The sequence below is a fragment of the Eubalaena glacialis genome, chromosome 13 (assembly GCF_028564815.1).
Source record: "Eubalaena glacialis isolate mEubGla1 chromosome 13, mEubGla1.1.hap2.+ XY, whole genome shotgun sequence".
NCBI lineage: Eukaryota > Metazoa > Chordata > Mammalia > Artiodactyla > Balaenidae > Eubalaena > Eubalaena glacialis.
In genome coordinates this window covers 12,412,801-12,532,370 of record NC_083728.1, presented here as the reverse complement: position 1 = coordinate 12,532,370, position 119,570 = coordinate 12,412,801, and the positions used below count along the sequence as shown (strand labels likewise).

Sequence of the window (119,570 nt, the reverse complement as noted above, 5' to 3'; positions counted from 1 at the left end):
GCCAAGCCTAATGCCATGCCCAGCACTTAGGTCTAAACTGACACGACGCTGCAAAATAGCTGCAGCACTCGGCAGGCACAGGCGAGAATCAGAGACCTGAGGAGGGGACTCGCCCAAGGTCACACAGTAGTCGGGACTCACCCCTCTGCTCCTCCTTTCAGCAGCGCAAGGTCAGCGCTCAGTAGGACAACTGCTCTCGTGCATGCACTTCCCGGTGAAGATAGAAGCCTGGCAGGGGCTCAGCCTCTTCAGATTTTACCTCCCGCCTCGGTCAGATGAGCCAACATGTGCCTCCACACATTCCACGACGACCCACCGCGCTCGAATCCCCGCCCCCTTCCCTCCCCCACCCCCTCCTGGGTACTCACCTGCACCCAGCTGCAGCCCAGGACAGCCTTCTGAGCTTCCGGAGGGACGATGGTCGGGGGCGAGAGGCCCTGGTACAAGAAGTGAACTGTGGCGACCCCCGCCTGTGAGGCGTCGAGGAGAGAGCGGCCGTGGAGCGGGACCCGGATCCCTGGAGAGGTGGATTCGACCGCGCTGGAAAGCAGCTGAGCAGCGGCCGCTGGGTGGGCCAGCACTCAGCTCTCTCGGGAGTTTTTCTTATCTTTGATTCTCTATAGTTTGAAAATGACATGCTTGGGTGTAGGGTGTTTTTTGTTTGTTTGTTTTGTTTTTGTGTTTTGTTTGCATTTATTCCTACTTTGTGTTCTCCCAACTTCCTGGATCTGTGGTTTGGTGTCTGACATTAATTTGCAGAAATAGACAATCATTATTTTTTAAAATATTTCGTTTGTTCGTCTTTTTCATCTCTTTCTGGTGTTCCCATTACATATATGTTAAACCTTTTGTAGTTACCCTACAGTCCTTCTATATTCTCTTCTCTTTTTTTCAGTCTTTGTTCTCTTGGCTTTTCAGCTTTTGAGTTTCCCCTCTGCTGGAGGGAGGAATTTACATTCTATTGGAGAGAGTAAACAATAAGCAAAATGAACACATAAAATACAATGTGTCAGAGGGTGGTAATCGTTATGGAGAACAATTAAGCAGGGAAGTGGATGGATTGGGAGATGTGTGCATGTGAGGGGGGTCAGTGTGGGAGGCTGCTACTATAAATAGGGAGTGAGCCACTGTGACTAGCCTGGAGAAGATGTTCCAGGTAGAGGGGAGAGCCAGAGCAAAAGCCCTAGGGTGGAAGTGTGCTTGGTGTGTTGGAAACTTGGCTGGTGGCTAATGTGTGTGATGGGAGTGAAGGAAGTAAAGAGTAATAAGATAGGAGGTCAGAGAGGGTGGAAGGGTCTGAGAGGGGGGCCAGAAAGGAACAGCATCACTAGATAAACCCATGGTGGGCATGTTTGAGGACAGCAATGAGGCCAGTGACAATGGAGTGAAGCATCCTTAGGGGAGAGCAGGGGGAGACGAAATCAGAGCGGCAGGCAGGGGCCAGGGGATGTATGGCCTTGTAGACAATGCCAAGGACTTTGGATTTTATTCAAAATGTGATGGGAAGCCTTTGGAAGGTTTTGACAGAGAAGTGACATGATCGAACTGACAGTTTGACAGGATCCCTCTGGCCACTGTGTTGAGAAGAGCCTGAAAGGGATCAAAGGCGGAAACAGGGAGCCTGGTCTGGAGGCTGCTGCAATCATTAGGCAACAGACAATGACAAGCTGGCCCAGAGCTATGGCAGCAGAGGGGTGAGAAGTGCAGATTCCAGATCTATTTTGAAGGCAGAGCCCACAGGAACCGCTGACAGGCCATTCATTTCAGCACTGTTTGTTACAGCAAAAGTTTGGAAGCAACCTGAATGTTCAGCTGTAGGAGACTAGCAGTTACTGTGTACAATAGAATAGGACATAGGCTTGCAAAAGAATGAGGAAGCTCTTTGTGTATCCATACAGAATGATTTTCAAGATATATTAAATGAAAAAAGCAAAGTGCAGAACAGTGTAAATGTTACTATTTGTGTGGGGTAAAACCAAACACACGCACACACTTATACGTGTGTGTGTGTGTGTGTGTGTGTGTGTGTGTGTGTGTGTTTGCCAAGAATGTCTCTGGAAGTATATATGAGGAACTGGTAGCAGTAGTTGCTTCTGGAGACAGGGGGCCTGGGGTCTAGAGGTGTGAGGGAAATTTCACTTTTCAATATACTTTTTGGATTTTGAATTTTGTACCTCTTCCAGTGGTTCTCAACTGGAGGTGATTTTGTCCCTCAGGGGACATCTGGCCCTGTCTAGAGACATTTTTGGTTGTCACAGCTGGAGAGAGGGTGTTCTTGGAATCTAGTGGGTGGAGGCCAGGGGTGCTGCTAAACATACTGTGGTGTGTAGGACAGCCCCCATCGCAAAGAATGATCCAGCCCCAAATGTCAATGGTGCTGAGGCTGAGAAACCCTGATCTATGGAAAAAATAAAAGTTCCATTTTTTAAGGACAGTCTTTTATTCTGAGATAATATTTTGTGGGGGAGATTTGAAATATCTTTTGTTTTACTAGGAAATGGTGATAGTACATGGTCGTTACTTTGGCAAAAAAAAAAAAAAAAAAAAAAAAAATACCAGCAAGGCTTATATACTTCCCCAAACTGAACTGGCAATTTTATTGGCCTATGAAATTCTAAAGTTGGAAACTACTCTTTCCAGGCTTTGAAACGTAGTGGTTTTAAAATATGTCCACAAATTCTTCTATACTTTTGTCTTTATGAGGTGCAATTCCTCTTAACTTTTTTTTTTTTTTTTTTTGCCATGCAGCATGTGAGATCTTAGTTCCCCAGCCAGGGATCGAACCCATGCCCCCTGCATTGGAAGTGTGGAGTCTTAACCATTGGACTGCCAGGGAAGTCCCCAATTCCTCTTATCTTGAGTATGAGCTAATGAATAGAATTTGGTAGAGGTGATGCTGTCTGATTTCTGAGACTAGGTCACAAAAGGCATTGTGCTTCCTCCTTGCTTTCTCTCTCTTTGATCACTCACTCTGGGAGAAGCCATCTGTCATGCTGTAAGAACATTCAAGAAGTCCTGTGGAGCGGCCCACATGGTGAGGAACTGAGGCCTCCTGCCAACAGCCAGCAGGGATCTGAGGCCTCCTGAGTCATGTCAGAATCAGATCTTCCAGCCTCAGTCCAGCCTTCAGATGGCTGCAGCTGATGTCTTGATTGCAGTCTCATGAGAAACTGCCCCCCACCCCACCAGCCAGAACTACTCAGCTAAAGACCCTCCTGAATACCTGACCCACAAAAACTATGAGATAATAAATGCTTCAAGCTACTAAGTTTGGGGGTAACTTGTTACACAGCAATAGATAACTAATATAGAAATCATCAAGCCCTGTCAATCAAGGTGATCACAAAAGGGCAATGTATGAGCAGGGTAGCCTGTCCACAGATGTTTTTATTTGGTTACTACAGGACCAAAAGAAAAAAACAGAATTAGTTGTTAACACTAAAAAGTTGGGATACTTCCCATAAAAATCAAGATTTCTGACTTCTCTGAAAAAGTCTGAGGATCTGGCATTGCTGGGCCTGCATCTCTGTGTGGTGACAACCAGCCAGAGATGAATAGAGTTCACCCCTTTAGACAGGGAATGTAATCTTCAGTTCGCCACACTCACCACTGCTCCCTATGTGTCTTAGCTGGGTTGCTTTACTCAGTTATGTTACCTGCTTAACTTCTGTAGGCATTTGAGCTTATAAGTTGTATTAGGAGACATTTTTATGAGGTATCAAGGCTAGGAATCGTTGACATGAGAGTCAAATGACCAGAATTGGGGTTCCATGGACACAGCGTGGGTTAGGTTACCACTGCTTGCATATTGTGATGACAAGTCAGTAATATTTTCATGCCTCCTCTTTTTCAGATGAAGAGAAACAGTCAGCGCTGCTCCTCCAGGCCCCCAGGCTCTCCAATTCAGCCTCCCTTACAAATCTTCACACCCTCACCTCCCTGTGCCCTCCAGAAAATAAACCACCAAGCTTGTTTTCTCCATACCTTTTTTTATTGAACTCTGCAGACTCATTAAGGGACCATTTGCTTAGCAATTCTTAAACATTTGGACGTATTTTACAAGACAGGACAGCAGCTGGAGGTCACAATTTCATCTCATCACATGCATAAAAAGACACTGGGTTTTTTGTTGTTTGGTTTCCTCGTGTGTGTGTGTGTGTGTGTGTGTGTGTGTGTGTGTATGATGCTCATTTTCACCTTTACAGGAAGGACTAGAGACATCAACTGACCAGAGATGAACAGAACCCATGAACGTGACCCCGAGAAAAGAGCGGCTAAGGACATTGGTCATTTATGGCTAATGTGATTGGCCCCCATTATGGGTGGGGCGATCAGAATGGCTTTGCTGGCAGAAAAGCCTCAACCTCACGCCATGGTTCCTGGGAGAGACAGAGGGTCTTAGCTGATGGGATCAGGGAGCATGCTACCATGGGGGGGCATTGGGCTCAGAAAAAAGGAAGACCATTGGCTCTAAAAGCTGGAGGACAGGCTGGCCCTGTTTTCCAGCTCAGCTCCCACGGCTCAGGGAATGCGATCCAGTTTCCAGATATCAGCTCCCACATTCCTGCCCCCAGCAAGTCCCAGACCAGGGGAAACTGTTACCTTGGACCCTTGGCTTAGCCTATTGGAAAACCACCTTGTAGTCTCCCATGGGCTAGTGTGAGCTAAACTAGAGCACGAGGCTGAAAATGCAGGATAGGAGGGTCAAAAGGAGGCTGGGCTGTCCCCATAGCCCCCTGGAAGTGTAGCTCTGAGAAGACCCTTAGGGCAGAAAATTTGACCGTCATCTTGACCCCTAATTGAGTCAAAGAACAGATGGCACTGATGGGGCTTACGGGCTTCAATGGGAGGAGCCTCTCACTTCTCCTTCCTTCCCAGTTAGGAATACCTCAAGCCAGGTGAGAACGAATGAACTCCTCTCTCCACTCACACATTCACTCATTCATTCATTCACTCAGAAGTCACTCATTTACACAATCACTCAAAAAAAAAAAACAACACAGGTTGGGTGACCACTATGTGCCAAAGTCATATGTTGGGGGATAACCCTGAGTTCCTTGACCTTGGACTGAAGCCAGGACAGGCCTGGAGAGCAAAGGGACCAGCTGCACAACCCAGCAGCTGCTGATCTTCCTCTTCCCCACCCTGCAGGCATCCAGAGCTCAGATGTCAAGCTCATCAGAGAGAGACCCCAAAGCCCTGGTGAAGACCAGGCAGCCTGAGCCCTGCTGTGGAGAAGTCCAGATCTCGTGGGCATCTTCTTTTTTTTTTTTTTAATTTATTTATTTTATTTATTCTTTTTTTTTTTTGGCTGCGTTGGGTCTTCATTGCTGCACGTGGGCTGTCTCTAGTTGAGGCAAGCAGGGGCTACTCTTCACTGCAGTGCGCGGGCTTCTCATTGCGGTGGCTTCTCTTGTTGCGGAGCACGGGCTCTAGGCGCAGGGGCTTCAGTAGTTGTGGCATGCAGGCTCAGTAGTTGTGGCTCACAGGCTCTAGAGCGAAGGCTCAGTAGTTGTGGCACACGGGCTTAGCTGCTCCATGGCACGTGGGATCTTCCCGGACCAGGGCTCGAACCCGTGTCCCCTGCATTGGCAGGCGGATTCTTAACCACGGTGCCACCAGGGAAGCCCCTCATGGGCATCTTCTTCTGTGCTTCCCTCCTTGTTTTCCAAACCTGGATTAGTTTAGGGAGGCAGGAAGTATGCAACAATCCATGCAGGACTCTGGAGAGCATCCTAATGGGACAGAATTGGGAGTTTTCTTCATTTTCCAGAATTGTCATCTCATTGCAGCCAGCAACTTGAGCTATTTCTGTAGGGCAGAGGCTCAGAGGGGCTTGGAAACTGGGTTTTTGTTTAATTTTGGGAGGAAAGCAGCTGCTCAGACTATCCATCAAAACCTATGGCCTTGCCTCATCCTATAATGAAGCAACCTGAGACTTCCTGGACTTGGGGTCACCCTGAGGATGAAGCCCCACTTCCTCCAAGCCCACCATACACAATTAGATGGAACTTTAAAACCTCTTTTGTCAAATGCTGTCCTTGGCGAATGCGGTATCCAGACTCACTTGGGAAGGGGCTACTGAGGTGGGAGAGTGGGCATTCAACCTGCAGGTAGCCGAAGCCTCGTTTTGTTGTAAAACTAGATTGCGGCTGTCTCTTTCTTTTGGCCCTTCTGGACTTACTTCATTGGGTGGGGACTTTCAAGGGTCTTGAATGGGATTTCCTGTTTTATTTGCCAAAAAAAAAAAAAGCCCTTTGGGGATGGTACCATTTGCTATTGCCTGGCCAGTTTGTTCTTTAGGGAGCTGGCGAGTGGGTTAAGGATAATTGTATCTCTCGTACAGAAAGCCTGAGGCCTACGAGGGCCCAGGGCCTGGGCAGAAGGCCAAATGGGGGGGGGGGTTGCTCCTTGGCTGGCCTGGGGGAGGGGAGCACGAGCTTCAACCCACACAGTGTGGTCCCTGTCAGGGAACTGGGGGTGGATAAGCGACCAACAGAGTCACTAAAACTGTCCAAGATGGGGAGCAGAGAGGATCAGGGTATCCTGCTGCCACTTCCCTCCCTGACATCCCCTTAGAAAGCTCCACATTCTAGAATCTGAGTTTCTGCTAACTGTGCTCTCTGCCTTTGCCCCAGTGGCTTGAGCCTGTGCTCGGATGTTCAAACCACACACACGCACACATGCATACATTGGAAGGGGGTGGGGCGGAGGTCATGCATACATTGGAAGGGGGTGGGGCGGAGGTGCTGGAGAGAGAACTTCCCCAGACGCTCAGTTCAGTCAGCACGCAGTGCTAAGTTCCCTCAGCAACATCCGTTTTGTACATCAACTAGCCTGTCTTTAAACACCTGTGCTGTCAGAGAGCTCATTACCCAACACGGCATCGAGTTCCATGGTGAGGCAGGCCCACCTATTAGAAGTGTTTCCTTAATTTGAGCCGAAATTGACTGCCCTGTCCCTTTCATGCAGGAGAAACTTTCAGAGACTGGCATGCAGACATAATGTGGGCAGGTGGGCTCTCCTTCAGGTGAACTGCATCCCCATCCCCGCCAACGTTTAGATCTTTCCAGGATCTTTGCAAGAAGGAATGGAGAGTTAGTTAGCAGGGAAGATGAGGGGTCACTCGATTAACAGAGTCCCTTCCAAATCCATGTCTTCAAGATGGCATTTTGGGGAGTTCAGGAGAAATTCCAGGTTAAGCCAATATCAAGGTCAGTGGATGGAAACCCAGACTACACAACTTCTAGATGAAAACGGCCACAGGCAAGGGTGTTTGCTTATCTGGGCATCAAACCTAGCAAATGACTGGGAGACAATTTTGTTGTTGTTGTTCTTGTGCAGTAGTTTAAAAAAATCTTGTCTGTTTTATTTGGCTCTTGTTCAAACCAGATTACCAGGAATTTGGGGGTGGGGGGGGAAACGCTTATTAGAATCTTAGTCCAGAATGACACATTTGTACTTCGGATGGTTTCCTCTTGGGGTTGACCCAACAGGGATGGCTCACTGCCATCTGAGGGTCCTGATTTGGCTCAGATCTCTGACCTGGGCAGAGGCCAGAGCCCTGTAGCTGACAGCGAGGCAGGTGGGATGTGAAAATCTATAGGTACAAGATGGAGATTATCTGGGCTTATTTCATCTTCCTGCATGAGCTGATGGATGAAGAATCATTTCCTGCTGAAGATCCTGCTTCGTGAGATGTCCTCTGCCCACCCGAGGCCTGGAAACCGCCTGGTGGAATTAATTATCAGGATAGTCCAGACACTCCCCGAGGCCTGGATAGGCGGAAGCTGGAAAAATACCACTGCCCTTGCCACGAATCTCTGGCTCTATGGAGACAGGCAGCTGGAAAGGGAAGGGGAGATGAGATGGCAGATTCTGGGGACACGTCTTCTCAGGATTTGGCTGCAAGCTTGTCTGGCCACTGTTTTTTGGTAAGGCTGTTGGAAATGGATTGAAATGAAGAACTGATAAAAAGTTGATGAGATCTGAGGCCCAGGATTTTCTCTAATTTTCGTAAGAACCTGAAAGTGCCCTGACCTTCAGATCCAATTGATGTCACAGGGGAGCAGGGCGCTGGGCGTGGCAGCAGGCCAGCCAAGAGGGGTTTAGGTGTCTTCTGAATCTCAGAAATGCCAGAGGGAGGTTTTCTCGCACGAGATTTTAGATTCCAAGATCTCTGGAAATGAACAAACTCAGTGCCTTTAGATCCCCGGAACGGTGTGGAGGATGAGCTAAACCAGCCCACATCCCATCCTGATTTTGAGGGCCATCTGTAGCCCTGCTTCCCCTGGTTTCACTCCTGCATCTGTGTTCTGGATTTTTAAGAACAATAAATAGAACAGACAGAATGAGGAAAGTAACAGGTCAACAGATTCTAGGCCTTGTGTCAGGAAATGCCTGCATGAGGAAGTCAGACCCCAAAGTCTTTCCCCACCTCCAGAAAATCAGAATCAAAAAGAAGAAGAAAAAAAACGATCCAAGGAGCAACAGGAGGAAATGAAGGAGACCAGAAGATATCAGCTGCGATTATGACCAACAATAAAACCCCTAAGATGTTATTCTGTATTACAAAAGAAGAAATTAGACTCAATGGCCCAATTATAAATTTGCTAAAAATACATATATATATATTTTATCTGAACAGAAAAATAGACTACTCTGAGATGCGTGGACATCCTATGATGTAGTCACGCATCAGATACTTCTAGAGCCAGAAAAATGGCAACAGAAAATGCAGAGGTAACTCTTATTTCTGGGTGTAGCCAGGGCTGGTTTGAGTCGCCCGGGTTGAGTGAAAGCATTTGGATGCTGTCATGTAAGCAGTGGGAGGTGAGGAAATTTTAGTTCAGGGCTGCAGGTTCTCCACTGTCCTGCTGGGGGAGTCAGGGGAAGCCCCCTTTTAACGCCTGCCAACTTCGTAGCAGTAGAAAAAGTCCTTTCTCAAAGGATCACGTGCTAGAGGCTTCTCACCACATTGGATTCAAAGTTACTTGACTGGAGGCTGAAGCCCGGGGTCATGTTACTTGAGACTAGTTGGCAGAGAAATGAGGAAAGGAGAGAGAGGGAGAGACACCTGGCATTAGTGACCCTTGTCCGGGGTGAATTTTAAATTTCCCCCTGCCCATGGACTATACACTCCAGCCATAACTTGGAGCAAGACAGAAATATACAACAGTTACAAACATCAACAATACATTACAGTTTTACAGAAGAGGATACGGTTCTGTTTTTTCTCCTTAGAAACGTGGATCTTATTCAGAGAAAGGGCAGGGGTGAGGCTTACAGTTACTAAGACACGGCGGAGGAGAGGTCAGGAATCAGTCTGAAAAAGTTTGTATCACCAGCAATTCAAAGGGGCAAGCCAGGTGGGTTGAAAGGAAATGGCCTCCTCAGGATTTTGCCGTTTCCCCATCGTCATTGTCTTCCTTCTTGATCCCCAGTGCTTTTAGAGAAAGGGGCTTCACGGGAATGAATGTTCTTTCCTCTTTTTTCTTTCCCCATTAAGTGTGCTTAAGGTAAAATTCCTAAAGAAGGCACTGAGAAATCTACTGCACCGAAGTCCTATTGTTCTTCTTTACCCCAAGGTAAAAAGGTGAATAAATGGACTCCTCCAGAGCTTTCCCACCTCTCTCTGCTGGTCGTGGACAGTCCCCTGTGTGATCAGGACACAGAGCTACCTGGTCCCTAGCCCTTTTTGATAATGGTGTAAGTTTGGTGGGGTTCTTGATGAGTTTTACTGAATTTGCCAAAGGGACCAGGCATCCATTCACCTCCGGTCCCTAGATTCATTTCTTTCCAATTCATTCATTCATGACTCGTTTTTTTTCCCACTTTCGTTGGTTTAGGAATGGGTGGTACATGGACCATCAAGTTAAAGCAGTATTTGCCTCCAAACCATTGCTTTCCTCTCCTCCATCAACACCCGTCTATCAAGATTAGCTTCTCACTGGAGACTCAGGTAGATATCCCAGTGCGCGTACACAGGTACAGGTAGGGTGTACACATATTAAAAATCTGGATATGTTTCTTTTTGGCAGGTGGGGGCCTGGGAGAACTTACAATACTCTATTTTGAATCGGCACAGGGTAAAAGCTATATTCCTACAATACATCCACAAGTAAAAGGAAAACCCAAAACAAAACGCAATACTTTCTAAGCATAGTATATGCTGAGTTTCAGTTATTCTGTTTCTATAAGAACTCTATAGGACTCTGGCTATTAAGCCTGAAAAGGTAGGTTCTTAATGATACTTCTGAATTCATCCTTCAAAAGTGACTCAATAAAATGCTACTTTAAGTTCAGACAAAATACATGAGGAAGGAAGGGGTAGGTCCTGCATGACCACACAAGGCAGAAAGGGCCTTTGGTTAGAGACAAGGAGAGTTGCACCAATTGGTTATTAGTTTAAAAAAAAAGAAAGAAAGAAATCATTTCTAATCTGTACACTTCTTGTCTGCTTCAACCAGCAAATGAAATGCCTCGATTTGAAGAAGGGGTGGTAAGTTCCTTCTCGCTATATATGGCTATATTTAAACATGTTCACTTTCCTGATATGTAAAATAGACTATATTATTATTATTAATTTTTACAGATAGCATCAGCTCTAAAAAATCTGAATCGGAAATCACAACTATTTACTTTTATCAAAAAGCATTTGTTTGTTTTCCCTGAATTTTCACATTTGTGCTGATGGCGGATGTAAATGGTGATGGAAACAAAGAGACGTGAGATGGCCCAGGGAGGACTGTTCTGCGGCCTTTCCTCCACAGGCCCCCAGCTTGTACTGTGTGCTCAGTAAAGCACCTTGGGAGCTTCCTCTCTCTGGTGTGCCACCAGCACAGGATGACCTCATACTCCCTGCCCCTTAAATCCCTTTGCATTTGCTGCGAGAGTACTCCGAAGATACTTCCAGAGTCAAGATACTTTGTTAACGCAGCAGAAAACAGGACTGCACACCCTCTTGGAGGGATCTACAATCCTTGGAGATGCTGAGAAGCAGTATGAACCGGGTGCATACGCAGCAGAGAACACGCGTTTTTAAGGGCAGTGGAATGATCCCATGTCATCATACCTGTGACAGGTTGCCCAACCTCATGCCACGGTGCAGAGGGCAGGCAGAATGACGCCATGATGTCTGTGCACTGACAGGTGGATTGTGCCATTGTACTAACAGGCAGACCAACAACATATTCTATGAAGGACAGGGAAACCATGTTTTGTTCCATCAGGAAGACGTGTGCCTGGCACTGTATTGAGGATCGGCAGATCTACACTATCGTACTTGGGACCCCATCCTTCGAATTTGTATTAGGAGAACAACATCGGTTCACAGTACTAAAGACAAGCAGATCACTAATGTGTCATCTTTACTGACACATGGGCCGACAGCTTGGCATCCTGCTAACCAGCAGCTCCACCCCGTGTTCCTGACCTGAGGAATGGCCAACACCACCATGCTGTTGGACTAAAATCAGGCAGGTCAACGCCAGGTCATCAAACTAAGACAGGAAGACCAACACCAAGAGATAGACCAGAACCGCTCACAATGCACACAGATACTTATTGCTTTTGTCGGTACTGGCTGCATTGATGGCTGCAGAAAGGAGAGCTGAGCTGTTAGCACAGACAGTGACACTGAAAACACACCAACACCTGGTTGACAAGAAAGAGAACAGAGTAAAACACCCAATGCCCAACCGTCTACTTCATTCTTCTGAGATGTTCCTGTTTGCTGTACACATGACTTTATAAGGGGCCCCATGCAGGGGCCAAGTACCCTTCCTGATGCAAGAGGGTTAAGGGGAAGCTTCAGGGCGGCAGGGAAGGAGCCCACAGACTTTGACACAGCAGACAGCAATACCAGCACAGTATCACTCACCGTGGCCAGACACACGCCTGGAGCAAAAACCCAACTGTAGTCCCAACAAGTGGCCCACGGGAAATCATGCTTGTTTTAAAGTGCAAGATGTTGACACTGTCCCTGGTAGAACCTATTTTTGAAAAACATAAAGTGCTTTTTATTTTAACTTTTTTTTTTTTTCCAAACTTGAATATCACAGGAAACAAAAAAGAATTTCTATTATAGTAAATGCTTCCCCTGCCCCAGCAGGAAGTATTCAAAAGTCTGAACTGGGCATTTCAATTGGGGTTTTTTTTTTTCCTTTCGTTTTTTTCAGGTAAAAAAAAAATCAGATTTTATTCTGTTCTTCGGTAACATACAGTCTCTTTGAATAAGCTATTCTTCTGCATATTTGACACTTGCATATCTTTTGAGTCTACACTAGCGATGTACAGAAAGCATTTTCCTTCTATAACCCTAAAGCAATGCTCAGAGTTCATACTGTTGGCTGAGTGCCCGCCTTCTGAACCCTTCCCAGATTGCCAGGGGGCAAGTAGAATTGAGTACAAGTGGTGCAACTCACCCTGATGATATCTCAAAATAAAATCTCAGGTACTACGGAATACTGAAGTCAATGAAGACATTTGAGGAAGGGTTTTGCGCTGGGATCGTGGCTTATGGTGCAGTTTTCCCCATGACACAAGCATTCCCTGTAGCCTTCTAACAGTGGGATCCATCCAGCAGGTGATGGACAGAAGTTCCTAGAGGTGGCCAGGCAACACCCAAAACCAAATTGGTCAACCCACTCTTTTAACACCAGCCACTTGTTCCGGCATCCTTCTCCAGCTGAAGCCAGGAGGGAAGGAGATCTTGCCCTCAGAGGCTGTGATGGAAAGCCACGAGAGAAGAATGGGGAGTAGGTGGCCTTGGTTATGTCTAGAACGTGGTAGTGGTGGCTGTGAGTTCTGCTCTTGTCATCTTCCAAAGAGGGCCGTGGAGCTGTTACAAGGAGGCGCCATACTCTGTGGCTTGGCCAACTTCACTCTGATGGACCCGTTAACGGCTCTCAAGGTTTTAAGGGAGCTTTCTCTGGTCTCTCTTCTTTCTGGGGGCTGTGCCGAGCCTTTCTGTCTCAGAGGTCATGCAGAAAAGCTCCACGGCAGGTAAGCTGAACAGCACTCCTCTTTGGACCCTGCCACAAGTCTCTCCTCCGTGTGGAGGTGGTTCAGATGCTCTGATCCCGTGTGCTTCCATGGGCTCCTCCCCCCGGCAACACGCGGACATCGGGGGAGATGTGGTTCTCAAGCTTGCACTTTTCCTGACCACTGGGAGTTTTTCCAGTCAATGCTTCTGTAGAGTAAATACAGTTCTGCCTTAAGAACTTAGGGGAGGTGGGTAAGGGGGAGCTTTCAAAGTGGTTCTTCTCTGATCTTGTCCCGACACTGAACTTGGGACTCGTGTTCCCGTGGAGGCTCTTGGGGGGGCTGGAGTCCACACTGTAGAGCACTTGTCCCTCATCATCTGTGTCCGCATCAATGTACTGGTGGATACCTGCTTCAAAGTTGAACGCTATTGCTGTGTGTTTCTCTGGCGACCGGGGGGGTGTCCTAGCACTTGCTGTGGTGTAGATGGAGGACTCTGGACTCAGCACAGGCCTGTCCAAGAGTGTGGCACACTCCAGCCCAGCAACAGCTGCCGCAGCACCCCCCCGGTTCCTAAGAGGGTCATGGTACATCCCCAGAACGGGGACTAATGGTCTGGGATCGCCCTCCATGAAGTTGACTTTAAGTGCTCGAAGCTTCAAGGGGTTGGTGGTCTTCATGGAACTCTTGGGGCTCTCAATGAAGAAAGCAGAGGGATGGCTGGCATCAGGGGTGGGGTTGGCCTCCACAAACCTACTACCAGTGGCACCCAGAGCTCCCTGCCAGCCAACCTCTGGGGCCATGCCACCTCCAGTTTTGCTGGGGAGTGATGCCAAAGGGCTGTGGGAGAATCTGGTGGCTTCAGGGAAGTCTGTGGCACAGCTAATGAAGCTATCAATGCTCGACATGCTTCGCATGTCAATGACCCCTTCTGTACGAGTGGGCAGAGGGGCTACGGGGCTGGGGATACTCTCCATTTCAAGTTCTTCCTTTGGTTTGCTCTGTGTTGCTGACTCCTTAGTATTGAGGATGGGTTGAGATTGTGTCTTGGCCATCTTATTGTACATGTCTTCCAACTGCTGGACGTTCAGGTGCTGAGGACTAGAAGACGATCTGGCCTTCTCAGGGGATCCCTGCTCCTTGGTTTCAAAGGACTTACTTGAGCTGGTTTCGGACAGTGTCCTCTTTGTCCATTTCCATTTGTTGGGAGACAAGTGATTATCTTGCACTACTTTGTCTTTCTGACCCACATTCTCTCCACTCTTCTCAACCACAATGTCCATCATCTCGATGCTCCGGGGGAATGCATCCTTCATGTTCATGGATATGATGCTGCCATTTCTCTTGGCTCTCTCCAGAGCCTCTCTCCGCTTGATTGCTTTCTCTTGCCTCTTCTGCTCCTTGTAGAACTCAGAGAAGTTATTGACAATGATGGGGATGGGAAGAGCAATCACCAGGACCCCTGCAATGCAGCAAAGACCCCCCACAATTTTCCCCAGGAGAGTCTTGGGGTAGATGTCTCCATACCCAACGGTCGTCATGGTGATGGTGGCCCACCAGAAAGAGGCTGGGATGCTTTTGAACTTGGTGTCATCCTCATCCTTCTCGGCAAAGAAGACAAGGCTGGAGAAGATCATGATGCCCATGGCAAGGAAGAGGATGAGCAAGCCCAGCTCGTTGTAGCTCCTCCGCAGAGTGAAGCCCAAGGACTGGAGGCCAGTGGAGTGACGTGCGAGCTTAAGAATGCGGAGAATACGCATGATGCGGAAGATCTGGACCACGCGGCGGACATTCTGGAACTGCAGCACGCTCTTGTTAGATTCAGTGAGGAAGATGGTGACATAATATGGCAGGATGGCCAACAAGTCAATGGCGTTGAGCGGGCCCTTGAAGAACTTCCACTTTTTGGGGGAGGAGAGGAACCGCAGCAGGTACTCCATGGTGAACCACGCAATGCACACGGCCTCCACGTGGGCCAGCTGGGGGTTGTCTGTGGTCTGGCCAAACTCATCAAGGCTCTGCAGCTCGGGCAGTGTGTTGAGAGACAGGGCAATGGTGGAGAGGACGATGAACATGATGGAAATTATGGCAAGGATCTGTGAGGAGAAGAGAGTGGAATTTAGTTATCAACCACCAATGGGATGGTCATCCTAATACTCTGGGTCTGCAGGACATTCCTCAACATTCAAGAGCATTTTCATAGCTCACTAATTACCTAATGACTGGATGTTTGAGCTAAAAAGATTATTTATTCAAATCCATTTATCATACAGACGTGGAAACTGAGGCCCAGAGAATTGAAATGATTTAAAGCTAATCATCAAGCCCAGGGGTCAGTCAATTTTTTCTATAAAGGGCCAGATAGTAAATCTTTTAGACTTTGAAGCCCATGAATTCTTTGTTGCAACCACTTAACTCTGCAGTTATAGCATGAAAACAGCCTTAAATAATACATAAATGAATGAGCATAGCTGTTTCAATAAAACTTTATTTACAAAAACAGGAAGTGGGCTGAATTTGACCTGCAAGCCATAGTTGGCCGTCTCATGATCTAGACCAGTGGTTCATAACTATTATGGGGTGGGGTACCGCTTTCCCGACATTATACTAATGATAATATCAATAGTTACCCTTTATCGAGCGTTCGTTGTATTCCAGGCACGATGCTTGTCACTTTCCATGCAATTCCTTATTTCATTCTTACAACAACCCTGTTAAGGACTGTACTTCCAATGAAAAGATGAGGAAACCTAGGCTTCCAAAGCTAGTAAGTTGCAGAGCCAGTACTTTAACCTGGGTCTGTCTGACCCCAATACATGAGCTCTGAAGAATGTGTTAGAAATGAGATGAAAGCTACAGACCTTTTTGCTAAACGCTCAAGGTTTTGCAGATGATTTTCAGGGAGGCCTAGACATCCTGGTCTCATGTTATTAACTCCTGAGTGTGACTATGAATTTTTGAGGCTAAGGATCACAGCTTAACTATCTTTGAGTCTCCTGGATCAAGAAGAGGGTTTGGTCCAGATGTTTGGGCTCACTGGATGTTTGTTGAATTTAATGGAACCTAGGCTAGTCTACAGCTTATGCAGAAATGCAAGCAGATGTAATAAATTGCTCTAGGGTCTTTTTTTCAAAAATACAAATCCAGTCACATCACTCTCCTGCTTAATAAATTTCCAGGACTCTTCAGGAAAAAATCTAAACTCCTAAACTTATCTATCAGCCCTCCTCCCCACCCCCCAAAAGCTGTCCTCTTCTCATGGGCTTGTGCCTCTGTTTCTACTGCCCCCGCTAAAGGGCAGCGGGTGGGGGTGGGGTCTCCATGCTTGTATCATTTGATCCCGGCTGCCGCTGAGTGGCCCAGAGATGGACAGAAAACCCAGGCTGGGCTGAACCAGTCCACCATGGAAGATTTGAGTTCAGGGATCCAGGGGTGAGTGGGTTATGGGGGTGGTGAGCCTCTGAATTAAATGGTCAAGTACAATCCAGGCCTGAACCAGCTTCATGATAAGCCCAAGCCTCAAGCGACTTTTCACCCACGTTGTAGGGGATCAGAAAAACCATTAAAAAATCAGAGAAAGCTGAACCTTTTAGAGAAGCCAGAGATTAAAGGGAAGAGGCAGAGAGAAGGAGCAGAGAGGACACAGGAGATTTGAAAAGGGTGTAGAGGGCCACAGTTAAAAGCTTGGGCTCTGGTGTCAGGTTGTTTTGGATTCAAGTCTCAGCGCTTCCACTTCCTTACCTTTAGTCAGGCATTTAACTTCTCTAAGCCTCAGTTTCTTCATCTGCAAAATGGGATGATAATGACAATATCTATCTCAGAGAGCTGCTGTGAAGATTAAATGTGTTAACACATGCAAAGCACTCAGGACAGGTTCCATCAGCACCTAGTGAATGTCTAATAAATGTTAGCTGTCATCACAGGGGAAATAGCTCAGCCCACACCCTGTCAGCCCAGACCACCCAGCCTCCGAGGGGCCAGCTAGTCTTTGTTTCTCGCCCTTGTTTTGAAACTGCCTGCCGTATCCTGAAAGTAAATGCTGCTGCTGCTTGGGTGAGCATGCAGGGTGTCCCCTGCAATAAATCCCTGATCAGGACACATGGTTGCCAAGTCTCTCTGAGTTTGACTCTGACCCCTCTCTTTGGCCTCTCCTGCCGCAGGTTCCCAAACTTCACGCTTCCCTAATCACAGGCTATCGTTGGTCAGTTCTGCAGGTCTGTGCCTCTTCCTCTCTGTCCAGTGAATTCCAATCCATCTTTTAAAACGCAGCCCACATGGCCCCTCCCTGCAGAGGTCATCCCTGGAGGGGCCAGCCACTCCATCCTCTGGGGTCCCTCGTCATTTTGCCAGCCTTGGGGTTCTTAGCACGCTACAGCCTATTACAGGGGTGTGTGTGTGTGTGTGTGTGTGTGTGTGAATGTGTCCATCAAAGCCCAGAATCTGTGAGCTTTGGGGGGACAGGGATGGATTCTGAGATTCACCTCTGCACCCTCAGCGCCTAGGGCAACGGGTTTTCATGGTGTTTCTTGGCTGTGGCTCAAGTTCACGGCCATTTATGGGTCCGGTGGCTTGGGCATTGCAACTTTCCTTGCCTCAGTTTCCTTTGTAAAATGGGGATCTTCCAGTAGTTCTTAACTGGGGATGATTTTGACCCCTCCCCCTTCCCTTGGGGACATTTGGCAAATCCTGCAGAAATTTTTGGTTGTCACGATTTGGAGGAGGGGTGATACTGGCAGCTGGTGGGTGGAGCCAGGGATGCTGTTAAATACAATGCACAGGACAGTCCCCACCATGGAGAATGATCAGGCCCCAAATGTTAATAGTACCAACGTTGAGAAACTCTGGGATATACCAGTAGTCAGCCCCTCAGGAGCTGTAGAATGAGGGAAAAGAGCTGTTAGCACAGAGCTAGGCACAGAGTGGGTCTGACCTTACAGAGCAGCCAGCTGGGACCACGGGCTGAGCCCCTGCAGTGGAGCTGCTACGGTTTCTGACTCCTGGCCCTGAGGGCAGCTGCAGGAGAAGGAGCAGATTCCTGGGGAGTCTGTTCCTTTAAGAGCTGGGAGATCTCGTTTCCCCCGGAGGCTGGCAGGGGAAGCCTGCTCCAGTTTCTAACCCCCCAGACAACTCCAGGGAAGGCCCACATAATTGATGTCTGCTGACAGATTCATGAATTATGCACCCACCTATTGTACAGTCCTTAGCGCTGTTATTCTAAGGCGGGCACCCCCTCTTTGTACCCCAGAAAGTGCTCTCCCCTCCCTTCCTCTCAGCTTGAGGATGCTTAGGAAAGAAGAAAATGCAGGCAGAGGCCTCACTGCATCCTGGAGGGGGGTGTCCGCTGCTCAGGGTTGGGTTGGGAGGGTCAGAGGGTGCCAGGCCCCCTGCCCTGGCACATGCACTCATCAAATAGCACTTGTGCTAATGCAGTGTGACCTACCCTTCCTAGCCCTGCCCACAAGACTGCTTTCTCTTCCAGACCCGCTGAAGCCCTTAGGGTCAGGGTTACACTTCCTGACTGGGGAGCTCCTGAACATGAGTTAAACCCTCTGTGCCTCCGTCTCCTCATCTGTAAGACGGGGTGGGTCACTGCAAGGTGGCAAAGAGAATTCCATGAATTCATAAGGCCCTTAGATCAACTTTTATTGCTTTTATTATTTCACAACATTATACTTATTTATAAGCTGGTTGGACTTGGCTCTGAGCAGTAGTGTTATTAGTCCCACCTGGTTGAGTGGCCTTGGACAAGTCACTTCCTCTCTCTGAGACTCCATTTCTTTATCTCTAAAATGGAGATGAAAGTAATTGAGCACCTACCACATAACAGCCACTTAATATATATTTTATGTTATTAAATTATTATATGGATAATTTATTGTCACCCTTACCCCCAGCCTCTGGACTGGTTGCTTCTGGAGGTCCAGGACTAGGTCTGTGGACCCCAGTGCCTGGCTAAGGCAGCAGACATCCTCTAAACAGTCTTGAACCCAAATGAACAGTGTTGATTTGGTCTCTGGGATGGGCTGCAGGGATGGGGGACCAGCCAAGCCAGCATTGAGTCCTCCCGGCCCCAGCTCAAACCCCTGGCCAGGTCCCTGCATTTTCAGCCTTGCTTTCCTGGATCTGAGCCCAATCGGGTTTGGGCAGGACTCCAGGAACCCAGGGAGCAGAGGCAGGAAACAGGACCAGGACTCAGAGGCTGTCCCCAAATTCCCTCCCTGCAATGAGGTTCTGAATCCTGCAGCCTACTTGTCTGCACCGAGCGTGGGAGGGGGCTTTGGTCCTCTGAGAGAAGAGATTAGCAGGTAGGGGTACCCAGGGGGGAATCAAGGGTTCTGGAGCCAGGCCTTTCTCATCCTAAAAACAATTGTTGGCTCTGGTGGTTAATCACAGGATGCCTACCTTTGGCTCCAGCAATAAACAGACTGTTTATCATTTGCTCTGAACACTTCCTTGCTCTTCCAGGAATATGGGCAAGGCACAGAAAGTCTGTGCAGAAAAGGGTCCAGGCTCCTTTCTGGAAGGATGGGGAGACTCAAGCAGAGAAGGGAAGGGACTAGTCTATGGTCACACAGCCCATTGGGGTCAAGTCTGTGCAGCGACACTAGAAGCTCTGGCCAGCAGAGAGCTGCACCTAGTGTTCAGGTCCGGCAAACTGTTTTCATACACATCCATCTTCACAGCAGCATTATTTGTAAGAGGCAAAAAGTGAAATCAACCCGAATGTCCATCAACTGATGGATATACAAACTGTGGTCTATCTATACAATGGAATATTATTCAGCCATAAAAAGGAATGAAATACTAATACATGATACAATATGGATGAATCTTGAAAACATTATGCTGAGTGGAAGAAGCCAGACACAAAAAGCCACATAGTGTACGATTCCATTTATATGAAATGACCAGATAAGACACACCTATAGAGACAGAAGGCAGGTTAGTTGTTGCCAGGGTGGGGACAGGGATTAACAGTTAATGGGCATGAAGGATCTCATGGGGATGATGAAAATGTTATAAAATTGATTTAGGATGATGGTTGTACAACTTGGCAAATTTACTGAAAAATCATTGACTTGCTCACTGGAAATGGTGAATTATATGCTATGTAAAATTAGCCTCAATATAAGTTATATAAAAAGTTGCTTTCCATAAAGAGTATCCCATTGCTTTTAATCCTCACAACCACATTGATGGGTCACAGGAGAGAAGCAGAAATCTGAACAAGCTACAGCCCTGCTGTAAACCCTGAAATGGCGCCCCATGAAGTTCCGATCCTTTTGCATTTAGTTGGTATATATTTACCGAGCACTTACTAAGTGCTATGCTCTTTGCTGGGGATGCAGCATGGATAAGAAAGATAATTTCCCTGGTCTTAAGGAACTGGTAGGGAAAGGCAGACAAAAAAACCCATAAACCAATAAAGGAGCAAGATGATGTCAGATAGTATTATGTGCTACATGTTACTGAGAAAAACAAACCAAGGAGTATCAGTAGAGAAGCACTGGGGGTGTCCACATGAGGTTGGGTGGTCAGGATAGGCCTTTCACAGGAGATGTGCTGGTTCTGAGACTTGAAGGTGAGGAGTATGTCATTCAAAGATCTGAGCATTCCAGGTACCAGCACAGCATGTGCAAAGGCCCTGGGGTGGGAATGAGCTTGGCATATCAAGCAACAGAAAGAAGCTCAGTGTGGGTGGGGCTGCATGAGCAAGGCGGAGAGTGGGAGGAGATGAGGTCAGAGAGGCAGGACGCATAAAAAGGAGATTTGGCTTTTGTATTAAGTCCACCTTTCTTCTCTCTCCAGACCATTTCCTCCATTTCCCATTGCATATTCCATAATGAATCCTGGCGAAACCACTTACAATTCCCAAGCCATGCTGCCATGGTTGCTCACACCTCCAGGCCCTTGTCCATGCTGTTCCTTCTGCCTGGAGTGCCCTTCCTCCCCTACTTCTCCTGGCTGATTCCTACAGCCTGTTCTGGCCTCAGCTCAGAAGCCACTTGCTCCAGTGAGCCCTCTCTGACTCCCAGTTGTGGGTTGAGAACACCCACCCTCTGGACTCTCACAGCCCTTGAGTTTGTCCCTTCACGGCACTGATCTTTCCAAGCTGGAATTTTCTCCTCTGTGTCCCGCAATAGAATGTCAGCTGCATGAGGGCCCAGGCTGGGTTTGTCTTGCGTTGCTGTATCCCCAGCTCCTGACACAGTGCCTGGCACAGAGCAGGAGATCCCTAAATAGTTAATAAATGAATGATCAAGCAAACGAATGAAATGGAGGCTCAGAGAATGAAGTGACTTTTCCAGGGCCACACAACTTGCAAGAGTAGATCTGGGACTCCAGTTCAGGTCTGTGCGTCTCCCCAAGACGTTTTCAAGGACGTAGGAAGTGGCAGTTTCTGGACCATCAAACCTTTCGCTCCTTTTATGGTGCTTCCGCTTCCCCAGCTTTAAGGGGGGATTACAGATGGGGAGTTTTAATCAGAAGGGTCACTGGCGCAGATCCGATTAAGGGGATTGGGAGCAGGCTGATGGTTTTGGTTCCCTCCTCTACAGGTAGGGGCCTCTGGTGGGGGGGGTTGGTGAGAAATTGGAGTCGGGAGCCTGCAGGGGGCGCTCGTGGCACAAAGGGACAGGAATCCAGGGACAATAGAGGATGAAGGCCTTGGGGTGAGCCAGGCAACAGAGGCCTTCACCATGAGAAGGCAACCGAGACACAAAGGTGGAAACAGGGTGCAGTGACATTGCTGGGTGTGTCCCAGGCGTTATAAACCGGAGGCCTTGGGGCTGAGAAATTTATTTTTACTTATTTGTCCAAGTTTCCAAATTAGGAGATTTCACATAAAAATCTAGATTTGCAGATTTCCCTTGGAACGTCACATGCCGTGTCTACACGTTCAACCTGCACTCCCCATGGCAACAACTTGCTGGCGCTAAGGAGTAGCTGTCCCTTTAGACAGGGCACGGGCTCCCCAGTGTCCACAGGCCCCTTCACTCCTTTCGTTATCTGTCAGGTCTCTGTAGCTGTCGGGTTTGCCCCCTGGACCCACTGATATGATATTGAAGACAGCAACACTTACCTGACCCGCTACCATATACGAAGAACTTTCCAGACAAGACCTGCATCTAGTTGCACACGCCAGGAGCCTAAGGGTCACACTTGCCACATCCAACCCCATCCTTTGCCTCCATATCCAAACTGTCACCAAATGTTGTCCATTCTGGCTCACAAACATCTTTGGATCTGTTCCATTCGCTCCACCTGCTAAACCATGACCCTGTCCCAAGTCACCTTCACCTCCCATTGGACCACTGCAAACTGACCTCTTTCTGGTGTCCCCAAAGCCCCTAGATGTCCCCAATATCTATTCTTCCCTTCTTTCATTGTAATAGAGTTTTAGCAGGAAAAAGCATTACCCAGAATGAAGACTACATTTTCCAGCTTCCCTTGTAGTTAGATGTGGCCATGTGACTAAGCTTGGCCAATGGAATGTGAGCAAAAATGATGCTTGCCCTCTCTCCTTTTCCTCTTTCTTGCTGGAGGGGAGGCAGATGTGATGTGCAGAGCTGGAGCAACTATCTCAGATCTGAGATGGAAGCTAACCCCAGCCCTGGACTGGCCCTTTACTGAAGAAGTTTGCCAGCTCCTGGTCTACCTCATAACATCCATCTTGTTTAAGCCGCTGTATTTTGGGGTCTCACAGTTACAGTCACTTAGTCTAAACCCTGCCTAACTCTCCACCCTCGTCTTGTTCCATGCTCCCCTTTGCTTTCTCATCTCAGGCACATTAGCTTTCCTTTGGTCCCTCATAGTCTCCATGATCCTTCTTGCCACAGGGACTTTGCTCATGCTGTTCCTTCTGCCTGGAATGCTTTTCCCTCCACTCTGCTTGGTTAACTCCTACTCATCCTTCTTAGCTCAGCTCAGGCATCACCTCCTCAGGGAAGCCATCCCTGACCAGGTCAAATTCCTAATTGCAGGCTCTAGTAGTACTATGCCCTTCTCCTCATAATGCTGTCCAAGTTGCAATTTTACTATAATGCCCACCTCTGTAGAATGTAAGCAACTGGAGGGCAGGAGTTGTGTCTAAATAAAGAATGTTATTTCATCCCCCAAACAATCTGCAGGGTATGCTGTGTCCCCTCCCTCCATTTTATAATGGGGAAAACTGAGGCTGAGAAAGACTATATCCAAAGCGACAATTAGGGAAGTGGTAGAGGCAGGGTTTAAATCCATGTCTACTAGACTCTGAAGCACCCACCCCCACTTTTTTTAAAACACTGAGGACCTTTCTTATCCCAGCATCCTGGGGTCTGGGTTATGGTTTTTAATGTATGCCCTCACTTGAACCATCTTCCCTAGGTGACCTGACTCTTCCCAAAAAGCTCTGTGTTGGGTATCCTCTTCCTAATAGGTCAACTAAGTTCTCATGAGCTTTGCCAAAGCAGGAATTCTAGAAGCTGGTGCTGTTACAACCTCCTGCCCATCTGAGGACAATGTCTCCGATGGGGGTGGGAACTTGACTCTGATCCCTATAGAGGGAGGAGGTGATGGGGAGAAACATGGGGCAGTGTCCTTCCTGCCTGAGTGATCGCCAAGTCCTGACATTTGCTGAGGGCATGCGGAGCTGAGGAAGGGACTGTCAGTCTTAACGGTGATGAATGGCATCAGTCCATCCCTGCTGCAGAGAGCAATGTTTTGAATAAAAAACAAGGAGCATAGGAGATGTTAGGCAAGGGCAGTGTCCACAGGCTCTGCTCAGCCACAAACCTGTCTTCTTGCCCCCTGAGTCTGACAGGATGGGGAGTGGGAAGGGTAGTCTCTGAGAGCTTGGCTGAGGTGGTTGGGTTGCTAAAAGAAACTAAATGTGTCAGTCTGGATGCTGGGATTGGGTACCACTCTGGCTAATGGCAGAATGATGGCTCTGTGAGTGGTCATTTTGACGACAGTCAGTTTTGCTGGTTAATGCCCAATATACATTTAGAAAGAGGCATTTGGGTGACTTAACAATAGTTCTTTTTCACATAGCATTTTAGTCTCACTAGAGATTCATATTGAGGTAAAATGGATGTGTGGATAGTCTACAGACCTACTTTCTAATTCTAGCTGGGCATCCTTAGGCCAAGTGTCTTCACATCTCTGATCTTTTTCATGCAATATCTACTGAGGGTCTGTAGCTGCAGGAATGGAGGTCTCATGCTCAGAGGATGGAGCTACTGGATTCTCGAGTCACCACTTGGAAGAGAGCTGTGCGGGGTTGTTACTGTATCCTCAGTGGAAATCACATGAGTCAGAAATAAACTTTGACGTATAAAGTCATGAGACTGTGTGTTCGTACGTACTGCAGCATAATCTAGGGTATTCTAATTCATCCGGTTGAGTTGGAGTGCAGGTTCTATCCTCTGGTTTTAGCTGAACTAGTCCTTGCACACAAAGATGAAAGGCTTACAAAGATCCTCGCAAAGAAACAACTGTTCGGAGATAGTATTGATAATCCAAGCCCAGGAGAACATCAAGACAATAGCTAAACTGATACTTCTCCTCCTGGTATGAGTCCTTCAACAGTAACAATGTGAGGTTAAAAACAATGATGATCTCATCATGTCATCATTATCAGGGAGACTCTGTAATACGGATTTTCATCCACTCTCTTTTACGGTGAACCCTGGCTTCATTCACTCATCACATATAGGAAGAAGGCAGGATAAGTGAATTAAAAAAATGAATGAATGGACTACGTCCAGTGGGACGGAGGTACTAGAATGTACTGGTTAAGAACTAGACCTGCATTTTAATCCCAGCTTCTTAATTTTCCAGCCATGAGACCTTGGGCATATTACTTAACCTCTCTGAGCCTCAATTTCCTCATCTCTGCAATGAGGATAACCAGTTCCTATTTCACTGAGGAATCATTGAGACAATGGCTGGCACACAGTAGAGGCCCAGTGAATGTTAGCTGCTCATTTTTTTAAAAACTGGGAGGAAGACTTCAGCTCAATGTAAGACTATACGAAGGTGGGAGCCGTTACAATTAGTTATTATTATTATTCATTGGAGGGAGGCCAAAGGGTGGGTATCCCTTACACAGCTGTGTAAATTTACACAAGGAACTTCACCTCAGTTTCCTTGTCAGTAGAAAGGGAATAATAATACCTACATGGTCAGGTTTTTATTAAGATTGACCTCATTCATTCATTCGATGATGCCAGGTACCATTTTAGGCTCTAGGGATACAGCAGTGAACAAACCAGGCAAAAATCCCAGCTTGTGTAGAGCTGACCATCTTGTAGAGGGAAGGGATACACAGTGAACGGTAGCAAGTCAACAGGATAATTTCAGGTGGTGAAAGTTGCTAGGAAAAAATGAAGAAGGTCAGTGGGAAAGAGAATGACCATGAGGTGGGTTTACTTTAGCTGAGGTGGTCAGGGAGCGCTTCTCTGTGGAGGTGACATTGAAACTGAGACTTGAATGATAAGGAGGAGTTGCTATGTGACCATCAGTGGAAACCATTCCAGGCAGAGGGAACAGCAAGTGCAAAGGCCCTGAGGTGGGAACGTGTTGGGCCAGTGTGAAGTAAGGCTACTGAAAGGGAGAGGAAGAGGAGGTGAGGTGAGAGAGGTAATGGGGGCAGGTGTTAAAGGGTCTCCAGGCCACACACACTAAATGTAGAACATGTCATGATTATTAGTGGTATTATTAGCAGCAGTCTTCCTCTGACTCCCTTCTTCACGACCGACTAAGGACCTGCTTTGGAAAAGACAATCATTCTGGAGGAGTCCCTCAGATATTCAGCCAAGAATCCTGTCAGGTCAGTTTAGCCAGGATCCCCTTTTTCCCTGATGTTTCCTCTTAGTAATTTTCCATCCACTGACCCCCATCTGCTCCCTGGCTATAAACACCCACTTGAATGAAACTTACAAGCTTTTGCACAGCAAAGGAAACCATAAACAAGAGGAAAAGACAACCCTCAGAATGGGAGAAAATATTTGCAAACAAGGCAACTGACAGAGGATTAATCTCCAAAATATACAAGCAGCTCATGCAGCGCAACATCAAAAAAACAAACAACCCAATCCAAAAATGGGCAGACCTAAATAGACATTTCTCCAAAGAAGATATACAGATTGCCAACAAACGCACGAAAGGATGCTCAACATCACTAATCATTAGAGAAATGCAAATCAAAACTACAATGAGGAATCACCTCATGCTGGTCAGAATGGCCATCATCAAAAAATCTACAAACAATAAATGCTGGAGAGGGTGTGGAGAAAAGGGAACCCTCTTGCACTCTTGGTGGGAATGTAAATTGATACAGCCACTATGGAGGACAGTATGGAGGTTCCTTAAAAAACTAAAAATAGAACTACCATATGACCCAGCAATCCCACTACTGGGCATATACCCTGAGAAAACCATAATTCAAAAAGAGTCATGTACCACAATGTTTATTGTAGCTCTATTTACAATAGCCAGGACATGGAAGCAACCTAAGTGTCCATCGACAGATGAATGGATAAAGAAGATGTGGCACATATATACAATGGAATATTACTCAGCCATAAAAAAAATGAAATTGAGTTATTTGTAGTGAGGTGGATGGACCTAGAGACTGTCATACAGAGTGAAGTAAGTCAGAAAGAGAAAAACAAATACCATATGCTAACACATATATATGGAATCTAAAAAAAAAAAGAAAGGTTCTGAAGAACCTAGGGGCAGGACAGGAATAAAGACACAAATGTAGAGAATGGCCTTGAGGACAGTGGGAAGGGTAAGCTGGGACGAATTGAGAGAGTGGCATGGACATATATACACTACCAAATGTAAAATAGATAGCTAGTGGGAAGCAGCCGCATGGCACAGGGAGATCAGCTCGGTGCTTTGTGACCACCTAGAGGGGTGGGATAGGGAGGGTGGGAGGGAGACGCAAGAGGGAGGGTATATGGGGATATCTGTATACATATAGCTGATTCACTTTGTTATACAGCAGAAACTAACACACCACTGTAAAGCAATTATACTCCAATAAAGATGTTAAAAAAAACAAAAACAAAAAACATCCACTTGCTCATGGTGTATTCAGAGCTGAGCCCAATCTCTCTCTTACTGTAAAATCCCATTGCAGTGGTCCCCACACATGTCTCAATGGTCCTGAATAAAGTCTGCCTTACCATCTTAGCAAGTGTCATTGATTTTTTTTTCTTTGACACCTTTCTTCTCTGGACCCCAGTAGCCTCTCATTTTCCTGTTATAAAAGGGAGTCAACAGAGCCTTTGGCACCTTCTCGTTTGCTGCTCTGTGGGCCTGGAGAGCCCTTTCCCCACTCCCTCTCTCTTACACAGTTTGCTTTCTGACTTCTTTCAGGACTCAGCAGAAATGTCACCTCCTCAAAAAAGCCTTTTCAACTCTCCGCAGACTGAATTAAACGCCCTTCTGATGTGTTTCTCAACTCTTTTATTGCCCCTGTCATAGCAGTCTTTTTAAGGTAGAAACTAGGCCTTGTCCCTCCCCTTTTCAGCCCTCCAGTGGCTTCCTACTGTGCTCAAAATAAGGTTTCATCTCTTATGGGCCTTACAAGACCCTGCCTGATCTCATCCGTGTTGGCCTCTCAGATCTCTTCTCCTCTGCTCCCTCCCACACAATCCCTCTCCTCTAGCCACACTGGCCATCTATCTGCTCCTCAACATGCCAGGATCATTCCTGCCTCAGGACATTTGCACTTGCTGTTTTCTCTCCCTGGAATGCCGTCCCTCCAGATTTCTCTATGGCTGGCTCCTTCTTATCCCTCACATTTCCTCCTTAGAGAGGCTGTCTCTGACAACCTGATCCAAAAGAAACTCCTCCCTACTCACTCAATCTTGCCATCCTGTTTTACCTCGTTGGGGATTTGCCACAATCTGCAGTCATCTTGTTTATTCATTTGCTCACTCATTTATTTTTTTCTTCCCCACTGACCTTGGTTAGCACTATGAGGGCAGGGACCATGTCTATCTTGCAAGGCTGGATCCCCCGTTGCCCGGCACTGAGCTTGGTATGGAGTTGACACTCAACAAATACTGGTGCAGTAAATGAACAAATGGATGGATGGATGAGTAGATGGTTGTTGGGTGGATGGATGGATGGGTGGGTGGGTTTAGAAGCCATGGCCTCAACTAGACCACCCAAATGTAACAAGTTTATTGAGTACTCACCCTGCATGAGACACTATGGGGAAACACAAGCTGGAATTAGCAGCTGAACATCTAATAATAATGACATAACAAAAACAACTAGTATTTATTGATTACTCACCATGCCAGGCACTGTACCAACTGCTTTACATGGGCAGTCTCATTAACTCCTTAAGTCAACCCTAAGATGTAGATGCTCTCATAATCCCTGTTTTGTAGCTGGGAAAACCAAGGCACAGAGAGGCGAGGCTTCCTGGAGGAGGAATCCTTTGGGCTGGACCTTGAGGGCTAGAGATGGATTCCAGCAGGCAGAGATGAGTGGAGGAGGTGTTCTAGGTGGAGGTAACCATACGTGCAAAGGCTTGGAGGTGGGGAATGAGAGTCAACCCGGTTTGGCTGGGGTGGGTGTGCACAGAGAGAGAGGCTGGCAAGAGTGGAAGCCACCACCTACTAAGCGCCTACTGCATGCCATTTACTCACTCAAGGCATTTCCTCACAACCACCCCAGGAGGTAAGTTTTATCACCTCCACTTTTCAGAGGACCAATCTGAGGCTTGGAGCAGCTAAATAACTTGCCCAAAGTCACACAGCAGAATTAGGGTTGAACTGAGGCCTGCCTAACTCTGGAGCAGGCATGCTGGGTCAGAGGGGTATTCAGGGGTCGAGAAGAGAGAAGACAAAGGCAAGCTGTTAAGTGAGCATGTACTAAGAGCCAGGCACAGCATATTATCTCATCTAATTCTCACAAGTACCCAGGCGGTAGGTATTTTTGTAGCATTTTTTTGTTTTGTTTTTTTGGCCACGCCGTGCAGCTTATGGGATCTTAGTTCACCTACCAGGGATCGAACCCTGGTCCCGGCAGTGGAAGCACGGAGTTCTAACCACTGGACCGCCAGAGAATTCCCATGTAGTTTTTGATGTTTAAGACTGTTTAGCATTTTTTGGGGAGAATCAACCCTCTTCCACTCTTATGTATTGAGTGAAGTTGACCCTATTCCCCAGTCCCAGGGAGGGTAAGAATGAGATCAAAGCTTACCAGTTAGGATAATCTATCCCCCTGGACACAGTGATTGGTTTAGCAGTGTGGGCATGACTCAAACTGGCTAATCAAGTTTCATCCTGGGATTGTTTCTGGAATTATTGGGAAAGAGGTACTCTCTTTCGTCAGAGACTGCTGAGTTGACAGGATATCAACCTATGGGGGCCAGAAAGTAATCTTTGGCCCTCTGGAAAGAATCTGTCCAAGAATATAGCCAATGTAGAGGGACTCAATGCTAAGAGACAAAGGCAAGTTTCTGATGACACTATTTGAGCACCTGGATACAGCCATTCCTGAAGCCATTAGCCTTGGACTGTCAAATAATAGGAACCAATCAGTGCCCTTTTTTTGATTTGGGTTTATGACTATTGCAAATAAAAAGTGAACTGGCTAACAAAATTCTTAACTTCATTTAACAGGCAAGGTAATTAAGATTCATAGAGGTAAAGTGACTCGCCCAGGATCACACAGCCAGGAAGTGATTGAATCACACTGAGATATAACATAGAAGGTGCCTGGCATCTAATAGGTCCTCAATAAATGCCAGTTCCCGTTCCCCACAAACCAAAGAATGGCAGAGGACTGGAAGAGATATGCCATGTGGAGCTCCCAGCTGCTGCTGGTCAGATTCCGGATTCCATCTGGAAACTTCCAAACTGTGTTGGGGTGTGGCAGGAGTGGGAACCAAGGCTTAGGAGTTGGCAAATAAAGTGAATCAGCTGCCAGGATGTCAGTGTTTAAACAAAACTCCTGAGGATCTCACTCCCTCCAAAAAATGCCATCTGAGGGTCCTGGCTGCAACCCAAGGTTTCCAGGGAAGGTCCTGAAGTCCTAACACTTAGAAACTTATACTTAGTAGGAGCGTGCGCAGATAATGGTTTCAGTATTGCCAAGGATTCTGTGGTCATTGAACTTTTCAGAGCTCCTTTTCACTGGAGCTGGACAAAGAATAAAGGGTTTAACCTGCAAACTCTGACACTGAACAGAGTTGGGTTGTAATCCTGGCTCTTGCCAGCTGGGTGACCTCTGGTACATTACTTAACCTCTCTGAGCCTTGGTTTCCCGTTGTGTGAAATGGACAGGAACGGAGGAAGAAATCAGGCAAAGCAGGTAAAAGCTTTTAGTTCAGAGTTTAGAATCTCTCTAGTCTTTGGGCCACACAAGTGAGTTCTACATACAGGCTGAGCCCTGGCATAGACGATCATGTCGTCTCTCTGAGCCTCAGTTTTCTCATCTGTAACCTGGGGTTCAGAATAGTCTCCACCACACAGGTGTTTGTGAGGCAGGGAAGAAATCATGGGGGGAACATGCGTACCCCAAACTGCCACTTGGTGCCAGTGAAGGGTGAGTGTCTGTGACAAATATGAACTGAGGGCTGGAGGGCTCCACCTACCTACAAGCAGGTGGTTTTGGCCCACACAGTGGATGATTTGCCAAAATTTATTTCCCCTACAAATCCAGATTTCCAGCTTCTCAAAAGGAAAAAAAAAAAAAAAGCAATCTGAAGCTCTGGCTCCTCTGGGCCCCTGTTCCTCTGTGAACGCTGGGCTGGGGCTGAGCGCCAGCTAGCCCAGGCCTGTGCTTTTCAAGTCTTATAAGCAGCCCCCGCAAGTTGTTTATGAGGCCTACTTGGCCTCTGCGGGGATCTCAGTTTGTGAGCCTAGGCATAAATCATTAGAAGTGTGGCCAGCGATGAGGGAAAGAATTAAACAGTGCCAGGGAAACAGTCATGGGCCCCTTAAGGAATGCTGGGTCCGCAGCTGGCTCCATGGGATGCTCTGAATCAGGGATGTGGGGCTGGAATCCCCACCTGCTCTAGCACCTCACCCCTTCCATACTGTGGCCTGCTCTTCCTGGTCTGTAGGAAAGCCGTGTTGTTGCTTCCTTAGAGCCCCTGATGCATTTTTCCCCCTGCTTCCAGACCTCTCTGAAGCCCTCCCCACCCCCATTCTCCACTACCCACTCTGCCAATAAAACAAAGTGATGGGATTAAAAAAATAGGGAGGGGAGGAGTGACTACTTCAGTTCAAGTGGCCAGGAAGGGCCTCTCTGAGGAGCTGACATTTGAGTGGAGATCTGAGGGATGCGAAGGAGCCGGGCATGGGAAGACCTGGGGACAAGGTGTTCCAGGAAGAGGTAACAGCGAGTGCAAAGGCCCTGAGGCAGAGAAGAGATTGTAAGAGGAAGAGAAGGGAGAGCTGTGTACCCGGAGCTGGGAGAAAGGTAAGGCGTGTCAGAGATGAGGTCCAAGAGAGAAGTGAAGAAAGCCTTGAAGACCTGACAGGATGTTTCTATTCTGAGAACCACACAAGCCACAGAGGGCTTCTCAGCAGGCTAGTGACACGGCCTAATGTAGATTTTAAGATCCTCCAGCTGCATTTGGTAACGGCCTGTAGGGAGATTGGAATAGAAGCAGGAATCTAAGTGAGGGAGCCTGGCAGGTATCCAGGTGAGAGATGGTGGTGGCTGTTGAGAATACAGAAGAAAGGTTTAAGGCATATTTTGCATGTGAAACTAACCAAATTGCTGATGGCTCAGACGTGTGAAGTGAGGGAAAGAAGAATCAAGGAGGAATTCCAGGTTCCATCCTGAGCAACCAGGAGGCTCGTGGTGGCCTTTTCTGAGATGGGGAGGACGGGGAGGAACATGCTGGAGAGGCCAGAGGAGCACCTGGGGCCAGATCGTGATGGGCTGTGCACACTGGCTGAGGGGTCTGGAGGAGGCCCTGCAGGCAATGGGGAGCTATTTTGAGCAGTAGCAGAATATTCATTCAGTCATTCAACAAACGTTTATGGGCCGAGGTGATCCACATTCTGCTCTCTTCCAGACAGTGATGCTCCCCCCAACCAGCAATGGGGTTAGGGGCACAAATCACATTCCTGAGACCAGAGCGCCGATAAGGAGATCTCACCTGCTGATCCATGGGTTCCCTTCCCCTCCTTCTCCATCGCCTGCTTTAGGAGCCGACGTGCATTTAAAAATCTTTATTTACTCACTGATTGCCTGTCCTCCCCTCTAAAAGCTCCATGAATGTAGTGACCATCTTTGTCACTTCTGTGTCCCCCATGCTTAGACCTGTGCCGGGCACACAGTAGGTGTTCCATGATTATTTATTGAGGAACCAAATTTTTAAAAAAGCCCCAGTCTGCCATCTTGAAGGACCAAGTGAGAGGCTATCAAGCGCCGGCCTCAGGCCTGGAACACAGCAGTCGTTCAGCAAATGGTGATGAAAGTGCATGGAAAATACAGGCACACTGTCTGCAGCCCTGGCCCAGTGTCTGGTGGGTCTCGAGGCCTTCCCCAGTACAGGAGGGGCCTGAGGGGTGGGGACAGAGAGGTGGCCTGTGACCCACCCTCCTGGGCCCCTGTCTCGGGCCTAGACTGGACAGGCAGGCGTGGTGTCTGAACTAATCCCAGCTAAGCAGCCAGACATGTAAGGATGTGTAACCCGAGGCCCAAGCACACACTGTCCTTTCGGCTTTAGCCTGACCTTGGCTGGGATGACCCAAGTCGAGGTGGACACCCCGGCCCCCCAAGGTCCCCCAGAGCTGAGACCCTCCACACAGCCAGGGACAAAGACAAAGGGGAGCCCTTCTCTGAAGGCAGAGAGTGACAAGCTCACCCAGGCCTCCCCCACCTTCCACCCCTGCCAATGTGGGGAGTGCATCTCTGCACCCCTCCCCCATTCCTGCATCTCTGTCTCAGAGTCCTCCCTGATGTGGGAAACACTGTACAAAAACATTGTGTCAGGGAAGAAAAGAAGGATCCATTCATTCAGCAAATATTTATGGAGCCTAAACTACGTGCGAAGCCCTGTTATAGATTCTCAGGACAGCAGTGACCAAGACAGACCTTGTCTTCAAGTCTCTGACATGTGGGTCGGGGGAGAAGATATTAAATGAGGAAACATAAATGAACAAGGTTACTTCAGATACCACAAAGACAAGTAAATGAGCTAATGGGATAGAGTGTGACTGGGTGTAGGGAGGGCATCGTTAGCTGTGGTGGTCAGGGAGGGCTTCTTTGAGGAGGTGACATCTGACCTGAAGGAGAAGGATTCAGCTGTTTAAGATCTAGCAGAGGAGTGTCCAGTCAGAGGGAAGAGATTTTAATCCTCCTAAGTTATATAAATTGGCACCATTACCTCCATTTATTGAGTACTTACTATATGCCAGGCCCTGCTCTAAGCAATAAGTTGTTTAACACTTAAAACAATCCATTATTGTTGTCCCATTTTATGGATGAGGAAACTGAGCCACAGAGAAGTTAAGTACTTTGCCTAAGGCCACACAGCTAGCAAATGGCAGAGTGGGGATTCGAACCCAGGTCTGCTCTATCCTCCAACTTAGGATGAGTTTTTCCCCATCCTCAGAGCACAGGGAGGAGAAAAATTAATTGTTGAGCACCTACCAAGCACCAGGCCCTTTGATCTCTGTCATCTTTGCCTGGCCCTACCTCTGAAGTCCACCCACTGGTCTCCTGCCATCTCTTTCCTCCTCCCCTGTTACGACCTTGTCCACCTCCAGCTCCGGGAGTGGCCACGTGACCCAGGCTGGTCCAATCAGCATATTTCAACCCTCTTAGACACAGTGATTGGCTGGAAGGATGGGCATGTTACACAAGATGGGCCAATGAGAGCAAGTCCTGGGACTTTGGATGTAATCCTTGGCTGGAGAGGAGCAGTTCTCTTTCGAAGGGGAATGTCTAGCTGGGAGATGAGGAGCCAGGAAGCCCAGAGAGCTTGCCTGAGAGTGAAGCTCAGCCAGGGGAAGGCAGAGACCAAAGATGGAGAGAGACTAAGTTGCAATGACAAGTCCTGACAATATGGTTCAAGGGCCTGTGTATCTGGGCCAGAAGCCAGAGCAACTTCTTGACTTTCCAGTTGTTTGAGCCAATAAATCACCTCTCCCTTTCTTTTCGAGCTTAAGCCAGTCTGAATTGGATTTCTGTCACTTGCAACTGAAATCAGAATATTTTTTTCCTCCTGGAATGTCCTCCCTTCTCTTCTCTCCTCCTACCAATAGTACTGTTCTTACGACCATCATGAATATAACCATCATTGTCATCACTAATGCAATTACTACTTTCATTAATACTTCTATTACCACTGCCAGTAATAACACCATCATCACCACCATGAACATATGACTGCTGGGGCCATTATTGCTGCTATGATTGGTGCTGGTGTTACTACTATTACCTCTATTAATGTCACAATCTCCATTTGTAAACCTCCCTTGTTTACAAAGCCTTTTCACCATCCATTGCAAGGGCAAGGACATTAAGGTTTGCACAAGTGATGGAGTCTGCCTACAGCCATAGGCAAGGCTACTCAGATTAACATTCATTCACTCCTTCACCTATTCATTCATTTATTGAAGAAATGCCATTGACTGCCTTCTGCATGAGGATGGGCTCCATTAGATGCTGGGATGCAGCAGCGAATATAGACCTGGTTCCTGCCCTCGCTGGGTTGCCAGTCAGGGGGACATTCCAAGAAGTTTCCTCACAGCCCACACAAGAAGCCTGGCCAGGATCATTCTCTCCTATGCAGGGTTCTGAGACTATAGTGGAGGAGCCCTGTCTGTAGGCAGAATTGAAGGACTGCTGTGGATTTTACCTCTTACCTGAGCTGCCTTGGCCAATGGTCTCAGCCTCTCAACATTTCTCCCCAACTAGACAGTGAATTCCTCGTGTGTGTATGTGTGTGTGTGTGTGTGGCGGGGGGTGGGGTTGGGGGCTTGGGGAGTATGGGGTGAGGTGGGGAGAGAGCCTGACTTTACTTCTCTGTCTCTGCACAGTGCCTAGTATAGGGCTAGGCACATAGTAGGGGCTCAATAAATGCTTATTAATGGATTGTTTTTCAGAGGCAGAACTAAGCCTCCTTTCTTCCATCCACACAAATTTCTATCCATTCATTTATCTAACATACATCTAATTCTTCCTTTCACCTATCCTCCATTCTTATAGTCAGGCAGCCAGCCAGCCAGCCACCTACCAGTCTACCTTTATCTGTCTACTCATCTATGCATCCATTCACCCAACCATATACTGTCCATCTTCCTCCCTCTCACTCTCCTTCTATCCATCTATTCATTCATCCAGCCAGCTTTCTGTCAATTCTTTTTTTTTTTAAGATTTATTATTTACTTATTTATTTAATTTATTTTTGGCTGTGTTGGGTCTTTAGTTGTGGCACGCGGGATCTTCGTTGAGGCATGCGGGATCTTTCATTGCAGTGCACACGGGCTCTTTGTTGGGCACATGGGCTTCTCTCTAGTTGTGGCGTGTGGGCTTTCTCTTCTCTAGTTGTGACACGTGGGTTCCAGGACACGTGGGCTCTGTAGTTTGCGGTATGCAGGCTCTCTAGTTGAGGCGCAAGAGCTCAGTAGTTGTGGCAGGCTGGTTTGTTGCCCCGTGGCATGTAGGATCTTAGTTCCCTGACCAGGGATCGAACCTGCGTCCCCTGCATTGGAAAGTGGATTCTTTACCACTGGACCACCAGGGAAGTCCCTCCATCTGTCAATTCTTCCACTTTCCTTTTCTCTCTTCTTTCTCTTCCCTCCCTCCCTTCATTCTTTCCTCCTTCCACTCATTCTCCATTTTTAAATTCATCCATCTTCTCTCCACTTAACCAGCATCCACCATCATTTATTCTTCTACCATCCAACCATCCATCCATCCATCCAACCATCCATCCATCCATCCATCCATCCTTTCCTCTCTCTCATTTCCTGTGTTTGTCTTTGTCTCCATCTTTCTTTTAATCAATTATTCACTCATCCCTCAAGCATGTCAGGCCCTGTGTCAGCTGCCATGGGTAAGGTAATCACCACTTGATTCCTTCCTCAGAGAAATCACATTTAAACCAGACCGGTGGCTCCTCAGGACCAGGCTCCCTTTCGCTGTCCCTATAGTCTCTCTCCTGAACCCTCCAAGGGACCCCAGCTCTCATCCAGGCATTTTTTTCTTGCCTGTGCTTGGAATCTTCCCTAGAGTTCCAGCCCACAGCCCCAGCAGAGATTATAAACACAGCCACTTTCTCCGGCTGTTGCTAGAGCTGTTCTTAACCCCTGCCTTCAGAGAACACAGCCCTGGACAGGGCCAAGTTGCCACACAGCTCTGTGCAGCTGTGTACAAAAACAGTACAGTACTGCTTAAGCGCCTACTGAGTACTGGCATAATGAGGGGTGTAATGAAGAAGATGACCTAAAATTTCAGAGTCCGAAGGCTGCTTCCTGGTTCAACCCTTTCCTTACATCCATTCTAGGGTAGGAGGCTGGGAACAGCCCAGAGAAGAGAGTGACTAACCAAGGTTGCCAGGCCACTCTGTGGCAAAACCAGGATTAGATTAGGGGTCTCCTGACCTGGTGCTCCGTCCCCTTCCTGACTGGTCCCGGCCTCTACCCATTCTCCTTGGGTAATTTAGGTTGATTCCAGCCTCCAGGTTTTTGCTCTTGCTATGCCTCTTCCCAGCCTCCTTCCCTAGAATGTTAACATTTTCCTGGCTCTTAGCAATTTGCGATGAGTTTGCAAGATTGAACAAACAAACAAAACCTTGATTCTCTCAGCCACTTTTGAGGCACTCCGAATTCCTCCAGGGCTTCTTATCTTCCCTGACAACCCAGGCCCAATCCCTCGCTTCCTTTTAAGACTCTTCCTTCCGGTTTCCTGAGGAGTGCTCTGTCCCTCCCCCTTAGAGCCAGCCAGGGGTGGAAAACGCAGTGGTCTACAGGGCCCAGGCAGGAAGTGCAAATAACTCCAGCTGGCTGGATGTAAAATTCCAGGAGCGGGGAGGGGTGCTCAGGCTACTTCTCACCAGCTCCAGGAGGGAACAGAGGTGACCCAAAGGTGGCCTAATTTTCCAACTTCTTAAGAGAAACCCAAAAAATCTAGTTTTTTCCCTGAAATCTTCCAAATTGTTAACGCTGGCAGCTGATTAAAATATGTAAATGCAGTTCAATTCAGACAATACACATTAGCAGGCTAGATCTGCTTCTCTCTTCACAATCTCATCTGGTAGATAGTTCCCTCCTCCCGCACAAATTGCCACAAGAGAGCCTCGCTCCAAGAAGAGCTTATTGCTTTGAATACAAATGACATAATCATAACAGTTGCAGCTACCTCAAATTCGACAACCAAACACTCAAATCACCACTATGAGATATTGTTGTCATTTTACAAATGAAGAAAACGAGAGGCTCAGAGAGGTTAAGGAACTTGCCCAAGGTCACACAGCTAAATGACAACCTGGATTTGAGCCCAGGTCTGTGTGACTCCAAGACGGTGATCTAGCCCAGTGGTGGTGGCGGCGCTGTCCATTTGGAGGCATTTTGGAAATGTGAGGGTGGGCAGGCATTTCTGATTGTCACGTGATGGGGTGGGTGTGCTACTGGTGTTCAGTGGGCGGGAGCCAGGGATGGGAGAAGTCCTGTGATGTACAGTATTGCATCAAAGTCTCATCCTGCCTCCAGTGCCAATATTGCCCCCAGTTTCTCCCTTCCCCACGTTGGTAGCTATTATTATATGCCAGCTGTATGCCAGGGACTTGAGATCCAGCAGCACAATGAGGTAGGTACTGTCAGTAACCCCACTTTACAGATTAGAAAACTACAGCTTGGAGGCGGGTGGGTGGTGACTTGACAAAGGTTACATGAAGTGGCACCAGGGCCAAGACTAGGGTGAAAAAATTAAAGGGTGCAAAATGGAAGGGAGTCCCTCAAAACTCAGTAATCAATATAAATAATATTTTAATGCAATATTTTAGAAAATCAAACTTAATGCAAAAAAATGCATGATGAACAAAGCATCTATATCTTATATAAAGACAGGATCTGCCATGTTGAGCCATCCTGGAGTCTGAAGGAAAAGAAAAAATCAATAATACTGATTCTGGATTTTTGTGCCTCGCCTGCCACACCCGAGTCCCGGCCCCAAGGCCACACTAATGGTAGGTACCCTGTCTCTCTATCACTAGCCTCAGTAAGACGGGGAATGGGGAGGCCAGTCTTCCACCCGCAACTCACCAGGCCTTAATTGCGACTGGTTAAATTATAGGCCTCAGAAAGCCATGATTTGTAAGCAGAAGACAGACAGGCCTTTAATTAGAGCCAGGCGGGTGGGTGGCTGGCTAATACTAAGTTCCGTAATAAGAGCTGTATTTCTGAATTCTCTGGCTTGATCACACCCATTCTGGAGGCCTCTTTGGAAACCTGTTCATAAAAAATAGGGTAAACAGCTATTTCTACCCCGGGAGAAGGAAAACGACTCTGCAGCAGGGCGACCATAACAAGGGTGGGCTCTGGGGGTAGTAGGTCTGGGACAAACTCCAGCCTTGCCACTGACCTGCTGTGTGGCCTTGGGCAAGTCACAGCCCTCTCTGAACTTCTGTTTCCTCATCTGCAGCACAAGGATGAGAAAGACCTACCCTGCTGGTGGTGAGGATGATTAGAAATAATACACAGTAGGTTCATATCCCTCATGGGTTTGGTTCCAAGGATAACCATGTAAGATGAATCATGAATCACCATCCTTTACTCTTGAAAATGCCTACCTTTAAATTGGGAGGGCCCAAAACCTGGAAGTTCAAAAGGCAAGAAGTAACGTCCTTTACTTCAGATGCGTTCTACCTCTTTGTGACTGGGAGGCACATGTTTAAAGTGGGGCCTTTAGGGAAAGGTGAAAGGATGAAGGAGGAAATAAAGAATTGTTCTTTTTCTGTCTCTCTTCCTTCTCAAGTGAGAAAAATCCAGTTCTCATGTATTAGATGCTTGGGTAAGAAAGTCTGTTCTAGCTAAAAGTCTGTGGCTCATAGAAGCACTCGCTACGGTTCTGGTTTGAAGAAACAACTGCTGGGGTTCCAGACTTCCTGAGCTGCCTATTTCTGGCTGTGAGCACACATGGGAGCTGGTTAATGTCTACAGAGCTAGTCTGGAGTGGCTGAGAATTCACAGTGGATTCAGCCAGGGGCGGCTGACTTCCTTGGTAGCTTTAGCAGGAATGAGTAGCAAGGCTCGTTCAGACTGGTCAGGAGGGAATCTGTGCTGGTGTTGCCTCCTTTATTTCCAAGGCTAATTGCTGAGGATGTGCACAGATTGGAAAAAAACGCAAGTTGCTCTCAGTGTGCAAGGCCCCTGATAATGTAAATAAAGTGTGAATAAACCATTAGGTTGAGGATAGAAGGAGCAACAGATAACGGAGTGGCCTGCTCAGAGACTGGTTGGAGGTCGGCGCCAGTGGTTCTGTGGCGGGGGGCGGGTGCGGGGTACTGCCCACACGGCAGGTGCTGGAAAAGTTCGAGGGCGTCCCAAGGGTGGGGGAGAACACTGAGGCACTCAGTGGGCAGAGGCTGGCATGCCAGGCGACCTGTGACGCACGCACGAGGCAGGGCTGCTTATGATTTCCTGACTCCATCTAAACACATCAAATATCTTCTGCCAATGCCAAGGTTTAACATACCCTGAATTTTCCAGAAATGCAACCATTGAATAAAACAGCTGAAGAACTGTACTTTCATCTGTTCAGGACTTTACTAAGTTACTCACCACATTGGAAAAACCACGTGGCTGATGGCAACGCCACTTGTGGTATTTGGGCTGCCGACATACCTGTAGCTCTCTGTTTTTGTCACTGTCACACAGCGCTTCTATGTGTAGGGTAAGCACCTGACACTTCATCGTGTTTTCTGGTGTCATTGTCGTGACCAGGCATTTGCATATTGAAATGCATGAGAGTTTAATATAAATTATTATCCTTATAATTCTCCTTTCTACTAAAGTTAGGGCATTACATATATTGTTTTGGCGGGGGGAGTTATGTATACAGGTAAAGTATATTATCTACTTTTTTTTTTTCTTTTTGGCTGTGCGGCATGCGGGATCTTATTTCCCCGATCAGGGATCGAACCCGTGCCCCCCGCAGTGGAAGCACGGAGTCTTAACCAGGGAAGTCAAGTATACTATCTATGAATTTCATTTTAGGGCAGTAAGTGGTGAGAGGAGTTAACAAAATATTTGTTATATGTAAAGGGGGCTTGGGGTTGGGCGGGTGGAGAACCATTACCGTGAATGATGTGTGTGTTTATACATCTTCCCTTCTCAGGGCTGCCTTCCTTGACCCTCTCCTCCCTCCCCGATGAGGGCATGTCTCTCCGCTCATGCTTTCAGGGCCAGGCTGAGGCATGCACTGTACAACCCTGAGAGTGAACATCTTAAATTTTATGCCCTGGGCACCTCACTCGTCTCACTCTCTTCCTGGCCCTGCCAACACGATTTTGAATATTTGTATGATTCGCTGCAACGCCTGTCTCCACTGCTTCACTGGGAGGTCCAGTCCAGGGCCCAGTCTGCCGTGTTCATCCATGATCCTGCAGCGCCTAGCACTGTGGTGCTTGAGGCACTGAGGTCACTGGCTGAAGGAATGAAGGGCTGGTATATTTCATATATATGTAAATAAAAATGAATTCATTTCAACTTTGTGGCAGGACGAAAGATGATCAGCTCTGGACCAGGCGCCAGGTCTGCAAAAGCAAGTAAGACGCAATCCTCCTCCCTGTCTAGTAGCAGAGAGACAGACATGCAAATAATCGCAAAGCAGAGTGGGGCGTCCCAGGGAGAAGGGGGAGCCCGCAGCCTGGGAGAAACCAAGTCCATCTGGGGGTGGGGAGAGGGAAGACTTTCTACAGGAGGCACCACTTGAGTCTTGAGGGAGAGCAGTTTGCCAGGCAGCCACCCACCATCCAGTCTAACCGGCTATTTTATAGACGAGGAAACTGAGTCTGGTTCTAGGTCCAGCTCTGCCACTGCCCTGCTGCATGACCTCAGCAAGTCTTTCCCCTTCTTTGGGCCTCACTCTCCCCATCTGTACATTGAATGACCTCCAGGGTCAGCCTATCTTGTAGGACAGAGGTCTTAAACTGGCAGCTCTCAGGCTGAATCTCACCTGCTGATGGCTGTTACCTGCCTGATGCCAGAATGCATTTGAGCTGATGAACTATGTCTGAGGTCTTCACGAAGGCTAAAAACTTTATAAATTAGATGCCAACATTTTAGATTACACCCGAAAGCACTGGTTTTCAACCAGGTGTGATTTTACTCCCCAGGGAACATTTGGCAATGTACCCCCTACGGAAGGTTTTGGTTGTCACAGTGGGCGTGGAGTGGGGGCGGGAGTGGGGCCTGAGTGGCATCTAGTGGGTGGAGGCCAGGGATGCCGCTAAACATCCGACAGTGCAGACCCCTACCCCACCCCACCAGCAAAGGATTCTCCCACGGTGCTGACGTCGAGATGCCCTGGCTAAAAATCAAGGCCTTTTTCTGGGCCACACCAGCTCCTGGGAGGGTCCCACTGGATCCCATTGTCCTTCTACTTGGCAATTAATCACCAGCCTTTCTCTGTAGTCTGGAATTGTTCTCTGTTTTGTTCCCATGCTTTTTCCCTTCAGGCCTAGACGCCCTGCTAGCCTCCAGCTCCCCGGGAGCAGGGCGTGCCTCTCCTGCTCACTCTTGACTTCACCTGACTTCTTTGGTTCAAACCTCGAGGCACCTTGGACACAAGGCCTGCATGTTAAGACCCTTCTTTTCCACATGGGCACAGGTGGAAGCACAGAGGGTGACACTGGCTTGACCAAAGTCACACAGCGAAGGAAGTGCTAGGGCTGAGATTTGAACCCAGGCACCCTGACCCCCAGCTCGTTCTCTGAAGCTTTGTTTCTTTTTTTAATTTAATTAATTAATTTATTTATTTATTTATGGCTGTGTTGGGTCTTAGTTCCTGTGAGAGGGCTTTCTCCAGTTGCGGCAAGCGGGGGCCACTCTTCATCGCGGTGCGCGGGTCTCTCACCATCGCGGCCTCTCTTGTTGCGGAGCACAGGCTCCAGACGCGCAGGCTCAGTAATTGTGGCTCACGGGCCCAGTTGCTCCGTGGCATGTGGGATCCTCCCAGACCAGGGCCCGAACCCGTGTGCCCTGCATTGGCAGGCAGATTCTCAACCACTGCGCCACCACGGAAGCCCCTGAAGCTTTGTTTCTGAGACTTGACCTCCTCTGGGGTTCAGGTTTTCTATGTCCTCTCTGCTCACCACCCTCTATGCCTTTCTGGTTAGAACTGAGCCTTAACGTTACGTTGGAAACAGAAACAAACGCTGTCTTTGAATCCTCCCTCTTGGTGATGTGCTGAGGCTTTGAGTTAGATCTCAGAAGGACTTTCTGACAATGGTATGTTAGGGTGGGACGAAGGAATGGCATGAATGGTGGGGATAAGGTGGCACACAACACGGGGGCTGAGAAAACAGGTTCTGGAGACAGAACTGAGTTCTAGTGTTTGGGTTTCACCCTAGACTAGGACAAATTCCTTTACGTCTCCGAGTCTCAGTTTCCCTGTCTGTGAAATGGGTGCAGTGATCCTTCCTCAATCATTGAGTTGTGAGGATTTGACGGGAACATGCATGTGGAGGGCTGGCCCAGGGCCTGTTCAATGAGGGGAGCTGGGGTGGCTGTTAACTCCAAGGTCTGTGGAGGCAGGGGGGTGACTGGAGAATTCTAGAAGGTGACAGTGTGTCTTCCTCTCCAGAGGGTAGGGGAAGGAAAAGGCCCTTTCAACTGCCTTGCTTTCTCTTTTAGGAATTCTCCCCCACACACCTCTCTGCCCACTTTCATGCCACAAATTTCTCATCCCCCAACCTTAGCCAGCAGCCCCCAGGGCGCTGAGTACTTCAAGAGAGGAGCCTAGAAGCTTTGCTCGGCTCTTCTCTGGCTGCGGCACGTTTCACATTTTATGTCCGCTCAGTCGCCACGTACTGGACACTTGATGAGGGTCCGGCACTGTGCTGGGGCCACAGCAGTGAATGAGGCAGGAAGTCACGGTCCTCAGGGGAGAGGAGGAGCCGACAAGCAGATAAATAAAGGCAGGCAGGGAGGGGGTTAACAGGCAATGGGGAGAGGTGCCTGTGGGAGGGAGGCAGCTGGTCAAGAAAGGCCCCTCGGGCTTCCCTGGTGGCGCAGTGGTTAAGAATACGCCTGCCAATGGAGGGGACGCAGGTTCGAGCTGTGGTCCGGGAGGATCCCACATGCCGCGGAGCAACTAAGCCCCTGCGCCACAACTACTGAGCCTGCGCTCTAGAGCCCGCGAGCCACAACTACTGAGTCCACGTGCTGCAACTACTGAAGCCCGTGCGCCTGGAGCCCGTGCTCCACAACAAGAGAAGCCACCACAGTGAGAAGCCCACGCACCGCAACGAAGAGTAGTCCCCGCTCGCCACAACTAGAGAAAGCCCGCACGCAACAACAAAGACTCAACGCAGCCAAATAAATAAATAAAATAAAATAAATAAATAAAATTAATAATAAAAAAATTAAAAGTTAAAAAATTTTTAAAAAAGAAAAAAAAGGCCCCTCTGAGGTGCCTGCACAGCTGAAGTCTGAGCATGAGCACATCAAGACAGAGGAAACAGCAAGTGCAAAGGCCCTGAGTCAGGAACAAGGTATGTTTCAGGGCCAGAAAGAGGCCAGTGTGGAAGAAGCAAGGGAAAGGAAGGTCAGAGATGATGATGGAGAGGCAGGCGGGAACCAGATCACACGGGGTTTTGAAGGCCAGAGTGAGGAGCTTCCAATTTTTTCTAAAAACCCAGAGGAAGAGGAGGCTCTGGGTGCAGGGTGGAAGAGCTGCCTTTCTGCTGGGAGTGCCAGGGCTCATGGATACCAGCCTCAATCCTGTCTCCTCACTTTTGCTCGGGCAGATTTGCCTGCCTGGGATGCCCTTTCCTTTCCCCTCACCCGTCCAGCTTCTCTTCAACCCACCCTTCCTCAAGAAGCCCTCCCTGACAGCTGAGCCCGTGGGGACCTCTTCCTCCCTGACCACCCCTCTGACACTGAAATCCTCTGGGAAATTTTGCTAACAATGTACATTCCTGGTCCTCCACACAGAGAATGATTCAGGAGGTCTGCAGTAGCACCCAGGAATCTGCATTTTTAACAAACTCTTCCAGATGATTCCGTTACTGGGCCTTAGAGAGACAGTTGCTGGCATTTTCCCAGAGCAAACTCAGGCAGTAGGGTGGGTGGTGTGTATATGGAAGCGGAGGGAAGGGGGCAGTCAGTGGAACCAGAAGACCCTGGGTTCAAATCTCAGCTCTGCTGCTTACCCAGCTGGGTGATCTTGGGCAAGTGCCATCACCTCTTTGAGCCTCAGTTTCCTCATCTATAAAATGGGCATAGTCACACCTAACTTGAAGTGCTGTAAAGGAGATCTGTCCGCATAATGTGCTTAGCCCAGGGGGCGGCCCACAATTGGTGCTTAATAAACCCTGTCTGGTCCTCACCCCATAGCAGCTTCCCGAGGGCCTGAATGAGACCAGTTAACACACTGAGGTTTGTTGTGTACCAGGCAATGCTATCTAGACCAGGGGTCGGCAAACTTTTTCTTTAAAGGGCCAGACAGCCAATATTTTAGACTTTGTGGGTCACACGGTCTGTTGCAACCACTCCACTCTGCGCTTGGCACAAAGGCAGCCAGAAACAAACAGAAACAAATGGCCTGGCTGTGTTCCAATAAGACTTCATGGACAGTGGAATTTGAATTTCATATAATTTTCACATATCATGAAATTTCTTCTTTTGATATTTTTCAGTGACTTGAAAATATAAAAACCACTCTTAACTTGCAAGCCATACAAAAAGGGGTGGTGGGCTAGACTTGGCCTGTGGGCCCTGGGTTGCTGACCCCTGCTCTGGACACTTTGTGTGTATTCACTCCTGGAACCCTTATGAAATAGGCATGTTATTACAAATGAATTTTCAGATGAGGAAATGGAGGCTAAGATCAGAGAGGCTAAGATCCTTGTGCCAGGTCCATCTGACCCTTGTTGCGAGAGATGGTGGTAAGATTTGGACGCAGTCAGAGCTGGTTCAGAGCCCTCACTGTTAACACTGTGTTCTCCTGCCCTGTTGGGGCTCCACACGCCTTAGATGTATACACCACATTTCAAGAACCAGTGACCTCTCCTTATTGAGAGAGAAAGAGAAGAAACAGCTTCAATATTGTTTAAGCCACTCCCATTTGGGTCTCTATCACAGCAGCCAAATCTGTATCTTATGTAAGTAATTCTTAGAATAATTGGGGGGGGGAGGGTGGCTACTAAGCAGGGTGGTTGATGATGGCCTTTCTGAGAGGAGATGTTTGAGCTAAGATCTGACTGTGAGAAGGAGCTGATCATGGGAAGAGCCCTGGCAGACAGTCCTAGGCAGAGATCAGTAAGTGCAAAGGCCCTGGGGTCGGAGGAACTTTCAGGGCTACCCTACCTTTTAATTCACATCCCACTAACAGGCTGTGCTGTGATCATCCATGGGGTTCTCACTCCTGTGGCAAGTGGCTGGATTTCTCATCTGAGAAATGAGATAAGAATAGTACTCTTTTCATGGGGCTTTCGTGAGGATTGATGAATGCATACCTGGTTCTTAGGATGGTGCCTGGTCCATAATGGGTGCTCAATAAATGGTGGATCTGTTTCCTGTCTTCTCTGAAAAGAGGTGGCCTTGGAACTGCATGCTTCCCAAGTCAGAGGGGAGTGTCACCAATGACTTAATGTGCAAGAACAGCTTTCTCATGTGGAAATTTTCTATCTCTCACACCCTTCTTGTCTCTCTTTTTCTACTCCCTCCATCCATCCATCCGTCCACCCACCCACCCATCCTTCCTTCCTTCTACCATCTATATACTTACCCACCACCTATCTGTCCATCATCTACCCACTTGTTCATCTATTGTTTATCTATCCACCCATCCACATGTCCACCCACCCATCCATCTGTGTATCTATCTATCTATCTATCTTGCCATCCATCCATCCATCCATCCATCCATCCATCCATCCATCCATCCAGCATTTATGGAGGGCCTGTGCCAGATTCTGGGGACGCAGAAACTAAATAAACTCAATCTATGCCCTTGAGGAGCTCAAAGTCCCTTAGGCAAATAAGTACCTAAGCTGCTTTGTAAAACATGACAGAGAGTATAGAGTTTGAATTTCCACTCTGCCACTTCTCTTGCATGACCTCAGGATAGTGACTTTACCTCCTTCAACCTTAACCTTCTCATCAGTAAAACAGAGGCAATCATCTCTATCTCCAAAGATTAGATGAGACCAGAAAGATAAAGTACTTCTTACAGAGCTTGGCACATAATAGGCATTTAAAATCTGGTTCCTATTATTCTAAGCGGAAACACAGGAAGGTTTCTTGGAGGCGTCTAGGCTTGACATAAAAGGATGGAAAGAATTTGGCTACATGAGAGTTAACAGGGGAAAGTGAACTCTAGGCAGAGGGCATAACAAGAGCAAAGGCAGAGGCAGGGAAATCCAGGGTTCACAGAAAGGCCAGTGGAAGAGGAATCTCTGGTTTCCCTCCCTCAGTGTTCTCGGGGCAGCAGGTCCAGAGAACTGAAAAAACCAGAGAGGGGAGGGTGGGTGCAGGACAGGCCCTGAGGGGCGAGGACCTGCAGTCCAGGTGACCCAGATAGCCACAGGCAGACAGAACTGGGTCATGGGAATTAATCTCAGCCACAAGGTGGGCTCCCCTCCACCCACCCTCTGGGCTGGCGGGGCCTGGCTGGGTGGGAAGAGGTTTGCTTTGACACTGGGCTGTCCCATGGGCGTCTCAGACTTAACAAGGCCAAGCAGTGATCTTGAGCCCCTACTTGCTCTTTACTGGATTTGGCCTGTTTTGGCAAATGGCACCCGCATGCTCCCAAATCCCTAGGCCACCAACCTGGGGGCCCTCCTTGACTGCTCGCTGCCCTGTGGGCTCCACCTGCAAAACGGATCCAGAGTCTGACCACTTCTCCCTGGTCCAGGTCCCTGAGGTATCCTGCAAGGACGGCAGTGGCCTCCGCACGGTGTCCGCGTGTCCTCCCTTACCCCTGCAGTCCTTTCTCTACTCCGAATGATCTTTTAAAAACATACATTGATCCTGTCACTGCCCTGCTCAAAAGCCCCTAGGGGTGTCCCATGAACTTGGAATAAAAGCCAGCGGCCACAGTATGGCCTCAAGGCCCTGCCTGATCTGGCTCTGGCTGCCTCTCCCATCTCACCCCCACCCCCTCGCTCACACTGGCCTCCCGGCTGCTCCTCCAATATCCCAGACTGGCTCCAGCCTCAGGGCCTTTGCACGTGCGGTTCTCACTCCTCCTCCCTAGATCTCTGCAGGTCTCTTTCCTCCTCACCCTTCAGGTTTCAGCTCAGAGGTTACCTCCACAGAGAGGTCTTCCTGACCACCTTGATAAAGCAGCCCACCCACCCCCCCCTCACTTGTTATCCCAGGATCCTCTTTCAGGGCTTTTAAAGCACTCAGTCATTTGTTTCGTGACTTGTTGATTGTCTCGTACACTAGAATGAGGGGGCAGGGACTGTGTCTGCCTTCATCCCCTGTGTATCCCAGCTCCCTGGTACAAAGGAGGTGCTCAATAATGAATGAGCACACAAGGTGTGTGGATGAATGAATACACAAGGCCTTCTCCAGTGGGGAAGTTGAAGAGACTTCTCAGAATCAGAATCACAGGCTCATGGGAGTACTTTTGAGACATCTGAGTGGTGAGCTTCCTAAAGATCATCAGAGCCACCATGCCCGTTATACAGGTGTGGAATCTGAGGCCCAGAGAGGGGAAGGAACTGGCCCTCAGGCACACAGCCCTGCTGTGGCAGAATTAGGGCTGGGACCCAGGCTTCCCTCTTTTCAGCCTCTCAGCCAGGGGCTTGTTCTCTGTCATGACCTCGTAGAATCCTCCCGATAACCTCCTTCCCTACCTGCCCCCCTCCACCTTTCCACAGCCTGCAGACCCTGCCACACTGGCTGCCCCCTCCTCACAGCCCTGCACCAGCCACCCCACCTTCCTTTGCCCCAAGTCTTCTAGACTTGTTGGCTTCTGGAAAGCCCAGAAGGAAGCAGAAAAACTGCAGCCTTCTCCCCTCTGGGGTGGCAGTGGGGTGTTGGAGAGGCAAGATCACTGGGTGAGGGGTTTTTGCTACCTCTGGGGTCCCAGCCTAGGGTAACCCAGCCCCAGAAGCCCCTGCCCAGACTCAGCCCTAGTCCTGCCAGGCCCTGGCTGCCCAGAGCCCTCATTGCCAGTCAGAGGATTATCCCTTGACCTCCTGCAGATCTAGATGGGAGGGCTGGCAGTATGCAGGCCCGAGCAGGCCAGGGTTTGCAGCTCTCCCTGGTCCAGTGGCTTTGGGACAGCCTCTTCTTTCTCTGAGCCTCAGTCTCCCCGTGTGTAAAATGGGGTGAAACTACTGACATTGCAGAGAAATCAATAGGAGATCTTTTCTTGCTTCCCACAGAAAACATCAGCAACCACAGTTTGAGCACCTACTGTATGAACTTTTCTAAGTGCTTTAATTGTAGCTTTTAAGCCTCTACGAGGGCCACCTGAGTAAGAGCTACATTTACAAAACAACCCAGAGAACATACCCCCCCCCCCGAAATGAACGCTCCCCACACAACATGGATCCTGATGATGACATTCTCTGGCCTTTTTTGTTCTTGTTTTTTCAATGGTGGTTGTGACCCACTAAATTGATTCTATGACCCGCCGTTTGACCCGCTGTACTGTGTTAACTCACTTAAACCTCTCAAAACCCTACGAGAGAAGAACTATTAATACCTCATTTTATAAATCAGGAAAGAGCTTGCTGGGAGTAAGCGATGGGGCTTTGAGACCAAGCCAGACCTCAAACCTTAACCACTGTGCTCAGCTGCCCCTTTAAGGGCTGGGCTGGGTAAGTAGCGCCCCTTCCTGGGATGGGGTGATGGAAACCTTTCCACAATCCCCTGGCAATTTCCCTTCCTTGGCCCCAGGCAGCTCCTCTTTTGGTTTTCCTAAGCAAGATGTCAGGTTAGTAAAACAGATCCCAGAGTTTAATTAAAATAATGAGCCGTGCCAAAGGAAGGGCGCTAGGGCCAGCCAGAGTAGGGAAGATGAATTACAGTTTTGTCCGGGGAAGAGGTAGGGAGGAAGGGAGGGAAGGAGAGGGATGGTGAGTGAGTACGAGAGGGAAGATGATAGGAGAGAAGAGAAAAGAAGAAGAAAGAGAAGGAAAGAGTGGGAGAGAGCAAGAGAAAGGAGGAGGAAGAGAAGGTGGTGGGGAGAGGGTGATAGAGGAGAGAGACAGACAGACAGACAGACCTGAGAGGGCAATCATGTTTTGAGTTGGTGCTGCTCACATTCTTGCCTCCTCTAAGCCCTCCTCCCAGAGAATCCCAAGATCAGAATCATCTACAAGATCTGAACTTGTCACTCCTCTGCTTTAGAGCTTTCTGTGGCTCCCCCGTGCCTTCAGAATAAACCCAGACTCCTAAGTGTGGCTCTCAAGGCCCTGAAAGATGTGGCTCCTGTTGCCCCTCCCGCTGTCTCTGTCCCCACACCCCTCCTCGCCTCCCCACAGCCCATGTCCCGTCTCCCCGTCTCCACGCCGGGCTGTTCCAAGGGGCCATACAAGGGCTCTGCTCTCTCCTCACTCCTCTTGCCCCAGATCACACTGGCTCCTCCTTCAAGGTCTCTTTAAATATCATTTGGGGACACAGGGCTGAACCAGCCTGGCAACGCCCCCTTCCTGAGCTCACAGTTCAGAGCGGAAGCCGGAGCACACACAAGTAATGAATAAAAGGAGGTAAGATCTAAGGCACTGAGTGGAAAAGCAGTGACCGACCTTCTGAGCACTCTCTGTGCCAGGCCCTGCTCAGAATGCTTTATGTGCGTTTATTGCATCTCGCTCCAGCCCCAAAAGGTGGGCGTTAGTATTGTCTTCACCCCTGTGAGCAGTGAAACAGGCTGCTTGCAGCTTGTCGGGGCAGAGCCGCTTCCACTCAGGAAGCCTGGCTTTGAAACCACCAGGCTTCAGGGTGGCTCCAAAGAGTGAGGAGATGGGCGAGGAGGGCAGGTGGGTGGGCACAAGGAGAGGGAGGCAGTTGATATTTGGTGGCCTCGGAAGTTGATCTGCTCAGAGAGAGAGAGGGGCTGGCCATGCAAAGATGGAGGAGCGTATTCCGGGGTAGCTGCACGGTGGGATATTCTGAGCCCAGCCCACCTCAGCACCCCATGAGTTCCCATCCTTTTAAAAATGTGCTTGCCCCAGGCCAGTGTGGGCAATGGGAGAGGCCACAGTCAAGTCCACTGAAGGCCTGGGTGAGTTCCAGACCAGTGGCAGGTCACTAGGCTCTTTCCTCTCTGTGGGTGACCTTGGGGAAAGGTCTAGGGGACCCAAGAGGGGAGGGGCCACCAGTCTTTCCAGCAACCAGATGTCAGGGGAGGGCCATGCCTGTCTCTTGGAATATAATGTCTTTTCAGTTGTCACTGAATGAATGGCTTCATTGGGAATTCCCTGGTGGTCCAGTGGTTAGGACTCCACGCTTCCATTGCAGGGGGCACAGGTTCGCTCCCTGGTCGGGGAACTAAGATCCCACATCCCACGTGCCACATGGTGCGGCCAAAAATTAAAAAATGTGAAAAAGAATGGCTTCATTCATTCATTCGCCCACTCCAGCCTCACCATGGCCCGCTTGCCCTCTGAAGTCCTCTCTAACCTCATCTGCTACTCTTCTCCCCAACATGCTCCATTCCAGCCTCAAGGGCCTTCTTGCCATTTCCCAATATATTGAGCTCATTTTTTGTCCCAGGGCCTTTGCATTGCATTCCCTTCTGCCTGGAAGGTTCTTCGTCCATTTTGCGATGCTATCCCTAATTGAGCCTCAGCTTGCAGGAAGGGGTTGGAGGTGTGCAAAAGAGGGGCCATTCCACCCAGACCTCATAATCCCTAAGGGTCTTAAACAAGAGTTTTCATGATATAGACATAAGGTTCCTCACTGCACCATTGTTTATTAGATAAGAAAGTTCAGAAACAACCTCAGTGTCCATCAACAGGGGAAAAGTTAAATCAGCAGTGGGTCAGCCACACAACGGAATACTATGCAGCTGTAAAAAGGAGCACGGTGGCTCAATACACATGAATAGCGAATAATCCCTGAGGAATGATGTTAGCAAACAGAGCAAGATGAGAATAATGTTTGTAACCAGTCCCCATTTCAGTAAAACACAGAAAAAAGGATCTACACATACATGGATTGGGATGAACTTGTATATAGATAAATTGTTTCTGGAAGGGATCAGAAGAAATTGGTAACAGTGGCTGCCTCTGGGGAGGAGGGCTGGGGGAAGGGGCAGGAGAAGGACTTTTCACTGTGTGCCCTTTTGGACACTTTGATTTTCATACCAAGAAAATATATCACCTATTCAAAAAACTGACATCCCAATATTTTTAGAATTTTGACCTTAACTCTAGATGGGTTACATACATAAACAGGGACACAGTGGCGATGATGAAAAAAGGCCATGTTCGTCAAATCTCACCATCCTTGTATCCCATTACTGGCTCATGCCTCGAGAACAGCATGAATTTAAAATATAAATATGTAAGTACATAAAACAAATCCTGTGGTTATCTTGTGAGCCTCACACATACATTGTGCTGTAATTTTGTGCAGGTGGGCCAAAAGCATGAATTTGTTCAATTTAATATTTAAAAATTTTATTCTATTTTATTTATTTTATTTATTTGGTTACGCTGGGTTTTAGTTGTGGCCGGCAGGCTCCTTAGTTGCGGCTCGCCAGCTCTTTAGTTGTGGCATGCAAACTCTTAGTTGCGGCATGCGCGTGGGATCTAGTTCCCTGACCAGGGATCGAACCCGGGCCCCCTGGATTGGGAGCTTGGAGTCTTAACCACTGTGCCGCCAGGGAAGCCCCTAATATTTTAAATGTACCATAACTTTTGGGATGTCTTCATTTGGGGGCTTTTAAAAAAATAAATTAATATTCCAGGAGTCTCAAAAAACAGAAGTCTTCCAGGCTTCTCTTGGCCTGAGGGACCCTGTCCCAGTTCTCCTCAGGGAGAGACCAGGGAAGCTCAGAGAAGAGGAACAGTAAACCCACAGTCCCACATTTAGCCACTCCCAGGGGAAGATGACAAGTTCACCAGGATGCAGAGGCTGGGCCAGGCCCGCCCCTGGGAACGTGGCCCCTGGTGAACGGGGGCAGGAGGGAATACCAGCCTGGGAGGTTGGTCTGGCTACGAACTGGGGGGACCATCTTGTTTTTTAGCTGCCTTTCTGGGAACTGAGCTAGAAGCTCCACCCAGTTCTGTCCGAACCCACAGCCCAGGCTTTTTAGCCACTAGATCAAAGTGAGAGATGTTGATACTGTATGTTTTCACTTATAAATCTAAAAAATGAAATAAACTTATCAATATAAGAAAACTGAAACAGACTCACAGATACAGAGAATGGACTAGTGGTTACCAGAGGGAAGAAGGGCAAGATAGGGGAAGGGGATTAAGGGGTGTAAATTACTAGGTATAAAATTAATAAGATACAAGGATGTAACGTACAGTACAGGGAATATAGGCAATATTTTGTAATAACTTTAAATGGAGTATAATCTATAAGAACATAGAATCACTATGTTGTACACCCGAAACTAATATAATATTGCAAATAAACTATACTTCAATAAGAAAAAGTGAGATATGTTGATCTAGTGTGGCTGTGACCTGGCTTGAACCAAGGTCAAAGTTTCCCACTAGCCTGCAGGACAGCAGAAATGACCAAATGTCACTACTAATGATGTACACGAGTTTAACACCTTTGTGAGCATTGCCCTTCACTGTCTTCAAAGCTGGTGCCCAGCCTGCATCTTACTTCTCATGGCCACCCTAGGAGGTAGCAGGATTGGTTTCATAATTCTCACTTTACAGACAGGGAAGCTGAGGCTCAGAGTGGGGAGGGGACTCGTCTAAGGTCACACAGCGGGGGAGTATCATACATGGTAAGCGCCTCCAGTCCAGAGCTCTCTCTGAGACACCGCCTGGGGGAAGTCAGGGTGGGCCTCACCCAGTGCCTGGGTCCCCAGGGCAAGGATAGACAAGGCCCCCACCTCCTCAGGTGGGCAGAGAGCAGGTGACCTAGTCTAGACTGTGCTGCTGAGCCTGGGGGTGGGGGGGGAAGCACGTGGAGGCACCAGTGACAGGGAATCTCAGGGTATCTAATGGATCAGTGAGACCTGTCACATCTGCCTTCAAGAGGTATCTGGAGTGTACCCACCTCTCACCACCCTGACAGATGCCCCCTGGCCAGGCCACCATCCTCTTCTGCCTGGATGGCTGCGATCACCTCCTCACTATCTTCCTGCTTCTGTCCTGATCCCTACAAGAAACCCACTCCATCTTCCACATTCATCTGGAGGGATCCCGTCCGAACCTAAGCCGGGTCATTTCACTCTTCTTTGCTCAAAACACTGCCATGTGTCCCAGTGCGCTCAGAACAAAAGCCGAAGTCCTTACAAGGCCCACAAGGCCCTGCGTGGTCGGCCCCTCCTTCCCTCTCTGACCCGTCTCTCTCCGCTCCTCCCCTCGCTCACTTGGCTCCAGCCCGGCTGGCTTTCTTGCTGCTCCTGGAACACACCAGGCACTCTTCAGCCTCAGGGCCTTTGCGCTGGCTGTTCCCTCTGCCTGGAACACTCCACCCCGACATACATACTCATCTCCTTTCTTCACTTCTTTCAGGTCTCTGCTTAAACGTCACGTCCCCAGAATGGCTTACCCTGACCTACTTCAAGCGGCACCAACCTCCCATGAATATCTGAATATCTGTGCCCTTACTCCTGACATATTACATCTATGCATAGATATTATATACTTAATTGTGTCCTGTTGTTTTTGTTCTTCTCTCCTTTCTAGAATGCAAGCTTCATGAGCTGTGGAGGCTTGGTTCTTTTCCTTCATTACTGTATCCTCGGAGCCTAGCAAGGGGCTAGTGGACAGTAAACACTAAATAAAGATTTGCTGGAGAACAAACAAATGAATCCAGGTCTCCAGACAGACTCCTCAGAACTCCGACTGGGCCAAGGAGCTCTGAAATGCCCCATGGATCTTTCTCTCCGGGAAATGCAAACCCTGCTTCCCACCGGGGTTGGGTAGTTTGCTGGCCACATGCCCAAGTCACTGCAGTGACAATACCCATTCGGTGTGTTTCTGTGATTGAAGGCAAAGCACGCTCTGTTTCCTCAAGGTACTCACACGAACACAATGAGAACTTTTTGGGGCTCAAGGTAAAATTTGTAGAGTGAAATGTTGCTCCAAATGCATGGTTTACAAGGAACCAGGAATGATTTCTTTGTAAACAGGAAATGAGATCTTATGCAAAATAGGCTTTCCTTGGGGTTGGCTCCCTTTTTCAAAAGGCCATTATTAGGCAGAAAATAATCATTCATAATAATGATAGTTACCACTAACTGAGCAGCTATTATGGGCGAGGCACTGTATGAAGTACACTGTCTACTTCATCCTCATGATATCCCTGAATAGTATCCCTGCCCGCCAGAAAAGGAAACGGAGGATCGAGAAGTGAAGCGACTTGTCTGATGTCCCACAGTCACAAAGAGCAGAAGACAGCACCCAAACCCTGGTCTTCTCACCCCAAATCCAAGAAGAGATCCTCTAAGGACACTGGCACTAGCAATTTGCTAAGACAACCATGCAGATAAGGAGAGGCCTGCTGGCCAGGGCCTGAAAGAAAAACAAAGGATTCTAGATCATCCAGATGACAAGGGTAGCCAGTCATGCAGCACCCGGAGTTCGGGCTGGGGTTACACGTCACTGCTGGTGTGTTCCTGGAAGACAACCAGAGAGCTCTGGCCATTTCCCCCTAAAAGCTCTGGTGAAAGGCGAGGAAAGATGTGTTTGGAGAAGCTTCTTTGGATTCCATTAAAGCAGGTGCTTAGGGGCCTGGAGCAGCCACGTGCATGTTGCCCCACCGACTCACTGTTGGGTCTCCCTACCTCTGAGAGGATGTTGTGACCCAAGGCTGAGCAAGAAGGCCTGGATTTCCAAGTACACAATCCCTCGGGGATGGAGGGCAGGGACGCTGGCCTAGGGGCATAGAACAGACAGGGTAGGGACCTGCTTCACGCTTGGCCCATGAAGCAAAATGAAATTTGGCTCAAACCAACTATTGCCAACATGAGGTGGTAAGGAGTGTCTCGTCCTGGGGCAGGCCCTTCTGGTTTAATAGTCCCATGGAGCATCTTCCTCCAAAACCTCATGACCTACTGATGTGCCGTGAACTTACCAGTCACTTGAGTCTTCATGACCTTTACTTCTCCTTCCATTAAGAGGTGAGGTCTGGGTCCCTTCCTCCTGAATTTGGGCTCTGCAATTGCTTGTTCAGTAGAGTATGGCAGAAATGATGTGGTGCCAGTGTTGGGACCCAAACCTTGAGAAACTGGCATCTATCACTTCCTGTTTCTTGGTATGATCACTCTTGGAGCCCAGCCACCATGCTGTGAGGAGGCATAAGCTACTCCATGGAGAGGAACTGACAGCCAGGAACGACTCCCCGGGCTGGGCTGTGTGAGTGAGTCCCCGCTGAGGTGCCCCCGTGGATACCACGTGCAGGGTAGAAATGAACTAGCCCCACTCAGCCCTGCACGTGTTGCAGATTCATGGACAAATAAATGATTGAGTTTGTTTCAAGCCACTAAGTTTTGAGGGTGGCTTGTCATGCAACAAGAGATAACCAGAACACCTCCCCAACTTGGAAGACATTTCCTGTGTCTTGCAGGAACCCCAGATCCAGGTGTAGGATGTTAATATCAACAGAGAGGCCTGGTAATTGAAAAGAAGGCTAATAAATCAGGCCAGAAAACTTCACCTGCTGACTTTCCGCCATCTCTCTCCAGTCTCGTCAACTAGAATAGCTAAGTGTAGTCTTGGACTCTTCCCTATTTGAGACAGAATCCTCGATTAACCAACACCCACCCCCCAGATCCTCGATAGTCAGGGGTGAAGGTGGCAAAGGTGGAGAATAGATGTTTTCCTTTAATTCAGGATTTTAGATATTTTCATGGAACATGGAATCATCTGGTAGCTATAGTCCTATTTGGAATATCAAAGGAAAGAAGACCATTGCATAGGAAAGCACCAGAAACCTCTCCTTCTGCCCTTCTCTTTTAATGACCGTGTGGGGCTGCCATGGATATGGAACTGGGAAGAGATGGGAGAAATTCGGCCTGGAAAATCTTCATGAACGCCCCTTTCTCTAGGGCTTGGACTGGCTCCATGGAAGTGATTTGCCTGCTTTTCATGGAAGTGGGTTTGTCATGTGGTTTTAAAAGTCTCTAAAACTCTGTCTGCCAAACTGTCCCTCTCTTATTTTAAGCTAGCTTGAACTCCCCAAAGGGCCAAGATGACAGGACAGGCCCAAGGAATGCCAATAGAGGGATCCTAGCCATGACAGTCAAGGCCCGCTCTGAAACTGACAGCACCCAAAAAGCTCTCGTCAGCATTACCTTGGAAAATTCTCTCAGGAACCCGGTGAAGGTGACTGGATACAAACTGTGGTCTATCCAAAGAATGAAATACTACTCAGCAATAAAAAGGAATGGAGCACTGATGCACCATGGCTGAACCTCCAAAATAAATTGTGCTAAGTGAAAGAAGCCAGACACAAAAGGTCATATATCGTATGATTCCATTTCTATGAAATGTCCAGAAGAGGCAGATCCATAGAGATAAAACGTAAATTAGTGGTTTTCTGGGCCTGTGGGTGGGAATGGGGAATGAATGCAAGTAGGTGGGAGGGTTTTTGGGGAAATGTTCTGAAATTGGATTATAGCGATGGCTGTACAACTCCGTAAATTTACGAAAAATTATTGAATTGTACATTTAAAATGAAGGAATGTTATGGTATATAAATTATTCCCCAATAGAGCCATTTAAAAAACCCAGGGAAGTCAGAGGGAGGAGCCGGGGGTGGGGACTGGGGGGTAGTTAAGGTCTCCTGGAGCACAGGAGATAAATGGGTACGTACTGGTTAGAAGGGATGGAAGCTGTGATTTTCTTCGTCACCGAACTGCGGAAAGCAAGGAGCAGAAGGTCTCTGACTTCCTACTAGTTAAAAAGAGATTATATCGTGACGGGGATAAAAGCTGAGAATCATAATGATAACGGCTGACATTATTAAGCGCTTATTCTTCACCAGGTGCTGCGCGAAGCAGTTTACACACATGAACTCCTTTGCTCCTCCCAACAGGCCTATGAACTGATGCTGGGAGAAAATTCTCCATGGGTCGCTCAGTGTCTGCGTGTCTTCTGAGCAAGAGACACTGAGAGCTTTGTACTGGACTCTTTTCTCAAGGATGTCTGCATAGCAAGCAGCCTTGGAAGATAGAAAGAGTATCTCCCTCTAGGGCAGAGAGAGTTGTTTCCCAATCACTATAATAAAGATAAGGTCTCCCTCCAGAGCAAAGGCTGCGTGGGTTTGCCAGCAGCTCTCTTATAAGATTGGGGGTTTCCTAAGCCCGGGGATCCTCAGTTGTGACAAGTCCAGGTGGTGCAGCATCCACCTGGGTCACCTTGCAGTGCTCCCATGGAACCTGGGGGCAAAGAGAGCTGATGCGAATGTGAAGTTCATGCCACCTGCCGTGCTGCGAGTAATAAAGTCCTTTGTCTTCTGACCCAGGGGTCTCGTGTCTCCTGCTGGTATCTATTAAACTGTGGCAGGCTCACTTGTTAGCTTGCAAGCAAAGTAAAATCTCAGAACCCTCCACAGTTCTTGACAGTTGGCGCTCACACCACCCCCATTTTACAGATGAGGACTCTGAGACCCAGAGAATTAAAGCTTCTTGTTCAAGGTCACACAGCTAGCAAGTGACGGAGTTGGGACTGAAACCCAGACAGATTGGGAAAGGCAGGAGATCTGAGCAGGGGACTGGCGAAGGTAACACCTGGGAGTGACAGGAGCTGAAAGCTCCGAAGATACACAGAAGGTCGTGCCTCTCAGCCTCCCAACCCCATACACCCCCAGATGCTGCCCTCCCCACATCCGGCTGCTGGGGCTGAGCAGCCGTTTGGGACGGCTGCGATATATTTAACGGTGAGTCACGCTCTCCCCCAGCAATCAGCAGTGGCAGGCTCGGGAGGATGCAGGGAGCATCTCCGGGAATCCAAGCCTGAGGGTCGCCATGGCAACCCCACCCAACTCGCTTGCCAACAGCTGGGATGCCAGTGCCTGAATCAAGGTAGAAAATAGTCTCATAGGCCGAGTGCGGCCAAGGACAGGAGCAGGCCTGCCACACACCATCACTGGTGGGTTCACCAGGGGTTGCTGCAGGAGTCCTGAGGACTTGGTGATCAGGAAGTCTCATAGGCGCGCTGGTGAGCTCAGAGTCCCCCCATGGAGGCCTGATGTCCCTGGCCTGCTGCGATGAGGGTACTTGACTTGATGGGTACTCTGGTGAGCACCATCTCTTTCTGCCTTTGTTCCTCTCGGTTTGTCTGTCTCTCTCATACATACCCACCCTCATGAAGACCCCTCTCCATCTGAGGCTTCTAACAAAGCATGATTACAACAACTACAGACTGATGGCAACCTGGGGATGTTAACCACAGACCAACATCTTCCAGGACAATTTTGAAGACTTCAGAACCTAAGACAAAACAGCCACACCCACACTCCCACACCAAATATCAATATTCTAGTGAAAGCAGTTTGGAACCCATTCATTCATTCATTCATAAATTCATTCATTCATCAACTTGATGTCTTAATTGTTCATTCTGAATTAAATTCAGGCTCCTAAAGGCCCTGTATAGATGTGGACCTGGTTATCTCTCTATCCTCATCCCCTTCCACTCTCCTCCTTTCTTACTCCACTCCAGCCCACTAGCCTTGTTGCTGCGCCTCAAAGATAGCAGGCTCTTTCCTGCCTCAGGGCCTTTGCACTCGTAGTTCTAACTTCCTGGAAAGTTCTTCCTCCAGATAACCACGGCCTGACTCCCTCACTCCCTTTTCGTCTCTGCACAGATCTCATCTCCTCAGAGAGACACTGTCAACACCACCCTAGGAGAAAGCTCCCAATCCAGCCTCAAGGATAAGGCCAAATATATCTACATCACGTATAACACAGATTGTGACTTAGATTCTTCTATTTGTGACAAGGAAAGGGAAATTGAAAATTCGTGGCCTGTAAATTGAATCTGGCCCACAGATACGTTTTGTTTGGTCTAAATAGTGTTTCCAAAACATTGAATTAGTTGCTAACATTCATAAAATTGGGGAGATTTCATTTTAAAATACCAATTTTCAACTTCTCTTGCAAAGCTGGAGGATCAAGCTACTCGTTCCTGCAGCTCAGCCACTGGCGGGGGCTGAGCAGTGGCCACCCCTTTAGACAGAGCATGAGAATTCCTGTCTGCCAGGTGCACCACTTGGCCCCCTTCATTTATTTACACAGCCACGCGCAGCCTCTGGGGGTCTTTATGCTCGCAATCCAGGTCTCCAAGCTGAGGTCACTAAGCTTGGTTTTGGATGGAGGGAGTGGGACATCACAGTTTTTTTTACCTTAATCAGTTAGAATTGAGTTTCTGGACTAATGCAGGCATTCTAGGTGAAGGCACTGAGTAAGCAAAGGCATGAAAATGTAGGGCAAATTCTAGGACTGCCAAGAAGTAGTATGGAGTGGGAAGAGGCCAGCAAAGTCATTTGGGACCAGAATCTGCAGGGCCTTGAATGCCTTGTTAAGTCCTTCAACTTCTCCTGAGGGTAGTGGGGAGCCACAGAAGATTGTGGAGCAAGGCAAGGGACACGGTCAGAGTCAGCAGGGGTGTGGGGAAGTAGGAGTGAGAATCACCCATGATATCAAGTCTGGTTCAGGGTTCTCTTGGGGCCAAACCCCAGCCTAGAGAGCATTCAGGGGTGAGAGGGGTGGTGTCTTCCATCAGCCCCTCAGCTCCCGGCTCCTTCCTCTGGCTGTCTGATAATAACTGTTTTCAATACAGACGTTCTGGGTCCCCTGCCATGGATCACTCAGCCACCCTTCCAGAGAGAAAACAAAGAGCTTTGTTTTTCCATGTCTATTTTAGACTGCTGCCTATATCTTTGTTCTCCATGAGGAACACACATCCCCAGGGGGCCCCTTTCTCAGTTGTGGCCCAGCAGCCAGGTCTGGACCACCAGGCTGGGTTCCATTACAGGAAAGAACCAGCAGATGTAGCAGAATCATGCCAATTAGTCTGGGAGCTGCCTGGGGATGGTGGTGTCATTAAGTCTCAGGGATGTGAGGGGGAAGGAAGCTCGTCCCAGTCCACATGCCCATCCTAGACGGATCTTCTTTAACTATTCTGAGTAGCTAGGAAAAGCCCGCTCTCCTTGTCTCCTGAAGATGCTCCCTGGAGTTTGGGAGTTTGTATCGTGTGGTACATTTGTGCCCATTTTACTGATGGGCTGAGAGAAGCAGGAACTCTACTGCACCTGGGTAGATCCAGCTCACCCATTTTACAGGTGGTAAAACTGAGGCCTGAAAAGGAAGCATGGTTTGCTCAAGATTATAGCGCAGTTGGCCACAATCTGAAAAGACCAGAATGTAAAATCTCAGAGGGCGTGCACTTTGTTTGCCTTGGTCACAATTCCATCCCCACCACACAACATAGTACCTGGCAAATAATAGGCTCTTGATAAATATATGTTGAATGAATAAATAACATCGCTTCAGCTGTTTTAAGCTTTTACAAATAAGTCTCACACACATTCCCTCATTTCGACTGTCATCATTATCTTTCAAGCCAGGAATGGTATTTTTCCTCATTTTGTAGGTGAGGAAATGGAGGTTCAGAAAGGTTTAGTCACCTATCTGAGATCACACAGCCTGGAAAGAGCAGACCTAAATCCATAACATCTTACTGTGGGCTGAGGATCCCTTAGAATATTCGAGTGGAGGAAGAGACCTTGGGAACACCCAGCTATGAGGTAAAAGCCTTGATCCACAAGAGCAGCTCTGACCTAAATTATACTCCACAATCTGGGGGGAGAGAGAGACCAAGAGAACAGTTCCTCAAACTGTTAAACAGAGTTGCCATACAAGCCAGCAATTTCACTCCTAGGTATATATCCAAGAGAACTGAAAACCTCTATCCACACAAAAACTTGTACATGAATGTTCATAGCAGTCTTATTCATAATAGCCAAAAAGTAGAAAATAACCCAAATGCCCATAAACTGACAAAGGATAAACAAAATGTGGCATATCCATACAATGCAATATTATTTGTCTATAAAAAGGAATGAAGCACTGATACATGCTACAACATGGATGAACCTTGAAAACGTATGCTAAGTGAAAGAAGCCAGACACAAAAGGCCACATGGTGTATGACTCCATTTATATGAAATGTCCAGAAGAGGCAAATCTATACAAACGGAAAGCAGATTAGTGGTTGCCAGGGGCCGAGGGAAAGCAGGAATGGAGAGTGACTGCTAATGGGTATGGGGTTTCTTTTGGGGATGATGTAAATGTTCTAGAATCAGCCTGTGGTGATAGCTGTACAACTCTGTGAATATACTAAAAACTACTGAGTTATACCTTTTAAATGGGTGAATTTGTATGCCACATGAATTATATCCCAACCAAACCATTTTTAAAAGAATACCAAGAGAAGCATTTCCATGACAACAGAGTTTTAGAAGGAGGAACACACAAATGAGAAGACGTCCTCAGCATGGGCAGCCACATGCTGTCTTCCGGGATGTCTCAAGAAGGATTTCAAGACAGAATTCCAACCCCAAGCCCCAACAATTCACCTTAGGGCTTGTTCCTAGAGAACTGAGAATGTGCAGGACACTTCCTTCAGGAAGCCCTTCCAGATATCCTAACCACAGATGAGAAAAGGAACCCAGCGTGATGACTGGGCAACATCTGGTGTCCAGGTGCTCTGCCTTTGATATCTTACTGAAGCCACGCAACAGCCTTGCTGAGTGCGAGAGAACATCCTCACTCCTATTATCTGGGCAAAGAAATGGAGGCTCAGAGAAAGGAAATGACTTGCCCAAGGTCACATAGTGTGTGATGCTCTCAGCTACATCATAGCACAAGGGACTTGCCTAGGCAGACTTGGGGCCACTTGCAGGGGAACCCCAGTCAAGTTCCTCACTCTCTGTGGGCCTTGGTTTCCCCATCTGTACCATGAAATGTCCCCTTCCCTGTCTTGGTGGGGGCTTCAGCCAGACCACCCCTAACTGCCTCTGATATAATGGTTCTCCACATTTCATCAGGTTTCATTTGAACAAAGCCAAACATCTTTTCTCAGGGCCCCACCCACCCAGGGATTCTAGGCTAAATCTGTGCTGTTTTTCTCAACTCTGTCCTTCTAACGCTTGGCATGCCACTCTGCACTGTGGCCTCTATAACCACTTCTCAAATAACCCTGATGCTGGGGTTCAAGGAAGAAGACAAGGTTGCTGCCTTGTGAAGCATTTGCATGATGCGATTTCACAGGCTTTCTTTCTTCAGAGCTAAATGAGATGCTTTTCAGGGGCCCTCCCTTTACTTTCAAAGTTCAGCTTTGGGGTTTGCAGACCTGAGATGAATTTCCCACCAAAGTGTACAGACAAAGCTGCAAACACACACCCTTTCATGTCTCCATCCATCCAACCATCCATCCATCCATTTCCCCATTCATTCATTAATTCAACAAAAATTTATTGAGGGCCTTCTATGTGCCAGGCACTGTGTTAGTCACTGGGTACCATGGAAGAAAAGGTAAAACAAGCTCCTTGTCCTCATGGAGCTCACAGACTAGTGGAGGAAGATGGGTCTTAGTAGACCCACAAAATAGCAACGCAAATTGGGATGAATGCCACCAGAGAAAAGTTCAGAATAATAAGGGGGGCCTAATTTCTATTGGGGGGCAGAGGAGATCTCTCTGAGGAAGTTGATATGTGAGATAAGTATGATTTACAATTTATCAGTGAGAAATGCTCTTGGTTGAAGAAGTAGAAAATGCTGACTCATAGAGAGACTCAAACCAGCAGGGCATTTATAATCCCACATAACAAAATGTCCTGAGATAGGCACCCCATCACTGAGGTTCACAACAATATCATAAAAGATCCAAGTTCTCCACCATCCGTTCTACCATCCTCAGAGGATTGGCTCCATTCTCAGGCTCACTCACCTCATGGACCCAAGATGGCTGCCACTGCTCTGGCCATCACATGAAGACATGGCCACACAAGAAAAGGAAAAAAGTCCTTCTTGTCCTCCTATCATTTTCTGAAGTAGAGAAAAACCTTTCCAGAAACTCCCCAGCAGATTTGATGGGTGGCATCATATATCCTCACCTAAGCCATCACTGGTAAAAGTAATGGGGCCACCATGATTGTCTCAAACCAGCAGTTTTTACCCAAAGGTGATTTTTTTCCTCCTTGGGACATTTGGAGACACTTTTGGTGCAATAATTGTGTGTGTTGGGGGTGCTACTGGCATCTGGCAGATAGAGGCCAGGGATGCTACTGAACATCCTATAGCACACAGGACAGCCCCACAGCACAATTATCCAGGTGTCAACAGTGCTGAGGTTGAACAACCATGTCTTAGCCCAATCAGAAGCAAATCCTGACTCCTGGGGGCAGCAGGTGGAAGGGGGTGGGAAATTGGTTAGGGAAGCTTCCTGGAGGCTGTAACAGCTCAGCTCAGTCTAAAAAGATGGACATTGGCCAGACCAATCCAGGAAATGAGTCAAGCCTAGCATCTGGCCAGTGTACCAGCAGAAACGCAGATGAGCCCCTCCATCTTTCCTGCCTCTACCACCAGGATGTAAGCCCATGTGGGTACAGGTCTTGCCTGTCCTACTCAGTGCTGTATCCCCATTCCCAGTTCAGTGACTGTCACAGAGGTTGTTCAGCAGGTCATTGGTAAAGAAGATGTGAATGGAATGGAGGCAGCAGACACTTGACTGTGAAATCTCTGGGAATTTCTGGGCATCACACAGAGTGGACATCACATCACACAGAATGAATAAGCATAGGGGGCGCAGTCAGTCAGCAGTAGTAAGACCCCCCAAACCGGTTCAATCCCATCATTGTACAGACGGGGAGACACTGGGAAGGGGTGAGTCCAAACTCACTCAGCAAGCGGCAGATGCAGGCCACGTCCCCCTTTCCGAGCCCAGGATCAATACCAACTGGTAGAACCGGAATGATTGTTTAGAGACACATGATGCAGCTGATCATAATTTCTAGTTCCTAAATCCAAGTCTATTTGGGGGATTTGGGCATGCCCCACCTCCCATCTCCTCACAAAGTGGTCTTCCCGGATTTGCTTACCTCGTGACCCCAAAAGGATGCTGAGCAGAGCCGCCATTTTGTCACTCACATTCCCTGCTCAGATCGCAAAATGGCCGGCCCATGTATTGATGCATGTTTTGTTTGGACCACACAGTTCTCAAAGAATTTATGATTCCCCTTCTTTGCCAACAATAAAAGTAATTGGGACAGTGAGCCTATAATCCAAATTTCTCACTTTTCTTAGATAATTGGAAGGTTTGGCAGCACTGTGCCCATTTTTCTGCCTGGCAGCCATTTCCTGGAGCTGAAGTGTGGCTGCCCCTTTAGTTGGGATACAAGCGCTCCATCCCAGCCCAGGGCCCTCCTGGCATGTCACTCACGTACAGGCTGGGAGAGGCATTCTGAGGTTACAATCCAGCCCCAGCGGATGGGGCACAAGCGTGAGTGGGCGAGGCTGCACTGGACCCCGGGCCGGACACTCTTCCCCTCTCTTGGAAGGAAGCGCCTGGGTGACCATGGCAACATGCTGCCATTTGTAATACATCTTCCATTCGAAATGGAGAGACAAGTACATCTCTCTTCTCGGTTCAGGCGACATCAACTCCTGGTGCCCCCCAAACCTAAGAGCCAGAAGGAGGAAGAGTGTGATCTGTCTTCTCCAATCTGGGCCCCAAAGGCAGATGCCCCCAAACACCCCCATTTGTTCAACCAACCCAGAGGTGGGGGGTAGGGAGGGGTTGATTTAGATTCCATCTTATATAAAAAGACCAGAAAATGTTTGATTAGAGATAGAGGAAGGCGTGGGTGTCTGAGACGGGGCTCTATTTCTGGGCAAACGTACACATTCCCTGCTGCCTCCCCTCCCTCCTCCCCTCCTCCCCTCCCTCCTCCCCTCCTCCCCTCCTCCCCTCCCTCCTCCCCTCCTCCCCTTCCTCTGGGCAGCAGCGCAGACTCTCCAGGCCACTCAACGCCGCCATCTTCCCCTCAGCCATGACCCCAGCCCTCTGCCAATATCCTGGAGTCCCCAGTGCATCCGGCATGTTTCTACACTGCTTACAGGATCAGAAGGGAATGAAATGAGAGAATCATCCAGAAATAAGGAAATGCCCCACGCAATATTTCCCTTTGAAACTAAGAAGCTGAAACCCCGAACTGCAGCGGAAATCGGAAGCCTCATTGAGAAACGAAGCAAAGAGAAGAGTGCCAATTAGCACCCAAGTCCCCTCCTGGGAGTGAAAACCATAAATATTAATGGCCATAATCATCTGGTATTAGTCATATGCCTTGTAAATTAAGGTCTTTTTACCGGGAGTAAACAGCCGTGTTAATGGCAGCAAAAGGTAACCGTGTGGCTGGCTGCATGCCAGGTGTGGCCTGCCAAGGTGATGGCAGAAATCAAAACAGGCCCAATCTGTGAAGTGGGGCAGCGGCTTCTAGAACAGGCGGGGTGAGGGGGCAGGGGGTGTGGCCAACCCTCTCAGTGTCTGCAGTTTCCATGCAGGGTCGTGGGCCAAAGCTGATCTGACAGATGCAGCTTCAGACAGTGAAGTCTGGGAAGATAAAGCTTCCAGGGAGAGGTGAGGCCAGGTGGGCAGGGAGAGGGGGGTCTCAGGGAGGTGATTCCAAGGGTGCAAACGCTTGGGCTGAGGGCAGAGGGCGGAAGTTCTGGCTGCTGCCAATCCTGTTGCATTGCAGCCTTGATCTCTTTGATATGTGATGCAGCCCCATCTCTTCTTCCTCTGCCTTCTTTCCCCTCTTCTCGTCATCTTCCTTCTCTGCCTCTACGCCTGCCAGGGCTGACTTCTCCATGAAACACCAGAGACACAGAGCGTGGGGCTCACACGGCTTCTAAGGTACCCTCCCCAGTGTTCTCATTTCTTTATAACTAGAAGGAAAACAATGAATTTTTTTTTTTTTTTTTTTTTTGGCCGTGCCATGTGGCTTGTGGGGTCTTAGTTTGTCCACCAGGCATCGAACCTGGGTCACTGCAGTGAAAGCTCCGAGTCCTAACCACTGGACCACCAGGGAATTCCCCGGAAAACAATGAACTTTTAGATAGCAGAAGATGTTTCAATATGTAATCTTAATCTAGTCATCTTTATATCAATGCAGCCATCCAATGTAATGTTGAATAATTTTCATGGAGAAAGGTGAAAGTACCCAGGGCCCCTGAAATGCATAACGTGGTCCTGCTTTCTGTCACCCCCTCTTCTCCACCTCCTCTTCCTTATCCTCCTCCCACTCCTCCTTTTTCCTTCTCCTCAACCTCCTTCTCCCCTTTCTCCAACTCCTCCCCTTCCTCCCACTAACCATGGGGTCTTAAGCAATCAGCATTGCCTTATGGAGTCTCAGTTTCATCCTGTGCAAAAAGGGCTAATAACAATAATTAATAGTAATGACGAGTCAGTGAAATAACATCAGGGAAAGCTTTTGACACAAAGCAGTGCTCAGCAGTGGTACTTCCCTTCCTTTCCAGGAGGTTCTGGAGTCCTGGGCGTCAGAGGTGTGATTTATTTGAAAATCTCAGGGGACAAAGTCCCTGGTCATATGTGCCCCACCTCCCCCCTGCTACATGCATCATCAGGCCCTCTCTCTCCCTGTTTCCTGGGCTCCCCTGTTCCCCTTAAGGATAAAGGCTTCTCTTGACCCTCCGAGAAAACTCACAAGGCACTTGATTAGATAGATCAACTAATGCCTCCAAATCCCAACAGAAAGCAAGCATCCATTTGGCTGGCTCTGGCAAGGGAGGGGGGCCTCCCAGCTCCTTGTCAGCCAGGACTGGATGCATAATTTGCAGAACCCAGTGCCAAGTGAAAATGCAGGGCCTCTTGTTCAGAAATTATTATGATTTTCCAGACAGTGACAGCAGAGCATAAACAAAGTATGGGGCCCTTCTGAGCGCGGGGCCCAGTGCTACCGCAGGAGCTGGGGGCTCGTGACAGTGCCTGTGGTCAGCTCGGGGCTGCCGGCCTGAGGGTGGGTGTGGCAGTGGGAGGGGGAGGTGACAGCAGTGATGCTGACTCTCTTTGAGTCCCCACACCCCCACTCCACATAGCAGGTGCCCTGCAAGTTCTTACTTACTCACGGTTCACTCATTTATCCTCTTAGCATTGGGCCTACAGTGTCAGGTGAGACCCCTCCCGGGGGGCTGTGCCCTGGACCCTCTCCCTTCTCCCTCTTCCAGCTTCCCTCAGATCCCTGGCTCCAAGTTATGCTGGCCATAAGCACCCTCACCCCTGCCAATCACACACAGCATAGGCCAGGAATAAAAATGAAATGAAATAATAATGGCTGAAATAGGAAAAGCGAGAATTTATTAGGCATTTACAAGGTGCTGGTCTAAGCTCTGAGTCTATCTCAACCTATTTTAATTCTCACAAGGACCTTCTGAGGTGGGTCCTATGCTGATCTCCATTTGGCAGAGGCAGAAACTGAGGCACAGAGAGGTCAGGTCCCTTGCCCAAGGCCACACAATGGGGATGTGGCAGACCTGGGCTCCAGTGAAGGCTGGTGCTGGTTCAGAGCAGGGACAGGAAGGGGGGTCATGTTGCCTGTTCCCAGCCTCTGGGCAGGAGACCTACAGACCCCTACGAGATGCTTTCTCCTGGGAGTGGGGTAGAGAGCGTGGGTGACCGAAGAGTAGTGTGTGGCTCCTGGGAGCGCGCTGGGCTGCGAGTCCTGAGACCTGCGTTAGAGTCTGGGTTCTACCGATATGTCAACCTGCAAGGTCACTCACCCTGATGTGCGCCTCCTGCCAGCTTTGCTGACCTCACCTCCTGCACCCTCCCTTCACTCCTACAGCAACACACTAGCCTCTCCACTGTTCCTAGACTCTACCAAATGCATTCCCATCCCAGGACCTCTGCACTTGCTGCTTTCATTTCCGGAGCGCCCTCGTGCAGTGATTCACATGGCTCCTTATTTTTCTGGTTTAAAGTCAAGGCCCACGAAGCATGTGTGTGTGGGAGGGGTGGAGAGCGTGATCTGTCTTCTCTGTGACAGAGAGGCTTCTCTGACTGCCTCACCTGGAAATATATGTAAACTGCTTTGAACAGCACCCAACACTTGGTAAACACCACAGAATTGTCTAGTACTATTATTGTCATCTAAATTTGCAGCCCCTCAACTTGTCCCTCAACTCCCTCTATTCTTCTTCACCGCTCTTATCCCTTCCTGAAATTATCTTACACGTTTGTCTACTTGTGTACCATCTGTCTCTCCCACTACAGGGCGAGCTCCACTGGGCTGGGACTCAGTCACTTTGGACCCCGCGAGTTAGCACAGGGCTCAGCTGGTATCCCAGGGCCGGGAAAGTCACCTCTCTGAGCCTCACTTTTTTCAAGAGGTAACAGCGGCTCCCACAAAGGCTGAGGAGCAAATGGAAGGAGGGGAGACCCAGCCGTGGTTCTGTGATACTGGGGAGGGGACTGCAGTGACGGTCCCTAGAGCTTAGTCCCGAAAGCTGGCCATGGCTAATATGACCCAGCAATTCCACTCCTAAGTATACACCCAAGAGAAATGAAAACCTATGTCCACACAAAAACTTGTACACAAATGTTCACAGCAGCGTTATTTATCATAGCCCAAAGTGGGAACAACCTGAATATCCATCAGCTGACAAAAGATAAACAAAATGCAGTATTCTCCATACAATGGAATATTATTCAGCCATAGAAATGAATGAAGTACTGATACATGCTACACGGAAGAACTTTGAAAACATTATGCTAACTGAAAGAAACCAGACACAAAAGGCTGCATATTATATGACCCCACTTATGTGAAATGTCCAGAAGAGGCAAATCCATAGAGACAGAAAGTAGATTAGTGGTTGCCTAGGACTGGAAAGGGGTGGGGGAAATAGGGAGTGATTGCTAGTGGGTACGGGGTTTCCTTTTGGGGTGATAAAAATGCTTTAAAATTGATTATGGTGATGGTTGCACCGCTCTGTATATACTAAAAATGATTGAATTATGCACTTTAAGTGGGTGAATTATACATCCCAATATCTCAACAGAGCTATTATATGTATGTGGATATGTATGTAGATAGATAGATACATTTATGAAATATCTACTATGAGCCAAGTAAGCGAAGCAAAACCCCTGCCCTCTCAGGAAGCTAACAAGGAAGAGACAAGGGAACAAATAAAAGTGTGATTTGACTCTTGGTGATAAGAAAAATAAAGCAGGAAAGGAAGAGAGGGATAGATGGCAGGGGAGAGGCACTGTGGTTCAGGAAAGCCACTCTGAGGGGGTGACATTTGAACAGAGACCCTGAATGAAGAGATTGAGGGAGTCACAGATATCTGGTGGGAGAGCACCTGGAGAAACGGCAAGTGCAAAGGCCCTGAGGCAGGAGCAATAATCCAGTGGGGCTGGAATGTAAGGAGCCAGAGGGAGGGTGGCAGGAGGTGAGGTCAGAGAATTGATGGGGGCTGGATCATGGAGGGCCTGGTGGGCTGTGGTAAGAACTGTAGCTTTATTCGGAACGAGGTGGGAGCCATGGGGGAGTTTAGAGCAGAGGAGGGATGGGTTCTGACTAAAGTTTTCATGGGCTCCCTCTGGCTGGGAATGGAGAATGGACTCGGGGGTGGAAGTGGGCAGGGTGGAAGCTGGGAAACCAGGGAGGAGGCTACCATAATGGGCCATGTGAGAGATGATGGGGGCTTGGCTCTGGGGATGGAGGTGCGGGAAGTGGTCAGGTGCTGGGTGTGGAGTGTACCATCCCATCCCTGGTCTTATCTGCACCTCCCCACAGCCCTGACATTTGCAGGGACTTTTATTGCCATTTAACTTGCCTAGTGGTCAGCTGGGAGAGGGGGCTTCCTACCTAATGAACAGTCTGCACTCCTTGCACTGTCCAAGGTCAACACCCAATCCGCAGCCCTTACCCAGAACCCTGAAAACTCCTATGGATTTGTAGACTCAGGATCCTTGCTGCTTCTCTCTCCTGTGACCAAGTGTCCTGACCCCGTCTGGGCCCTGGCTCAGCCTCCACTACCAATTTCATGAGAAACCCAACCCCACCCAACACTTTATCATTCTGGCAGACTTAACTGCAGACTCATTTTCTTCATCTATAAAATGGGAATAATAATAGATAACTTGAATGACCGTTGTCAGGGTTAAGTGAGTTAATGTATGTAAAAGCACTTAGAACAGTGCCTGGCACATGGTTGGCATTCAATAAATGTTGGCTGTTATTATTATTGTATATTATGTATTATTATTGTATATTATTATTGCTGTGTTATGATTAGTGGTAAGGGGTATTTGGCAGGTCATGGGGTGGGGGGTTCATGTATTAAAGGATGCTAACCCAGAGCTAATTCTCTTCCCTTGCCCCATTTCCACCAGCAAATTCCTGTCTTCTTCTCACGAAGCATAATTTCTCTCCCTTTCTGGGAAGCATTGGCTCTACTCCCAACCACCCAGAGGCTCACTCATTTCAAGAGGGCTTAAGAAGCCATCTCCCCAATAGCACTGGGCTCCTGGGAGGAATTCTCCTGCCAGCCGCTCAAAGAATGTGTTTTTCTGTACCTTGTTTAAGGAAATGGAAGCACAGAAAGATGGAGAAATGTGCCCAAGGTCACAAAACTTAGATGTGGCAGACCTGGGAATTTAATCCACATCTGATGCTAAAGCAACTGTTTAAAGATAGCTGGTGTTACTGAGTGCCTATTATGTTCCAGGCATTTTGTAGGCATTGCCTTTTTTTAAATTGTATTTTTACAAAAATTATATTTTTTTGAGAAGGTCATACATGCATACAGTTTGAAAATCAAAAAGGTACAAGAGGGTATACATACAGGTAAGGGGGGGATCTCCCTTCTGTCCCCATTCCTGTCGTTCAGCTCCCCTCCCTGGAGCCAGCCACTGTCCCAGTTTGTTATGGATCCTTCCAGTGATGAGCTATGAATGGCAGACCCCACTTGCCTACCCAATATCCACCCTCCACCTTACTAACAGAATCCCAATTTTGTTCAGGCAGCCATGTGCCCAGGTAAAAATACTTATGTTCCCAGACTCCCTTGCAACTAGGAGTAGCCATGTGACCCAGTTCTGTGCAAAAGTCCCTGGGCAAGTCATTCCTTTCTACTTCCCCCCAAAGACAAAGCACATTTTGCCCTTTGCCCTTCCTTTTCCTTCCTGCCTGGAATGTGGACTTGATGCCTGGAGGCAGTGCAGCCATTTTGAAACCATGAGGATCAAAGCCACATGCTCTGGAACAGGAAGAAGGAAGATGCCTGAGTCCTTGAGCATCTGGGTTGGCACTGGTCCACCCAGCTCTGGACTTTTGTTGTGTTTGTTCAAACCATTGTTTGTTGAATTTTCTGTTCCTTGCAGCTGCATGCCTTCCTAGCTGATGTACTATACATGCATAAGCATTTATATTTATCTGTATTCTTTCTCCCCCACAAAAATGTAGCATTTTTTACACCTACCCTTCAGAATCTTACTTCTTCACTTAATGATGTATCTTGGAAGTTGTTACAAATCAGTACACACAAAGCCCCAAACGTAATTAAATTATTCTGTCAAAGACTTTGTACACATGCCCCGTAAGTCCTTCAACCTGTCCTCTCTTAGGCATCATTTGGATTGTTCTCAACCTTACAAAGATTATCCAGGTATATATATTTCCCACATGTGAGGGCATATCTACAGGAGTGGAAAGGGTAGATGCCTTTTAAATGTTCCCAAATGTCAAATTGCCCTGCAAAGAGGTTTGGCCAATTTGCATTCCACCAGCAATGTGCTAGAGACCCCATGCATTGTCTCTAATCCTTGCAACGACAAAAATTGCTAATGCCCATTTTGCCAAGACTTAGGGAATCGTATGTGGCCTACCCAAGGTCATGGCAGGTAACTGGTAGAACTGGGATTTGAACCAAGGTCTGTCTGATGTCAAAGCTGTGCTTTTAAACACTTACATGACATTGCTTCCCAGGCAGGCTGGATTCCAGAGACTCTCATCAAAGAGGGAAGAGTGAATATAACCTGGGTGCTGGTCTGTGCCTGAGAAGGGCCTTTGGGTAGAGCTGCGAAGAATACATCCTAGGCTGGCTTTCTTCGCAGATCTGCCACTGCCTTGCTGTGTGAGCAAGTTCTGCCCCCTCTCTGGGCCTCAGTTTCCCCATCTGTAAAATGGGTAGCTTGGAGTTGTGGATCTCTAAGACCTTCTAATACTCTGCTTCTGGAAAATCCCCAATGTCTGAGGGTCTCCAGGGAGCCGCTTTTTCAGCCCCCAAAATGGAAACAGTCTTCTGAGCAATTTTCCCTCCGTTCCTGACCAATCAGAGGTCAGTAGCATCCAGGGGCTTCTATTTCTATCTGTGGACCGTAGTCACACTCCCTGGGGGAGGCTGGGCTGCGAAGCAGAGAACGGCCTGGCTGCCCTGTTTCCTGTTTAGAGCACATCTTCTTCCAGCTCTCTCTGACACCTGGATTCTGAGGGCAATGATTCTAATTATGGCTTCATATACCGAGAGCTTACCATAGGTCAGGCACTTGCCAAAGTGTTTTACAAATATAACATATACACATTTGGAAGAGAGAGCCTATTCTCATCCTATTTTCCTCATCCAGCTTTACAGATAAGGAAACAGAGGCACAGAGGGGTTAAACGACTTGCCTAAGATCACTCAGCCAGTAAGTGGCAGGCCAGGGTTTGGCTCCAGGAAGCCTGGGCCAGAGTCCGTGCCCTTAACACAGGGTTTCTCCACCAAGGCACTGTTGGGCTGGAGCATTCTTGTCTGGGGGGCAGTGCATTGTAGGATGTTTAGCAGCATCCCTAGCCTCTACCCACTAGATGCCAATAGCACCCATCCTCCTGGGTGTGGCAACCCAAAATATCCCGTGCATTGTCAAGTGTCCCCTGGGGGCCAAAACACCCCTGGCTGAGAACTGTTGCCTTAACTACAGCTCTGGAGGAATGGATTCTGGGTCCATCTGGGGGCTCTTACCCCCCTGAGCCCAGATTAGGCTCCTGGGAGGCACTGCGAAATCTGAGAGACGCTTGCTGGAGGTCCATGCCCTGTGTAGGTGATGGAAGTGTTGCAGGGCAGCCTTCTCTGAGACTGGTGATGGGAAAACTCAGTGAGGGTCATTGGTGGACAGTAGCGTGGTGGTGGAGTGGGTTTGGAGGTCAGCTGGGTGACCTTGGGCAAGTGCCTTAACTTCTCTGGGATGCCGTCTTCTCAGTCAAAATCAGTGATAACTGCTTGCCGAGTTGAGGTGTGAAGCAGGTGTCACATTATGGGGGAAGAAAAATGAAAACCAGAAACTACCTCAATGTAAGGTCTACTTAAATAAATTATGGTTCATCCATGGCCTGGAAGATTACGTAGCCATTAAAAATGAATGAGGTCAATGTATTTTTGCTGATGTGGAAAGAGCTCTAAGGTTTATTAATTTATTAATAGTTAAAAGGCAAGGTATAGAGCAGGATGTATGAAATAATCCCATTGGTGTTAGAAAAAAAATTGAATGTTCAGCATATCCTTATTGAAAACCTACTACTTGCCAGGCACTGTCTAAGCAGTAGGAATACAGCAGTGGACAGAACAGACAAATCCCTATTTCCTCAGAGCTTGTGGAATGTGAGTATGAAGATTCAAACACATGAAGATTTTATAAGAAGTACAAGAAAATGGTTTCTTCTGAGCCTGGAGACGTGGGGGTGAGACTGCTATCCTTCCACTGTATACCCTTCGGTATTGTCTGAACTAGTCTTCACTGGGTGCATGCATTCATTTTCATTATCAGTTTTTAAAAGACCGGATCAAAAAATTAGAGGCAAAGCACAGTGCCCGGTTGCCTTTATTATGATCACGTATTCAGTAACTGTTTCTTGAGCACCTACTATGTGCAGCTACTATGCTGGGTGCTGAGGACACAGTGGTGAGCAGGAAAGATGAGAAACCAGCTCTCAAGGGGTAGGCACTCTAGCTGTGGGGCACAGACCCATTGGAGAAGTAACTACAAGTGTCATTCGTGTTACAGTGATGACGTCCAGGGGATTACAGAGGCATCAGCACTTAACAGAGGGGAGGCCTACAGATTTGGGGAGTTGGCCAGGGGTCAGGAGCCTGGGCTCTAGCCCTCTCTCCCCTGACACAACTTCCCTGCCCCCCCCACTGTTCACAGGGTGTGGCCCCGTGTGGCTCTGGAGCTAAAACAACTAAAATTGACTGAGAACGTACAACCTACGAGGCACTCTGTAAGCACTTTCCACATATTAATTTACTTAATCCTTACTACAACCCTATGAAGTAAATAGGATTTTTATCCCTATGCTACAGATAAGAAAGCTAAGGCACAGAGAGGATGAGTAACTTGCCCAAGGTCACTCATGCAGCTGGTACGTGGCAGAATCAGAACTGAAACCCAGGTTGTCTGCTCCAGACCCCAAACTTGTAAATACTTCCTTTTATGACTTCTCCTTTTCCTCCTCTTCCCTGCTCATCAGGGGCCATCCTCTGCCTCCACGCCCTCCCCCAGACTGAGGATGGCCCTCTGGTCCCACCTCCAGCAGAACATGCAAGGATGAGGGAACATCCCTCCGCACCCTCACCTGCCTCCGTGACTCACGTGGCATCTCGGCTTTGCCCTCAGAGCCCAGGGGGAAGAGGGGTCAGAATGGGCAGGAACCACCAGGAGCACACGGTGCCTCTGCCTGCCTGTCCTTTAGGGATAAGGACCTGCGTTGACTCTTAGAGCCCAAGGATCCAGACTGAATCTAATTCCAGACCCTGAAAGAGCCCTGCCCTGGGTCACAAACTGGGTCCTAATCCTGGTCACACTGAATCCCGACTCTGGCCACAGATTCCTTCACGACCCTGGTCCTAATCTAAGCCCTGACCCTGGTTACGACAGAGCTCTCACTTCGGTCACAATCTGAGCCCTGGTCCTGGTCACAGACCCAGTCTTAGGCTGAGCCATGATCCAGGTCACACACTGACCTCAGACTCAGATTTAGCTCTGATCCTTGTCAAGAATAAGCCCCGGCCCTCATCACGCACTGAGTCCTGACCCTGATCACACATTGAGCTTTACCTTGGCCTCAGGCAGAGAGCACCATCTCCACCTGCTGCTTTCTACCGTCCAAGGGTCTGGAAAACTTCTAGAATGCACTCTTCCCACCTATCCCTGAGCTTGGACCAGTCATTCCCTCCACCTGTGTGAGGATCGTCCAGACTGCCATCTCCCAGGGCCAGTCTGGGGGACCTGGGGAGCCGTAAGAAAGACCAGGAAGGCATGATTTAGATAGAGCTAAATTCTTGGGAGGCCCCTTTCCATCCAGAGGATCTCAAACCCCTCCTATTTCTCCCTGCCCATCTCCTTCTTTCATGTTCATGCACACATTTATCTTGAAATAAAATTCATCAGCAGAATTCTGTCTTTAAGGAAGGGCGGTCAGATAGCCACCCAGCAGCTGGGCAAAATTCTCTTATCAGGAGGAAGTGCCGCCAGCAGGAGAGGACAGTGCCCTCTTTTCCCCGCCAAGCATTACGCTCTCCCCCCGAGCCTGGCTTGATTCTGAGGGGCTGTGGAGTCCCCAGCGGGTGGAGAAGGCCTGCTGGCAGAAGGAACCTGTCTCCCCAGCAGCAGCTGTCTGCCCCTCAGATGGCCAGGATCTGCCTCCGGGCCTGGGAATCAGCCCGTGTCTGAACAACAATAGTGTAAAGATTTGAAAAGGGTCCCCCCTTCCAAGGGTGGCAGGGCCTGGGCAGGGCGTGACACATTGGGAGCATGTCCCTGTGGTCTCCTTGAAGAAGGATGTTTCCTCCATCAGGGCCCTGGGGGGGTTCCCTGAAAATGGGGTTGGGGACGGTGTGAGGAGCACACATTCATCACCTTCCTCACTCCCCCAGAGTGCAAACGTGAAATCATGGAGATGGACCAGATGCTGAGTTTTCCACCCCATTCCCCTCCCTCCTCTGGCGGGGAAAGGACTTCAGGTCCTGTGGGTGGTGGGGGCAGGGGGGGTACATTGGGGGGTACATGGGGGTACATGGGGTACATGGGGGTGCATGGGGGTACATGGAGGGGTACATGGGGGTACATGGAGGGGTACATGGGGTACATGGGGGTACATAGGGGTACATGGTGGGGGTACATGGGGTACATGGGGTACATGGAGGGGTACATGGGGGTACATGGAGGGGTACATGGGGGTACATGGGGGTACATGGAGGGGTACATGGGGTACATGGGGGTACATGGAAGGGTACATGGGGGTACATGGGGGTACATGGGTTACATGGAGGGGTACATGGGGTACATGGGGGTACATGGGGGTACATGGAGGGGTACATGGGGGTACATGGGGGTACATGGAGGGGTACATGGGGGTACATGGGGTTACATGGAGGGGTACATGGGGTACATGGGGTACATGGGGTACATGGTGGGGTACATGGGGGTACATGGGGGTACATGGAGGGGTACATGGGGGTACATGGGGGTACATGGAGGGGTACATGGGGGTACATGGGGGTACATGGAGGGGTACATGGGGGTACATGGGGTTACATGGAGGGGTACATGGGGTACATGGGGTACATGGAGGGGTACATGGGGGTACATGGGGGTACATGGAGGGGTACATGGGGGTACATGGGCGTACATGGAGGGGTACATGGGGTACATGGGGGTACATGGAGGGGTACATGGGGGTACATGGGGGTACATGGAGGGGTACATGGAGGGTACATGGGGGTACATGGGGGTACATGGGGGTACATGGGGGTACATGGAGGGGTACATGGGGGGAAGGAGGGAAGCGTGGCTGCTGAGGCCAGCTGGGGGTATTTCAGCTGGGCATCCTTCAAGCCCCACCACTATCTAGGACAGCCTGTGAGTTGTGTCCTAGTTGGGGAGTCAAGAGTCAAATATCCAGTGAGCCAGTCAGTGGGACATGGAGGTGGAAAAACAGTCAGTCAGCCTGTCGGCCGTCTTGTCAGTCAGACACAGAGACAGGCAGATATGAGTCAGTCACTCAGCTATTTGATCAGGCACACGGTCAGACAACCAGGCCGAGAGATGAACGGTCAGTCAGTCAGACAAGGAGATGGACAGAGAGACGTCCTGTCATCATCTGTTATATACAACAGGCAGCCAGCAGTCAGATTGACAGGCTATCCGCCCTCTTGCCAGTCAGACATGGAGACAGCCAGCCAGGCGGGCAGTCAGACCAGGAGATGAAGAGCTAGGCTCGGCCAGTCATCTAAGTACAGCCGAACACCCTGGAAAACAGACAGCCCAACAGGCTGTCAGCCAGCCAGACAGATGTGAAGGCAGGCAGATCACCAGTTGATCACTCAGCCATTGGGTCAGACACCCAGGCAGAACGGACAGACAGACAGTCAGTCAGACACTCATAAAGGCATTTAAACAAGGAGATGGACAATTTGTTACGCATCCAGTTAGATACAACGGTCAGTCAGACAGGCAGACAGACAGACGGTCAGTCAGTCATCCATTCAGTCAGAGGTCTCACAGTGTCATCACACAGGGAGCCATTCAGTTTCACAACCACTCAGTCAGTCTGGAGACAAAGAGGTGATCACCCACTCAGCACAGGTGAGTCCAGCAGACACCTAGGCGGACAGAAAGACACAGCCAGACAACCATTCATCCAGTCAGCCGTCCAGCCAGTCGGACCCCCAGGCAGGAAGGCAGACAGACCAACAGTGACCTAGGCTTGTAACCAGTTTGTTAGATGGACAGATCATCAAGAAGACAGGCAACCGCCAAGCCAATCGTTCAGATACTCCTCCTCCAGTCAGTGGTGTGGTGGACGAATCAGACAGTCAGACCCAACCCACTCCCCGGCCAGTGACCCAGCTGGTCATTACGATCCAGGCCAGGCAGTGTAGTAACTGGACCCTGTGAGGGACGCTGGGAAATGGGACAGGTGGTCACAGAATAAGCAACCAGAGATCTGAACACCCTTCACAAGACCCTGACACAGACACCTAAACAGTCAGGGAAAGCTTCCTGGAAGAGGAGGAAAGAGGACCAGGCTCAGCAGTCGAGAGCAAAGCATTCTGGGTGGGCTAGCTGCCCAGCCCCCAGCCAGGACTGGAGGCAATTTTCCAGTTTGTGTCTCCTCTTTCCTTAAGCCCAGTCCTCTTCTAGCTCTGGGCAAGGGGTCCACACATTCCCCAACCTTTTTATCCTCACCATGCCCTGCCCCATCCCAGGAGCCCTTTCTCCCTCTGAAGCATGTCAGACACATTGCCAGGACCTGGGAACACCCCAAAGCTTCCTACTTTTTACAGGTTGCAGGGCTACAGAAGGGCTGTCGTGCGTGTGTGTGTGTGTGTGTATGTGTGTGTGTGTGTGTGTGTGTGTGTGTGTGTGTTTGGGGATGGTGTGTGGAGTCCTTGTTGGGCCCCCTCCTTTCTCACAGCTCTGCCAAGTTTTCCCTTCCTCCGTCCTCCCCTGGAGCTGGGGGTGGGGAGGACCTCCCACATCCCAGGCCACTTCCCATTTTGGGAATTGGGCTGAGAACTATGCAAGGAGACAGAAATAATTCCTTTTTCGAGTCTGGCCTGGGCCATAGCAGCCCAAACATTGGCCCAAAACCAGTGCTGGGGAGGGGCCCAGGAGGGGGCAGCTGGGGGCGGGGCTGAGCCCTGGGGCCCAGGGAGAGACAGAGGCCTGGGTGTCCAGAAAATCGTCCTCAGACAGCCCCAGGGCTAGGTCCCAGGAACTTGGAAGACACAGAAGCTCCCAGGGGGAGCTGCCAGGCCAGAAAAGGTTGGGGGAGGGGTATGGGGAGCAGGATAAAGAAAGAGGAAGAAAGAAGTCACAGATTCCCCGCTGGCAAAGACAACTTGAAAAATAGACCATGTCTGGAAGGCAAGAAGGGATCTCTGATATCTCCTGAGAACATGCCCCTCCCACAGGCAGACAGGGTTTCAGCAAAATGGGGGCAGACCCACTGACCCCTCAAGTAAGAGATGGTGGCCAGGGAAGCGCCTAAGCACACAGGTGGTACACACGAAATGCAAGTGTCCTTCTGATGGGAATTCAAATACAGCCAGCTTAGTACCCCGGCTGCACTGCCTCCTAGCATGTGACCTGGGCAAGTCACTTCAACTTGCTCAATGTCACATTTCACATCTGTGAAATGGGAGCAATTGTAACAGAGAAGAGCTAAATCAGACTCCACGCTGGATCTGTTTCTTTGACTCTGTTTCTTTGACTTTAACCTTTGCTTTTCGTTGATTTTGTTATTATAATCATACATAATGGCCTGCCTCAGGGAACCCTGCCCACCTGTGAATGGCTGCTAGAAAGTAGAAACTAACACATCCCCTCACCGAGGCTGGTCATTCCAGGAGATGTTTTTGCAAGACTGATGGCCCTTTTACTTTACTTCCTCACCGCCTCTCCCTCTCTGATTCTATAAAAGAAACTGGCATCCAGACCCAGATAAGATGTTTTTTCAGAGACACTAATTTGCCGGCTTTCCGAATAAAGTCGTATTCCTTGTCTCCGATTCACTGGCCTGTGGTGCGGTGAGCAGAGCAAGCTTGGACTTGGTAACAAATTTGGCTTAGCCAGCCAGGAACCTTGCTGCTCGTGGCTAGCCGGCCCCGGTCAGGGAATACTGGGGCAAGGCCCTAGCAGCTGCCAGGACCATTTGTCCTGAGGATCATCTCTTCAGAGTTCCCTGAAGCGGCACCAGCTACCCCAGCACTTGGCAGTTGAAGCAAGGAGCCGACCAACTTCAATTTGGGGCTACGAGTAGACAGACTCGATTCGATTCTGGAACTTCGGTTCCATCTGGGGAACTTTGGTTCCATTTGGGGCTACAAGTTGACGGACTCAGTTAGATTCTGGAGGGTAAGTCACTCTGGCGTGCACACCGGGAACATATTCCCCCCTCAATCTGGGCTTTTCCCTTACGGGACAAGCCAATCTGGTCGGGGTACCCTTTTGGAGGGGAGAATTGTTGTTGGACTCTACCTGATTCCGGGAACCGGTTTGCTGAGAACTAGTTCGTTGGTTTTGTAGGGTAAGTCTACCCGATCTGGGAACTAGTTCATTGGTTTTGTCTTGGTTTTGTGTGCATCGATGCTAGAATTTGTGCCTTTTGTGTTGGAATTTGTCTGCGTCTTTTGTATTTTGGTGTTATCAAACTTATAAAAATGGGAAATACTCCATTTATCCTGAAGGAGAGCCCTTTGGGGCATATATTAGATAAATGGGCAAAACAGCCGTGAGCCTATGATTAAGAAAGACATGATGTACTATTGTAATAGGGTGTGGACCCAGTATATGTTAGGATCCGAAGAACGATGGCCCCTGAATGGCTCACTCAATTATTATACAATCTCACAGTTAGAAATGTTCTGCAAAAGAGCAGGGAAAAGAGATAAGATTCCAAATGTAGGAGCATTTATGCTGTTGCATCAGGGGGAAAAGGAGTCAGAGGGCTGCCCCCTAATGGTGCTGTGGTCTAAAAGGAAACACAAAGGAAAACCTGTTCTATAAGGGAAGAGGGAGAAAATGAGAGTGGGGACATGTTATTTCAAAACTTAACCCCCCCTCCAGCCTATCCAGCTCCCCCAGTGGCCGAGCAGGCTGCACCGGCAGTTGTTCCAACTCCCCCCGCCACCCCATGCCGCCAACATATTCTCACTGCCTCCTGTTTCCCCTACCTGTGGGGATCAAATAGAAGTTCCTATGGTAACCCCCGGGGCGCAGAGACCTGGTTTAGTATCACCATCTAAGACCCAACAGGGCACCCAGTTTGGACCTGGAGCCACTTCTGCAGCAGGGCAATTTCCCTTGCCCCGATATCCTGTAAGAGGCCAGGGGACTCCCTTGGACTTGAGGCGTCCAATTCTGATTTCCCCACAGGAGCCCCGGGTAACATTGACAGTGGGGAACAAGTTGATTGATTTTCTAATAAATACGGGTGATCTTAAGAGGCTTGTAAATATTAAACAAAGGGGAAACAGTCATCCTAGGAAAAACTTGCCTGTATCTTTGAGATACAAATGTTCTATCTGGTCTTCTCAGAAACCTTTATCTCTGCCATCTTTTTAAAATGCAAATTTTGAAAAAGAGGGTACGGTAATTTAGAACTTGACTTGTTTTCCATAAATATTAGTAGAAAGGGTTTAGCCGTCTAGATAAGGGAGTTGATTTGTTCCATCTGCCAGAAACCCAACTTTAATCCAACCTCTTTTGTAAACTGATGGATTTTACACTGCCGTGCCTAACTCAGGGCTGAAATTTTGAAATGAGAACTATGATGTCTCTCTGTTCGTGTGTTTGTATGTGTTTTTGTCTTTGGATAACATTGCTGAGGTTAATCTGTAAATGAGCTCTATTTTATTGGCTTAAAGAAAAGTAAGCACTTTCAAACCAAACAATTCTAAATACAAGAGAAATTAAGCTAAATGAGTTTCATGTTCACGTGAACTGGAAAATATTTAGTATTAAATTAATGTCTGGTATTAATGTTTAAGTTTGTTGATCTAATTAATATAGACATGCCTTTAGAGCCATCAACATTAAGTATAGTACTTTCACTGCACCTAGGTCTAATAGAAGTTAAATGAAATCTTGTTATATCTGTTGCAAATTTGTCAGCAATAAAAGTAACTTGATGAAACTTTAAAGTAATTACAAATGAGATAAGAGCTTTTAGGTAAACTATAAAAATATTTTTATGTTCTAAAAATCATCTAAAATAGTTTCTCCAGATTTTGGTAACTATTACTTGCCTCTTGGTTGTCGTTACAAATTAAGGTTTTTAAGAGTCAGGGATTCTAATTTAAATATATAATTAAAGCTACTGAAAATAATAAAACATTTCCGTACGGTGGAATGTGTGTTTTCAGTTAAGAAGGTATGAGAAATGGAATTACATTTTACTGAGAAAGTTTTGTACATGGTCAGGATTAACAAAATTTAGATTGAAGTTAACTAAGTAAATGGATTTTTTTAAGTAAGCTAATACAAGACTGGAATTTGATCTCTCTCTGTTAGAAGTGCTTCTTTTGATAACAGATTATATAAGTTTCTGTGCCCTTAGGTGATCCGTATGTGTTTTCTTTTCGTCGTTTTGTGACTTTGGTTAAATGGATAAGTACTGTTTCACAGTGACCTATGATCCTGTTGTGTTTTAAAACCTTTTTGATATTTTTGACAAACTTCCCAAATATCAAAATCTGACTCAAGCTTTTTAGCCTCCAGCTGACTCTGGGATACTTTGAAAGAACATCTCTGAGACATCTCAGAGACAGATGTCAAACTAAGTTTATTTGATATGTTAAATTGCTTCAAAAACATTGTCAAGTGATTGGAGATGAACCTTAGATTATAGTGTGTGGAGATATGTCATTTATATAAATGTTCCAAAATTTATATGGAATCCCTAACATCTGATATGTCCTGATATGTTATCAATCATTATACTAGCTATTCTAAAATGGTATATCCAAGTTTCCTGCTAATTGCATTGTACTCAAATCTTTATCCATGCTATTTTAAGTTTTGTCCTGATGCTTTTACAAAATGAAGATTTTCAAGAAGACTGATAAAAAGGAACTTTTTAAGAAATACAAGTTTCTGATAGCCTTTAGATAATATCAGTGGACTGGGTAACAAACGACAAAACTAATGGGAAACCTGACTATTTCATCCAGATCAACAGGAATTAATTACATGAGACTGAATAAACTGGTAAATATGATTTATAACTTTACGACTTTGGGAAATATATTGGCTTTAATCTTTGTTTTTCGGAAAAACTTTTTCTCTTGTGCTATGACCTACAACAAGTTGATAAAGTATGCCTTTGTAAACAAAGACGAAACATTTATCTTTTTCTCTCTACCTGATCCTGCCAGAATTTGTTGTCTCCAGCTGGCTCTCCTGTGGACTTGATATTATGCTAATCATTGTTTTAATTTGTTCCTTATTTCCGAATTGTTTGTGCTTTGTGTCTCCCCACTGTACTATCTTTGTCAATATTACTAGCTGCATTGCTTATATCCTATTTTATAAGATCGTTGTCTCTTGCAGTACCCAGTGTGTAACCAGGCCTCCAACAAAACTTCTATGGCTAAACATCTTAAGGAAATAGATCACTTTTATAACATAAAATAATTGTAAGAATATGATTCTAAGTATGGCAAGAAGCAACAAGGGAAAATGTCTCCTGGATCATAATTAGAGGATCCAGAGAATCTTTAATTATCAATAGGGCCTAATCTGAAAATTAGCACCTAGAGTGGCATATCAAGAATTTTCCCCTGACCTGGGATGAGCCTCCCAGCACCGTGGGACAAAATCTTATGAAATATCTCCCAAATATTGGTCAAATTCCTGACCAAGAGGAGAGGATCAGTCATTGGCGACTGCAGCCCTCCAACGTAAGCCAGTGAACCCTGAGGAAACTCAGGAAGGAGAAGAATACCTGCCACCTAGCAGCCATCAGACTGCAGCCACTCCCTATGGAGAGCCCTGAGGAAACTCAGGATGTGAAAATACAGGATACAGGCCCCAGATAGCTGTGGTGCATATCAAAGAAATGATTTGAATGAGCCCAGACTCTTGTATCTTCCCATACATAGAAAAATGCTAAATTCCTTAACTTGAGATGTGGCCTCCTGGGCTTGAAGCCCTCAAAATTCCTGATAACTCTCAAATTTTAGGTTGTGAATATTTCTAAGTATGCAGGTGTAAAGTAGACACTTCCAAAGCGGAACAAAAGACAAATCTCAACATTTGGAACACTGACACCAGTGGTGGACACTCCCAGAAAGATCCATCTGACGGAGCAGTTAGAACGTTGTCACCCCTTTTTCCACAAGACTGTGGAATGGACATGACAGTGGGGAATTGTAACAGGGAAGAGCTAAATCGGACTCCACGTTCGATCTGTTTCTTTGACTTTAACCTTTGCTTTTCGTTGATTTTGTTATTATAATCATACATAATGGCCTGCCTCGGGGAACCCTGCCCACCTGTGAAAGGCTGCAAGAAAGAAGAAATTAACACATCCCCTCACTGAGGCTGGTCATTCCAGGAGATGTTTTGCAAGACTGATGGCCCTTTTACTTTACTTGCTCACCGCCTCTCCCTCTCTGATTCTATAAACGAAACTGGCATCCAGACCCAGATAAGACGGTTTTTTAGAGACACTAGTCTGCCATCTTCTTGGTCTGCTGGCTTTCCGAATAAAGTTGTATTCCTTGTCTCAACACCTCGTCTCCGATTCATTGGCCTGTTGTGAGGCCAGCAAAGCGAGCTTGGACTCGGTAACACAATGACAGAACCTACTTTCCGGGGTGGCTACAAGGATTAAATGACATGATGGGGGTAGAAAATCTAGCACGGAGTAGGCGTACAATGCATTTTAGTCCTTCTTTTCCTTCTTAAAGCATTATTCTTATCTCAGTGCGGTCTTACAGCAACCCAGACAAAGGTAGATCTCAGTGCACATTTTCTAGGTGACACCCACCTGGAACCTCATCTCTCTGAGCTTCAGTTTCCCCTTGTGTAAATGATAGTTTAGGACAAGAGGAGATATCCCTGAGAGCCAGCCCTTTCATTGCTGTCATCATTAGAGTCTCTGGTGATCTTCAACATCTGATTGCATCATTCCCAGCATGCATTTTCCCTTTGCCAACCTCTTCCTGGTCAGCTGGGATCCATCTGGTCCTCAGGAAGCTGACTCCGCCCCTGCCCCAGGGATAAGCCAATCAGCACATTGCATCCCCCAGGATAGGCACATTGCATCCTCTAGCCACTGAGATTGCTCAGCTAGTCCAGTGAGATTGACTTCTGAGACCTTTGCTGGAATGCTGGGAGTTCTCTTTTCTTCTGGACGACATGGTGTGCAAATGTGAAGCCTAGAATTACCCTTAGGGCTCCCATGAGGGGGGCCAGCCCAAGAGCAAAGCTGACTCACAGAGAAAGGCAAAGCAGAATGAATCATAGACATTGAAAAGACATTGTGACCCCTCTTTTACCCCTGGATCAAAACTCACTGAGACTTTTCAGTTATACCATCCAATAAATGCCCTTCATTGTTTATGCCAGTTTGATTTGGTTTTCTTTTTCTTGCCCCCAAATGCATCCTTACAGACATATCTCTTTTACCAAAGACTTTCCACCAGTTTTAATCCTCATTGTGACCTTTCTAAATAGATACTATCATTCTTCCATTTTAGAGATGAGGAAACTGAGGCTCGGAAAAATGAATTGACTTGCTCAAAATTACAGAGGCAGAAAGTGTCAGTGCTGGGATTTGAATCTGGAAATGCCTTATGTCCCTTTCTTCATGCTATATGACCTCCCCATTTCTCATCTATCTCTGAGCAATTGAAAGGAAGAAAAACAGTAACAACCACTAAACAACAATAATTGTTCCAGGGAAGACAAATCTCAAAATGTCAAAGCCTGGAAGATTCTTAGATATCATTCAAGTTAACCTCCCTCAACCCTCCATTTTGTAGATGGGGAGACCGAGGCCCAGAGAGGGGAAGGGACACAGGGAGAAAAAAGCAGATTGGGAACCAGGGCCTGGGAGAGCAAGAAGAGATTGTTCCTGCAAGAACGGACGGGTCATCTGCTGTTTCGTGTCTGCCTGGAGGGTTTCCTCTTGGTAACAAATCCCCTCACTCTTTAGAGGAACTGTCCCTCTGCTCTGGAGCCAGGTGGCTTGGTTGAGGCTGAGCCCACCTCTAGCTCTAGGCCTGGCCAATCAGAATGGTACGTTCCCCTGGCAGCAACAATTGGCTCCGTTTGAGCACATGACCAAATCAAGCCAATCAGAGTGAACCCTGGGACTTGTGGGGGGACTACAGAAAAGAGGGGCTCCAAGTCTAAAACTCCAGGCTCAGAGCCTGTGGCAGGCCACCGTGGCAGGTTACAGTTTAATAATCTAGCTCGTTTTCACAGCATGCATTTTTAAACTTGCTTTCCATTTAGGGTAAGCAACACAACCCAGTTTGCTGGGTCCATCCCAATTTTAAAACTGAAAAGTTCCATGTCCAGAGAACTGCCTCAGTTGCAGGCAGATGGGGACAGGGAAGGTTGGTCACTCTACTTCAATTTAGGGGTGTCTGATATTGGTTTTCCATTAATAGCAGATTCCTTTTAAAATAAACTTACTTAAATTTAATAAGTGGGCTGTTTACAGGAAAAATACTAAGAAAATAATAGTACCTTTAGTGAAAGGAAATGGCAAGAAGAAATCATGAAAGCTGCATGTCAGTGCCTGACAGTCGTGGGAGACACACATGCCTGCAAGTTCCTGGGTCGCTGGCCTGCTAGCTGTTGGACCCTGGACAAGTTGCTCACCCTCTCTGAGCCTCCATGTCCTCCCCAGCTCACAAGGCGGTGGAAAGGACAGAGGCAGGGCTGGCGTGGGCAGGCAGGCTCTGTTTATACTCTTAAAGTGTGGGCTCCTCCCAGGGCAAAACCTGCAGCCAAGAGTGGCTCACAAGTTGTTGGAGGAGGCCCTTCATCCACCTGCTGCACTTGGCTAATGGGACCTTGTCTGCAAATTAGCCACCAGTCAGCCAAGACGCCCTTTAGAGATGCTAATTGCCTGGAGTCCAGGAGTCCACACTCCTCCCTGGCACAGGCGGCTGGCTGTCAATCTCTCGCCATTGTTGTCTGAAACAGCGCTTGATTTGTCTACACAGACCAGGGGCCTGGCATGCTGTTAGCAACTAACTATGGCACAGTGCGTGGAGTATGGTCCAGCGATGCTCCTGCACGTAGCACACAGGTGCTAGCAGACATCTATTCCTGTGGACATCTCTGTGGACGCACGTGCACCCTCCTGCTCTCTGTGGACACATGTGCACCCTCGTGCCTGCCCGCTGGGGCCCTCAGGTTTGGGGATGAATGAGTGTATATGTGTGCTCTGTGAACCACGCATAAACCTGCACAGAAAAAGCCCCAGATGAGGTACATACAGGCATGCTACGTGGGGCTGCTGTGAGGATTAAATGACAGACACCTGTAAGGCGCCCAGAACGGTGCCTGGCACGTGGTTAGTTAGCCCTCAGTAAATGAGATCACATAAGTGATCATTTTCCCCCATATGCTCTTATTTATTGAGGTATAATTTACACATATAAAATGCACACGTTTTAAGTGTTTCAGCGCAATGCCTTTTGATAAATGGAAACACCTGTGTAACCACCATCCCAATTAAGGTACACATATTTCCATCATCCGAGAAAGTTCCCTCGGGACCCTCTTCCAGTCGATATCCCCAGAGGCAACCACTGTTCTGATTTCTCTCACCAAAGTTTAGTTTTGCCTATTCTTGAAGCTCATATAGAGATGATGACTATTAACATACTCAGACACATGCAAGTAAGCAGGCAGAGCCACACACACTCGCACATACGTGCATGGAAGCTCACGGATGCACCCAGATACACACTGAGAAAGGGGTATTTCTAAGCTGTAAATCCCTGGGTTTCAGTCTGCAGCTCAGATTAGCCTCTCAAGGTCCCGGTAGCTAAGGGAGGTGGGAAGCTCCTGGCACTGGGACCAGACCACGGGGAGGCTCCTTCAGCATCTCCTTTAGCTGCCCCTTGCTGGATGACCTCAGGAAAGTACGTAAAATCTCAGTTTTCTCCTCCATAAAATGGGATGACTAACATCCTCCTCCCTTGGATTGACCACTTACTATGTGCCAGGCACTGTTCTAAGGCCTGTACAAGTCCTAACCCACTCCATTCTTCCAGCCAGTTTAATAGTTAGACTCCTCTCTTTTGGGTAAGGGAACTGAGGCACAGAGAGGTGGAGCAGCTTGTCCAAGGTCACACAGCTGGGAAGTGGCAGAGTTGGATTTAACCCAGTATGGCTCCAGAGCCTTCACTCACCACCCTTACAGTATACCCCTCCCCATGGACAGACTATGAGGGTTATTATCTATTCCACGCCCTGGAAAACAGTAGGTGCTTAATAAATATTAGATGCGGCTACTACCAAGAACATTCATGTCCACTATCTCAGTGATGCCTCAGCAGAACCTAATTTTACAGATGAGAAGACCGAGGCTCAGAGAAGTCAGTGGCAAAAAAATCCAGGTCTTCTGATTCTAAATCCCACATTCTTTTTATTCTCCCCAGTAGGGCTGTCCTATCCCACGAGGAAGGGAATTTGTTTTGTTTACTACCATGTTCCCAGAACCTAGAAGAGTGCCTGGCATGTACTCAGCACTCAATAAATGTTTTTCCAATGAATGGGTACAGCAGGGAGCTGGGAGGAATCACCCAGTCCAATGTCCTCCTTTGTAGTTGGGGGATCCAGGACCTAGCGAGGGGGTGTGACTTGTCCAAGGTCACACTGAGCCTTAGGACCGTTGAATCTATCAATTTCTCCCTGCCTGGTTCACTCTCTCTACTTCCTGACCTGAGCAGGCCAAAAGCTTTTGGGAGCCCATGAGACACCCTCAAAGGCCATGTTAATGGGGAGCTGGCACAGAGCCTCTCCCAAATTCATTATGCTGTCCAAGGTCGGCGTGGAAGGCTGCCAAGCTAAACCTCAGAAAACGCCCGAGCAGAAGGGAAACAAGGCCCAGCTTGCCAGGGCTTTCGCGCTGGGGATGGGGAGCATTCCTGGCGGAGAGGGCGGGGAGGGAAGGCCAGGCCAGCCTTTAAAAGCCCTTTGTGCACAAATGCTTGAACTGCAGCCCACTCTGGCCATCGTCCCCACCAAGTCAGCAGAAGAAGCTAAAGCTTTCAGCCCAGCAGGACAATGGGGAGTGGCCTGAGGTCTGTGCTTGTGGGGACAGGGTCAATGAGAGCCCATCCTGAAGATGAAGGAGAAATGAGAGGAGGGTGGGAATGCTGGGGAGGGAGTAGACTGCCCGAGACCGAGGGTCACTTTTAGTTATAAATCCCTAGCACTTGTACATTTTAAACACACAATGACTTCCCCTCATGACCGTTAAGTGGGTGTCCCTAGAAGCAGAGATTGAGAGCCTTATGCGCAAGATTTATTGAGGAGACAGCAAGCGAGGGAAGCAGGACCCGGCAGAGCAGGAGCTACGGTAAGATGGGGTCTTACAGGAAGCTAGCTTCAGCCTGATCCCACCACGGGGAACTTGGGAGCATGAACGGCACCTGAAGTTGATCTCACCTTAAAGTAAGAAGGCAGAGCTTTTGTACCCCTGACTCAGTGAGTCATTGGCTACAGGCTGCCAGTGATGGGGGGAGGGGGCAGGAGGACAGAGCTGTTGTAGGGTGTAGTCCCCCAAGCAGGTGACTCCCATTGGCCAAGGGCAATTATGAGAGGGGGGAAGTTATGAGAAGGAGGCAGTTGTAACTTATCAGCAGCTGGTACTCAGAGCAGTTGCAAGGGGTGGAGGGGGGCGTATGGGGGGAGGGGGAGAGAGGTGCAGGTGCACCAGCCTGGAAAGGGGATGTAGGTGAGGTGCCTACAGCATCCATCTTTTTTTTTTTTTAAAGTTTATTTATTTTATTTATTTATTTTTGGCTGTGTTGGGTCTTCGTTGGTGCACGGGGGCTTTCTCTAGTTGCGGCGAGCGGGGGCCACTCTTCGTTGAGGTACGAGGGCTTCTCATTGCGGTGGCTTCTGTTGTTGCAGAGCACGGGCTCTAGGCGCATGGGCTTCAATAGTTGTGGCTTGTGGGCTCTAGAGCGCAGGCTCAGTAGCTGTGGCGCTCTGACTGAGTTGCTCTGCAGCATGTGGGATCTTCCCGGACCAGGGCTCAAACCCTTGTCCCCTGCCTTGGCAGGCGGATTCTTAACCACTGCACCACCAGGGAAGCCCCAGCATCCATCTTGACTTACTGCATTAGTTCATCACTACCTAAACCTCCCCAACGTAGGGCCAACCCTTGGAAGAAAATGAGGAAAAGACTGAATAGTGCTGAGGTTAAGTTTCCACCACCCTCCCTCCATTGCAGGCCATGGAACCCAGTATTTGGAAAATAAGAAATTAAAAAAGAAATGGCACTTCATACATCTGGGCTCACAGAGTACAAGTTAGAACTATTCTGTCTGTAGGATTCTAGAATCTGTGACACACTCAGGGTGGCGTGTCAGAATCATTGCTTTCAGGCGCTCTGAACTGATCTGCCTGCTGGGGAGGCCTCACCAAGGGAAGACGGGATGGGGCCCAGCTGGAGGCCCAGGCTGTGCAGATGGAGTTACAAGGTGAAGAAAGACAAAGTGGCCTAGCCAGGCCTCCGGGGAGGCCCCGGAACAGGCCGCGGGAGGACGGCGAGATCTGATCCTGTGAGCAGGGGAGGTGGTGGAGCAGGGATGTGGGGCAGAGGATCCTTGGGCAGGTGAGGGTCTGGCCTGCAGCCCCCATCCCAGCTGCAAAAGGCACCAGAGCCTTCGGCCCTGAGCAGGCCCAAGGGCAGGGCCGCACCGCACCCTCACCCATGCCAAGCTCCAGCCCCCTCACCTGGGCACAGCACTCTCTACAGTGAGCAAAACATCTATTAGTTCAGCATTCTGAACTGGGTGAGTCAAAATTCTACACATGGGGAAACGGAAGCTTAGAGAGATGCAGTGACTTCGTGCATGAACAAGTGTTGATTAAGCACCTACTCTGTGCCTGGCACTAATTCAGGTGCTGGGGATACTTTAATAAACAAAACAGAAAGCCCTGCTCACATGAAGCTTATATTCAAGTAGGCCAGGAGTGGGTTGGGCCAGAAGGGAATAACTGCTATGGAAAAATAAATAAATAAATAAAGCAGGGAAGGGAGACAGAGTGCAGGGTGCAGAAGTCGCCATTTAAAGATGGAGGGTGAGAGACAGGAGAAGAACTCCAGCTTTCGAGTTAGGCGGGTTCGGTGTTTGAATCCTAGCTGGGCCAGGTACTCAGGGCAGAGCCTTGGGCAGAGGACTTGGACTCTCTGAGCCTCAGTATCCTCACCTATAAAAAGGAGGCTGGGGCTTCCCTGGTGGTGCAGCGGTTGAGAATCTGCCTGCCAATGCAGGGGACACGGGTTCGAGCCCTGGTCTGGGAAGATCCCACATGCTGCGGAGCAACTGGGCCCGTGAGCCACAACTACTGAGCCTGCGCGTCTGGAGCCTGTGCTCCGCAACAAGAGAGGCCGCGATAGTGAGAGGCCCGCGCACCGCGATGAAGAGTGGCCCCCACTTGCCGCAACTAGAGAAAGCCCTCGCACAGAAACGAAGACCCAACACAGCCAAAAATAAATAAAATTAATTAATTAATTAATTAATTTAAAAAAAAAAAAAGGAGGCTGCTGTGAGAAGCGCATGGCTGAAGAAGGAGTTTTTATGGTGAGCCCCAAGGCAGAGGCACTATGCTCTTAAAATGTACTTCAAGGACCACTGGCATCAGAATCCACTGAGATCCCTGTTAGAATGCAGATCCCAGGTGGCGTCTAGAGACTTTGATTCTGTGGTCTGAGTGATGGACCTGGGAATCTGAATTCTGCTGGGGTTTGAGAATCCCTGACCTGGGCTTGGGTGTGGGGTTAAGGAGCCTGTGGCTGCCTCCCTGATGAAGACTCACGGGTCCCCAGAGTGGAAATGCCCTTAAAGATCACACAACCCAGCAATGTGCTCCCAGTATGCAGACAAGGAACCTGAAGACCAGAGAAGCTAAGTGACTTGCCCAAGGCCACACAGCAGGAAAGCTGGGTCTGGGATGGTTGACAGCTGGATGGAGAGGTAACAGCTGGTTCAGATAACAAGCAGTCAGACCCCAGATATTGGGGGTAGGGTCAGAGTGAGAGTTGAATCTCATCCCGGGAATCTTATCCTGCTAGACTGGGAGATGGATGAGTGTTTCCTTCCCATTTGAGACTGTTAAATGATCCTCCCCAGACTCCTGCTCAGTTAATTCCTTGGAGAAAAGGGAGCCTGCCCTTGGACCACTCTGACCAGCCCAGGGCACCCTAGCCTCCCAGTGAGCCCCTTCCTACAGCCCAGTGGACTTGCTGAACCCCTATGGGTGCCAATGTGGGACACATACCACCAGTACCAGATGCATTGAAATCTGATTTCTCAACCTCAGTGCACCCTGGGATCACTTTGGGAGCTTTGCAGAATACCAGTCCCCGGGTCCTACCCCCAGAGATTCTGATTTAATTGGTCTGGAGCATGGCCTGGCATTGGGATTTTTCAAAGATCCTCAGATGATTCTCACGTGCAGCCAAGACTGGGTTAGCTGTACAGGGAAAGACATCAAATCCCATTGATTCAAAGTGAGAAGGTGTTAGCCTTTCTGATTCTCCTTCAAACCTTCAGACTCCCTTAAGGGGAAAGTCCCTGTTGGAAGCTAATGGAACTATCACACCTCTCTAACACACATACGTCTCCCCTTTGAACCCAGAGAGAGCAGGTGTCGGGCTCCAGCATCGGGCTGGAATTTCATAACATGATTTGTGGCAAATGGTACCAATTCTTCGTGATATCAAATTTCCTCTTAAAATAACTTGATTGAAATAAAATAAATTAATTAACGAATATTAAGCAAATCCTATTTCAGGTATTTCCCCTGCACTCAGTGGTGGTTTCTGACCCAAGTGGGTCCCCTCACTTATGTCCTCCTCTGGCCACAGGGATTGGTTCAGAGATGAGCACATGACCCAAGTGTGTCCAATCAGAGCCAACCCTGGGACTTCTGCTGGAACAGCCAGGGAAGAGGGCCTCTCTTTCTGCTGGCTTTGGTGTTCAGAAGATGAAGTTCAGAGAAAATGTCAGCTCAGAGAGAGGAAGTGACCTGTCTGAGGCTCCAGGCACTAGTGGTGGAGCTGGGATTTGAACCAAGTCCATCTGCCCCCAAAGGTAGTGCAACTTCCAACTAAACCATATTTCTGGTGAATTTTTCATTTAGAAACCTCCCTCAGAACTTCTGTTTCCTGGGTTTAGAGTCTTCGTATGTGGCATTTGCTTTAGAAAAACTCAGTAACACCCTATAAAAGATAACCCAAGTAGGTACCTTTAAAAAGCTGATAGAAAACACGAATTATCATTCAATACGTTCCGAGCACCAAAGAAGATATTTGGCTGTTTGCAAAGAATTTGGTGTCCTTCCTCCTTTCAGTTTGGGATGATAAGAGCCTTCTGGTTGGAGTTCTGGCCAGACCTTTAAAACTATTTCACCCACTCCTAACCCAAAGGAGTTTGATATTTGCTTCCTGGCTACTGTGACTAACCTCTGAATTCTTTCATCCATCAATTCATTCAACACAATCCTACAGAGTGCTTACAGGGAGGTAGGCACAGTGCTAGGTGCAGGAGACACAGATGAACACAGCAGACAAGTCCTGCCATCAGGGAGCTTACAGTCCACATGGGGCAAGGGAAGGCAGAATAATCAGATAATCACCAAAATGGATGTGAAATTACAGTGGGAACAAGGGCCATCCAACAGAGGTACATAGAACTTTGAAAACCATAACTGGGAGGTTTGACCTGTTCAGAGATCATGGACGGCTTCCCGGAGGAGGTGACATTCGATCTGGGAGCTTCAGGATGAGCAGGCAATACTGGGTGAAGAAGAAAGGAAAAAAAATTCCAGGCTGAGGGAAAGCATGTGCAAAGGCCCGAAGCAAGAAGGAATTTAGTATGAGATCAGTGTGGCTGGACACAAGGAACCAGGAGACTGTGGTGGGAGATGAAGTCAGAGAGGTGGGGGGCCTGGCCACATGGAAACTTGCAGGCCACTCACTGGGAGGAGATTTAACCTCTCCTTCCACCCATTCTCCAGCAAATCAAATGGAAATCACCCACCTTTCCCCTCCTCCCTCCTTTACATCATAAAACTGTGAAAAACCCCACTGCCCTTATGATTTATGGAATTTGAAAAATACAACAAAATATCCACACAACTGAGATTCTTTTAAAACTTGGGGTGTTTGAGCTACTTAAGGAGAAAAGGGAGAAGAGCAAAAAGAGAAAGGCAAGAAGCCCAAGAATAAAAGGAAGAAGCAAGTGAGGGAGAGCTATGGAGAGAAGGAGAGCAGCACGGGGGTGGGGGGGTGTGGGGGGGTGGGGGGGTGCTGGCTCAGTGCCTGGGCTCTGCAGGTAACAGCCTGGGGTCAGACGCTGCCCTGCCCTCTCTTAGCTGCATCCTTGCATGTATTACTCTGCCTCTCCGGGGCTCAGTTTCCACATCTGTAAAATGGGGATAGTAACAGTACATTCCCCATAGGGCGTTGTGAGGACTATCCGAGTTAACGTCTGTATGAGTGGTACAGGAATGTTAGCTATGTGGGTGTTGGCAGAGAAATAGGCTGGATGGTGCCTCTGAAGCCCTCAGAGTCCCCAGGGAAACCTGGGCTCAGCCTGCACAGCTGGAGGGTGAGAAGTACTGAGGAGACATAGGGCCCACAGTGATGGGCTAGTATGAGACAGTCTTTGGAGGGCAGCTAAGAAATCTTCCTGGGAGAGCGAAACTCCTCTTCCCTTGAGTGAGAATGTCTCATATCTGGGAGGAGGAACCAGGTTCTGCATTTTTCTGAGTGAAAGGGAAGGGCTTCTGGGCACCTCCTCTAAGGAACCTCCAGTTCAGGGAAGATTAACCCCAGAGCAATGAACTTTGGAATCCAAAAGCAGTGACCAAAGGGGTCTGATGATAAATTCTTGAAAGAAATACCAGGGCCCATTGTGGGGCTTAGAATGTCATCAAGTTTGGGAAGTCAAGGGAATTCCCTAGCAGTCCAGTCATTAGGACTCCTCACTTTCACTGCCAAGGGCACCGGTTCAATTCCTTGTTGAGGAACTAAGATCCCGCAAGCCACGCAGCATGGCAAAAAAAAAAAAAATCGGAAGTCAAGGGAAGGGTGTTCAAATAGAGTTTTAAAGGATGAATTAAGGAGGCCAAGGGGGCCAGGGTAGGGGCTACAAGCTTGTGCTAGTCAGCACAGCATGTGCAAAGGTCCTGAGATGAGACCCGGAATGGTGTCCTGAAGATCTGAGAAAGGAGACAGGGAGCCATATGATGTGTCTGTAATGTGAAGGTGGGGTAGTACTCCTTATAGGTCCTTAGTGGCCAGGTAAGGGTTTTGGAAATTATCCTGAGAACAATGAGAAACCATGGAGGGGCTGATACCTCTTCCTACCACTGCTCCCCCTCACCCCCATTCAAAAACTGTCTAGGTAGAGTGGATGTGATTGGACATGGGCTCTGCATGGAACGATTTGAGAGCTTGGAAAACTCTCTGAGACTATATCAGAAAGAGCAGTAGTCATTCGTTCATTCATTCATTCAACAAATATTTATTTAGTAACTACTATATGCTAAGCACGATTTTAGCACTAGGAAGATAGAAGTAAAACCTGAACAAGTTCCTCTCTAACGGAGCTTATAATGCAATAGAATGAGACAGACAAGAGCCAGATAAATATATAGCATTCTAGGTGGTGGAAAGGACTATGAGAAAAATAAAAGAAGGTAAAGAATGGAGTGTGTGAAGATCAGGGGGAGAGGGTGCTGTAACCATTCACTAGGGGATGTGACCCAGCAAATCGTCCCTGCAGACCCCCTTTCCACCCAGTGTCCCCTGAGTGTCCATTATTTGCACCATTGTAAGCAGAGTTTAAAGATGATTTTTTAGCACCTCTCCATCCCACAATCAATTAAGCTCCCCCTCTACTTTGCACCAAGAGTGCATTTGTGGTGACCACAGTGACCAGCAAACTGTTCCACTTCCCTACGTGTTGCTGCCAGCCACATGTAAGGAAGCCACAAACACTAGGCACTCTGTTCTCACCTTTGCCTGACACCATTTGCCTTTCTCTGGATAATAGGGTGGTGAGATCATCCAGGTGCCCTGCAGGGGGTTGGCAGGGCTGCATCCCTGGGCCTGTTCCAGGCCAGCCAGCAAGAAAAAGAAGTGGATTTAAGTGCAGTTGACAACAGGTTCGAGGGTTTCTGGCAGGAGTGGGGCAGGGGAGCCATTCTTCAGCTGCCTTCCCGAGGATCACGTCACCTCTACCAGCACCACCCGAGTGGATGGGCATCAGAAACAGAAAGAGGTGTAACAGAATCCCCCTGGCTAAATGGAGATTTGGGAACCTTCTGTGGTTTGCATTTCTTCAGGAACTCTGCCAGGAGGGGGACGATGAGCAGTAATGACACACACAAGGGATGAGACCCACAAATAACGAGTTGGAAACAGGAGTTCCGACTCTAAGCACCAGCGTTCCGAATGTGCCTGCCAGAATTCTGATCACAAACGCCACTGAAGTGTCCTGACCTTGAAACCTCAGAATTCCAACTCCGACCATGAGTTCCAACCTGAAACATCAGCATTCCAACCTTGTCTGCTGGAGTTTTCAATCACAAATATCAACACTCTGGCTGTGTACTCCTTGGGTCCAATTACAAATCTGAGGATTCTGACCTTGGATGGCAGCCTTCTGACCTTGAACCCCAGAGTTGTGACCTCGAATGGCGATGCTCCAAGAATGAACATCAACCACAGCAGTGATCTTGAGTGACAGAATTGCAACGCTGAACACCAGAATTCCAATCCCAGGCACCCTAATCTCTACCAAGAATTTCTGAAATCCCAAGCTTTCCAGCCTGAATTTGTAGAGCTAACATCACTCCGTAAGGATATAAAGTTGAATTCTACACAATAAACTCTCCCACAGCCCCCAGAAATAAGCCAGAGGCTTGGATGATGATGAAGAGGATGAAAATAACAGTACGAATAACACTGGCTCACATTTATTTGTTTCACTTTGCTGAGCACTTCACATGCTATATCTCATTGCATCCTCTGGACCACCCCAGGGAATTTATTATTCCCACTTTACAGATGAGGAACCTGAGGCTCAGAGTCAGTCTGGTTTGCTGACTCAGTATTCAGTGCTTTTCCCAACCACATCAGCAGATTTTTCCTCCTGCTCTCTTTGGAGTTTGGGTAGGGGGACCTAGGATCCTATTAGCTAATAAATTTAGGACTTACCTGTGAATTTCCCTGACCTGTGTTGTCATTCACCGGGGATGGGCTGCCTTGAGTTTTGGAGCCCCACTTGTGTGGGACAGTCATTCATTCAACAGACACTTGCCACCCTGTGCTGTGCTTCAGTAAGGAGAGGGGAGAGGGGACCTGTTACTTCTGACACCCAGGCTCTATACCCTTCCTCCCCACTCACTTCAGGATGGGAGGGTCTCAGAGGCAAGAAGTGATCACCCACTGATATTTCTAGCCATCGAAGTTTCTATGCTGCAGGGGTCAAGAAGTGGAGCCCCAAAGGCTGAATGTGGTCCCCAGACGTGTTCTGTTTGGCTCACTCAAATGTTTTTAATTTTTTAAAAATTATTTGGCAACATTGAAAAATGGGGATATCTCAGTGAAAGCTAAAATTTCTGGCTGGGCCCAGAACCTGGTCTGGATGCAAATCCAGCCTTGAGCTGAATAGCAGCTGCCTCCTTGGATGGGCACATACGCTCCAGTTCACCGCAGTCCCCACCACTCTCTCCTGCCTCCTTAACTGAGTGTTGAAAACCACCTCTTTGGATTGGCTTATCCTCCCAGTCGTGAGGCCAGCAAGAGTCTAAAATTTTTATGCAGGGGGTGGGTACTGGTGGGTAGAAACCTGAAGGAAGGGGGAGGGGAACTAGGGGACTTGCCTTGGGTTGCATTTGCATGGGGCTTTATGTAAGATGGAGAAGGCTCCATGTGCCCACATCAATGGATGCGGGGTGTGATGGAGACTGGGGAGAAGGTTGGGGGGAGGGTCTAAGCCCCCCGCTCTCCAGTCACTCCTTGGCACAGCCATTGCATGAAGGGTTCAAGCAGGCAAAGGTGTCATAAGAGGCCTGATTAAGGCAAGATTTGGGCTAGCCTCTCTTTCCTCTCTCCCTCTTGACAAAAGGAAGAGAGAAGGAAAACCAACAACATGAACGGAGCATCCGTGCCTGGCCAGCGCAGTGCTGGCCACTCTGGCACAGATGAGTGCACCTGTCTTTCCAGTAGTCCTGCTTGGCAAGTTACCATGCCCATTTTCCAAGTAGGGAAACTGAGGCCCAGAGAGATGATGGGTCTGTTTGCCCCGGGTCTCGTAGCTCACATGTGGCGGTGTTAGGATTATGAACCCAGGCCTCCAGAGTTCCAAGCCAGAGCTCTTTCCACTCATCCTACCAGGGAGAGGACATATGAGAGGAGGAAAAACACTGGTGAAGAGGAGGGGAAGGACACGTGCCCCAAGTGGGCCTAATCTGAAAATAAACCAGAGAGACATTTTATCATTGAAAGAGTGGAAATGCCACCAAGTCCAAACTGGTTGTTCAAGGTCAGCGAGGGCCTTTCTGAAGAGGTGACATATGAGCCAAGATCTGAAGGATGAGAAGGGGCAGCTGGCATTGCAAGACACAGAGCCAGAGGCCCAGAAAGGTTAAGTGATTTGTTCAAGGTCACATGGCTAACTTGTGCCTTCCCTCCCTCCCTCCAGTCCTCCAACAAACCCCCTCTGACAAAGCCAGCCCCTCCCCTGCATCAGGCCCTGGGGTGACTTTAGAACACAGGTCAGAAAACTTTCCCTGTAAATGCTGTTGTTACCAAAAAGCAACCATAGATAATAGGTAAATGAACGTGTTGATGTTCCAATAAAGCTTTATTTACAAAACTGGCAGCCTACCCTGCTTTAGAACACAGAAATGAGTACGATACAGTCCTAGATTTTGAGAATATCCTGCTTTAGTTGGGGCGATAATACAAGTTTAGAAGAAAATAGAATACACGAGGGAGCATGCTAAATGGTGCAGGAGAGGTAGAAACAGAATTTGTGGAAGAAGATCACCTCTGCGGCTCAGGAAGGAGAGAAATCAAGTTCAGGTTCTCAGAAAGGGCCACCTGCACTCCTCTTTGACCTTGGCCTGTTATTCTCTATCTAAACACCTTCTTTCCCTCCCAGCATACATATTACACTTTGTGATTATTCTTTCATTTAACTTTTTATTTGTTTAATGCCTATCTCCCTCCAGCAGGCTATAAACTCCATAATGGCTATGGATTATTTTTGCCAGCTTACATTTATTCTCTCCTTTTTTGCTAACAGTATTTCAATTTTTCTTTGAAGAACCCCCTGTTTCCCATTCTCAGTCCCAACTCAGAACCAGCCATTGTCATGTGACCCAGACCTGGCTAAGTGCTTGGCTTAGGGATGGACCAGTGAAAATCAGCCCTGGGATTTTGCTGGAATTATTGGGGAAGAGACTTGCTTTTTCCCCAGGATGGAAGCCTACAGTTGCTGGGTGCTGTCTTTCCAGCCATGTTTGCACAGCCTGCTGAGACGCCAACATGGATAAGAAGAGACTTAGATGGATGGGAGACCAATTCTTGATGACATATTTAAGCCCCAGATCCAGCCCTGCCTGAAGCCCTACCTAACCCAGGACTTTTCAATTACATTTTTTTTTTTTTATTAAGTCCATTTGAACTGCATTTTTGTCACCCACAACCAAAGGAATCCTAAACCAATAGATACACAAGTGCTTCTCACGCACCCTGCACAATGCCTGGCATATAGTAACATGCAATAAATGTTTGTCACACAGACAACAGGTGGCATTGAAGGAGGACCTCAAAACATGCACATATACCCACATGAAGTTAGAAGGACCAGAGAAGCCTAGAAAGGAAACTAACTTTGAATCCAATAGGATTGTCCCAGGAATAGGAGGGAATGACTGAATCAAATTTCGGTCAGTATTTCAAGGAACAATAAGGGATGTGTAAACATACCCACAGCATAAGAGATAAAGAAAATTGATCTATTCAGTGGGAATTCTAGACATGTTGAAGGCTGGTTCAACATTATCTTTTTTTTTTTTTTTTTTTGCGGCCACACTTTGCGGCATGCAGGATCTTAGTTCTCCATCCAGGGATCGAACCTATGCCCCCTGCATTGGGAGCGCAGAGTCTTAACCACTGGACCGCCAGGGAAGTCCCCCAACATTATCTTATCTCCACCTTTCTTTCTGTTCTCACATGCCCCTGGCAGGGCAATCATGCACTGCCTCTTCGGTACGAACAGTTGGGTCTACAAAGACTCTGAGAAGCAATGCTGGCCAAGGTAAGGGGCCCCAAGGATCACACAGGCCTTGGAAAGACTCAGGGATGGGCCTTAGGTAGCAATTAGTGAAATATAATGCTCTATGTTTAGAAGCTGTTTGATTCCAGGTGCATTACCTGGCGGATGTGAATGATGATGTGGAATTGGCCAATATAACATTATTCTCTCAAAGACAGTGTCTGTCTGCCAGGCCATGGTGGGCAATTATGGTGGAGACCAGCCCTGCTGCAGAGCAAAAATGGAGCAGACAGGGTGTGAAGAAACACCTCAAGTGTCTAATTCAATTGCACCTCCTTGCTGTGAATGGAAGGCCAGAAGTCACTTCTTCCTGGCCCAGGAAGTATGGGGATGGTAGTGGGCAGGTAGAGATAAGGAAGGTGGGAAGAGATTGGAGGGGGTACACCTGGGAGACCCTTGCCTTGTATGGGAGACCCTTCTGATCAATCACCATAAGATCATGCAAGTTTGCTCATTCATTCACTCAACAATTGTTTACTAACACTAAACTGCAATAAAAATTAATAATAACAGCAATGGTTAACTCGTCCTGAACACATGCTGAGTACCAGGGATTGCTGAGTGCTTCATATAGAATTGTCACAGGAATTCCCTGGAGGTCCAGTGGTTAGGACTCCGAGCTCTCGCTGCCGAGGGCCCGAGTTCAATCCCTGGTTGGGGAACTAAGATCCCACAAGCTGCGCAGTGCGGCCAAAAAAGAAAGAAATAGAATTGTTACTCTGGTTGTTATGAGGCTCCCCAAATTATGGATCAGAAAACTGAAGCCCAGAGAAATTCATTCCCCCAAGGGCACACAGCTTGAGTCATCATCGAGCTAGGATTTGAATGTAGGCAGTCGGGCTGCAGAGCCTGCTCTCTTAAGCATTCCTGTCTCTCTGTGGGCCAGGCCTGGCATCCACAGACAAACTCATAAGCTAGTCTTCAGAGTGTTTTGTGCAAGGAAGTTATGAACATCAGGTTTCTGGAGCACAGAGGAGGGAGCAGGCAGTGCTGCCTGATGGGGGTGTGGGTGGTGGAGGGAGGGAGAAGCTGGGCCTTGAAGGGTGAGGAGAGAGAGGCTGCAGGCAGACAAGAGGGAGAAGGGAGTGCAAAGCAGAGGAATCAGCTTGGGCAGAAGTGTGGAGCAGGACCCAGGAAGGATGGTGTATTTGGGGAATGCAAGAAGGTGGGTGTGGTGTGAGCAGGGGGTACCATGGACAGAGGACAGGGGGAGACGAAGGTGGAGAGGTTGGCTGAGGTCTTGAAGGTCAGGCTGAGGAGTTTGGACTTTATTCTGGGGGCAGTGAGAACCATGGAAGGGTTCTTGGAAGGGGATGATTAGCATGAGCAGATTACACTTGAGAAAGATGGCTTGGGTTCCCTGCAGAGAAGGGACTGGAAGGGGACAGCTGGAGGCAGGGAGGCCAGTGCAGAGGCTCAGACTCTGAGGAAAGACCAAAGTCCAACAGCAACAAAGTCATCCCTCTGATCTTACCTCCCCAGTTCCCCTGCTTTCACTCTGCTCTGGCCACACTGGCCACCTGGCTGTTTCTTGACTGCCCCAGACATGTTCTTGCCCCAGGGCCTTAGCACGTGCTGTTTCCTCCACCAGAAACACTCTCCCCCGCCAAAGTCCACATGCCTCCCTCTCTCCCTTCCTGCAGGTTTCTGCTTAATTGGCACCTTCTTGGTGAGGCCTTTTCTGACCATCCTGGTTAAACACCCCGCACCCGAACACTCCCGCCCCCTTCCCTGCTAACCTTTCTCCGTGTCACCTGTTATAACCAAAATATTGCATATTTATTTCATCTTGTCATTTCATCCATGAATACTTCAGTATGTATCTCTAAAATATAAATATTTCCAAACATAATCACAATAGCAATTATTACACCTAAAAAATAGCATTCATTCTGCCATAACATCAAATATCCAGTTAGCATTCATCTTCCTCTGACTGTCTCATGATTTGTTTTTCACAGTTTCTCAGCTCCAGGAAGTATCTGTATTTGTTTCTTTTTTGAATGGTCTTAATCTCTCTATTCACTGGAATCTCAGTGCCATGAGGGCTGGAATCTTTGTTTTGTTCTCTGTGCTGTGTCCCCAACACCTAGGACAGTGCTCGGCACACAGTAGGAGCTCAATAAATCTTGTTGAATAAATGAATACAACCAATCCTAATAATAACAGCTGCTTTTGAGATTGTGGGTGTTATCTGTTTATTGTTATTTACTATATTACATCATCTAATCCTCACAACCTCTTTATAAGGTAAGGGCTGTGATTGGGCCCATTTTCCAGATGGGGAAACTGAGCCACTTGGCTCAAGGACTCACAGCTAGAAAATGGCCAGGGCCTAAGACCCATCACATGGACTGGGCATCTGTGGCTGCTGGTGGAGGCTGAGGTTTTGTGGTTGCCCAGGAACCGCCCCTATATCCCACATGTATCCCCAATCCAGCCACCTTTCACTGACTTACTTCCCTCTTCCAAGCTGCCATCTTTTCTCTCTCTCTTTTTTTTTTTTGGCCGCGCCGTGTGGCTTGGGGGATCTTAGTTCCCCAACCAGGGATCAAACCCGGGACCCGGCAGTGAGAGTGCCGAGTCCTAACCACTGGACCACCAGGGAGTCCCCCTCCATCTTCTCTTGACTGCAATGCTGCAACATCCTCCTGGCAGCTGCTCATCTTTTATTTCTCTAATGCCCACTCTTCATGCAACACCTAGGGGGTGGAGGCCAGGGATGCTGCTAAACATCTTATAATGCACAGGACAGCCCCCACCAACAGAGAATTATCCCTCCCCAAATGTCAACAGCGCTGAGGTTGAAAGGTCAGAAATGTCCTGCACCCAGAGCATGGCAGAAGCAAATGAGAGTCAGACTTCTAGAAATGTGTTAGTGATAATAATGAAAGTCCCAAAGTTTGTAAACAAAGCTCAAAGGCCTAAATGCAAGGCCTGAAAGTATAAAACTCTTAGAAGAAATCATGGGGAAAACACTTCATGACATTGGATTTGGCAATGACTTCTTGGATCTGACACCAAAAGCACAGGCAACAAAAGAAAACATAGACAAGTTGGACTTCATCAAAATTTAAAACTTCTGTGCCTCAAAGGACACAGTCAACAGAGTACAAAGGCAACGTACCAAATGGGAAAACATATCTGTAGATCATATATCTGATAAGGGGTTGATATCCAGAATATATAAAGAAACTGCTACAACTCAAGAATAAAAAACAAACAACCCGATTAGAAAGATGGGCAACTTACTTAAATAGATATTCCTCCAAAGAAGATATGCACATGGCCAACAAGCATACGAAAAGGTATTCAACATCACTAATCATTAGGGAAACGCAAGTCAAAATCACAATGAGATACCACCTCAGATCCGTTAAGATGGCTACGATAAACAAAACAAAACCAAAAAAACGCAGGAAATAACAAGTATTGGTGAGGATGTGGAGAAACTGGAACCCTTGTGCACTGTTGGTAGGAATGTAAAATGGTGTAGCTGCCATGAAAGACAGTATGGAGATTCCTCAAAAAATTAAAAATAGAATTACCACATAATCCAGCAATTCCACTGCCGGATATACACCCAAAAGAACTGAAAGCAGGGTCTCGAAGAGATATTTGTACAGCTACGTTCCTAGCAGCATTATTCACAAAATAGCCGAAAGGTGGAAGCAACCCAAGTGTCCATTGATAGGTGAACGGATAAATAAAATGTGGTATATACACAAAATGTATTATTATTCAGCCTTAAAAAGGAAGGAAATTCTGACACATGCAACAACATGGGGGACCCTTGAGGATATTACACTCAGTGAAATAAGCCAGTCATGAAAAGACAAATACTGGACCGAGAGTAGTCAAATTCATAAAGACAGAAAGTAGAAGAGTGGATGCCAGGGGCTGAGGGGTGGGAATGGACTTATTGCTTCACAGGTACAGAGTTTCAATTTTGCAAAATAAAAAGTTCCGGAGATTGGTTGCACAACAATGTGAATATACTTAACACTACTGAACTATCCACTTAAAAATGGTTACGATGGTAAATTTCATGTTATGTATATTTTACCACAAATAAAAAAGAAATCACCCAGAGATTGTTTCAATTGTGGGGTCCAGGTATGGGTGTTTGTCGAAGCTCAGGTGACCCAAATGTTCAGACAGTGGTGATCACCCTGTTCTGTGAAGTGTGCCCTATTTATTATTCCCATTCCCAGCACGGGTGAGGTGACTTGTGGGCTTATACCGCCAGGAAGCAGCGGTGGTGGAATTGGAACCCAGGCCATTCCCGTACCCGCAGGAATATGTCTCACGTGGTAACATCACGTCTTATTTGCTATTTATGTCATCAGGGAAATTTTAAAGGAGAATTGGTGCTCTGGATACGAACATGTGCATTCCGGCTCCCGCCCCACCCACATCCAATTTGGGGGCAGGGGTGTGGCTCTGTCCCTGTCACCATCCGGTCGAGCCCACCTCCACCAGAGACACCAAAATCAAGAATATCCCACGTCAGGGAGAAGGTAAGGCCTTATCTTAATATTTAAATTATCTATTAAAATAATGCTTACTGCTAACCCTGTGTCTCCAATAGTCCCATCCCGTAGTCTTTGGGGTCAAGGTCATAATGGAGCAGGAGCCAGGAACACTCCCAAGGGAGGAGGGAGATGCTGAAGCCCTCTCACCTCCGCAGCACTTCAGTTCCCCAAGGTGAAGAGGCATCCTGGAGCTCTTTTCTCACTTCCTGAAGGTCATTCACAAGGCACAGAGGCCAGATCATGGGCTCGCAGTCCTCCCATTCGCTGTGTGACCCTGAGCCAGCCACTTCGCCTCTCAGGGCCTCAGTTTCCACAGCTGTAAGATGAGGATAATTATCCCTCCCTCGTGAGGTGACTGTGGGAATCAGATAGCACAGTGCATTTAATGCTCCTTGCACTGCGTCAGGCACAGTGGTAGCTGCGGCTGCTATTGTTTCTATTTTCTCCAGGAGCTGGAAATGAGGCTGACCGAGCCCAACCAGCACTGGAATTTTTTCTTGCAAGATGATCCCCGATAGGAGTTTGAGGTTTCCCACAGGTCTTTTGTTGCATCCCTAGAAGCAGATCCTAAGATAAAGATCTGAGTAAAGTGGCTTATGTAGGAAGTGATCCTAGAAAACACTGGTAGGGGAGAGGAGACGTGAGACAGGGAAGGGAAAGAGGCCAAACAGAGTGTACTATCAAGCAAGGAACCACTGTGGGCACCTGGGGCTGAATTCTGCTGAGGAACTCTGGGGCCAGTGTGGACCATGAACCTCTGAGTTATATCCCCATCCAGGGGGAGGGAGCTGAAGTATTATACACCTTCCCCATCAGTCATCAGTTGAGGGCTGCTCCCTCCAGGTAGGGCCTTAACTCCCTCTCTTTACTGGACTCCACAGGCCAGAGGAAGCTTCTAGGCAAAGAACTGCAGGTGCTGGCAGCTGGGAGTTGGGCTAGTGGCACTGAAAAGGTAAGAGCTGAAAGGATATGGGTGGGACACTGACCATATCTTCCCCATCAGGATTGGGTCCCCGTTCTGCTCCAATTGCCTGTGTGACGTTGAGCAAAGTTATGTAACCTCACCTTATAATGAACATGTTTCTTTTTTTAAGAATAATGAATTTTTGAAAAGGATCTTATTTATCTGGCAGGAGAGTCCGGAGGGTTAAATGAAACGACAATTAAAAACAAAACACAAAAAACCCCCTAACAGTTACTGAGGGCTTTCTACGTGTCAAACCCTATTTGAAATGTTTTGCATGCATTAATTCATTTAATCCTGGTGGCGATTCAATGAGGCAGCCCCTGCTATTGCCCCCATTTTATGATTGAAGGAACCGGGGCACAAGGAGGTGCAGTAGTTTGTCACATGTCACATGGTAACAGGGGAGTCAAATTTTGAACTTGGTCCCATCCACGACAGGTTGAACTTGGGCAACCCTAAAATCAGGGCTCCCATCCACGACACTATCAAGTATAGGAAGTACACATAGTGCTGGGTATGGAGTTGGTGCTTAATGCGTGCTTGTTCTCTTTCAGTTAATTAAGCTTTGGCCAAACTGCTCATTCAGCCAGCACTTGTCCTTCCTAAACTTTTTCACAATCTCTAGCTTTTTGTAGCCTTTCAAAACCCCTGGGAGACCAGCTGCCCAGGTATGATCCTGGTCAAGCATCCTGGAGGAATGGAAATACCCCTGAACCTCAGTGAGGGTAACGGGGGCGGGGGGGAGGGAGGGAGGGGCAGAAAGGCCTGAAAATGGCTCCTGATCTTTCCCCAACTTGTTGTGTGACCCAGGCAAGTCCTTGAAGCATCCTCCGTGTTTCCCCTTATCAAATCAGGATACTGGATTTATGAAGTGTGGCTTCAGTGCTTTCCATGCACAATCATACTTAATCCTCCAGGCAACCCTGGGAGGTAGCTTTTATTATCATCCTCATTTACAGATTAGGAAATGGAAGCTACGAGAAATGAAATGATTTGTCCAAAGTCCAGAGCTAGGAAATGTCAGGGCGGGGAATCAAACCCGGGTCTGTGTGACCCCACAGCTGGGATTCTGAATCTCTGGCATATTGGGTTGGCCAAAAAGTTCGTTCAGGGTTTCCATAACAAAAACCTGAGCGAACTTTTGGCCAACCCAATACAAACATCCAGGATGACTGACCCGGGCCAGCAAGAGCCTCAGCCAGACGATTCATAGCACTGGAGGGGCCCCATGGATTCTGAGTTGGTTTCCCTCATTTTTCTTGATGATAGAACATGAATCCCTCCTGGATCAAGTCAAGGAAGTAGAAGCATCATCACACTAAAGGCGTGAAATCCCAAGGGGGCAGGCGGTGATCCTACAATCAACAACACTGTAATAGGGGATGTTGCCAACCAGGGGAGTAGCTAGAAGAGAGGAATTCGGTGATAATACTAATCATCACTGTTGTCACATATAGAACATTTATTACATGCCAGGCACTGGGTTAAGCTCTTTATGCAGATTATCTCCTAATGGCCCTAAGAGGCAGGTTCCATTATAATTCCCATTTTCTAGAGGAGGAAACTAGCACTCAGAGGAGGAAAGGAACTTACCCAAGGTCATATTCCTGGTAAGCAATGTAGAAATGAACCACATCTGTTGGACTCCAGAGCTGAATCTTTTTTTTTGGGTGGGGGGGGGAGGCTTTTTTAAAAATATTTATTTATTAATTATTTATTTATTTATTTTGCCTGCACCGGGTATTAGTTGTGGCATGAGAACTCTTAGTTGAGGCATGCATGCAAGATCTAGTTGCCCGACCAGGGATTGAAACCAGGCCCCCTGCATTGGGAGCACAGAGTCTTATCCACTTGGGCCACCAGGAAAGTCCCCAGAGCTGATTTTTAATCAAATTCTGTGGTGGGCAAAGTACTGACCAAAGTCTCTAAATAAAGAATACTCTCACAATGGAATATAATAATAATAATTCATATGTATAAAGTACTTTCTATTTGCAAATTACATTCACCATCTGAAATCTCATTGAATCATCAAAACAGTCCCAACAGGTGGGCACTTATACCATCACCATTTGGCAGATGATCTCACTGAAGCTCAGAGAGCTTGAATGAGCTGCCCAAGATTCCAGATTGAAGAAGCACAGGTTTGGGAACCAGACCAACCTGGGTTCAAACCCTTGCTCTGCCATTTTCATTCCTTCAACAAATACTGACTGAGCACTTAGCTGTGTGAGCTCTGGCAAGTGACTGCCCCTCTCAGAGTTTCCATTTCCTCTTTATAAAAGAGTATTAATACCACTCATCAAATCCATTCCCTCCCTCATCTGAAAATGCCAGACATGCTTTTCCAGGCTTCCCTGCAGATAGAGCATGAGCATGTGACCTGATGCCGGCCAATGGGATTTAAAAAGAAGTCTGCCAGGGGGCTGCTGGGAAAGGTTTGCCTTGCAGAAAAAAAAAAAGTGGCACATAAGAGGGCACGCTCTTCTTCACTGGTCAGACATCATGTGCCTACATTTGAAGGCTGGAACTAGGCAGCCATTTTGTGAGATGAGGCATCCAGCCTGAGGACCAAGCCACCTGCAGGAGTTGGAGGAGCAGAAGAACAGAAAGAATCTAGAATCCTACTGGCATCATGGAACCATTAACACAAAACCAGCTACTTGGAACTTCCCGTTAAGTGAGAAGATGCATCTTCCTCCTTATAGAAGCCACTTCCAGGTTTCTATCTGTGACTTGTAGCCCAAACTGGCAGATTACCTTGATTGAATTGTTGAAGGGATTTCAATGAGATAGTGCATATAAAGTATCACTAATCAGTGCCTGGCACAATAAACAGCAGCTACTCTGGAAATTAGGAAATTATCTCAGGCTTTAACCCTGAGACTTTTCCAGGGACCACAGACACTCCTGGCCTGGCAAATTAGTTCCCTGTCTCTCCTACTGAGAAAAGCCTGTAGTTTTCCCAGAAAGCAGAAACTCAGTGGTGGCCCAGCACTGCAATCATGTCACTCTGATGAAGCTGACCCCAGCTTCCAAACAAGAATCAACCACACTGCCTTTTGCCTAATGGATTTTGATTTTCACTCCCCTGACGGGGAAGGCGAGGGCCTGTGCTTTGGTTGTCTCTGTGTTGCCAGAACATCCATCAATTATTAACAGTGGCAGCTTAGCCTTCCAGTACTGCTATCAGAAGGAAAGGGCTTGCTGCAACTCAGCCCACCCAGCCATAGAAAAAGGACTCTGCTCCCTATTATTTATAACAATAAGCCCTACGTACTGTGGGTTAGGCACTGTGCTAAATTTTGACAAACATGATTTTATGATGACCCTGCAAGGTGGGCCTTTTATCTATACTTCAGGAGGCTAAAGCTTGGAGAGGTGAAGAACTTGCTTAAGGCCAGAAACTGGGGAGGGGGTGAACATGGGCTTGGAACCCAGGTCTGTCCTTGCTCTTAAATATATGAGGTATGGCCATTTCTGTATCTCACAATCACCCAGCAATGATCCTCCACTTGACTTCTTATTCTGTGACCTCTGAGAAATTTCTACAGGCCTTGCTGTTCTGACAAGCAAAGCATCCAAGTTGGGGGGCTGGATGGGGGTGGGGAGGGCAAAGAACAAATGACTGAAGGAGGCCAGAAGCACAGAGAACTGGGCTGCAGGTGGGATGGGAGGAAGGAATGACAGATTCCCAGACCCTGAGACACAGTGGCTGACTGATTGCCTGCGCCATTCATTCATTCCACGTGTAGTTATCTGGAGATCCTCTGTGCCAGGCACCACGCTGGGTGCTGGAAACAGGGCAGTGAATACAACTCGACACTCATACTCTTGTGGGGGAGAAACGGAGAAACACAAGGAAGCAAGTATAATTTCAGATGGTGCTTAAACCCTATGCAGGAAAGACACTGCAAGATGTGACAGAGTGTAAGGGGAGGGAGGCTGTTTTAATCAGGGGTCAGGAAAGGTCTCTCAGAGGAGGGGACACTTGAGCAGGGACCAGCTCCTATGGGGAATGAGGAGGAGTGGCCAGCCATGGGACAATATGGGGAAGAGAATTCTAGGCGGCAGGAACAGCAAGTGCAAAGGTCCTGAGTTAGGATAAAGCCTGACCTGTTTAGGGAACAGCAAGGAGGCCAGTGGGGCTGAAACTGAACAGAGGAGAGAAGAGATGAGCTCAGAGAGGTCATGAAGCTGGATTCGTGGTGAAGCGTTTGGACTTTATTCTGAGTGCGATGGGAAACCTCTCTGGAGCATTTCGAGCAGATGAATAATGCGATCCAATAACATTTAGAAAAGCTCATTCCGGCTGCTGAATGGGGAATGGATTGCAGGGGGCAAAGGTGGAAGCAGGGAGACTGCGGAGGAGACTATGGTACTTAATCACTATGGAAAGAACCGTGCCTTCAAAATCACACTTGAGTTTGAATTTCTGGCTACTCCTCTTGGCCTGTCGCATGACCTTAGGTGAGTTACTTAACCTCTCTGATCTTCCCTCTTTGTGAAAGGTGGGATAATAGTAGAGAATTGGTATAAGGCTAAATGTGTTGTTATACTTCATACACAGCAGATATGTGATCAATGGCAGGATTTCTATACTGAGGGCCAATGAGCCTGCCTGCCTCACCATTTCAGCCTTGGCTGCAGAATATCCTAGGCCGTCGTCCATCTGCTAGGACTAGCCGGCAGCCCCAGCCTAGGATCACAGAGAGGTCATGAAACTCGTCCCTGTGAGCGGATTAACCCGAGGGAGAGATGAAGCTGTTGATTCCCAAACAGCGCCGTTTGCAAGCCTGAGCTACTTGCCTAGCTGTCAGGCACCAACCCAAACACAGCCTTTTGCCTGCTTCTTCTGGGGAAGTGACCCTCCCCTCCTCTGCCCCTCACTCTCTTGTCTTAGGGACAGGGCAGGAAGGAGGGAGAGTCATATCTGGGTCTAAACCAGGTGTGGAGGGGAAGAACCCTTGTCAGGCCTGGAAATAGCAAAATAAGTCTGTTGATCCTAAGCCGGTTAAGGGTGAGTGACTATGCCTTAAGAGAGAGGCTTTTTGGACATGAAACCTGGGGCAGGATTATGGCCAGAGGCAGCCCACAGAAGAGGAAACAGGCCTAGGAATCTCTCTGTCCTCTTTAGAGTCGACATGGAAGAGAGAAAACCTTTGGGCCTCTCTCCACCCTCCAACCAGCCACTCAGTCCTACATTCACTCTCAAAGGCCTCTCCTTGGGCAGACAGATCTGGAGAAAGGACTCCACAAAACCCGCTCCAGACCCAGCCCTGTAGGTGGGCCTTTAGTGGGGGGCAATTGAGCCAGGGAGCACCCACAATGAAAGGCCAGGCTGGACAGGAGGCAGCCCTAGCTAATACATCATGGCTGGTATGTAGACTTCCTCTTCTCTTTCTCCTTTCGCCATGAATACATTTACCTGCCCCCTTTTTTTGGCCCTGCTCTCAGAGAACGAGTTATGTTCAACTCATCTTTCCCAACTCGGTTTTCCTGGATTTTGACATCAACACCTCTCTTTTCTGGGCTCCCCCTGGGTCCCACATGGCCTCTTTTATAGCACTGCACACACTGTGCTGTCATTTACTCCCAAATCCCAGCACACTGGCCACGTGAAGACAGGCCCCCACCTCTCTGAGGCATCCCCGAGTCCCAACCTGACACAGAGAAGTTGCTCATCAACAAATGACCTCCTGTCCTGGCCTGACCCCCACCCCAATCCCTTCTTAGTCCCTTACAGCCTCTGCTTTTTTACCTGAGAGCACACAGGACTCCCTGGCCTACCCAGTGTGATTGAACCCATTCCTGCCTCTTTCTCCTGCTTTATTTTTCACATTGTCTCATTTTTTTTCTCTCCTATTTTGAAATTTACATCCTCTTCCGACAGCCAAAGCATCTTTAGAAGCTGCATCAAACCATTCTTGGAATCAACTCACCAAATTAAGAAAGACCAAACCAGGGGTGACCCCTCGCCCACAAGCATCCACAGCCAGCTGCATGCGTCATGCACGCACACACCCACCCCTCAGAGTCCCTTTGCCTCGTTTTTCTCACTTATGTTAAAACTGCCTGACAGTATCTCAACGTCCTCCACGTATGTCTATAAGCTGCCTTCATTCCCTTCTTGGGGCAAAATGAGGTTATAAATATAGGGATAAGTATTAAAATTGCAGGGTGACCCCCCTCCAGCCCGGGTCTGGGCATCCACAAGGGAGCATTATGTAGAATAGACCAAACTCAACTCTACTCCATCCCAAAGCTTTATTGCCTCTCCGTGCCCTTTTTATTTGCAGTGTCCATTCTCTTGCTGAGGGTTTTCATAAGTCTCTGTAAATCCTTTTCTCCAACAAAGTTGGGGTATAAATTATTGAATGATAAAAGGATGAGGTGGCCAGTGCCACATAGGAACAGTCTGAAGGGGTTGTTGGTCCTCACCTCTGAGATCTCAGCCATAGCCCTTCCTCTTTTCTGGTCTTCACATTTGGGAACTAAGCCAGAGTCCCCCAGCCGTGGTCCTCGATCTGGGGACACAGGCAGAATGCCCCAGCCCAGCAGCCCCTAGATTTCACACTCACCTTGGCGGCCACAGAGGAATTGGGCTTCTCCAGTAAGTCCCAGAGCTTTTTTCTCTTCTCCGCGCAGCACGTGTTATCGAACTCCTCACCCTCCCGCTCCCGTAGGGTTTCTGCCTCACGCTTGAGCTCCTCATTCATCTGTTCCTTCTTCTGGTGGTAGCGGGCCTGGCAGCAGGACTCCAGGTAGATTTCGTCGATGCCCCAGTAGTCGAGCTCTTGGCTGAAGCTGAGCGCGCACATCTCCTCCATCATGTGCAGCCGTCCGGTGCGGTAGAAGTTGAGGATGGAGGTGAAGGCGCCCGGGTGACGGTCGAAGAAGTACTCATTGTCGTCGAGGCTGTAGTCATCGCACACCTCCAGCAGCGAGTCGTGCGTGTTGCAGTCGCGCAGCTTGCCCAGCCTCGTGCGGGGCAGGCGGTCCAGGGTGCGCCAGAGCACCTCGTGTGCCAGCCCACCGACGTTGAGGCGGACGCGCCTCGAGCACGCCTTGCTGCGCACGATCTCCATGGGCTCGGGTGGCAGCGAGCTGGTGGAGCGGGAGCCATGCTTCGTCATGCCCGCCGGCATCGCTGGTCCGGCCGCCCCCGCCCCCCCTGCCCCCCCAGGCCGCTGTCACTGGAGGGCAAGGCCAGCCGCCGCGGGGGAGGGGGGCAGGGAGCGCTGTGGGCTGCTGGGGGTGCAGGGGGCCGCGCGGGCGCGCGTCACGGCCGTCTTCTCACCTCCATCCCGACGGCTGCGAGGCAGAAAGCAGACGCAGGTCAGCAAACAGGGAGCTGTGCGCGGCCCCTCTCCACCTCTCCACCCGGGCCCCAGCCGGCCTTGACCTTCCCGGCGCTTAAGCCGCTCAGGCCCACAGAAAGGCTGGGCGCTGTCCCTCGAGCCGGTGCTGAAGCCCGCCCCACCCCGTGGCCGGAGGGAGGGGCCGCCCTTCGGGGCGGGGAGAGGGTCCCCAAAAGGCGCCCCGGGGGCCCAGGAGGCCCTACCCCGGGCTTCTGCTGCCGGGACCCGACCCGGCCGCCTGGGGCGCTGTCCGCCCCTTCGAGTGCTGAAACTCGCTTCTCCCTAGGTCTCCCCGTCCAGTCCCCGACCTGGCCCCGCAATGGGGAGAAGAGGGGAGCTGCATGAGAAAACTTTTTTTTTTTTTAACTTCTCATCTTTTCCTTCCCCCGCTCCGAGATAATTAGGATTTGAGGGCTTGGGGGTGGCAGCGGGATTGCTTTTTCTAAACCTTTAAAGATTTGGAGGAATTCCGGAGGGTTTCAGGTGCCCACCTGTCGGTCACAACAGACGGGGTGGTCATGAAGCCCCGCTGTCCTGAAGCGACCCCTCTCCCCAAGCCACGGGAGCATCTCTTGAGGTCTCTCCGGCAACGAGGTGAACCCTGAAGACGCAAAGCCAAGCTCTGCGCGGGGTCCCGCCCCTCCCTCTGCGCCCCCTGCCCCACGGCAGGAGGGGAGAACAGAGTCCTGGGGATCCACCTGGGCCGTCACCCCCTCGCTCCTTCCCCGCCCCCTTCTCCTTGTCTTCCTCCTCTTCCTCCTCCTCCTTCTCCTCCTCCTCCTCCTCCTCCTCCTTCTCCTCGCTCCTCTCCTGCGGTGGCTTTTTATAACTCCGGGTTCTGCGCCTTTCCCGGGGCTTGGAAGGGAAGGGGTGGGGGAGGTGGGAGGCGGGGAAATGAGCTGAATTTTCTGGCCTTTTCAAAACGAGCCCTCCTCCCTCCGCGCACTGGTGATTTCAGGGGCTCCTCTGAGCCCCCAGGCATGTGAAGCTCACGCCCTAACCCCTCACCCCAGAATGCGGATCGCGCACCTCCCCGGGCCCAGGCCCTTCACCCACCCCACCCCCCAGCCTGAAACCGCGGAGCCTGGGTAGACCAACAGGCCGAACCGCGGCAGGCGAGCCCCCCTCCTGTGTCCCCCTGCGCCCCCGCCGCGCGCCCCAACACTCACCCCCAGGGTGGCCGCCTCCCGGGGCCAGGGACCGCGCATCGCCGCGGTCGCCCGGGCGCCCCAGCCCGCGGGCAGCGGCGGACCCGGGGCCGGGCTGGGCCCGGCCTACGCCGGACGGGCAGGCGACGCGCCGGAGCAGCAGGCGCTGCGGGGCCGAAGCGCGCTCTCCAAGGCTGGGGGCGCGGACGGGCGCTGGGGGCGCGGGTGGCAAGACCGGGATCGGGCGGCGCCTCCTGCTCCACCTCCTCCTCCTCCTCCTGCTCCCGCGGCAGCGGTGGCGGCTGCTTGGGCGAGATCAACAAGTCGGGGCTGAGCTTCGGCTCCGCGCTCGCTGCGATTCTGTCCCGCACTTCTGAGAGCCCAGAGTCGGGCACCGAGGCGGGACGGCGCCACCTGCGGGTCGGAAGCGTGCGCGCCGCTTAACTCCTGCCTGCCCGGGCCAGCCCGTTGGTGAGGCTGGGGGCGGGCTGGGGTTTTGGGCGAAGGAGGGGCGCCTAGAGGTTTGGCCCTTCCCACCTGGGCTACCTCCACTGCCTGCCTCTCAATCCCGGCTTCCTTCATCCGGTCAATAACGTGGCTTGAGCGCCTACTGTGTGCAAGGCATAAAGATAAGCGTCCGAGATACAGCTGTGAACCAAACGCAAACGTCCAGCCCTTGTGGAGCTGGTTGGAAACAGACCAAAACCAAGAAAGTCAAAGAATATGTCAGACGGTGATAAGCGCAGTGGGGATAATGAAGCAGAGGAGAGGGATAGAGGCAGGGGGAGGGGGAGAAGATTGCAATTTTAAATAGCCCTTGCTTTCATGAGCTTCCATTCTAGATTCTACAATCTAATTCTAGAATGGAATTCTAGATTCTAGTGGGGGAAGGTGAGCAATGAATACATCAACAAATAAATATCCAGTGTGGCAGTTGGTGATAACGGTTAAGAAGAAAAATAAAGCAAGGTGACGGGAAGAGAGAGTGAAGGGTGAGCTAGCTTATAAAGCCTGGTGATTCAATCATTCATTCATGTTACTTTGGACAGCTGGTTATTGAGAGCTTCCTGTGTGCCAGACCCTGTGCCAGGGTCAACAAAGAATACATCCCCCCCTGGAGCTCCCTGTCCAGTGGGGGAGACAGAATCGATCAAATAATCTCCAGAAATGAATAAAAAACTGAAGGATTTACCTAGAGAAGTGAGCAAGGCCTCCCTAAGGATGCCATAGTTGGGCCCCATGTTTACTCATTTATGCTTTCAAATACATATTTACTGCATGATAAGTAAATAGGTGCTGTGGACACAGCGGTGAGCCCCTGTTCTGGAGGAGAAAAACTGAGCAAGCCACAGTGCCCTAAGGTAAGATCCTTCCCCATCTGGCCCTTTCCTTCATTTCTAAAATTAAGGAATTCATTTCCATGGAGTTGCACATAATATTATTATATATTTTAATCTGTTCATTTCTCATCACCTCCATCATCATGATCCGTGTCCAAGATGCCATCATCTTGTAGGTAGAGGCCAAGGATGCTGCTAAACATCCTCCAATGCACAGGTTGGAGCCCCACAATAAAGAATTCTCCAGCCCTGAATGTCAATGGTGCCAAGGTTGAGAAACCTTAGATTAATTTAATAGAAGGCAAAGGTATTTCCCAGTCTGGAAATGCTATTCCCTCAACCAGTAATTAGTGAGCACCTATTATGTGCCAGGTACTACTCTGAACACTGGAAATACAGTGAGAATAAAACAGGCCGTCTCTACACTCATGGACTTATATGGACTTATATTCTAGTGGGGGATACAGTTAATAAACAAGTAAAAAAACAAACCAGCTCATTTGAATTGTGTTAAATGCCATGAAGAAAAGTAAGCGAGAGGAAGTGATAGAGCATGACTGGGAGACGTATCAGCAACTTTAGATAGGGTGGTCAGGCAGGAAAGGCTTCCTGGAGGAGGTGATATATCTAAGGCAAGAACCTGAGGGCAGGGAGAAGACAACCATGTGAAGTCCTGAGGATGCAGGTACAGGCAGGGGAAACAGAACAAGCAAAAGCCCTAAGGCAGAAATGAGCTTGGGAAAGGAAGTTAGAGAAGTGGATGGAACCAGGCCAGGCAGAGCCCTTTGGGGATTTTATTCTCAAGGTTAAGGAATGTTTTTGAGTTTTTTTCTTAATTGTGATGGGAAGCCATGACAGAGTTTTAAGCAGAGAAGTTCCATGTGCTGGTATATGTTTCAAAGTGATTCTTCCAGCTGCTGTGTGCATTATGGAATTTGGGGGACAAAAGGTAGCAGCAGGCAGACCCATCATGAGACTTCTGCAATTGTCCAGGCCAGAGATAATGGGGTTTGGACTGGGATGATAGTGGTGGGAATAGCTGGGCAATTTCATAGCTGCAGGGCTCTGACAGGGGAGAGTCCTCCCCAAGTCCGAGGCTAGTGCTAGATATTCCATGTCATTGAGATTTGTCACTCCAGGTGGCCCAATTCCTGCAAAGTTCTGGCTCTGGCTCCAGATTCAGATAAAGAACATCTGTGTACAGTTGGGTGTTAGAAGTGCAGATAGTGCAAACAGTTCTGTAACTTTTATGCAAAAGCCCTGTTGCTACTACTTGTTCATACATTTACTCAGTGCAAAGGATTCAGTGCAAACTTAAGAAGGAAGTAGGTGTTGCTAGTGGCTCAAAGAGTGAGTTCTGGAGTAAGAATGATTGGTGCCATTTTTTGCAAAATGACCTTAGGCAAGTGGTTTAACCTCTCTGAGCCTCAATTTTTTTCTTCTGTGTGTAAAAGGAGGATGGAAATTATTATAAGGAATTTATAGAAAGCATTTACTCATTGCTAGCTCTCATTATCTGATAGATTGTAGGTTACCGAAGGGCAGGAGGTGGTCTGTCTTGCTCATCTCAAGTAACAGAATACTTTACTAACAGGAGCTTAAAGAATAAGGATATTTAGTTATCTCACATAAAAATTTAGGAAGAGGGTGGTAGGAGAGTTGATTAAGCAGCTCAACTATGTTATTAAGGACCCAGGCTTCTTCCTTTTTTTTTCTGTCTTCTTCAATATATTGGCTTTTTGTCCCAAGCTTGTTGCCTCATATTCACAAAATGGTTGCCATCACTCCAGGTGTAAGTCTCCATAAAACCATATTCAAAGGCAGAAAGAAGGAGATGGCCAAGGTGGCCAAAAATAATTCCCCTTTTATGCTTTTATCTGCCCCCCCCAAAAAAAATCTCTGCCAAGTTCCATATCATGGGTCACATGGCCACTCCTATACCAATCACTGTCAAAGGAAATAGGATTCACCCCATAGGGCTAGGCCAATTACTGCCCTTACAAAATTGAAGTTTATTTAACAAGGAAGAAGTGAAGATTAAAGTTGGGTAGGCAACCAACAGTGTCTGCCACACTGTTCCCGTAGTGCCCAGCACAATGCCAGGTACAGAGTAAATGCTCAATAAATATTTATTGAATGAATAAATAAATCCTTTTATATGAAGGTATATAAGAAACTTATGAATAAGACACACCTCTGACTCCAGGAGTATCCAATCCTATTGGTGAGGGTGGGGGCAAGGTATATAAGAAATAAAACTGGCAAAGAGTTCTCTTATGGGCCCCCTCTCTGACTCCAAGCCTTTCATGAGGAGACCCTCTGAGATGATTTACAGTCTCAAGTCAGCTAAACTGATATTTGTATACATCTTTTTAAAAGAAATCGTTAGTATGTAAGCAGTGTTCAAGTCCTCTGGGCAATCCCCTATGCTGAATAGCAGAGGTCATGAGCTGGTTATCTGCAGACTTTTGTTGTGTGGCCATCACAGATTTTTTTTTTCTAGTTAATATTTAAATATCAGAGGGATTTCCATGAAAATCTGGATTTCTGGCTTCTCTTGAAAAATTAGAGGAACTGATTAACACTGGCCCACATTCCTGTGTAACATGGCAATTACAGCTGGCACAGAGGAGTGGCTGGCCTTGAATCACAGCCACCCCCTTTAGGCAGGATGTGCTCTCTATTATGCTACAGTCTCCACCTCTCCCTAATATTCCTCACTCAAGACACTTTTCTTATTTATGTTACTTTCCTGGCCTTGGTATAAATTTAAGTTCATGCTTGTTGCACACAAAGGCCAAGGAAGTCCAAAGAAGTTGTCTTGCCGCTCTCTGTTTCCCCAGGCTCTGCATAGTGCCCAATTTAGAAATTTTATGTTCTAAATGAAGACTATAAATTATTTGAAAGCACCTGGTCTTCATTTCTTAGACTTTTCCACCATCATAAGCAGAGAGACTATCTAGAAATAAAGCCAATAGAAGGGAATGTAGAGCCCAGAGACGGAGATACTGAGTCCTATCAATGTCATTAGAGCTCCTGGATCCAGCCATGCCTGAAGGCAGTGCCTCTGGGTTTTCCACTTATGGGAACTAGTAAATACCCCTTCTTACCTAAGCCAGATTGTGTTGTGATTTTGTCATTTAAGTCCCAAAGAGCCCAACTGATTCAATTCTCTCTCCACTAACCAGAAGTTTACCATCTCCTTATAATGTACTTATAGGAAACAGTGCAAAAAGAGTAATAAAACTTAGAATGTTCTATGGAGAAGGAGCCCTGCATTAAGAGTTCAAGTATAACCATCTCATCCTGATGGTCAACCAGTGAGTAGGCAGCCGAGTACCAGCACTAGGTCACAAACCATCTTCTGCTCAGGCCCTCTCGGCAGACTTCCCACTGAGAGGTGTTGAGAGTTTTCTCCGAGGCTGACTGAGGTCAAGTCAGCCCAATTCTTCCATGTAAATACAAGTGAATCTCCGTCTAAGCTGGGCTGGCAAGAGACATGTCCACTTGAAGTCAGATTTTTTTTCTTGGACTCCATAATACCAGGCATCACTTATTTATAATCCCACTGAGTATCCTACTCAGGTTTCTCAGCACCTCTGGGCACTGAGCAAAACTAATTAATCCCCTCTCCCCTCTGCCCACAGACCCTTGGGAAGGAATAATTGTTTTCGGTTATGAGGGTACCCAAAGGCTCAAGGGATATAATTGACATCTCTGAGTGGCTGTCACTCAGGACAGCTGCTCTATGCTGTGGCCTTGCCCAGATACAGTTCCAGTAGCCCCAGGGATTTTTC

General features: G+C 48.3%; 1 protein-coding gene across 1 annotated transcript; it reads right to left on the bottom strand.

The window, feature by feature from the left end:
- Positions 1–12,772: 12,772 nt before the first annotated feature.
- Positions 12,773–114,504, bottom strand: KCNB1 (potassium voltage-gated channel subfamily B member 1). Its single transcript, XM_061208335.1, has 3 exons — positions 114,455–114,504; positions 112,506–113,238; positions 12,773–15,080 (listed from the first exon to the last, which is right to left on the bottom strand). Exons 2-3 carry the CDS (start codon positions 113,070–113,072, stop codon positions 13,068–13,070), a joined length of 2,580 nt encoding a protein of 859 aa, XP_061064318.1. The 5' UTR covers positions 113,073–113,238; positions 114,455–114,504; the 3' UTR covers positions 12,773–13,067.
- Positions 114,505–119,570: the final 5,066 nt, after the last annotated feature.

What these genes read in the sequence shown, in the direction of transcription:
- KCNB1 (XM_061208335.1), bottom strand. Translation starts at nt 113,072, where the DNA reads ATGCCGGCGGGCATGACGAAGCATGGCTCCCGCTCCACCAGCTCGCTG. An exon ending in ATTCCTCTGTGGCCGCCAAG is followed by an intron (nt 15,081 to 112,505) that starts GTGAGTGTGAAA and finishes TTCTCCTCACAG; the next exon opens with ATCCTTGCCATAATTTCCAT.